The sequence below is a fragment of the Rattus rattus genome, chromosome 7, assembly GCF_011064425.1.
Source record: "Rattus rattus isolate New Zealand chromosome 7, Rrattus_CSIRO_v1, whole genome shotgun sequence".
NCBI classification, from domain to species: domain Eukaryota; kingdom Metazoa; phylum Chordata; class Mammalia; order Rodentia; family Muridae; genus Rattus; species Rattus rattus.
In genome coordinates, this window is record NC_046160.1 from 113596315 (window position 1) to 113739798 (window position 143484).

The 143484-nt window shown below is 48.6% G+C and overlaps 2 protein-coding genes across 4 annotated transcripts; one reads left to right on the forward strand and one right to left on the reverse strand.

Annotated features, from left to right (window-relative positions):
- The first annotated feature begins 6983 nt into the window (after positions 1 to 6983).
- Positions 6984 to 80262, forward strand: Rin3 (Ras and Rab interactor 3). The gene is made up of 9 exons (XM_032908270.1): positions 6984 to 7159; positions 17876 to 17993; positions 41034 to 41106; positions 49555 to 49646; positions 57622 to 59106; positions 62516 to 62824; positions 71623 to 71754; positions 76915 to 77078; positions 79216 to 80262. Exons 1-9 carry the CDS (start codon positions 7007 to 7009, stop codon positions 79534 to 79536), a joined length of 2847 nt encoding a protein of 948 aa, XP_032764161.1. The 5' UTR covers positions 6984 to 7006; the 3' UTR covers positions 79537 to 80262.
- A 2843-nt stretch (positions 80263 to 83105) lies between these two features.
- Positions 83106 to 121266, reverse strand: Lgmn (legumain). Of its 3 annotated transcripts, XM_032908274.1 has the most exons (14): positions 121144 to 121266; positions 109073 to 109245; positions 95877 to 95974; positions 95059 to 95140; positions 93596 to 93681; positions 92744 to 92819; positions 91802 to 91864; positions 91049 to 91115; positions 89587 to 89705; positions 89401 to 89490; positions 87636 to 87836; positions 84703 to 84873; positions 83893 to 83960; positions 83106 to 83627 (listed from the first exon to the last, which is right to left on the reverse strand). In XM_032908274.1, the coding sequence occupies exons 2-14, from the start codon at positions 109214 to 109216 to the stop codon at positions 83585 to 83587; spliced, it is 1308 nt and encodes a 435-aa protein (XP_032764165.1). In that variant the 5' UTR covers positions 109217 to 109245; positions 121144 to 121266; the 3' UTR covers positions 83106 to 83584. The 3 variants fall into 3 exon arrangements, with proteins under 3 accessions (XP_032764165.1, XP_032764162.1, XP_032764163.1); XM_032908271.1 differs by lacking the exons at positions 83106 to 83627; positions 83893 to 83960 and having other exon boundaries at positions 84538 to 84873; XM_032908272.1 differs by lacking the exons at positions 83106 to 83627; positions 83893 to 83960 and having other exon boundaries at positions 84538 to 84873; positions 121105 to 121199.
- Between the last annotated feature and the right edge of the window lie 22218 nt (positions 121267 to 143484).

Consider the following 143484-nt stretch of genomic DNA (forward strand, 5'->3'; position numbering starts at 1 on the left):
CTCTCCCATCAACATGAACACTGTGTCTCCTGTGTCTCCCTCCTCCTCCTTTCTTCTTTCTCCCTGACTCAGTAGAACGGAAAGTTTCAGGCTTCGTGGTTTTTGGTTGGTTGGTTGGTTGGCTGGTTGGGTTTTGTTTCCTTTTTTGTTTGTTTTGTTTTGTTTTATTGTTTTGTTTTGTGTTTTCCTTATGGTTCCTCAGTGACTTATTCTCAGAGCCGAGGACTTATGTCCCTTTCGCCTCTGCCCCTGGGATGAATAAGCAATGAGTACCAATGCTGTCTTTAGGATTTTGAGGTTTTCTGCAATGGCTGATGTCAGTTGCCTGGTAACAGCTGTGAAGCCAAGGGTTGACTGCCCAAAAGCTTATCTGTCCATTTTTTATGAATAGGCACCTGGTAGGGAGAGGGGGATGCATGTGTTCACATGGTACATGTGTATGGACTCTGTGTGTGTCTGTGTGTGTGTGTGTTCGTGTTCATATGTGTGTCCGTGCATGCTCAAGGAGGCCAGGGGTTGATGTTGGGTGTCTTCCTCCAATATTCCTCCCTTTTTGAAATGAGATCTCTTACTGGACCTGGAGCTTGCCCTTTTGGGTAGATGGGCTGGGGTAGACCAGTTGGTTCCAAGAATTGCATCTATTCTCCTCATTCCAACACTAGGTAACAGACACAAGCTCTCACACTTGTCTTCTCTATGTGTGTAGGGGATCTGAACTCAGGTCCTGCTCACACAAAAAGCATGTTATCTGCAGCCAGCATCCTGCCCCGGAAGCTGTTGTGGTGGTTTGCACGTGCTTGGCCCAGGGAGTGGCACTATTAGGATGTGTGGCCTTGGTGGAGGAAATGTGATGTTGTGGGCGTGGGCTTTAAGACTCCTCCTAACTGCCCGGAAGGCAATCTACTCCTAGTGGCCTTCAGATGAAGAACTCTCAGCTCCTCCTGCACCATGCCTGCCTGGATGCTGCCAGGCTTCCCGCATTGATAATAATGGACTGAACCTCTGAACCTGTAAGCCAACCCCAATTAAATGTTGTCTTGTATAAGAGTTGCCTTGGTCGTGGTGTCTACTCACAGCAGTAAAACCCTAACTAACTAAGACAGCTGCTCTCTCCCACCCCACCCCCCACCTCCACGGTACATGCAGCAGCAGCAGTGGCCTTTGTCACCATCTCCAGCTGAGGAGATGCTGGGAAGTAGGAATGACAGCATCTCACCTCTCAGATCTGACAGATTGTCATGTGAGTGGGCACCACCTCTGTTCTCGGGGCACATCCCCCAAGTGCTTGCCTAGCTTTTGGGGCCTGAGAAACAGGCTTAGCTTCTGCCTATTTTCCTGTTTTGCATCACAGTAAGTGAGACACAGTGGCATGAGGAATGAGGTGGATCTGGTGGGATGAACTAGCAAGTCACGGCAAAGTCTAGGTATCCCTGGGAGACACACACATAGACACCAACGTTATTACCTAGTGAGAATTAGCTGAACTGTTTCCATGAGCCAGGATTCACCAGCTCCATGGAACAGACAAGAAAACTGCAGGCTTAAGATAATTTTCATCATAGAAGCGATGTGTAATCACTATAATGAGTTGAGCCACCACCACCTGCATCTCAGAACTGTGTGTAATGATTCCTTGCATGGCCGTCTGGAAATTATTCCTTGTGCATATGTATATGTCTCTGTATCTGTTCCCAAATAAGACTGGGGGAGAAAAGATTATTGAATTTTCTTTGCCAACTATTACAAGGATGCAAATGTGGAACTTTTCAAAAGCACCTCTTTCTAAAGTTAAAGGTTTTAACTTAAAAAAAAAACTTTTTATTGCATTAGTTATTTAATTGTTTATTGTGTGAGGGGGTTTATGTACCAGGAGGTATGTGTGGAAGTCAGAGGAACAAGTCGTAAGAGTCAGTTCTTTCCTTCCATCATGTGGGTCCTGAGGTTCAAACACAGATCTTCAGGCTTAGCAGCAAGCCCTTTGACTCACTGAGCCATTTCATTGGCCCAACTTGGGAAACTTTTGAGTGCAGTAGTTAGAAGTACAGAGCCCGACCCCAGAGTGTCTCATCTTGGAAACCTTAACTTGCAAGGCCTGAAAAGACCATTTCTCCAAGTTTCATCATACATGGCTACTGGGGTTGAGATTTAGACTCTTTGGGGGAACACAGTTCAGCTTGGTGCAGCAGATGAGAGAGTGACGGAGCTCACATTGCCTCTGTGAAGTTCTTCCTGCCTTCTCTGCTCCCTTGGAGCCTTGTGCAGAGGGTCTGGGCCTTGCCAGAATCGTGATGATGGCTTGAGGTGGCATGTCTTTCCCATCTCTCAAACCCTCCAAATTATGTCCAAATCTACAGGAGAGATCTCAGGTCTCCCAGTAAAGCTCCTAGGAGCTCACCAAACAGCCAAAGCCTCTGGCTCTGGGCCAGGAAACATCTCTCCCTGGTGGGTGGCAGCCAGCATTTTTCTCCTCTTTCCACTGAGGTTCATGAGGCCTGTGACAGCTCCCAGACCTTTCTTACTGTCCCTGGAGCCAGCTTGCTCCTTGCAGAGCTGCTCAGAACATCCTTGGGAAGCTGGTGCTAAGGAACACTGTGGACTTCTCGGGCAGCTGACCACAGACACATGGAAGTAGCAGTGTCCCTAAACAGCTTTGTGAGGGGAAGACTGGGGGCCATCACAGCCAATGCTTGTATCACGCGCTGAAGGGTATCTGTCTTGAAGGGGCTTTTGTTTGTGGCAGAGCTCCTCCATAAACCCCTGGCCTAGATCTTTTATGCTGTCAACTCTGTTCCTGATGGCCTGTCTCTGTCACATGTCACGCCTGCTTGCTTCTTTATCTTCAATCAAAGATTTCAGGGTACAGCGGTCTCAGCATCTGCTGTCAGGAGGGAGGGCGTGGGTGTCAGAGTCTCTGCTCTGCCAACAGATGACAGGCACAGAGCCAAGAGGTTCGGCGACCATCACTGACAGCAGGAGTTACAGCCACAGGCAAAGCCCAGAGTGAGCCAGCTCAGCACGGCAGCTCAGAGATCACACCTCCTGTCTGTTTCCTGTGGACTATTGAGAGCTCAGTTTTTGAGTTCCCTGCCCCTCTTTAGCTTGGTCCTGCCAGCCAGACACCAGGAAACTTTGTCCTTCCGTCCGTTTCTGTCACTTTCCTAACATAGCATGAAATCCACATCTCCCCAAGGCCCTGGCCTCTCTGCCTTCTAGATCTTGCCTGGAGACAAGGGCTATGACCTCATACACAGTTCTCTAGGCCAAAAAACGCCCACCACCCTAAGAGCTCAGAGTCAACCCCTGTCATGTTAACTCTCAACGTGGACCTTGAGGGACCACAGGGACCTGACTTCCTGGAAAGCACCTTCAGCCCTTGTTGGGTTGGTCTATGGTGCTTGTCACTGCCAGGTGCATGCACCATGCCGGCCTTGCCTATTCATCTGTGCTTGGGGCATGAAAATCATTCTCCTTGTGGCTTGTTACATGGTCAAGAAAATTGGATTCTCTTGGCAACCAAGTTCATGTGAGGCTCCATGTCTCCTATGCTCTGTATCTCGAAGGTTGACACCCGGACCAGGTGTCTTGGACACAAGATAGAATCACAGATGTGAGCACTATTCATTGCAGTCAGATGTGCTGAGTCCTCATATCAAGTCTACACGGGGGTGGGTGTGGCAGGAAGAGAGCTAAGGGGTAAGCTCTTACACTAGTAGGCAGGGTCGTAAATCCTCAACGGTCACTGCATCAGATTGGCACAGTAATCCGTGAAACCAAGACCTTTTTTTTAACAAAGGTAATTAAACTGAAGCCCAGAGAGGTGAAATAGTAGCCTGAAGTCACACAGCGTGTATTCAGATCTGGGCAAGTAGTCTTTATCTGGACTGGCCACATGGGGTGCGAAGAACTTTGTCTTAGCCGGTTTCCTGAAAAGTGAAATGAAATGTTAAGCACTCAGACAAAGCAGAGAGGACTTTGCAGTGAACGGTCATACCTCCCATTGACCCTTAATATTCTTTGTTTACATTGTTTTTTAAAGATTTATTTGTTTATTATATAGAAATACATTGTAGCTGTCTTCAGGCACACTAGAAAAGGACATCAGACCTCATTACAGATGGTTGTGAGCCACCATGTGGGTGCTGGGATTTGAACTCAGGACCTCTGGAAGAGCAGTCAGTGCTCTTAACCACTGAGCCATCTTTCCTGCCCCTTTGTTTGCATTATTACATGCCTTCATCCCTCGTAAGTTCACTTTATCTCTGTGCGTTGCAGAGAAAATGCAGACCTCCCTGAATATGTTGGCGTGTGGGTTGTTAATTACAGAGCTCGGTATTAGATTACTGTTCATTACTGCCTTAGTGTAAAAATGGATATATAAGCAAAGCAAACAAACACGCATATGTAAACAGACACCATTAGAACTTCCCGTTGGTTCACGGAAACTGTTTTCTTTGCCCCTGGCTTTGATTCACTGTGGGATTTTGTGATTCAACCATGTGGTTAGTCATCAGTAGATATCTTTATGGCTAGATGCTGCCTTGTGTAGGGAGCCCAGCTTCTTCATCCTCCTCCTCCCATCAATGGGTACCTGGACCACTTTTGAGTTATTGTGAGTTAAGCTGCCGTGACCGTCTTCTGGCCTTTTTTTTTTTTTTGACAGATGGGCTTTCGTTCCTTTAGGGAACGTACCAAGAAGCAGGACCTGCCACGGAGCCCGTGTGTTCAGGTTACGACAATCCGCCCTGTCATTTTCCAAAGTGGTTGTACCAGTTTACATTCAGACTAGCAAACCTGAGAGCCCTCTGACACCTGAACTGCCCTCAGCAGAAGTGGCAGGGGCAGTCCTGATTTCAGTCAGTTCTGTGGTGACACCTAGGTAGCACCTTGTGGTTTTAATTTGCATGTCTCTAATGACCAAGGGTTTTCAGAGCCTTTCCCTGCTTATTGGCCCATATGTGTTGCTTTTGGAGACTCTTTTCAAATCTTTTGACTTCCCTTTTTTTAATTGACTCGCGTGTCGCTCATGAAGTATATGTTTTGCAAGTATTTCTCCTCAGATTGGTGGGTAGAGGTATGTGCACGTCTGTATGCACTTGCACAGGTACACATGCGTGGAGGGCAGAAGACGAAGTCCTGTATTGTTCTTCAGACACCTTCCACCTTGTCATTAGGGAGTGGCACCGCTTAAGAATTAGGAAGTATCGCCTTGGTGGAGGAACCGTGTCACTGGGGGTTAGGCTTTGAGGCTTCAAAAGCTAAAGCCAGGCCCAGTGGCTCTTTCTCTGCCTCCAGCCTGTGGGTTCAGATGTAGAGAACTCTTAGCTCCTTCTCCAGCAACCCTGTCTGCCTCCATGCTCCCCACCATGATGACAATGAAGTAAACCTCTGAGACTGTGAGCCGACCCCCGTTAGAGGCTTTCCTTTGTAAGAGTCACCATAGTCATGGGGTCTCTTCACCATGGAGGTTACCTGGACAGCAAGCCTCAGGCATCCCTCTGTCTCTACCTCCTCAGTGCTGGGCCTGCAAGTATGGGCTGCCATGCCGTTTTTGTATGTAAATTCTGGGCATCAAACTCTTACATCCTCACGCTCGTGTGGTGAATGCTATACCTACTGAATTGTCACTCCAGACCTGGGTAGATGTTCCCGCCTCTAACTAAACTATTTTCCTTATACTCTCCCTCACACCTTGGCCTGTCAGCTGGAGTGAGTTTGGGGAGAGAAAGACAAGAACCCCATGGGAACTATAGGCAGACAGGGAACTCAGGCAGGAGCCTGCAGAAAGATATGTGGGGGTGATGGACAGCAGCCTTTGTGGGGTTCTTTCAGGGTGAAAATGCCTTGAATAACAGGGCACTGGCCTGAATTCTTAGGAAGTGGAGTTCTAGAGTAGGGAAGCACAGTGTTAGGGCCCATGACTCAAGCTAGAGCCTGAAAGTTTCCACTTGGTCACCTGAGAGCAGCAACCTGCAGCTCATGATGCAGGGAGGATTGTGAGGGAGAGAGAGAGGCTCTGCCTCTGTGGGCTGGGAAAGATCCCAAAGTCTCCTCCAGGGAACAGGATGTCAGAGGCTCCTTCCCTAGGTGCTGGGCCTCTACAGAAGCTGCTTGAATACTTAGAGCCAATGCCCCCAGTGACTCCCAAGACACTGGGGTCCCCTTCCTGCCTGTAACACCACCTCCTTCTACACTCAACCCTTAAGCCCTGGGTCCTTCTGCTAAACACATATCTCTCCCAGACACCTGCAAGTTTTCAGTCCAAAGTCACTGTCCAGCCCCCCCCCCAGTCTTTCCCCTGCAGTTTCATTGTCTGACCTACTCCACCTACCTGTCTTCTCTCTCTGAGATGCAAATTCCTGGATGGTTTGTGGGGTTCCCTTCTCTTTCTTTCTTGACCATTTTGCACACTGCTGTCACCTGAGCCTAAAATGCTCTCAGCCTATATTTTCAGTGAGACCCAGTTATTCTCATAGCTTTGGTTGCGAGCCTATCCCTTAACGGTTGAGCCATCTCTACAGCCCAGGACTGGTTATTCTTAAGAACCCAGTGATCAACCTGTGGGAAGTCACAGTGGATGGTGGACAGGTAGAAAATGGAGCTAGCTGTGAATCTCATAGCCTGCCAGATGTTCTTCAATTAAAAGGTTTCAAAACCCCTTGTCATGGATCCTCTCAGATGCTGCCATGCTTCCTTCAGTTCACTGGGACTGGAATTTAGCCACTGTGTCCACCCTACTCCTGTGAGATTTAATCCCTTCTTGTACCGTACCTGGCCATTTCTGGGCATGTCTTTCTTGTTATAATGCCTTACATGGAGACTCACCTGTTGATACCATTCCCCAAAAGGGCCCTGGCCACATAGATACTAAATGAGCAAATCGACACTTACTGACTACCCTGCGAGGCCAGCTGCAGCATGGGCTGACCATTTGACTCTGTGTCCTGTTCTCAGTCCTATTCCAGATGCTGGCAAAGGAGAGGGAGAGGAAGATGAGGAGAAAGACGGCATGAGGCCTCGTCTGCCAACCACCCCGAGGAACTGCATCCCACATCGGGGCATCAGTGTTCTAGAGAAGCTGGTGAAGACCTGTCCTGTGTGGCTACAGCTAGGGATAGGCCAGGCAGAGGCTGCCAAGATCCTGCAGCAGGAGATGGCTGGGGTAAGTCAGTTCTTTTTTTTTTTTTTTTTTTTTTGTTTTTTTTTTTGGAGCTGGGGAGCGAACCCAGGGCCTTGCGCTTCCTAGGCAAGCGCTCTACCACTGAGCAAAATCCCCAACCCTGTAAGTCAGTTCTGTGCACAGCAGGTACAGCTGTGAGGGGCACAGGGGAGGTTGTATGCTGGCAGGGTGTCCTGAGGCATTCAGGCATCAGACAGGATTGTGTTAGCTTCCTCTGACTTGGGGGGCTAGGCCACTCATCAAGGACAAGGGTGTCAGGACACATGATCTACCTGCCACTTGTTTATTGACAAAGTAAGAGGCCATGTGGTTCATCAGCAGGTGTTCTGGAAGCTTTGAGGTGGGCAAATGATGTTAAGTTTCTGGGGCTCATGTTTGTCTCTTTGAAATATGAGCTTTAAAATCTCCTCTCCAAGTGCTGGTCCTAGTACATGGGAGGAGAGACTTAGCAGTAGTGGGTGGGTGGGTGGGTGGGTGGGTGGGTGGATGGATGGATGGATGGATGGATAATGGGTGGATGGATGGATAGATGGATAATAGGTGGACGGATGATGGATAGATGGATGATGGATGGATGGATGATGAATGGATGATACATGAATGAATGGATGATTGCTGGATGATGGACAGATGATATAGATGGGTGGACAGACAGATGATAGATGGATAATAACTAGAGGATAGAGGATGGATAGATAGAAGATGGGTGGTTGAATATGAATAGGGTGATGATGGCTGGGTAGACAGACAGAGGTGCCAGGTGACAGTTGATAGAATGAGTCACCGCATCTCCTATGCTCCTGTCACCCCCATACACATTTTCTCAAATGCTACTCCCTTTTGAAAACAGCATGTAATTTGTTTTAATTATAAAAGTGATCCATATATGCCTTCATTATCTTTTAAAAAAACAAACTGGACAGAAATGAACAAAACTGTCAGAAGTAGAATGTCTTATAAAGGTTTTTTCCACCTACTCTAGGCCAACTCACATCCCAGAAGGCTTTTAAAAAAAAAAAAAGTTAAAGCAAAATATGCATCACATCACATAAAAAGAGACATTTAAAGTGTACCAAAGGCATTTAGCGTTCTCTGGGTACTATGCTACTACTGCCTCCATCTGGTTCTAAGGCATTCTCATCACCCCAGAAGACAGCCCTGTCCCCGTTAGCAGCTTCTATCCGTGTCTCCTCCCCACCCCAGCACCCTCTATGCTTCCACAATCATCTTGACAGAAGCCAACATTGTCTCTTTCTCATGTTCACACGGCACCCCACACGCTAGTGGCCATGTCCCCCAAGGGTTCACTGTGTCCGAGGGTCTCTCCCACTGTCTGCTCAGGAACGAGCCATGATCTTCTAAGTACCCACTCCGGCTGTTGCTACTTCCCAGGAGCACATGGCAGAGTGGCAGAGCTGGGATTTGAACCTGAGCTGTCTAAATGCTCCTGGACTCTATCTCTCAGTGTCTGTCTGACACTGGGGTCTCTTGCTTCCTAGCTGTCCTCATCTGGGTTTGGCTTGTGGCACTTGTGTATCTCCTGGGAATTATCCTCAATGTGGGACTTGGGGTACAGACTCTTACCACAAAATAAATAAGATCCTCGGACCTGTCATTTCTGCCTGAGAACTGAGGTGACTAGGAGCCAGGGTGTCAAAGACCCCGCCACTCTGCCGCGGAGCATGCAGGGGCTGGGAAGGTGATAATATCCCTGAGCCCACCCAGCCTATCCCAGTCCATACATAGGTCAGCCTGGGTGTCCATAGAGGCCTCTTTCCCCATAGTAGTGCAAGTAATGCACAGCAAGAAGCAGGGAGACCAAAGATGCTGTGACCCAGATAAAACCTGCTATGTATTCCTTTCACTAAAGGTTTCTAGTCCTTCAGTGACAGTGACCCACACAACACAGTAGGAACCCCTAGCAGCCTGTATCTTCCCCTCCTCCATTCTTAGAGGAAGCAGCTCAAAGCAAATGAAGGAGCAAGCTGGTGGGGGCTGCGTTATTGGTTGCTTTTCTGTTGCTGTGACGAACACTTTTGAGCAAGGCAATTTACAAAAGAAAGAGTTTGCCTGGGCTGATGGTTCCAGAGGAATAAGAGTCTATCAGGGAGAAGTGGCAGGTGTGGCTACTGGAGTAGCAAGCTGAGAGCTAATATCTTCACGCACCAGCACAGGTCAGAAAGAGCAAACTAGAATAGAAGTAGGTAAGACTGTTTACTCTCAGGGCCTGCCCCAGTGACGTACTCCCTCCAGCAAGGCCACACCTTCTAAACCTCCCCAAATAGAGCCACTAACTGAGGACCAAGTATTCAAGTGCCTGACGTGTGTGTGTGTGTGTGTGTGTGTGTGTGTGTGTGTGTGTGTGTGTGTATGAGAGAGAGAAAGAGAGGGGGTAGGGAGAAGGGAGAGAGAGAGAGAGAGAGAGAGAGAGAGAGAGAGAGAGAGAGAAAGAGAGAGAGAGAGAGAGGGAGGTGTGATGTGTGTTGGGGGCGGGAGGGGGGGCATGGCCACTGGGAAGCCTGTGTCCTGGGTATATGAAGATGGGTCTAGACTGAGTTGTGGGGAACAGATCCACCCTTTTCGCCCTTGGTAGAATACTGATGGGGTTCATACCACAAAGTGGGGCAATAGAAGTTGTGGCCTTGACAGAAATATTTCTGTGGCTAGAGCAGGGCTCTCTATGTGCTGTGTTTAGCAAGCACCCCAATCCCTGTACCATCCTTCCTTCAAAAAGCACAAAGCCTTGATCTCCCAGGCCCCCTAGGGTCCTGTTTGTCGTCTGCAAGCACCAACCCTGTGCTGTCCAGATATCCAGGGCTCTGCCTTTGTCCCATTTCACAAGCCATTCTGAGACCTGAGTTCAGATTTTGTCAGCGCCAGCCTTTTAGAGCCTCTGGTGTCCTGAAGACAGCCCTCAGGAAGCAGCAAAAAGAGAGACAGGCAGAGGTCGTGCACACTGACTGAACCCCCTGGAAGGCAGTGTGGAGTGCATCCCTGGGGCTCGGTCATCTGAAGGTCCTCGGACTTTGTGCTGGTCATCAGTCAGTTACTATTATGGAGGTTAGACGGTTCGTTTTACAGCCTTTTCCCTCTGCCTGTCCTGTGAGAACAGTCACCCGTCAGGAACAGCCCTGGGATAAAGAGATACAGAGCTGACTGCAAGAGGCCGGGCTGGAGTCTAGGAGTGTAGGGAAGCCCAGGTGCTAAGCAGAGAGGGGGTTGGGAGGTAGAAGGGATGGAATGGTGATGGCAGTGTCACCTGCCTGGGGTTATGAGGCGAGTGAGTGGCAGACCCACGTCCAGGCTTACCTGTGCAGAATAGAGCCACCAACAAAGGAAGGACAAGAAAGAAACAAATATAGTCACCCTTCTATCCCCATATTGCACCTGCACATTAACCATTGGATGGAAAATATTGGGAGGGGGCAGTTGCACCTGCACCAAAACAGTGCAGACCCTAAATGATGCAGCAGAATCCCCATTTACACAGCACCAGGCTGGCTTAGAACAAATGATCCCAGGGTGGTTTGGTGAAGAGAGGAGGGTGTAAGCAGATTGTGTTGAGATTCCAGTGTCTTAGCTCAGGGCAGGGCTATGTTCTAAGATGTGATCACTAGGCTATTTTATCACTGTTGAGCCAACATCCCGTAATACACTTACACAAGCTAAGGTGGCTACTTGCTGACGTTATCTGAGCCTTGTAGCCGATCCTGACAGCTAGGTGTAAGTAATCAGCTTCCTTTCCAGATGAGGAAGTTAAGGTACAGAGATGTTGCCTCTTTTGCCTAAAATCACACAGCTAGGAAGAGTGGAGCTGGGAATATAGCTCAGTGGATTCAGGCCAGCTTGGAGCACAGTGTGAGACTCCATTCCATAGAAAAAGGAGGAAAAAAAAAATGCCCATTTAGCGATCTTCAAAGATGTTGGGAAAGCCTTTTGCTATACAGTGTGGTTCCCATAGAACCAGTGCAGTGATGTCAGTATTTTGAAAGAGACAAACATCATGGGTGGTCCCTGTGTTGTAAGACACAGCCTAGAGATCCGGATTTACCTCCTGCAGCATTGTGAGAGGCAGCCTTTGTCTTGCCTGGAGCCAGCTCACTTGTCCCCAGTGTCCGTGTGACCTTGGCCACATCCACTTCCTTCCCCAGGACCTGCCTCACTCCTAGCAGCCTCTTCTCTGATAAGGGGTTGGGAACACTGTGGTCCCCCCTTTCTAAAAGGAAAATAAAAGAGCCATGCATTCGGCAGCAGGGCAATCAGAAAGTTGCCTTTATTTCTCCTGCACGCGGGCTGGCTTGTTATTTTAGTTAGAATGGTTTCTAGAAGTATGGAAAAGTTACAAGCACAGAGCAAAGCATTCCCTGTGCCCTGAGAACAGAGCATGCCCTATGTCCACTGCATGCAAGGTCCCCCTAATGGCAGCAGTTAACCAACCATTGCCATAGTTACTGTACCAGTCCTAGTACATGAGCGTCAACTAAAGCCCGGACTTGGTAAGACCCTATGTCCTCTGTCCGCACCAAGACCCTCTCCAGAACAGAGGCAAAGCCAATGACAGCCCATCATTAAAAGGTCCTTTGTTAGTCATCATTTTCGCTCTATGATGAATTCCTGAGAGAAACAGTTTAAAAGATGAAAGATTTATGTGACCTCATAGTTTTGAGAGATCTCGCTTTGTATTTGGTTGACAACATTGCTATGGCCGTGAAGTGGGCTGAACTACAGCAGACAGCCAGTGATAAAGCCCATCGCCTCATGGCAGACAGGAAGCGACAGAGCAAAGCCCATCACTTCATGGTAGAAAGGAAGTGATGGAGCAAAGCCAGACAGGAAGGAGCAAGGGACATATAAGGACCTGCCCCCAACTGATCTACTTCCTTTAGCCAAGCCATATCTCCTAATGTTTCCAGAGCCTCTGAATTAGCCCTAAGTCAGGGACCTTGGCTTCAAGTCTTCAACACACGAAACTGTAGGGGACATTTCCAATCGAAACCACAGAAAGTACCAAATAGCCATGTACCTTGTCCTGGTGGTGGTGGATTTGTTTGCCTGCTGCCAGTTTGTGGCATCTCTCTCCCTCGGCCTCATTCTGCCCCCCTCTTTCCCTACTACTCTTTGGAAGAAAAGTCACTCTGCTGTAAGCAGGGGCATTACCCTGCCTCCTGGATGACAGGACTCCAGATGGCATTGGGATTCTGCCTAAGAGTCATCTCTTTCGCTTTGTCTGTTTACTTAATCGCAACAATGTGTAATCGTGAGACTAGTTTTATACCTTGGGTGCAAACTAACTTGCAACCTTGTGTTTGCACCCCAGCTGTGGAGGCCAAAGGTCAACTTCCTGTGTTGTTTTTTCCGGTTGCTTTCTTTCTTGCTTTCATTCTTTCTTTCTCTTTCCTTCTTCTTTCCTTCTCTTCTTCTTTCTTTCTTCATTCATTACTGAGACAAGGTCTCGTAGAACCTGGGCTTCAATAAGGCGGCTAGGGTAGCTGTGCAGTGAGCCCTCAGGGATCCTCCACCTGTCTTTGCCTCCTCAGTACTGGGATCACAGTATGTGCTACCTTAGCATGGGTTCTGAATAGGACTCAGGTCCTGATGCTTGCAAGGTAAGCACTTTATGCACTAACATATCTCCCTAGCTCCTAATTTGCAACGTTTGTGTAAAGTTGTTCGCAGAAGTCTCTCAAGTGGCTTGTGATGGACAGGTTTTGTCAGTTTGACACAATCTAGGATCACCTGGGAAGAGGGGACCTCAATGGGAAAGACTGGCCTGCAGGCAACTCACCGGTATATTTTCTTAATGATCACTAGGGAAAGGCCTAGCTCAGTGTGGGCGATGCCATCTCTAGGCAGATGATCCAGGCTCAGTCAAGAGAGCAAGCAGAGCAAGTGTGTAGGCAGCGTTACTTCTTGGTCTCTGCTTCAGTTCCTGTGTCCAGGTCCTGCCTCGACTTCCTGCCATGACTTCCTTCAGTAACAGACCGTGAGCAGTAAGATGAAATTAACTCTTTCCTCCCCACACTACTTTTGCTCACGTGTTTGTCACATTAACAGAAAGAAAGCAAGGACATGGCTCTTGTGCCCCTTTGACCCCAGCACCCCACAGCTGTGAGAGCAGGTATCATCGCCGGCTTTCTGTTTGAATCGCTTTGTTTTCTGGCCATAGAAGATGCCCTCATGCACTCTGCCCTCAGCCCAGGACCAGCCACATCCTGTGTCTCCAAAGACTTCTGCTTCCTTTGATTAAGGAATTCTCCTAGAAGCCAAGGTCTGTGTGTGACCTGGATCTGTTGTTATTAAATTGTTATCGCTTCCAGCTTAAAAGACAGGTTTCTAAAAGTTATCTATTAATGGGGGGGGGGGACACCTGCCACGGTGGGAGTTGTTGAGATCAGAGGGCAACTTGTGGGAATTGGTTCTTTCCTCCCACCGTGTGGGTTCAGGAATTCAGGTCATCGGGTTTGGTGGCAAATGCTCTTCCCCGCTAAGCCATCTCACTAGCCCTTAAAAGACAGTCTTCAATGAGAGAAGTCTCTTGTGCATTTATCTTTGTTAGTGAGGACTTAGCTTGAGAGAATGCTATGGGAGTGCATGTTGTCAGACAGACTGGCGAGGGTGCTGATTCTATTCAGACAAGGTTCTTTGGTAACATAGGGGAGCCCTGTGTCCCCTCTCTTATCCTTTTTCAGCCCTGTAGAGCAGGGACACATGCTGCATCCACCCTGAGGAGACAGCCCTGCAAGGGGAACCCTTGGCCTGAGTATAGCTTCCAAGCGTGGCGCCTTGCTCAATTCCATGACCGGCTGCCTTCAAAGGCCTAAAACCTTACTGCATCTCAGCCCCCAGCCCAAACACTTATTCCTTTGGCTTGTCTTAAGACGCTAGGACTCTTCCATCTAACCACATCCCCAGACCTGCTGGGCCATGAGTGGGGACACTCTGTGTGGGACTGGGACATTTGGATCTCTCCCTTCAGTTCTTGAGAGGCTAATCTCTCCATTGGCACCAAGTCGTGTTTCTGCTCTCTGGAAAAGGAGCCAACCGCTGGTGTGCTTCAAAAGCTCCCAAGCTGACAGTGAGCTGTGGCCAGCCTTGAGAAATGCTGCCTGGCCTCACCATGGCCAGGTTGTAAGTCAGAGGAGTGGTGAGTAACAGTTCCCCCCGCAGCTCATAAATGAATCTAGGGCAATAATTCCTTCAGTCTGTTTCCAGGTCTCTGACCTTCTCTGTACACACTCTCAGCTCTGGTGAGGCGGGAGCCCCGTGTGAGAGGATTTTGAGCTACAGGTGAGCTACCACAGCTACATGAACCCAAGATGGCCACTGGGCTGTCTACCTAGACCTGTAGGTCTGGCCTGTGCCAAACTAGATGGATCCCCATAGGCATCATGGGAAATTCCTCCAGCTACAAACAGCTCTAATTATATAGGTCTGAAATGAAGGGGGAAAGCACAGCCATTTAGAGTGTATGTAGATTCTGGGTTTTAGCTGTTAATTTGAGGGGATTGCTGTGGCTGTGTAATTCTTTACCTGAGTCTTTTTTTTTTTCCCCATCCCAGCTATTGTTGAAAACATTGGCCTGTTCAAAACCCATCCTATCTTTTCCCAGCAGATAAGAGATGGGAAGCAGATAGGAGGTGGGTGAATCTCTGTGAGTTCAAGACCCACCGTAGCTACACAGTGACACCCTGCCTCAGACAACCAAAACAAACATCCTGGAAAGGTGACTTGTGGTTGCACATGCCTGCAATCACAATACTCAGGAAGCTGAAACAGGAGAAATCACTACACGTTCATCGTTAGTCTCCATCGTTAGGCTCCATAGCACATTTCAGTCCAGCTTGGACTACCTAGTAAGACACTATGTCAAAACACAAAACAACAAAAATACCCCATACTGGCCAAGGCAGACAGGGGAAGGGTCCTGAGTCATTCGCAGCAGCCTCAGAGGTTGCCTTAATTTATCACAAAATGAACTCTCTTGTAACTGTCTTGGGGTCGGGGAGCTGTGAAGGCCCCCAAGATGCTGGAGGTAGAAGAGAAGTGTTCTAAAGAGAAAGGTTGGGATCCTCCATCTTGTCTCCCTCCCTACAAAGCTGCTCAGAGAGGGCACGTGGCCTCCCTGACAGCCTAAAGCAGCTCTACATTGGAATCTACGTTGGCCCCGGAGGCTGTCACCACTGACTAGTTCAGAGATCAGATGAAGAAACCCTGGCTGTTCACAGAAGTTTGCCCCCAGTGTGGTGCACAGCTCAGTGCCCCACTTGGAAAGGGGGACGGGTTCCTAGTGGATTGTGTTGAGAGAAAGGTGAAAAGAGCCAGAAAAGCCAGACTGCTGACCCGGATGTCTGTCAAGTCCGGTTAGTGAGGACGCAGACCATTGAGGTCTGCTAGTGACCTGTTCAATCAGGGAAACCTCTCAGAAGCAGGCACCTTGGTAGTGTGGCCAGTCAGTCACCCTGCTGAGTATCCAGGAGTGATCAGGCACCTTGGTAGTGTGGCCAGTCAGTCACCCTGCTGAGTATCCAGGAGTGATCAGATGTCCTAGTGCCGGCTTCTGTCATCTGCTTTCCACACAGCTCACCCTGGCCTCTCTCCACTCAGAGCCAAGGCCTGAGGTCTGCAGCTTGTAATTAAGGAAGTCTGGTTTTCCTGCCCGGGAGCCCCCTGCACACCCTGTCACTTTTCTAGTTTACAGAGACTCATAGGAGGACAGAAACCCTAGAATTCCAACATGTGCTCCCAGATCTAGCCAGCTGCATTTTACTGGGGTCTCATTGCATAGGCAGGAATGAAATGGTACCCACCCCAACTCTGCTCATCGCCCCTAGGTCAGGGCAGGGCTGGTCTGAAATCCCTGTTCAGCCCTCCTCTGAAACCAAGGGCTCCTGTTAGCATAACACCATGCCTGGTCTGGAAAAGTTCTTACAAATGACAGATGCCCCTGCCTCAGGAAATTCCCAGGGTTTTGAAGCTCTGAACCAAGAACTGGAAACAAAGACCAGCTGTATTTCATATTATGGCACACCCACTCATACATTCATTGACATGCATTTCCTCCAGCCCCTCCAGTTCCCACAGATCTGTGGGCAAAGAAGCAAGTTGACCTTGAACTTGTGGAGGAAACAAAGTAGCTTCGTATTTGAGAGATATCCTTGCGACAGTTCAAGGTCAGTGTCTCAGCCATTGTCTCTAGGGAGTAAGGTCTAGATGGAAGCATCTAGAAGCAAGGAAACAGACCAGCAACTCCTCTTCTCCCCACTTCTGCTTCTGGTTCTCATATTCTCTCCACCCTGCCCAGAGAAAGAGAGATACTGGTCTCCCATTTCCCACCTCAGCTAACTTCCACATGGGCCATGCATGCTCATAGCAAAGCAACCTTCAAGAGCCTGGCGAGATGGTGGAACATCCTGTTCCATCTTAAGAACAGGATTACCTGACTCTCCTCTGTCTCCTCATTACCACACCCCTCGTAGACTTAGCATGAGAAGTTGCAAGTTCAGGCTTGGGGCCAACTGGGGAGACAGTACATGCCAGCCGCCGAGGACCAGGAGCGGTGAGCCCACTGTGAGTTTTATTGCAACCCTGCATTCATAGCTGCTGTGGACCAGAACAGTGAGCCCACTGTGTGTTTTATTAACGACACTACATTCATGCCTATGATGATCTGGCTATGTCATGGTGGGATTAATAAGCAGTAGTTGTGGCAGCAGAATTGGGGACCTAAGAAGAGGTCTTCTCCAGAACCTCCCACACTCGGGGTCATGTCCTCACACTTGGGGATGTCCTGGGATCCCTGTGCTCCGGCCAACCTCAACAGCTTGGCCACATTCCTAGTCTTGGGATTTCTAGCCGAGCTGTTTGGGACCTGAGCCCAGGAGACAGAGTTCAGGGACAGAGTGAGTATGGAGGGAACGGGGACACTGACCGAGCACTTTCCTTCCCTTGATAGAATGTTCGAGGGAGTCAGAACATTCCAGAAAGTGTCATCTGGGGAGGAAGTGTGGGCCTGGGAGGGACTTTATAAAGCAGCAGTTTGTAACGAAGGAGAGGCTTCTCCCTTCCATTGCACCTGGGAGGCCACGCCCCTGGGGACCACGACGGATAGAGCCACTCCATGATCGAAAGTGGTACAACCTAGGCAACTTAAGGAGACCTTGTCTCAACATAAAGAACGATGAATGGAAGGAGGGCTGGAGCATAGTGGAAGCACCCTGCTTAGCACACACGAGGATGTGCTCAATCGGTACCACGAGGTCCAAACAGAATATTAGCCACTTTCATTTTTACAAAAGGGAAAAAAATGTCTAAATTTCCCGATAACCTATAATTGTTTTCAACATACTTCCCACCCCCTTCTCACCCCCTCCCCCAAAAGAGCTGGGTGCTAGAGAATGAACTGACATCCAACCAACCCCCAACTATGGAGGCTTTTCTGAGCCTGGATCCCAGACCACCCTCATACAGAATCCCACAGCCTCCCCATGCATCCGCCGTGCATGGGCTCAGTGTAAATGGAGACTTGGGGATCTCAAATCTGGATATGGGTCAGGTTCACTTTTCTCAGGGGATGGGTGACCACCTTCCCCAGATGTTTGCTTCAGATTCCCTCTGGATGATTTCCATCCTGCTGCTGCCCACCCCCCTTGCCTCCGCCAAAGCCTCTGATTCACAGAGCCCCTGCTTCTGCCATTTCAGATGTTCCTGGTGTGCCGAGACAGCAGCCTGAAGCGACTGGTGCTATGTGTCCACTTCCCTTCTCTGAAGAACACCTCGACTGAGGTGCTGGAGTACCCCATCAAAGAAGAAAAGTCTAGTAAGTTCTCACTTCACCTTCCCCCCTCCAAGCCACAGCGGCAGAACCTGCGAGCCACAGACCCTACATTCTCTCCCCCATGAATGGGGAAAATCATCCTTAGGGTTGGATCCAAGGTAGCACTTTGGATTAAGTAAGAGTTTAGGAGGATACCCATGTTGGTGTGTCTCCTGTGCCTTGTTTCAAAACACTAAGCAAAGTCACATTTACCATTCACTTTCTCTGTTCACAGCCTATATGTAGGCTCTACTTCCCGGTAGCCATGGTCAAGTTCTCTCTCATTTGCTGAGTACAAAGAACAACAGAGAAAGGGGAGGAAATGAGATGTCTGGTCCTGGGTTCCAGTGACTTATTACTACATTCTCGAGCCACGATTTGCCCTGTGTCATGTAGCCTCTCTGAAATTCATCTTTCTCTTCCATGGAATGAAACCAACAGTCACTATCCTATCTCTATCCCAGAGCCTTCGTTAGGGTCGCATGGGCAAGCACTTCCAAAGGCAAAACTCCCGGGTGTACACAGGGCTACCAGAAGAGATGTGGGTTTGTGGGGAAACTATTTGGAGGGTCTATAATCCAGGCTGGCCTCGAACTCATGCTCCCCCTAGCTCAACCTTTCCGCTGCTACTATGACAGGTGCAAACCACCATACCTGGGTTCCATGGTGGCTTTGTACTATTAAAGACATCTTGGAGTTTGGACCTCTTCTGACCTATGCTCCCTTCTTTTGAACCATCTTCTGCCTCCTTTCAAAGACCATGTGTTCACGTGTTAGGTTTTGAACTAAGAAGCCTGTGACAAGAATTCATAGACTATTCTAAGCACTAGCTGACACCCATAGAAACAATTCCAGGGTGTTCCCTGAAGCTCGTCACCCTAGGTGAACAGTAGAATGACAGTAAGTACAACCTGGGTGCCTGCTTTTCAAAACACTGAGAACCTACATGGATGAAGAATGGCTAAAGAATATCTATTGTGTGAGGGTATCTAAGAGGAGGAAGCCTTAAGGCTGGAATATTGAAGCTGCTTGTGTTCATCCAACAAAGGGCTGGTTTTTCTACAAAAGGAAAGTAGGGTAGGTCCCCATCCTGCTGGGAGAGGGTCTTTCCTGCAACTCAAACCACATGAACAAAACATGTGTGCCTCAAGCCAGGCATGGTGGTATATGCCTTTAATACCAGCACTCAAAGGCAGAGGTAGGCAGATCCGGCTTCAGGGCCAGCCTGGTCTGCAGACTGAGTGCCAGGTCAGTCAGGAATACACAGAGAATGTGTACCCTATGCAGCAGAGGTGCTGCATCCTGTGGAAAGAACACAAGCACCTGCCTCTTAGGGCATCAAGGAAGATAAGGAGACAGAAGTGGAAAGGCTCTTCTCGTCATGGGGGGATGTGCCATGTGGAAATCAGCCAATGGCCACAATACCAAGAAATGACTTAAAGGTGCAGGAAGTTCATTTCCAAGCACAGCAAAATGTGCCTCACTTAGGTCCCCTGCAGGCACCCTGATGCTCTGTTACCTTCAGCACGTAACCCTCCATATTTTAGGGTTGGGTCCAAGGTAACCGTGTGGACTCTGGGAAAAGAGTCTAGGTGTCTCCTATACCCATATTTTGTTAGCTAGAACTCTGTCACATGACCAAACCTAATAGCAGGAGACACCGTGAAACAGTCAACTATGTGTCAAGGAAAGCAGAGCTGCTGGATGGAGGTATATATATATATATATATATATATATATATATATATATATATATATATATATATATTCTGTTTTGTTTTTATGTGCATTGGTGTTTTGCCTTCATGTGTCTGTGTGAGGGCGTCAGAAGCCCTGGAACTGGAGTTACAGACAGTTGTGAGCTGTCCTGTGGGTGCTGGGAATTGAACTCCTGTCCTCTGGAAGAGCAGGCAGTACTTTCTACCACATAGCCATCTCTCCAGCCCCAAGCAGAAGGATTTTAAGGAATTCTGGGAGTTGCTCCCCGAGTATGAGAGTAGAGACATGGAGCTGGGAAAAGGCTGTGGAGTTGGGGTGGGAGTGGGGTTCTCAAAGAGGATGGGGAGTATCGTGGTTTTTCCAAACCACTGAAGTACATTGTGTCCTTGGATGACTCAGAAGGGGTGGGGTTGTTTGGGTTGTCTCCTGTTCCCCCAAGAATCTGGGTCATTTTTCATATGGCCAGGGGAATATGACCTTCACAGTGTCTTTGGAGTCACATGATGCTGGATGTGTTTGTCATCCCAAGAGAAGGTCGACCAGTAGGCCACAAACTGATGGGCTGGGATTTCAAGATCACACTGTCTCTTACAGAGAGTCATGACTTCGGGGCTAGGCTGCCACATGTTAGTTCCCTCTGTACATTTAAGGACCCACGTGCCTTGAGCGTGTGTTAGCTCTAGGATTGGGAAAGTGCTCAGATGGGGCATGCCCAAGGCCTTGGGAGAAAATACTGGTTCAAGGCAGGGTGCCTGAGGGTTTTGGAGAGGAGAGGGGAGACTGGAGGTGACTCAGCAGCTGTCTGCTCTGCTCTTCTGTCCTGTGTGCCTTTTCCACCCACCTGCTGCTGCCTTTAGGGCATCACATCTAGGCCTCTGTACCTTAAGTGCAACCCAGCCCTTGGAAAGCAGGATGGGAAGTTTGATTTCGTGTCCCATTGCCAATCCAGAGCCTTACGAAGGCAAGTGAGAGTAGGGCAATGGTTAGTAGAGTGAAAACAGACTCAGCTCAGAAACACTGCAGCCACTGGGCTCTCAAGTGCAGAATGGCCTGATCCCAATACAGCCTGCACGGGTGGGAATCTACAGCAACGTGGGGGCCAGTGGATGAACGATCTAATGGGCTGCTGGCTGAAGGTGGGCAGATTGGCCCTGCTTTTAGGGGCTGGGAGACAAGAAAAGCCTGATTGGGTCTGAATGATGATCAGACAAGTAGGGTGGAGGCTCCTGCCACACCTAGAGGTGTCATTGCTAAAACAGGCAGTATATGAGGGGCTTCTGCGAAGGTCCAGGAGCCTGTGAAAGTTTAGCTGAGTAAAGTTTGGTTAAGACGGTTGGGTGTTACCAGAACTGTGGGCATCGGAGCCTGGGCCCTGGCAGCCCCCACGAGCTGGGCTTGGCCACTTGTCCTCTACAGGCAAATGAAACAGATAGGTAATGATGAAAGGGTGAGAATGTGGGTCTTCTCAGTGTGGGAAAGCAAACAAAACAAGAGATCCAGTGACTATCCTCCACAAGTCCATCTTCAGGATGCTGACATGAGGTTTAGGTTTAAGTGGAAGGTAAGAGGCATGCATAACCAAGCAGTCCTGGCTGAGGCATGGCCCTGCCCAACACAGCCAGGTCATTGTCTGGATCCCAAGCACATCCTACAAGGTTGTTTGGCAAGTAATCAGAAATCTCTGAAATCTCTTCCTGGGATATAAATCCTCCTCTAGCTGGCCCCAGAGGCCCAGGCTTCCCCTTCTCCTAGCTGACAATTCACGACTTCAATTGGGCGATAGCCCAGAGAAGGGACACGAGTGTCTCCAAAGAAAAATCTTGCATTTCTGCCAAGCTGGTTATACCAGGCTATTCAGAAATGGGAGCACTAACCTCTCAGGTTCTTGATTTTCTCCCAGGGCCACGTGGTAGGATTCCCTGCATCACCAGGGCCACATGGTAGGATTCAGATTCAGCTTTGCCTTGAACATAATCAAAACGCAGACCGAAATCATTTGTGTCATCTGGTTCTTCTTTGATCCTTATTCCTACATGTCTGCCACAAACACGGAGGTGCCCGCCATCTGTGTATCTCATTTTGTTCTCTTTATAGTACTGCTGCTCCCAAACCTCTTTCCTTGAGGTCTGCTGCCAGAGCACGGCCATTGGCTGGGCTGTTTCTTTGCCTCAGCAATTCTAGGTCCCCGGCTCCACCCTCTCTTTTAATGCTGTGCCTTAGTTGTCATAGCTTGGTTTCTCTCACCTCTGCCTCTTGCCACTAGTGTGACTGGGCAAAATGCTCCCTATGTTCTACCCTAGAGAACAGGAGCATCCCCAAATGCTTGAGACCAGGAGTGTTGCAGACTCCCTCTGGATTTTGAATTATTTTGCATATGTGCTGCATTGTCTTGGGGAGGAGACTTAAGTCTAAACAAAGAAACTTGCTTATGTTTTACGCATACTGTATATAACAGATTTATATGTGTGTGTGTATGTGTGTATATATGTGTGTGTATATATATGTGTATGTATATGTGTGTGTATATAGATATGTGTGTGTATATATATGTGTGTATATATGTGTGTGTATATATGTATGTGTGTACATATATGTGTGTATATATGTGTGTGTATGTATGTGTGTGTATATATGTATGTGTGTGTTTATATATAGATGTGTGTATATGTATATGTGTGTGTGTATGTGTGTGTATATGTATTTATATATATAAATAATCTTGTCAAGGCACCAGCCTTTTAATGTGTCAGTTGGCATCAGGTATAGAAGTTTCCACTCGTGGCATAATGTTGGTGGGCCAAAAATGTCTTGGAATTTGGAGCATTTCAGATTTCAAACCTCCAGATAAAGAACATTCAGCTGAGCCTGTTTTCACTAATACGCATAGAGGTGTGACCATGGTAAACATATCCCTGGGATGGCAGTTCCCATGTGGTTGCTGAATAAAGGAAGAGGAAAATCTATTTGGGACTGTCTCTAGCAGAGCAGCCCTGAGGCAGCGGCATGGCCAGGTCCATGCAGGAAGTGTGCTACGCCGTGCTCTGGGCCTAAGCCACAGTCCCACCACTCCCACCCAGTGCCTCTGACCCACTGACCCTGGCTTTAGAAGAGTCTCCACCAATTCTGAGTAAATCTTCACTCCCGGGGGTGTGGGCAGGTTTAGGTCAAGTTGAATGTATCAGTGTCTGGAGAATAATCCTTCTCCTGGACAACTATGGCAAATTCTTTGCTGATGGGTGCGGGGGATCCTCAACTCTACATGCAAAGGAGGGATCTCAGGTCCTCCTGGGCAGTAGAGGAGGCATGGCCTCTGACTTCTCTGCATACTTGAGTGTGACTTCTTTTTTTTTTTTTTAGAATTATTTACTTTATTTATATGAGTACACTGTAGCTGTCTTCAGACACACCAGAAGAGGTCATCAGATCCCATTAAGATGGTTATGAGCCACCATGTGGTTGCTGGGAATTGAACTTGGGACCTCAGGAAAAGCAGTCAGTGCTCCTAACCTCTGAGCTGCCTCTCCAGTCCTTCTCTCCATACTCTTGACACCAACCAAAACCCTAGAATGAAATCTGACCTGTTTTTAAATGGAAATGGCTCAAGTCCACAAACAGGTGTTATTCATAAAGGAGGAATTGGTATAGAAACTCCATGTTTTAGCTGGAAGAGAGGCAGGGCCGATTGCTTTGTGTGCAAGCCTGAAGGCTTGTCAGTGCAAACCCCTTCATTTTATTTTATTTTTTTCTAGAACATGAATTTTGGAAAGAATGACTCTTGTTTCTAGACTTTTTTATTTGTGAGATAAGACGTCTGACATCCTTGTGCTGTGGTTTCCTCGTCTGTGAATAGAGGGTGTCTCTCAGGCACAGCTGGAGCAGATCCATGAAAGAATTTATCAGCAGGGAAGCACTCAGCATCTTTGTATCTAAATGTAGACATTTCTGGGACAAAGTCACCAGTCCCACATGTAGCAAGTACTCAATGCACAGTGGCAGTTATAATTAGCAACATGTAGCTCACACCTCACAACCCCTCATTTCCTGTACTGTCTGTCCTGAGGACTGCTCTAAAACCAGATGTGTCCCAGGCTGCTTAGAGGCCATAGGATCTTGGACTAAAATAGCTACCATTCACTTCTTTCTACCTTCAACATTCCAGCTTTGAGCTTCCAGACCTGAGGTTGGGTCAAGATGAAGCAGGGAAGTCAATTTAGCTCTAAGGACCTTGAGAAACTAACTTAACCATCTCCTCCTCCTCCTCCTCCTCCTCCTCCTCCTCCTCCTCCTCCTCCTCCCCTCCTCTTCCTCCTCCTCCCCCCTCCTCTTCCTCCTCCTCCTCCTCTTCCTCCTCCTCTTCCTCCTTCTCTTCCTCCTCCTCCTTCTCTTCCTCTTCCTCCTCCTCCTTTTCCTCTTCCTCCTCTCTCCTCTTCCTTCTCCTCCACATGTTTTTGAGATCTCATGCCTGCCTCCCAAGTGTTGGGATTACAAACATGAACTACATACCCTCATCTTTCCACCCTTTTATATTCCTGTCTTTGCATTTTTGAAGCCAAGGCTGGCCTCAAATTCTTGATCTTCTATCTCTTGGGTACTGTAATTACATGTCTGGTGTGTGTGTGTGTGTGTGTGTGTGTGTGTGTGTGTGTGTGTGTGTGTGTGTGTGTCTGTCTGTCTGTCTGTCTCTCTCTCTCCCCCCACCCCCACAGTTATGCATGCTACCCTTCCTTTTTCAGCATCTTGTTTTATTATGAGCTTTCGGTTCTGCTGCTAAGCATGTGACAAACTAAGTATCTGCGAAGTGGGTTCTGAGGGAAAACATAAAGGGGCTAAGACAGGACCTCAGTACTGACCAAGGGAAACGAGGCCACTGTCCTGTAATGTAAGCCTGGGACGTTGAGAAACAGTTATGAGGAAGAACATTTGGGGAACAGGCTTGAGAAGCTGAAGCCACAGTCTTCTATGTCAAAGCTCAGAAACAAGGAAGCGAATGGGGCCAAAGCTAAGCCATGCTCAGGCGGTCACTGAAGAGGCGGCAAATCGAGGCTGCAAGGGTGGAATTTGACTGGGTCACCAGCAGCTGTGACGAGCACACTACACTATTAAGGATTTTGTCTGTAGTGTCACAGACAGGTTTTGAGCAGGAAGTAGCCCAGTAAGATGGATGCTTTAGGGCCCCTGGGCTGTGTGGCAGCCAGCAGGGACAGTAACCAGCCACTATAGAAAACCATCAAAAGCAAAAGCTTCGTGACTGCCTCGGAGTTGGAACTGGAAAGATGCAAGGCAAGATGGCCGTGAGAAGGAGAGTTGTCGTGGGAGCACTCTAGAAGGCAGATTCTGACAGGTGAGAAGAGAAGCACTCAGGAGGAGTCAGTGTCTCATGAGATGTCTGGGGCAGCAATGCTTCTCCAGTGAACGTTAGCATGGGAGCTGGAGGAGTTTGTTTGGCTCTGAAAGAACTGGACTTGGGAGGTCTTGAGAGATGACTTAGAAAGATGGAGAGCACAGGATCTTGGTGGTGAGAGGAAACTGATGGTGAAAATGGATTAGTGTCACAGTGGGTCTTCTTGGTCTTCATGTGGGTGCTCCTGGTCTTTGTGTGAGTGCTCCTGGTCTGTGTGTGGGGAGTACTCCTGGTCTTCATGTGGGGGCTCCTGGTCTGACTGTGGGGGGTGCTCCTGGTCTTCCTGTGCCTGAGGGCCTGCCTTTAGGGACTTTGCAGCTTCGGAAAATCCATCTAAGTGACAGCAACTTGACTCAGCTCTTTCTGGATCAGAGGCTTCTACTCACCAACCCTTCTTTTGAGAGCAGCTATAGGGGATGTTGGGGCCAAGCCCTAGGGTCTCTTGGCCTCCCGTCTCAGGCGTGGATGATCTTGGGTCAGCACGTGTCTCAGTCCATCTGTGCTGTCATAAAGCAATTAACTGGAACTGGGCATAGTCTAAAAGAGAGACATTCTGTTCTCACAGTTTGGGGAGCCGGGAAGACCAGTCTTAAGTCATGGGCAGGTTACATGTCTGAGGGCTGCTCCCCGTCCCGTCCTAGGCGGGTGGAGGAACAGAGAGCTGTGCTCTCCATGGCAGGAGGTGGAAGGACCAGTGAGCTGAACACTGCATGAAGCCTTGTAAGTGTAGGGAACCTTGGAGTCAGCTCAGGATACCCCACGTTCTCTCAGCACAAAAGAGATTGATTTGCCCCAGGGGACAAAGGGCTGGGAAATAAGAGACAAAGGCAGGAGACAGAGGATGAGAATGAAGAGGAAGGGAACAAGGGAGCGGGGCAAAGGGGACAAAGGCCTGCCTCTGGGTAGAGAGGAGACAGTTATGGTCCATAGGCAAATGGCAGTTTATAAAGGTAAAAATGGAAAGCCTGTGTTAGCATGAGGTGCTTAATTTTAATTGTGAATGTTAATTAGGGGAGCCAAAGGGGGCTTTTGATGGTTAGACTTTGATGGCTGGACCTTGGTAGCCAGCCTCAGGAGAGGAAGTGGCCAAATAAGGAAATAGACCTTGGGGACTACCTTTAGGAATATAACCTATGTTGGGGTGAGGAGTGGTTGGTTTTTTGTTTGTTTTGTTTTGTTTTAGCAAGGCCAAGGGAATGAGGGGAAGGGGCCAGACCTGCCAGAGTCACATGCTCTGGTGGGTGGATGTCACTTCAGTAAGGACCTAAAGCTTTAGTTTAGTGGTAGAGCACTTACATAGCATATATGAGGCCTGAATTTCATCCCAGCACCACACAACAAATCAAATAATTAAATTAAGGGATAGGAATGTGGTACATGGATAAGTGCTTACCTAGCATACATAAAGCCTTGGGTCCAATGCCCCCAATCCTCAGGCACTTCATGAAACCATGTGGGGACCGTATGCCTGTATATAGGAAGGCAGAGACAGCCCTGTCTCTGGGACTCGGTAGCCAGACAAGATAGCCCAATTAGTGAACCCTAGGCCAACCTCAAAGAGCAAAGTGGATAAACTCCTGAGGAACAACACCCAAAGAACACACACATGTCCAGGCACAATCACATGCATACACATGTGTGTACATGCACACACACTTCAGGGATAGAAACTTCACCCTTTATCAAAGATGGATGAATTTGGCAGGCAGAAAGTCAGTAAGGACACAGTGATGCCTATTAACCGGATGTGTAACAGACCAATTAGATCCATGGACCACTTCATCACAGAAGCAGAATACACACGCCTCTTCCATTCACAGGAAACATTCATCACCCTAGGTCATAAGACGTACACTGACAGATAATGGAAATCAGAAACCAGAGCACATAAAATCAAAACAGAAATCAACAAACAGAAAAAGACAGTGGTGGATTAAACAGTGTATCCCACATAATACCAAGTCAAAGGAAAACATCTCAGGGGAAAAAAATCTAAATACTTTAAATGAAAATCCAAACTTCTCAACATTTGTAGACTACAGCAGGCAGTGCCTAGGAGAAATATATAGTGTTGAATGCATACATTAGAAGAGAATATAAAATCAGATTTCCTATTCAGTGCTCCCCTTAAGTAGCTCTGGGAGACTAAAAAAAAAAAAAAAAAAAAAAAAAAAAAATCATGTGACGTGTGACCCTCATTCCAACCAGGCAGTGGCCTGTTACACCTCCAAGGAACCTATAGGAAGGACAGACAAGAAATGTGTGCGAACATACCTAAGACCCGCAGACCTGTAACAGTGGCCTAAGCACTGCTATGCGTGTTCCCGCAGTATATAAGGCCTTAGCACTTATTGGCTCCTACATGATGATTAGATGGGGTTTCTTATCTTCCACTCTGGCCATAGAAGCAGAGCAGGTAATTACAGAATGGTGTGATTGGTGCTCTTGTGATCTAGTGAGGGTAAGAGAGGGGCTTTGTAGGGATGCTATTTTACTATAAACCAGGGATTCTCAACCTAGGGATCAAGTGACCCTTTCACAGGAGTCATCTGAGACCGTTAGAAAACACAGATATTTGCGTCACAACTCATAATAGTAGCACAACTACAGATATGAAGTAGCAACAAAAATAACTTTATTGGTTGGGGGTCACCACAATATGAGGAACCGTATTAAAGGGTCACAGTATTAGGAAGTCTCAGAACCACTGTTATAGTCAAAGGCCCCAGAGAGGGATGGGTCTAAAGCTAAATCACAGTCCACTTCGAAGAGTCACTAGGGTGCTTGAGTGGATGAGGGCAAGACTAGACAAAAGTAGACAACGTACTTGTGTATTGTATTGTATTGTATTGTATTGTATTGTATTGTATTGTATTGTATTGTATTGTATTGTGTGTATTGTAGTTCTCGGGACAACCCTGTGCGGAGGCTCAGCTCATGCGGAGCGGAACACCTGATACTGAGGTCATCTAAGGAGAGATTCTCAGGAACCTTAGCTCTGGGGAGGTTTGGGGAAGTTGATTGCTATGTCTGCACACCTCTAGCTTACTTCCCCGGGTGTGCTTTTGCCCTGGGAGTTCCCAGAAAGCACCAGCCTAAAGAGAAACAACAGCAGTGGAGCCACTGTGAGCTTGGACAAAGCCCTGAGTGGGTATCCGTGATGTGGGTCCTCATCCGCTTCCTCAGGAACTTGCTGAATATCCTTATGTAAGGAACTCAGTGCCACCAGTAGTGCCTCCTGGGGGAGGGGACTCCTGACTTCCCCTGGCAAGGGATAGTTCAAAGGGCCCTGGAAGAATAAAGCCCCATCCCTTCCCCCAACTGAACACATCCTATAGTCCCAGACCAGAAAGCTTCACCACAACCTAGAAAATAAACGCTGCTGTGTCCACGGAGTGCAGCTGCCTTTGGGGAAGCCATGTTAGCATGCCTGTCTCGCCACCTGCAGAAGCGAGACACTCTAGGAGGTTCCACAAAAAATGGACTTCCGGGCTCCCGTGCCTGTCTCCCCTAGTTTGTCAGCATCGATGAATGGTTTTCCTTGCTCTTTGTGGCCCAGCTGACCCAGCCTTTATTATATTTATTGCTTCTGCCTTGGTTTTCACGTTGTCAGCATTTAGGGGATTTGCCCTAAAGGAATTTCCCCGTCTGGAATGTTCCTTTTAGGTGGTTCCCTGTCTTAGATGACACCAGGTACCTACAAAGGTTGAAGCTCCAGGTGAAATTAGACCTGTCACCAGACCCTGAAGTCTTAAGCCTTTGGCCACAGTTATTGGGGACTTTCTACATGGCTTTTGGACCTCCAGTCTTCTGTCTTTAACACCTCTGAAGTGGTTGTTAGGATCTCTTCTTCGCAGCTGGAGTAATGGTGCCCAAGGATGTTACCTGGGATTCAACCAAGTCGGGGATGCATACCTCCTTCACCTGAACCCAGCTGTTTGCAGTCAGATCTCTGTATCCCTCACTGAACAGACCCACCAGGGGCAGAGGAAGATGGCAGAGAAGGAAACAGAGAAGTCGATAGTCCAGTCATTACTATCTGCACAGTCGGCTCATTGTTTCCCTTTTGTGTTCCAGACACAGAACCAGAGCCAGGCAGAAAGGAAGCAGGTCAGGGCTACGTGGCCTCAGTGAGGAAAGCAATGGAGATGGGAGTTCCAGGCATGCCTCTGCCTCTGAAGGCTGAGCACAGGCAGTTTTGTCTCTGGGCTAAGGCCCTGGTTGGGCTAGAACCAGTCAGAACCAGTGGAGAGAGGCGTGTGTGCCTCTTCCCAGCTAAGGATGAATTATAGCATAAAACCAGAAGATGCTATACCCAGGAAGGTTTTCCCTGGAGAGCTGATTAAGGCCATCCCCCTGCTGCTCTCATTCTCCATCTGAAAATCCAGGATGTGAACAGCCACCCTAGAAAACCCTTGGGGCCTTCATGTATGTGAGATCTTGCAAACTAAAGCACGATGTGTGTGTGTGTGTGTGTGTGTGTGTGTGTGTGTGTGTGTGTGTGAGAGAGAGAGAGAGAGAGAGAGACAGACAGACAGACAGACAGACAGACAGAGACAGACAGAGACAGACAAAGACAGACAGAGACAAAGACAGAGACAGACAGACATGGTGGTTTGAGTTGGAATATGAACACTAACGATAGGATCATAAATTCTTGGAGAAATCAGACAGATGACGTGACTTGGCTATTCATGGCTAGCGTTTGGAGTCTTGAGGAACTTCCCCATAGACATCTGAGGTGTTTCCTCTTGGCTTCAGCGTTCTCAGGACCACAGCCTGCCATCCTCTGGAAGTTTGCCATGGAGATCTCACGTCCTTTTCTTTGAGAAATATTAACGTCAGGGGCCATGAAAGAAAAAGCCAACAGACAGACTTAGCTTTGAAGTTCCGTGGTTGCACAGCACTGAACAAACATGGGCAGAAGTTCATTCTCAGGGCCTGGGACCTATGGGACCTCCCTATAGCAGAATTTTGGGGAGACCCTTAGAGAAGGGTGTGCTAGGTTTGTGTTAGATCTTCTGGGCCTCTGAGGACTTCAGTTTTCTACCAGAGTCTCGGGACTCCAGCAGGATCTCAGGTTTGCAGAATGCGGCTCCTGGATGGCTATAAGAATCTCCTACTTCTAGGCTAGCCTAAAGCATCCATAAGCCTCCTCCCCCACTGAACTATGGCACAAAAAGTACTGAATGAGATGTGGCTGGGTGCTGAGCCTTGGGTAAGTGCAATGGCAGAAATGAGGGAATGTCCTATAATAGTAGTCACTTATTAAGCATTTGGTATGGAATATTTCTTTTCTAGTTTTGATACAGGATCCCTCCACATGCCCAGCCTGACCTCAAACACACCATCCCCCTGCCTCAGCCTCCCAAGCGCTCTGCTAATTTCATCTGCATTATCAGCTTTAGGATATGGCACCGCAGTGTGGCAGATTAAGGTACATTTCTTTGACGCTTCTTCCTTCCTGGGGTGGAGTCTCTCGCCCCTCCCTTGAATCTACTTGAGCCTGTGACTTCTGTGGTCAACAGAATAAGCAGAAACGACTCTAGCCAGTTCCTCCTAGGTTTTCAGAGAACCGGCAGCTTCTTTTTAAACTCTTAAGAGCCGAGTTGCCTCCGTCCTGGAGAGAGAAGCCTGGGGGTGATGGAAGGGAGAGAGGCCTGGGAGGGAGAAGGGCCTGGCTGAATTAACTCTCCCTGATAACGATTTGAGGGAAGACATCCTGGATCCTGCAGACCAGACCAGGGCCCAACTAATACCAGCCAGTAAAAACGCAAAAGAATCACCCAGCTGATCACTACCTGTTTTTGGCCCATAAATCATGAGCTACCATTGTTATTTTCAAGCCACTCAGCTCTGTCTTTTGCTACACAGAAGTAGATAACAAGAATCATAACCCCCGTTTTCTCAGAGACCAAGGCTGGTCAGAATCACACATCAGTGAGAGGCAAAGCCAAGACCTAAACCACAGCAGTCTGGCTCTCAGCACCTGCTCCTACAACTCTATGGGTCTATTCGTGGGCCAGTGAGATGGTTCAGCAGGCAAAGACCCCCACTACCAAATCAGACAACCAAGTTCGTCCCTGGGACCCACTCACACAGTAAAGGAAAAAACCAACTTCCATAAGCTGTCCTCTGACCTCCTAATGGACACTGTTGTCACATGCACTGTCCCTTGCCCCCTCCCCTGCATATAGATAAATAGAATTTTTGAGGGGGAGGGGTTCAAGGAAGGGTTTCACTATGTAGGCCTGACTGTCCTGGAACTCACTCTGTAGACCAGGCTGGTCTAAAACTCACAGAGATCCGCCTGCCGCTGCCTCCCGAGTGCTGGGACTAAAGGTGTGCACCATGACCACCTGGATATAAATAAAAATATAAAGCAAAAGCAAATGCTTCTGAGCTCACATGATGGTGGGTACCCATTATCCCAGCATTTGTGGGGACTGGAGGAGGGATCAAAGACAGGAAGATCATGAGTTTGAGGACAGCCTAGGCTACAAAATGAGACCCTGTCTCAAAGGGAGGAGGAAGAAGAGAAAGGAGGAGGAGGAATAAATGCTTCTGCCCTCATAAAACTTCTACCCAAGAAGAGTCAGTCACTTGCCATGTTTAGAGGTTTACATACCTTGGTTTATTTGTTTATTCAGTTAAGTACACTGGGCTCGCTCAAGGTATGTGTAGATGTCTAAACTAGACAATGTTAGGGTCTTTACTGCCCTCAGAACTGCCACCCCCCTGGTGATGGATGGGTAGGGGTGGACAGAGAGAAACGTCCTGTTTGGATGAGAGAGGAAGTGCGTATGAAGTGGCAGGACAGCTCACGCAGAGTGCCAGGGTACAGAGTGTGTGCAGGGGAAGTTCTGTGCAGGCAAACTGTGGGCGTGTGGAAGGGAGGGGTAAGCCGAGAACCCAGAGCTTGCATACAGGCCTTGAGTGAGACTCAGCCTTTGTCCAAAGGTCTCCAGAGCCCAATGAAGGACATGTGGGCGGGATATCATCCAGTGTGCCTTTTACAGAGACGTTGCATATCTTTAAGAGTGGGGACAAAGGGGTAAGGCTGGCATGCAAGAGAGGCCCTGAGGTTGAAGTCTACTGCAAATGTTGGGGACGGCATGGTGGGCTTAAGGAGAAGGGACACGTCCCAGAGATATTTAAGAGAACTGGCCTGCAGAAAGTAAAAGGAACTGAGGGAAAGAACTGTAAGGTCATGGCTAACCATGCTACCTGGTATGCAGTAGGTGCTTAGCAATGAATAGGGTTGAGTTAGTAGCTCTGGCCCAGGCCTGCAGCATTATGGGAAGGGCAGGGTTCTGCTCTAGCATTGATATCCCTGACTCAAAACCTGTGCCCAAGTAGACATGATAAAAATTGCATGTAAATGGACCCATAATTGGACAAGGGAATATCCCCATCCCCCACACGCATACCCCCAGTAGCATTGTTCTCTAAAAATGCAGACTCCTGACTGAGCCAAGGCTCAGCCTCCCTGGGATGACAAAGAGAGCTAAGATGTTTATGGACCTGGCTCAGTGATCTCACAGAAGGCAAAGTACCAACTTCCTAAGACTGGCCCCTTGTTCTTAATTCATAACTCATGCTGTGACTCTGTTTCCACATTGCTAGTTTAGGATACAGGAATCCACACCCTCTGGGGAGAGCTCAGCTCCAAGCCTTGATATTGGGAGCTCACTACCTGCCACCAGCAGGCTGGGAGCTGCTATGCAAAGCACCCCTAGACTCCTGCCAAGTGCCTCAGGGTGCACACCCCAGGCCCTAGCAAGTCCTCCCTTGCTGTGTGAGACTGCCTAGGCAGGGTATGTTGTCAGCATTCCTGACCTCTGACCCGTAGGTGCTAGTGGCACCGTCTCCCAAGGCGTGACAACCAGAAGTATCGACATACATGGCCAACTCAGGGAGGACCAGTTTGCTCCCAGGTGAGAACCATGGCTCTATCCAGCACGGTGGCTCTCAAACCTTTGAAAGGGGCCCGAGTTGCACTGAGATGATGCACAAGTGCAGAGCGCACCCCAGACCTTTCATACTTAGCATAGGAATGAAAAACAAAATGTCTACTCAGCCATGTCTCCATATGTTAAGATGCAGTTTTCCCATGTACTTGTAATTCCTGAAGTTGAAACAGTGTTCTCTGGCTATCCGTGGTGAGACCTTCATAACAGTCGGAGCTGACCTCCCTATCAGGGTGGTGCCCGGGGCACCTCCCTCCCCACTGTCCCTTCTTTCAGGTTGTGGGCAGTCACAAGCCTCCCTGGGCTGGTTGGTTCAGTGTAGCAGGGAGAGGGATGGTTTCCCCATGTCCACAGCTCCCTCAGCATCCCCACACCCCCACCTGCCTCCTCCCGGAAGACCTTCCACGTCTTTCTCTTTATTTAATCTTCCCTGATACGCGGCAATTCGCAAATCTGTCCAGTGCCCCCTTCTGTTTTGGCATCTGAACCTATAAATAGTTCCCAGATGAAGTCCCGTCTACATCGTGACAGTTTCTCCTGTGTTCCTTTTCAGACTGTTGACGCTTCTTGTTTGCACTTGCTCAATAGGAACAGCTTCCAAAAGCAGAAGCCTTTTATTTAAACAAGAACGGTATGAGATCAGTGCAGTTGCCTCCGTGGGGGTTCAGAGATGGTCTTTCCCAGATAAGAACTCCCAAAGGATCCTACAGCTGGGACCGCGAAAAGAAATGAGGCCCGCACCCATGCTAATGAGTTGGACCTCTGGCAACTGACATCCTGTCCTAGAGAATAAGATGTGAGCAGTGCCTAACCCAGAGAGGGGAGAGCACTCTTCCCAGGAAGGCCTCCCCATAATAAGGGAGGAAACTGGCCTGAAGGAGAGAGCCTCTGTGCTGACAGCAGGCAGGAATCAATGACTGATTTCCAGTGGGAATTCTGGTGTGTCCTCCCTGTGCCCTCCGCTCCTGAGTAAGAGCCTAGTGAGCTTGCTAGTGGCACTGTCATGACCTGACCACACCCCTGGGTCAGCTACTAAGCCTTCCTGGTTTCCCGGCTTTAGCAATGACTGAGGCATTTGGACAGGACCTTGTTTAGAGCTCTGTCTGTCTGGGTCTCCTTGTACCTGTCCCACTAGGTTCCAGCTACGGTGCCCCAGGGCAAGGCTCATTCTGTCCTGCTGGGGTGCTGGTTGGTGGAGAATTTGAGGATAAGGAAGATGCTCTAATACAAACCAAGGAGCTGCAGAGATGGCCTGTGAGATGAGGCTTGAGCGATCAGCAGGAGCACAGTGAAGGGGGCTCCAGGATTGGCCAGGCTCGAGAGGTAGAGGCACCCCCAGTTTATCCTTACCAGCCAGGCAGGAAGGGCAGTCTCTCTGGTACATTTTGAACAGCACCTTTGCCAGCTGCTGGAGCCTCCCTCTGTCAGCCCTCCACACCCAGGTTATCTGGCTGTTCGTTCTGCCTCAGCAGCATGCTACTCTGGCCTTTGCACAGTGACCCACAGGGCCTCCTCGGTCAGGGACTGACTCTCACAATACCTCGCCTGCACTGGAAAGTGAGCCTCAGGAAGGCGCTGCCTTACTCTGTGGCCAGAGGCCCTGACTGGGTCGGTGTTGTACAGCTTTGACCTACAGTGGGAACTACCTTCCGGGCCTAGGTGCAGACCTTCCCCCAGAGGACACAGGAGCTTCTCTGGGTGGAGCTGGGGATGGTTAGTCCCTTCCTTACCCTGCTCTGTGAGGCTGGCAACTGTGGTTAGGAAGCACTCCTTCAGCAGCTCTGGCCTCTTCTCCAGGCTCTCAAGTGAGATAAAACTGCATCACAGCAGTCTCTGTGGCAAGGGAGACCTCATACTGTGGGGCCCCAGGACTCAGAGTTATTATTCTCCTCCCCCAGCCCCCTGCCACACACACACACACACACACAGACAAACACAGACACACAGAGAGACACACACATACACACAGACACACAGGCACACAGACACACAGACACACAGACACACACACAGACACAGACACACACACACCCTCTGCCATCTCTGAGAACAGAGCAGCCTTTCATGGGTTTTACAAATGAGCTTTGACTAGGTCTGCAGAGAGAAACAGGAGTCCTTCCTCTAGGGGCAGACACACTCACACACACACACACACACACACACACACACACACACACTCACACACACACACACACACTCACACACTTCATACATATATACCTCACACACCCACAGGACAACTGTGGTCCTCAAAATGGGGAAGGAGCTTATTCCTTGATGTTCACAAGGGACACTGTGGCTGGGATGGTCCCTGGAAGAAGGGGTGCTTCCCTTCACTGTGGGATCCCTGCAGACCTTACTTTCTCCCTAGTCTCTAGCCTCTTGTCACCTTCACTTTCTGTCCTTGGGGTCTGTCATTTTCTGTGAAGCTCTGAGCCAGTGAATTAGTGCCCTTTTGGGATAGGGGTGTCAAAGTCGAACAGTAGATATTCCAACCCTCCCTGGGTGACAGAGGAATTCAGAGATTGGTGTCACATTAGAACAATTGGTAAGGAGATATTCTGGGTCCACCCAAGTTCTCCCCAGACAGGTGTCATGGGGTCTTTTTCTTCTCCAAGCCAAAGAGGTTGGCTCGTGGTCTCTCCTGGGGGTGTGGCATTCAGATTTCCTGACCTCTTTGCCACCAGTTTCCTCCTGGGTCAGTAAGATCTGACCCATCCATTTTTCACAGTGTGCAGAGAGGTCTGGCTACATCCGAGTTAAGGCAAATTAACGTAGCTCCACTCAGCCCAACTGGTTTCTCAGTCATCCCTAGAGAACAAGCAGACAGCTACGTCAGTGTTTACCCCAGGGAGATCCCCTGGCCATGAAAGGAAAGGTCCCTGTGACCCTTCTGTGAGGTCTCCTGTCAGCTTTCTTAACCCATTCACCCTTTGTTTCTACAAGCCAGGCTGGAGGGTGACTCTGACCAACCCTTTATGTGGGTGTCACAACTAAACGTTTTGGTAAGACCTATTGTTGACATTGGGCGTGAGATCTCCAGCCAGGGTTATACAGAAAAACCCTGTCTTGAAAGCCACCCCCAAACCCCAAAAAAGTGCTATCTCTAAGGTTGGAAGAGCTGTCTAAATGTGGAAGGTTGAGTTTCTGTTTGCTAAGTAAATGTCCACCAGACACAGTGATCCTTGGCAAGGTGTATCCCCATTGTTGTTTTTGTGTAAAGCCACCAAAGCCTGAGCTACTCGCCCTTCAGTTACAACGGAACTCAAATCAGCCCCTTGTTGGTAGCTGCTCTGTTCCTCACAGAGCACAGCATTAAGGACACATTTCCTTCACTTGTACGCAGGGAATTTGTAGTAATTAAGACCAGGCGTGATTGCAGCTAAGTTCCCCGCCATCTACGAAAAAGGATACAGATGGCAGAGAAGACTGGCGTAGGTGAGAACGGGGACACACTCAAGTCCCATGGCCTATTAACTGCCTTGGTTACTTTTCTCATCGCTATGGCAAAGTTCTGGCAAAAGTGACGCTCAGGGAAGGAAGGGTTTATTTAGGCTCACCATGTATGTGTAAACCATGTCCGGAAGGTGCATCAGGAACAGGAGTTGGCTGGTCCCTTTGTGTCTGCACTCGAGAAGCAATGAGAGACCCACACCACAGCCCAGCTCGCCTTTTCCTTTGTGTCCAATTTGGGACCCCAGCCTACGGGATGGTTCTTCTCACAACCGGGGTGGGTCCTCACAGTTCAGATAAACCTGGAAACTCTCCCACAAAAATGCCCAGAGGTGTGTCTCCTAGGTGACTCTGAATCCCATGAGGTTGACAGTGAAGGAGACCTCCACATAAACTGTTTCAGGGGCAGAGACCTGACTGTTAGTGAAATTCCCTTAGACACACTGGACTGGCATATGCTTGGGTGTCTCTAAGCTCATGGACAAACAGCATTCTTTCTCTGTTCTTAAATCTTTGGAAAGGTAAGTTACTTTTGGAGCGCGTGTCTACAAAGTGAATCTGACAAAGACTTTACTTTCAAAACTCAACATCAAAAATGAATAACCCATTGGGGATAGAGAGATGGTTCAGAAGTTAAGATTACTGCCTACTCTTCCAAAGGACCCAAGTTCAAATCCAGCATACTCACAGCAGCTCACAGTCTCTTTAACTACAGCCCTAAGAGGTCTGATGCCCTCGTCTGGCCTCCACAGGTATTACATATCCATGGCACATAGACACACATACATGCAAGGTAAAACACACACACACACACACACACACACACACCATATACGCAAAAATAAAGGGAATTTTTTTTAGATGCAGGGTTTCTCTGCGTGTCTCTGACTGTCTTGGAATTCCCTCTCCAGACTACCCTGGTCTCAGACTCAGATCTCTCTCTGCCTCTGTGCGTCAATAGCTACCAGGTATTTGTTTAAAAAGACAATTCCACTTTGTCACTCTGTAAGCATGTGTCCTGCAAAAGGCAGAGACCATGTATGCCTGTTTCCTTCTCCACACTGTCTCCAGCACCAAGCACGGTGATTGGCATAGTAGTTACCCCCAGCCCCTGGCATAAAGAGTGCCACTGTGAACACCTTTGGGTTCAGACTTGCATGGACACAGTCATGCACTTCTTGGTAATTCTGTAGGTTTAAGAAACTACCAAACTGGGGTTGGGAATTTAGCTCAGTGGTAGAGCGCTTGCCTAGCAAGCGCAAGGCCCTGGGTTCGGGTCCCCAGCTCAAAAAAAAAAAAAAAAAAAAAAAAAAAAAAAAAGAAACTACCAAACTATTTTCCACAATGACATCACTTTGTTCCCCTCAGCCTGTTCCAATTCCTGCCTGTCCTTGTTAACACTTGCTGCCTGACTTTTTGATGACAGCCGTCCCAGAGAGCACAAACTGTATCCTGTAGCTTTGATTTGCATTTCCCTAAAGACCAGTGAGGCCGAGCATTTTCCTATCTGTTTATTGACTGTGTGGGCCTGTATACGTTTTTTGTTTTTTTTTTTTTTTACAAAAAAATGTCTATTCAGAATCTTTGCTTTTTTTTTCATTTTTATTTTTTTAAGACAGAGTGGCAGGCTCTGGCCACAGCCTATTGCCAAGTGCAGAAGTGGGTGCTGGGTGTCCCCAAGGCCATGTAAAGGCAATGTAAGGTTAAAGGTGACATGGCCTCTTGGCAGTGCTGGGGTCTGGGCATTTGTCAGCTTTGGGCAGTCTCTGAGGATAGACCAGATAAACTACTTTAGGAGAAATCTCTGCTTCTGGAAGCCATACTAGAGAAATGGCTCCCTGGTTAAGACTACTAGCTGCCCTTCCAGAGGACCCAGGTTCAATTCCCAGCACCTACACTGCAGCTCACAACTGTCTATTACTCCAGTTTCAGGGAATCTAATGCCCTCTTCTGGCTTCCACGGGCACCAGGCAGGCATGTGGTGCACAGACATACTTGCAGGCAAAGCACTACATACAAAAATAAAATATTTTTAACTAAAATAAAAAAAGTCATTCTTACTCGTTATAAAAATCTCAGCAAAACGCTGCACGAAGTCTGAGTCCACTCTAGTGAACCTTCCCCATCTTTTTAAAGTAACAGCCTTATTTAAAGTTTATTCAGACATGTTAATTCTCTGTGTTTGGGTATCAGATGATTGGCCCATTTAAAGCATATAATTCAGCGGTGTTAGTGTATTCAGAGTTGGGCAACCGTCACCACCATTTAAGAGTGTTTCACCACATCTAGAGGAAACCTCACATTGCCTAACAGTGTAGCCATGCATAGTGCCGCTGAACTCTGCTAAGTAGGCGTTTATGGTTTAGCACAGAACCCCTCATCCCAGTCTCCCCAACTCTGCCACCTCACCCCCATCCCGGCTCACACACCGTCCTAAGCAACTACCCGCCCACTCTCGGACAGAGTATGCTCACCATTACCATAGCAGAAAATCCGTTCTACTCTATTCTTTATGGGCCCTGGCTATGTGCCTGGCCTGGTTGTATGCTGGACACACAGACAGGAAAGCAAGATGCCCCAATCTCTGCTGGTCCCCAGCCTCTGGTACTGGCTGAGCCTCCCATAGCTCTGCCTGTGTATGGCCCTGCAGAGGAAGGGATGGGAATGAGGAAACAGAGCTACAGATAAAGGGTGGAGAGAGGGTAGATTGAGGGCTGAGAGCCCTGCAGGCTCTAAGGGCTGAGACTAGAGGTAGGAATGAAGAATGCATGATAGAGCTGAGGGAGAAGGCTCTCCCCTCACGTATGACTCCCTTGTAGAAGCTGCATGTGCTACCATGTATAGCCATGGAATCTTCCCACTCCTGGTGGCCTCTCTGGTTGTCATATCTGCTAAAACTGTCATTTGGGGCCATTACCATTATTTTGAAGTTCCCTGTGCTATCGGAAGCAGCTCCCAAGAATTGCTTTATTTCAGGCTTAAACGATGATACGTTCTTTCCTGTTGCAACAAAGGATACAAACCAAATGACTTTTGGTAACAGAAACTCTTATGGTTCTGGGGGACAGACACTTTAAACGAAGTTGTGGGTGAGACCTCAGATTCGAGTGTGTTCCTGATCTCCCAGCTCTAGGCTCTGCCTGTCTTCACGCGGTCATTCCTTCTCTGTGCCTTGGTGTTCCGTCTACTCACAAAGCCTTCTTATAAAAAGGACACCAAACATGGCAAAGGTTTCCAAATAAGTTCACACACCACGTTCTAAACACCGAGACTTTAATACATCTCTGTGGGGACCACCATTCAGTCTTGAAAATTGGGTACATTTGTAACCCTGGTTCACAGCTACAGAAACTGAGGGACAGACAGGCTACGTACAACGAGCTCATAGAGACACTCGCGCCACCGTGATTTAATGCCCAGACACACGTACAAGCCCCCAGGCAGGTGCAGTACCAGATACAGGCCCTGGAACAAATGGCTTATCTCGTACTGACCTCCACATCCTACAGCTCCAGCAGACTGTGGTTCAGGGTGCCCCAGACAGGCTCTCTCAGGTTCAGGGTACCCCCTTTGATCTCTAGGGAGAAGGCCTATGAGCATATTTTGGAAATAATAAAACCATAGACATGAGAGCCTCAAGATTACCAGAGGGAACCACAGGGACATTCCCAGAGGGTAGAAAGATCAGGAGCAGGAAAATCTCTATAAATTTTTACATCTAACCAAACAGGAGGCCATGACCTATTTGTCATAGATAGATAAATATTAATTTCTTAAGATGGTCTGAACTGTTGAGAACAGTGCTTAGGTTACAGGGTGAGGGGGAAGCAGGTGAGATATACAAACTGCCTAGGCTTCGCAAACTAGGTAGCTGGCTGGCATCACCTAGAAGACTCTACCTTTAGGTTGAAAGGGCCTTTCCCTTGGAGGGTGGGAGAAACTGAGGCACTGAGAGAGAAAGGGGTGAATATCAGTTCCAGGGTCAAAGCTAGGTTTCGAAGCCCCGTTGGACCATCTCTTGCTCCTGCTTCATATGGAAAAGATACAAGAACAACTCAGTTCACATGTTCTTCAGCTGAGGCCCAGGGAAGCCCAGTGTAGACTCGTGAGTTCGGGGAGCAAAAGATGGTAGGCATGTGGTCATGGGCCTGATTTAGGCATCACAGAAGCCAGTGCCTACCGAGACTGTCATTAGCAACTGTCTATACATCTGTCACTCTCCTTTGAGAATCTTGTTCACCAAGAGTAATGAATGTGCGAATGTGTATCAGTTGATATCAGCCACGGCCAGTGTAAGCCCTCAACTCTCAGCACATCCACACTGTGAGTTCCGTTTCTCACTGTTGTTGGCAGCTGATACATACTGGGCTCCTATGGGAGGTGCCAGGACCCATAGAAAAACATGGCCGGCATGTACCAGCTTCCAGATCTAGGAGAGCAGCCAGCCCTCCCTTTTGTCATTAGAGGATACTTACTAGGGCCTCTCTTGTCTCTCCCCAGTATTGTACCTGGAAGGCTCGGTTCTTGTGTTTGAGGACATCTTCAGACTGATTGCGTTCTACTGTGTCAGTAGGTGAGTAGCCCGGCCCTAGAGGAGGTTGTAGGGGAGGATTCCCTTCTTGTCTTCATAGAAGCCCATTTGTTGCAACATGCCCATCTGGTTGCAACAGACATCTCTGCAACTTTGGGTGCATTTGTGGCATGGGAGAGGACAGAGTAAAGAAACGGGGGATACAACGAGAGGGGACAGTCCCTTGTCTTTGCTCTGGTAACCACAAGAAGAGAAATCAACTCTGACGTTTCCTCTTCTCTTCTGGTAAGGACTTCTCTGCCAGGGATCTGTTCCTCAGGCTCCCTGCCAGTGTTTCCACTTCTAGTGTTACCAGCACCAGGGACAGCTTGGGACCCTGCAGACCAATCTGTAGGGATAGCAAGAAGGCCTGATGCCCCTTGGTGGGTGGCAGCCTGGGAGTCTTCAGATGGGAAGACCACCATAAGTTCTGCTCCATTCACTTGGAACTGGTTTCCGATCAACAAGAATTTAAAAATATATTTGGTGCCATAAACCAACAGCTGAAACTGCAGGGCCTGAACGAGAGCTGATTGGATGTTTGGTAAGATGTGTTGTGGTCCTTGACTCCAGGCTACCTCTGCTGAAACACATGCTCCACTCAGAATAGCCCTCCCTACCCTCCAGACCAGCAAAGCAACACTGACAGTTACAGCTTATACTCAAATCTACCATTGCCTGGAGAAAGCTCTCTCCAGCATTCAGCAAGGCTCCAAGGAGTTTTTATACCCACCTCATTTTTGTTTGTTTGAGACAGGGTTTCTCTGTATAGCCCTGGCCATCATGGAACTTGCTCTGTAAACCAGGCTGACCTCGAACTCACAGAAACCTCTGCATCCTAAGTGCTGGGATTAAAGGCATAAACCACCACTGCCCGGCCCTACCCACTGTGACCTTTTAAAGAATTTTTTTGTATGTGTCTTAATGTTTTGCGTGTGTGTGTGTGTGTGTGTGTGTGTGTGTGTGTGTGTGTGTGTGTGTGTGTGTGTGTGTGAGCACCATGTACATGCAGTGCCCATGAAGAAAACAGCATCAGATCCCCTGCATCTGGAGTCACAGACAGTTGTGAGCCATGATGTAAGTGCTGGGAGCCAGTCCTCTACAAGGGCAGCAAGCACGTGTACCATCGAGCCATCTCTCCTGTTCCCTCCAGATTGTCTTTTAAAACCTTGCCAGCCTCCCCACACAAGGGTTATTCTTGTTACCCCCCATTACACAGATGAGGAAGTGGAGACTGGTAATCGGCAGAGTGAAGTTCAATCTAGAGAAAGCTGCACCACCAGTGCACCCTGCAGTAATCCTGTGCATCGGCTTAGCTGGCCAGATTCATAGGGAAAACATTGCAGAGGCCCCAGAGACCTTTACAATACACCAGGCTGTAGGAAGATGGGCGCCTTCAAGTTTACCTTAGTTGGAGGAGCTCTGTCTGGTATTTGGCAAATGTGGGCTATAATGAATGAATCAAGAGAAGGATGGATGCATATGTGGATAAAAGGATGGGTGGATAGAAAGATAGATGGATAGAAGAATGAATGAATGGATGGATGGATGGATGGATGGATGGATGGATGGATGGATGCATGCATGGAAGCATGATGGATGCGTGGATGGATGAATGCATTATGGATGGAAGCAATGATGGATGGATAGATGCATGACGGATGGATGGATGGATGGATGGATGGATGGATGGATGAACAGTCCAGATATTAAGCTCAATATTTAACACCTCAGAGCCTCAACCTCCTCTTTTATGAAAGGGAGTCCTCATAGCAAATGCTTTGATGCTAGAGGAAGGGTGAGTTAATGCCCACGAAGGAGACAGAGTACACTGCCTGCAACCCCATGGGCTCTCTCATTCTATCTCTGCCACTTGGACTGTAGGAGAGTTTTCTGAGTATCAGCTTGGTGTCCAGAGAGATCAGGAACCACAGTCTCTAAGCTTACCCCTATCACGTCCCAACCTTTCCTCCCCTGGCTGCTATTTCTCCACACCCTAGCAAAGCCAGTACCTGTTCTCCTATCTTCATACTCCAGGACCCTCTGAAGGAGATTATGAGACAGAGACAGGCCTGACCGTGTTCTGGGGAAGGTGTTCCAGGCAACAAGGCTTGAATGCTGAGGAACCAGAGCCCCAGGCCTGAAGTTAGAGGCCTATCGCCTTGCAGCTATGTGACTCCCAGTCAATCACCTGAGCTCTCCTGGCTCCCTTGCGTGCCTGTCAGGGGCATTAACCAAGAACACTTAGATATGAGAGTCTGCAGCTTTTAAATTCTTTTTTTTAACATTGATTTATTTATTTTGAGTACACTGTAGCTGTCTTCAGACACACCAGAAGAGGACGTCAGATCTCTTTGCAGATGGTTGTGAGCCACCACGTGGTTGCTGGGAATTGAACTCAGGACCTCTGGAAGAGCAGTCAGTGCTCTTAACCGCTGAGCCATCTCTCCAGCCCCAGCTTTTAAATTCCAAGACGCTCTCGGGGCTATACTGATGAGTGCTTGTCCATTCTAGACTTTTGTTAGAGCTGTGTGCTCATCACCACGCTAAACCCAAGCCCACTGGTCCTCTCCACCACAAAGAGTGCTTCCCATTGGGCACCGGAGCAGGTCCCTGTGAGCTGATGGCCGCTCACGGAGACATTCTCAGGATTGAGACCTCACCAGAGCAGGATCAGCCTTCTCACCACTAATGCCTGATAAATCAGGAGGTCCCTCTCAGACATTTGTGAGGGTCCAGTATGCCTAGATCACAGGTGCCAGCCTTCAGAAACAACCGCCTCCTTGGAGGCCCCAGTTCTCGTAAAAGCTTTCCAGTTTTGGCAGTGCCCAGAGGCCCAGTCACGACTGTGCGGAGCTGGGACAGTGGCTGCCGCCTGGGTATCTGTATGCTCAGTGCTGCCTCCTCGCTTCTTCCTAACCCCTATCATGGCCACACATCACAAAGCTAGTAGTTCCTGTACCCGAGGCTGTCCTGAAGATTTCTGATTGGTTCTTAGAGGAACCAGTACGGAGTAGTACTCATGAAACCATTGTATGTGTTCTGAGTGATGGTAGCAGTGAGAAAACTGAGGCCGGGGTGTGACTGACCTCAACTGGCATAGCCGAGTTCTGAAGCCATTTGAACGCTGGCATTGCATCAGGCCTGTGGTGGAAATGACCCATCTTTTGCTTCCCTTGGGTCTGGCCCCTCTGTATATGGAGCCTGGAGGCCCTCCTTATGATATGGGAGACTTGTCAAGGAGGGTAGGGAGAAAGTTCTAGGCAGAGGAAGCAGGGTAGGCAAAGGCCCAGCCATTAGAAAGCCATAGGTAGGGGTTGGGGGATTTAGCTCAGTGGTAGAGCGCTTGCCTAGCAAGCGCAAAGGCCCTGGGTTCGGTCCCCAGCTCCAAAAAAAAAGAAAAAAAAAAAAAAAAGAAAGTCATAGGTAGCTTCAGGAGTGGCTGGCTCTGTGAAGAGGACAAGGCAAAGCTATGCCTGGGATACAGGGACTTCCTTTCATAGCTGCTGTGACTCATGCTGTCGCCCATGGTTAGACGGCCCCAGACAGAGTAATATGGCAGCAGCAGGAAGTGGGCTTGAAGGAAGAGAAAAAAGAACAACCAAAGGCTGCTGACATTATTCAAAGTCGTGAAGAGATGTCACCCAAAAGGGAAAGGCAGCCACTGAAGGAAGGAGGTGAGGCTGCAGAGATGGGAGACACTGGGGCTGTCCCCCTGGGTGGAAGGATACTCAGTGCCATTGCTTCTTCAACATATCCATGATGCCAGGCTCCCCTAGGGCCCCTACCAGCATCGTGGGGTCTGATCCTCAGCCCAACCCTGGTATGGAGTCAGTGACCTCAAGTGAATGCTGTTACCCGAATGAGGAAGGAAGGAGCTCTGTGGGCCTGTCCTCCCTCAGATATGCCCCCACACAGTGGCTAAGCTGCCCCCTCTCCTCAGGGAGTGGCTCGCTGGTCACTCCCACCTCTGAAGATAGTTATCACCACAGTGCTTGTGAAGCTGTTCTACACCAGTGGCTCCAAGTGCTGCTGGCCCAGCTCTTGTGACTGGCATTGGAAGTAGGGGATCCCATGGGAGTCACTGAGCCCCGAAGTCTACAGAGTCTGACTTCAGTTCCAGGTAACTAGCATTGCGACTAAACCAAACGATTAAATGCTTGATGTCCAGAGAATTAGAGAACCAGATGGTGGCATTAGAAAACCCCTCCTAGGGGAATAGAAAATCAATTAGTGACTTTGCATGTAAGAAAGTAAGCTGTGCCAGATTCTCCCAGAATGTGTACTATGCAGGTGGAGTAAGTCTTCTGTTGCTGAGTGTGTGTGTGTGTGTGTGTGTGTGTGTGTGTGTGTGTGTGTGTGTGTGTGTGTTTTGCTTTGTGTTTTCTCTGGACAAAAGTAAAAAGCTTTAACTAGAACAGGGGCCTCCAGAGAGCTGTATAGGTGCCCAGAGGTATATAAGGCTGGCCCCTCTGAAGATCCCACCTTCAAAACCTCCATCTGGGATTTACAGTTCATAAGGGAATAGTTATGTGCATATATATAGTGAGAGAATCTGTAGGTTTAATTAATTCACAGATAGCCTTTGTTTTTTTAGGGGGAGCTATAAATCCCATCCACATGATGCCCACCCAAGCCTGTGTTCATTAAGATCTACTTGAGGGCTGTTTAAAATGCATATTCTATAGCTACAGAGGGTGTGGTTCATTAGTAAGGCCCTTGCTTAATACCTTAAGGCCATGAGTCAATTCCTTACACAACACACACACACACACACACACACACACACGCACACACGCACGCACACGCAAACATGCACACAGGCACACACTAATATGGGTTCTCCTAGGCCCAATGCTGTTAACCCTTGGGCTTGGGTCCTGCCTTTTTAGCCTCTTCCCAGAAGTTCTCATCAAGGAAGTCCAGAGTGCAGACAGACACTGAAAACATGGTAGAGTCCCTCAAAAGTGTCCAGTGCCCCTTTGGGTTCTGGTTGTTGGAGGTGCACAGACAGACGCCCACTGCCCTGGCACCCCATCTGAGGGCTTTCCCAGTGTTACCCCTAGGCCTAGGGTCTTCACACTCGGCTGTGACTAAGCCTGCTTTTGACTGCCTGCCTTCCCCACCTTCACAGTGTGCTAAGACTTCTTAAGTTACCAAACCACAGACTGGACAATTTGCATGTCATTGTCACTGACAGAGGCCACCACTAAGTTTGCTAGAGTGGGCTGTTCAGCTGTTGAACTAAGATTGGATGAACAAAAGGTGCCGTAAGCTGGGGCCCATTTATTTATGTTGGTGTGGGTATAAGTAAGCTTGGGGTGAGGGGACAATATAGCAAACACAGTCATATATTGAAGTGTTCAATCCTGTGGCCTGGCATGCTCACTAGGAATCTACCCCACCACCACCACCACCACCACCAAAAAAAAAAACTAGCCAAGGGAAGACGCACCAGGAACTAAAAGTTAAAAGACTCTACAGTGTTGTGGGAGCCAGTAGCAGTATGCAGACAGTTTTTGCTAAAAGAATCTGACCTTAGGCCCGGGTGGCATTTAGGTTTATACACTGGCATCTACAAGTTGGCATCTGAGCCTCAGGTTGCTTATCTCTGAAATGGGTCTAAGGAAAGCACCTACTTCCTTGAGAGCATTCGAGGGAGAGCCTGTGGAAGGGGCTAAGCCAGAACTCAGGGAAGCATACGCTATGTGCTAGAATGAAGGAAAGAAGCAAGCAGGAATGAAGGAAGAAGCAAGCAGGGTAGATGTCCATCCAAAGGCGGGAACACAGGAGTCTTTCCATCCAGTTCTTGGAGGCACAGAAAGAGGAAGAAGTCATTGTCCCTGCAGGGGAAGGACGGGCACATTTTATTTTAACCACTTGGGCAATGTTTAACTCTGTCGCAGCAAATATGTTGTTGTTTCTTTTTTCCACTAATTAACTCATTTATTCACTTTACATCCCTATGCCAGCCGTCTCCCCCAAAACAATGGGAGGAATGTTAGGAACCAAGTGCCCGCCTCCCAGCTCACCCTCATCCACTCAGAACTGGCAGTGTGTCATCGCCAACTGCCAAATATGACACACATACCCCTTAAAGGTTCCCACCATCACGGGTCCTCTCTAGCTCTCTCTCTCGTCCTCGCTCCGAGGCGCCTTTTGCCACCGCCCTACTCCATAAATCTCTTGCATTAAAACAACAACAGAATCTAGGGCTGAAATGTAGCTCAGTGGTAGAACATGTGACTACCACATGGTTCATTCCTACCCTTACCTCAGTCTCCGCCCCTCACCTCAAAGTCTAACATCTTTATTGCATTTATTTGTCTGTCTGTTTATCTGGGTACACACACCATGGTGCAGCTATGAAGGTCAGAGGACAGTTGTGGGATTCAACTCTCTCCTTCCACCCTGTGGGTCCCAGGGATCTAATCCGTCATCCTGGGCTGCAAGCACCTTAGTCTGCTGAGCTGTCTTGCCAGCCAGCCAAAGTCTGACATTTTTTAAAAGGTAAAGACAACAGCTGTGTCCAGTTATGAGGACCGGGTAGGAAACCAGAGGCAAATTAAATAGCAAGTGATGTGTGACCCCGGATAAAGGTTAATTTCTTAGCTGAGTGGTTGCAGGTTGTTCTCCCTATCTCTCTGATCCCCCCCACTGCTACTGGCTGCAGAGCTGGAATGCTTGCCCACCTCTGAGGTCCCTGGGTTATAACAATGTTATATGACATTGCCTCAGCCCAGTCCTGGATGGGAAGAGTGACCACCCCTTCCCCTGGGGAGGGAGGGGGCGGGGAACTGGGTGATGAAACAAATGACAAGTAGGTCTGGAAGGGAAGGGAGGCCAATGGTGTGGCTTTGAAGGGAATGTGTAATCTAAGCAGAGGGGACAGGTATCCAGAGCCAGGGAGCATTCCGTATGGGACCAGTGAGTGTATTGAGGCAGGGTGAAAGGGGGCAAGTGGTGAAAGGCTTTGAAATGCTTGCTAGAGAGGTGGAGCAGGGCCCAGGCTACATCCTGTGTGTCTGGGTTTGGGAGTCAATGAAGTGGCATCATTAGATTAGTGGCAGGGTGAGAGCTGAGCGGCCCCGGCTGGCCACTGTGATGGGCGTTTTTCTGGGAACAGGAGCCATCCCAAGCCACGCCAACAAACTAGAGTCATCCAGGTAAACTGAGGTAATGGGAGAGGAATGTTGCCAACCTTTGAAACTGGAGATTTGAGTAAAGGTAGTGAGGAGATCCCAAGATAGGAGAATGACCCCTAGGGGCTATCCTGAATGGGACAGAGCCAGACTTGTGTAGAGGGATGGGCAGATGACATCAGAAGGCTCTGGGTTCAGAGGAGGGTCACATGATAATGACTGACGATGATGCAGTGCCACCCAGCCTAAGAGAGAAAGCCAAAGGCCACCCCCAGGACCTTACAAAAGACCCCTAGTGTAACACAGATAACCCTCAATAGTGCTTTCTTCCCCCATGAACGATATTCCCTGAAGTGGGCGGTAGCATTAACAGGTCACCATGGGTAGTTATGGCACACCACAGGGTTTCCAAGACTTGAGACATTACTCCTCCTGGGATCTGGCCACTCTTAACTTAGAGTTACAGGGAAAAGAGAGATAGACAGGGAAATAGCTCTCCAGGCCAACAGAGGAGGCTCTTAGTGGATAACAGGTGGGTGGATGAGATGTCTTTGCTCATGATTGGCTTAGGAGGGAAGTGGGCAGGGCATTTGGGGGGCCAGTAGTGGAGCAGGGTGTTAATCTTGGTGACCACCTATTCTTAGGCTCTGTTCTGTGCCCTCTTGGTCCTCTGGTCAATCTCTGCCTTTATGGAGGGGAGAGAGACAAGGAAAGAGGAGAGAGGAATGGCTGGAAGACGGTAGCTAGGCCCCGAATGCCAGGATAAAACATAAAATCAAGACCAACTCTCTTGACTAGAGAGGCGGCCCTTAGGCCGGAGTCTGGGGGACCACCCATAGCCCACCACAGTGCCTGAGAAAAACTGTTGGTCTGTTTCCCTCTGACTGAATGGTTGCTGGAGACCTCTAGAAAGTGCCCTCAACTGTTACCCTGCAGCTAGCAGATGGTGATAGCCAGCTAAATGCTCACTAGGGTACCCTCCATGCTTGCTGCCTACCTCCATGTAGAGGACAAGGGTCAGAGGTCACTAAATATGCTTATAGAAAGTATGGACCTGGGAAGGGAGGAGAAGCAAGGGGGCCTTCTCTGGGCCCAGGGCTCTTCCCATGTCCCTGAAGCTGATATGAGATCTGGAACTGGCTGCTCCCTCAACTGCAACCCTATCCCTTGGCCTCAGGGAAATGTCCAGGTTACATGGAAACCCTAGCAGTCACAGGATGTGAGGAACAGGCCTGGACATCTGGACAGGCTTGGGAAGGGAGACTCAGGCCCCTCTAGTACCTGACCTCTGACCTTCCTGTCTTCACAGAGACTTACTGCCCTTCACTCTGCGGCTGCCCCAAGCCATCCTCGAAGCTAGCAGCTTCCTTGAACTTGAGACCATCTCCAACCTGGGCCTGGGTAAGTCCTCCCTGTAGAACCAGAGAGGAGGTGGGCATCTCTAGAAGAATAGAACCATCTTAGTGTCCTATTGCTGTGAGGAGGCATCATGACAATGGCAACTCTTATAAAGAAGAGCATGTAATATTTAATTGGGCCTAGCTTATAGTTTCAGGGGTTTTTAGTCTATTATCCTCATGGAGGGAAGCATGGCATCATGCAGGCAAGCCATGGTGCTGGAGCGGAGCTGAGAGTTCTACATCCAGATCTACAGGCAGCAGGAAGAGAGAGAGACACTGGGCCTGGCTTGAGCTTCTGAAACCTCAAAGCCCACCCCAGTGACACAATTCTCCTCCAACAAAGCCACGCCTCCTAATCCTTGTCAAGTAGTGCCACTCCCTAATGACCAAGCAATCAAATATAGGAGCAGATGGGGACCATTCCTCTTCAAACCACTACGGGAACCAATAGAATGAATATCCCATCGTTTACACTGAAATAGTAACAACAGTCTCGCACATGAGAGGCTAAGGACCTGAGTGTTCCTTGGTTTTGGAGGCCCAGTACCTCTGCAGTCTATGTGGCCCTACAGTGGCCATCTCACACTGGAGAGGCCGAGAGCCTAATAGTTGCTCAACCTACATGGCTGGCTGCTTCATCAATCCCAGTCTGCAGACCTCCAGGGGTCCTGCAGAGAGTCACCGGTTCTCTCAGCGATGGAATCCTGGAAACCCTGGTTATCATAGGTGCACAAGAATCTGTAACCACAACAGAGCCCAAGGGAAGGCCAGGCAAACAGAAGCTGAGTAACCTTCCTCCCACCATGCCCTGTTTCATCTGGGCTGCTAGCAGAAGGCGCCACCCACATTTGGGGGTGGATCTTTCCACACCAATTAAGACAGTCAGGGCATTCCTTAGGGGAGGCTCCCTACTCACGTGACTCTAACTTGTGGCATGTTGACATTAAAACCAATGATCATACCAATAGTCTTTGCAGAGCTGCCTCTGGGTGACACCAAGCTGGATCCTGAACCTTAGTTTGGGAGCCTACCACCCCCGCCAGCCCAGACATGCTGAGCCACTGAGTAGGAGGATCCTCAGGGTTCTAGACAGAGGGGCCCATGTGTACCCAGAGACCATAACCAGGCTGATCACATTAGAGGCAACCTTGGGAAAAACACCGCCAACACCAAGACAGTTCGGAGGGCTGGCCAACGTCGTCCCTGCTTCTTTTGTCCCAGCCCTGGCCCCGTCACAGCCCTCATCAAAAGGAAAAACATCGTGGATGCTGTCTTAATCTGGGTTACTATATGAAACACCACGACCAAAAGCAACTTGGGAGGAAAGGGTTTATGTAGCTTACCCGTCATCATCACTATATCAAAGGAAGTCAAGCCAGAAACTCAAACAGGACAGGAACCTGGAGACAGGTGTTGTTGCAGAGGCCATGGAGGAGTGCTGCTTAATTGCTTGCTCCACATGGCTTGCTCAGCCTGCTTTCTTATAGAACCCAGGTGGTCAGCCTTTAGGTGGGCTCCACCTACAATGGGATGGACCCTCCCACATGGATCACTAATTAAGAAAATGCCCTACAGGCTTGCCTACAGCCCAATTTTATGGAGGCCTTTTCTCAATTGAGGCTCACTCCTCTCTGATAACTCTGGTTGTTTCATTTTGACATAAAACTATCTAGGACAGACATGATGGGAAACTGGAGTGTGCCGTCATTCCTCGGCTAACCCTGCCCAACCAACCAACTCTAATGCGAGGTTGGGAGCGTCCCCAACTTTCATTGTTTAGCATAACTGTATTAGAAACTCAGATTTCCTGGGCTCTTCCTAGATGTGTAACCACACTGAGGTCTCTGTAGGCATAGGCTTGGCCAATGTTGACTTAGGACTGACCCTCAACAATGCTGGCTCTGGGGAAGGCCAGATCTCAAGGCTGATAGCTGCTGAGACTCTATCATGTGTTGGGGACAGGAATCTTCTACTTCAAGTGTTCCCTTGGTCCAGTCAATGTTTCCAGGAGACCTAAGAGCCTGATAGGACACAAGTTCATTATTCTATTCTTATAATACCAAGAGGAGGAGGAGGAGGGAGAGGAGGAGAAAACCATTTGATAAATAAAATTATAGGTGTCAAGGAACCAAAAGAGCGGTCTCAACTATAAATGGAAATGAAGCAGTGGCTCATGGTACCACACGGATGGAAACATGTTTCATGAAAAAAGCCAGTCTCGCGAAAGCAGATGTGAGACTCCATTGTAGATGCGCTCAGAGGAGACAAATCTATAGACACAGAAAGAACAAAGAGAATGAGGAGGGGGCAAGCTGCCCCTTTTATAGTCAGGCGCAGCTGGCTGTTGCCAGGCAACTGTGGGCGGAGCATACCTGGCTGTTGCCAGGTAGTTGTGGGGGTGGAGCTTAGACAGAATACCAACAGGTACATCAATCACTTTTCTTATGCCTGTGATAAAATACCAAACAGAAGCAACTTAAGGGAAAAGCCTGTTTGAGCTCACGGTTTAAGGGGATACAATCTATCATGGCGAGATAGATTTGTGAAAATGGGAGCGGGTAGCTAGGACAGCTTATACATCTCCACCAGGAAGCAAGAGAGGGCCAGAAACAGGACCAACCGATAAAACTCTAGGCTCACCTGCCACGGCCTACTTCCTCCACCAAAGCTCCAGTTTCTAAAAGCACCCCAGCAGCCAGACCAGGATCGTCAGCAGGGACCAAATGTTCAAACCCATGAGCCTGTAAGGGATATTTCACATTCAAACCATAACCCTGGGGAGGGACTGACTGATAACGGGCACGGACTGCCGTGGGGAGTGGGGAGGTGGCTATAAAATGCCCTAAAATCTATCACAGCGACAGTTGTGCAGCTAAGGATGTATTAAAGCCACCAGGGGATTTTTTTTTAAATGGGTGAATTATGTGAATGATGTTCCAGTTGAGATGGTAGAGGGGAAGTAGGCTATGTTATATGGCGTCCCATAAGTGGGTGTGGTCGGAGCTGGATTCACACTTGGTCCTCTGCGCCCTCTGTCGGTACCCACTGCTGTCTGGTCCTTTCAGTCTTGTTCACTGCCTCCCCGCTCTTCAGCTCCCTCCTCCCCTTGCTCCAGCCCCAGTAGAAAATAACATGGTGCCCTATTACCAAGGGAGTGGGGGCTGGATTTGATGTTGAGAAGGGAAAGCATCAAGCCCTCCCTCTGCATTAGGCCCTCCAAACACTTCTTACAGCATCTTTCTCTTTTTATGAAATCCCAGCATGCTGTGGGTTTCTTTTAACTGACAAAACCAGAAAAAGCCAAGGCTGGAAAATCACGCATAATCCCTTCACGGCTGCAAAAATACACTTCTGCCTTTTGCCTTTCGCTGTTGTTTTGTGTGAACCTATGTGTGACTTTCTGTTGTTTTTCTTATACCCAGCGTCAAGAAGCATCTAATCAATAGTAGATTCACTGGGTTTTCCGTGAGCCCAATAGTCTAATAATTATTCTCAGGGTTTTTTGGTTTTTTTGTTTGTTTGTTTTTTGGTTTTTGGTTTTTTGGTTTTTGGGTTTTTGTTTTTGTTTTTTTGTTTTGTTTTGTTTTGTTTTGTTTTGTTTTGTTTTTTTGAGGCATATTTTCTCCTTCTGTGTCAATGATTGTATTTTGTTGTAGTTGGTTTTGGTTTGGCTTAAATGAGTAGACTAAGCCCTGCTGTTTGGACAGGGATGATGTCATCCAAGCAAAGCTATTCTCTTGCAGGCTAAGCACCGTGGGATGGCTCTTGAGCGTTTGTTGATGAGTCAACACAAAAATAGCCAAGCGTAGACTTAGAAATGCCAACATTCAGCAGTGCAGGGTATAAAAGATGTCATTCTGAGCGCAAGAGCCTTAGGCTAGCAGGGTCCACAAAACTAACTCAGAGTCAGATGGGTACAACTGAGTCTAAGTGCAAAGAAGCATTCTGTGTAGTGCCTTTCAATCATGCCTAAGGCATATAGATACGTAGTGTTTTAAAGACCAGGAAGCCATGCACAGTGTAGCCTCCCAAGTTTGCATGTACCTTTTTTTTCTTTATAACACACAACGAGATTATTTCCTAGTTAGTTAATTCTTGAGATTTATTGCTTCTTGAGATTGGGGGCCTGGGGTGATAGCAAGCATGAGGACCTGATTTGAGCCCTAAAACCCACAATAAAAAGTCAGGTATGGGGCTGGAGAGATGGCTCAGTAGTTAAGACCACTGACTGCTCTTCCAGAGGTCCTGAGTTCAAATCCCAGCAACCACATGGTGGCTCACAATCATCTGTAAGTGAGATCTGATGCTCTCTTCTGGTGTGTCTGAAGACAGATACAGTGTACTTATATAATAAGTAAATCTTAAAAAAAATAATAATAAAGTCAGGCATGGTGGCCTGTGCTTTTAATCCCACCACTGAGGAGATAAAAACAGGTAGGTTCCAGACTAGTGAGGAAACAGTCTCAAGAAGCAAGGTGGATGGTGCCCAGGAAACGACAATCAGGTTGTCCTCCAGATCCACATGCACACACATGTACCTGCGTGTGCCCACATACACACCAAACAAAACGCTTGACTTTGACTGGAAAGTCCAACAACCCACCTTTGAATACGGCAAAACTCTGTATTCCTAGAGTTCCCTGGGTTTCCCAGCCATTTCCACAGCTCATGGATCCTTACTTTGCCCTCAGGCACCACAGTCCAGTGCCTGGCACATTCCAAGTTCTCCAAGCACTGCAGAGATCGAAGCAGGCAGGAGGTACCCGCTGTCCAGGCTCAGAAAGCCTTGGCACCAGCAAAATAGCTCCCTTGGTCATAGGGACAGGTACTTCTTTACTGGAACTTGGGTGGCCGAGCTGAGGTTTGGCAGGGTGCCACCGGGCCGTGGTGCCCACAGCTCTGCGAGCTGCTGGGACTGCATGACGCGGTGTTCTGCTTCTCCAACCTTAGCTCTCTGCAAGCTGCAGAGAAACTTTCCAACTTCCTTATTTTTTGTTTTGTTTTGAGCATAAAGCTCTGAATTGCTTCAGCGCTTCCCTTACACGGCCCCCTGGCCCTGAGATATGGCCTCTCCAGTAACTAGCATCACCTTCCCCTGGAAGTAGCATTGCTGTGGAAACCTGTGCCCTGAGAACCCACCGTTCTTGTCCCGGGGGCAGACAAGCAATATCCCGAGCTTTAGACCTGATCCCTGAGCCCCATTGCCTGTTCTATACTTATGAGATGCTATCAAAATGTGAAGGTGTGTTCTACTCTGTGCCTGCTAGGGACCAGGTCTAGACCTATAATAAGCTGGCTGTCAGTCTTTCCTCCTCTCCTAGAGTGGACCACTCTGCCTAAGCTGGTTCACTCACTAGTGTTGGGTGCTCATGCCTGGCCCCTCTGCTCACTGAAGCATCATCCCTGAGATGCTCATATGGGAGAACCATCACTGCTGCCTTCTGAAGCCCACAGTGTGGTAGAGCACTCAGACCAAAGCGTAGAATGGCAACCCCTGACGGTGGTCCCTGCAGTCGGAATACACAGTAAGATTAAGAAACACAGGCATCCTGCACGCATCAGGAAATTTACTCCAGACATGGACTTCTAGTCTTTGAAAATTAGTAAGACACTAGCAGGTGGGGGAGGAAAAGAATTCTAAGCAGAAAGAACAGCATCAGCCGAGACCCAAGGATAGGGCAGCACATGTCATGTCCCAGGAAGAAGTGAATGGCAGATGGAGGGAAGGCTCAGTAGATAATTCTAGAAAAGGTGTGGGGGAGATCTCATAGGCCTTGTGATCTGGGCAATCAATGATGGGAGATCATGCTCAGGCATTGATGGGAAGTTCTGGACATCTGCTACCCTGTGGCTTTGTCCATCAACCACATGTCTTAAGGGACCATGACGTGAGCACAGAAAGAGCTGAGCTTAGCATACTGGAAATACTGACGGGTTCACCATCGGGACTGTAATCCCAGTTGCCTGATGCTCCTTGCTGGAAAGACTCCAAGGGGACTGGATCGCTGTACTGGGCTTGCATAGACAAGGGTTCCTGATGCTTATTCCACACAGTGAGATCATCTGTGTGTCTGAACTCCAAGAGTTGGTCTCTAAGGGGTCAGATGCTGTCTTAGAGGGCAAACCCACAGCCTGGCCCTCATGAAGAGTGGCCCTCAGGCCATGGGGAAACTTAAGCTGATCGGTCTTACCCTGTGGCTATGATGTTTGTATATTGTAAAAAAGACACATGAAAGGTCACCATCTTGTTATTAAGGTGACAGCTGGGTCTCCCGGACTGGCTGCCCAGTGTGGCAGAGTCTGTTTAGAACAGCGCCCCGCGGTGAGTATCACGCCCCCAGCCGTAAGAGGCACTCACAATTGAATACAGCCAGCTTGCTTTCTAGCCTGAGTTTGTACCCTGCCCACATTGATGGGCATGAAACCTCAGGCCACCAAAGTGGCCAGGGCCCATGTCACTGAGCACGCCATTATTAGAACTGTCTCACACTTGGCTCTGCACATCCCTGCCATCCCATGACAGCTTTCAGTTCACCATCAAGAGCCTGTGGTGGCCATGCCTGATGGTACAGGTCTGTAACCCCAGCAGCTCTGGAAGCTGAGGCAGGAAGATGAAATGTTCAAGGATAGCCTGGGCAACTTAGTGAGACCCTGCCATCTCCATGGTAGAGCATTTGCCTAGCATGCGGGAGGCCCTGGGTTCAATCCCCAATACCACAAAGAAAAAACAAAGGGGCTTGCTGTGTTCTTACTACATGGGGTAATAGCCACAACATGCTGGTAGGCCAAGCAATTGAAGCAGGAAGTGGGGCAAGTTCCTCCAAAAGAGCCTGTGGTGCAGTGAGGGGCTACTCTGACCTGTTCAACCCTCAGCACCCTGTGACCTCGGATGAATACATTTTTCCTGAGTCATTTGCTTTCATCTGTAAAGTGAGGACAAGGCCTATAACCAAAGGTCATCAAGACAGTCCCAGTATAACTACAGCCCATGACTGACTGGTCTACCGCACAAACCCTGACGGTCCATTCCCGGTGTCACAGTTGGCACTCCTTTGCATAGGGGACTTACTGAGGAACCATGGGAGAAAGAGAGTCCACCATTCTCCCAGGAATCTGCCCCAGCCTGACTCATGTCTTTCCTTCCCTTAAAAGGTCACACTGAGCAGGACCTGGGTCCTATGTTTCTTCCCATATGAAGCCACCCTCATGACCTCAGAGTGGCCTTTTCTTCAGAAGTCATATAGCCCTGTATCTTTTAGGAGGCCATGATCAGACCTAAGTTTGCTGGGATACAGTACCCAAAGGCCAAGGTCTCCCTCAAGTCAAACCTTGCCTGATGGCTTCCATCACAGATAGGCTATAAGGACTGGTTGATAGGATCCCAGCAGGGCTGGGCTTGCTCAAAGGTAGGAGCTGTGTCCTCACCTGTCCACTAGCCTAGTTCCTCAGTGTCAAGACCCTCCCGAGTCACAGCAGCTTGCAGCTTGCAGTGTGGGCAGATACAGGTCCAGTTCTACCAATCAGAACGCTCTATTTCCCTTCTGCTGCGTGTGCCAGCTGCAAAGGCTGGTTAAGTTCTAGTCCCTCCCCTTTTGTTGTAGGGTTCCCTCCCAGCAGCCTGTGATGTTACTGTTGAGACACCCGCTGGGGAAACAGCTAAACCAAGACCTAAGATACAGTCTTCCCCGGGTTCCCAGCTGAATAGCTGCAGAACCCCCGACATTGTGCTCTTTGTCACAGGTATTCTCCAAGGCAAGCTCTACATGGGCACAGAACTGAAGCAGAGTCTCTCATGTCCCCTCCCTGCTCTACTCCACCCGCTGCTGGCTGGTGCACAGGGGACTTCCCCTCCAGGCAGGAAGTGGTAGGAGAAGTTTAAGAGTCCAAGAAGGGAAAACAACCTTACGCAAAAGCAAGGACCCTTCCCCCACTGCTAGGAGAAGGAGGGCTAACTGTCTCTGCTCTGTTTTCCTCAGGTTTCTGGGACTCCTCTTTGAACTCTTCAAGAGGCCCTGCAGAGCCACTCAGAAGCTCAGCCCCTGGGACCCCTGCATCCTCCGGCCGGCCTGCAACCCATTTAGCAAATTGTTCCTGTGAAATCGAGCTCTCGGTGGGAAATGACCGTCTGTGGTTTGTGAATCCCATTTTCATAGAGGACTGCACCCTACCGGCTGATCCACCTCCACTGCCCACTGGCAGCTACCCTACACGCCCTGCGCCTGCTGCCCCGGATGCTACCTCACTCACCTCCAAGGGGTCCCCACGTCGTCCCCCACCTCCACCCCCGGTACCCACTGTTCCTCCTACTGGCCCTGCCTGGCCTCCTGCGCCTCCTGTACAGCCTGCTGATCCTTTGCCCAACTCCCCAACACCCACCTCTCACCTTGCACCCCATGCACCGGGCCCCCCTGGTCACTCAAACCAACCACCCATGACTGCCTGCGAGAGTCTCCCACGTCCATCTGTAGGCCTGGGCCCCTTTGGAGAGGAAGAGATGAAGCCTGGGACAACTCCCAGCCCCTTGCACCAGGCCCCTCCCCCTCCGGTACCCTTGAAGAAGACTCTTCCAGCAGCTCCTCCCAGGAGACGCATTTCTGAGAGGGTGTCTCTGGAAAGCCAGAATGTGGGGACTTCGACAGACAGGGACCGCTCAGGCCTTTCTAGGACAGCTTCACTCAACTTTCCTCCCCAGAGCACCGTAAGTAGCCTTGGGGACAGGTCTCCAAGGACCACGGAGCAAGGCCAGGACACAGAGGCCAAAGCCAGCCATGCTGACAGCACACCAGTGCCTCCTGGGAAAGCCAAACAACCCCCAGTCCCACCCCCCAGGAAGAAGCGGGTCTCCCGGCAGCTGGCCTCAACCTTTCCCAGTCCCTTGACGAGCCCCATACCGGAGGTATCCCCTGAGAAACCCGCGGCGCCTGGTGCACCTTGGGAAGGCTTGAGTCCTGCCGGGCAAGCTGGAATGCAGCACCTCCAAGTCCAGACCAGCGCCTGTCCCCAAAGCTCTCCAGAGTTCAAGGGTTCCCTGGCCTCGCTTTCAGACAGCCTGGGGGTGCCTGCCTCAGCCGCTGACCAGGACTCTTACTCAACCAGCAGTGCGGAGGAAGAGCTGGAGTTCAGCAGCCCCAACGTGAAGAAGAAGCCCTCAATGATCCTGGACAAGGCCCGCCACCGCCTCAGCTTTGCCAGTTTCACCAGTGTCTTCCATGCCTTCCTCTCCAGCGACCGCAAGCTGTATAAGAAGGTGGTGGAGCTGGCACAGGACAAGGGCTCCTATTTTGGCAGCCTAGTGCAGGACTACAAGGTGTACAGCCTGGAGATGATGACCCGCCAGACATCCAGCACCGAGATGCTGCAGGAGATCCGCACCATGATGACGCAACTTAAGAGCTACCTGCTACAGAGCACCGAACTCAAAGCCTTGGTGGAACCCACCCTGCACTCGGAGGAGGAACTCGGTCAGTGGCAGCTGGGAGGGCGGGAGGGAGAGCGGTGCATAAATACACTCAGCCGCCCCTCAACACAGAACAGCCTCTGGAGCCCCTTTGCCTCATGTCCTCCTTCTTCTTCCTCCTCAACTGTCCACAGATCTCCTGGGCCCAAACCCTGCTCTCAGGCACCACTTCTAGGGAGCCAACTCAAGGCTGCCAACTTGCCTGACTCCTGGCTAACAGGCCACCAGCCCTCCCCTCCCCCACCTGCCTCAACCCTCCCTGCGATTGAGATCCATGATGACAGGTGTTATTTTTCCCTATAGCCACCTACACATCTGTGTAAACAAGCAAAAGACGCAGGCAGGCCATAGTGCTATATCTGGGTATCATAGCACCTACCTGTAGTCCCAGAGCTTAAAGAGTGGAGGCAGGAGGATCAAGGCCATTCTCAGCTACATAGTGAGTTGGAGGTCAGCCTTGGGCTACCTTGTCTTGAAGAGCAAAACAACAAAACAAAACAAAACAAAAAAACTTATTGGGAGATTTTGAAATTACCTGACAAACTTTTCTGTCCCACTGGGCACTGCTCCTTATGGTCTCAAGCCTCTCCTCCTCCTCCTCTTCCTCTTCTTCCTCTTCCTCCTCCTTCCAGTAATTAAGAGCATCCGTTCTGAACTCAAAAAGAATGCTTTGAAACACTACAAGATGCTGGCTCATAGTGAAAGGTCCTAGAAAAAAAAAAAAGTGTCAAGTATTGCCTTCCCTGGGGAAAACGGAGCTTGGATGGATGGATGGATGGATGGATGGATGGATGGATGGATGGATGGATGGGGTGTTAAGGTTTAAGGCTGGCAGTTGCCTCTTCAGGAAGCTATGTGTATACCCCATCAGGGATGGAGGGCTCACCTGGGCAGAATGCTAAGGGTGGTACATGCAAAGTCCACCCACACAAACCCCAACTTTTTCCACTAGTAGTTACCATGTCCCAGAGACCCAAGCATTGCCCTACAGAGCTTCTCTGGAGAGGAAATGAGTTATATAAATAGTCCATCAGAGCACTATGCCTCCACCTGTTTTGCTGGGGGAAAATAAAATATGCCAACAAGCTAGCTAATCATACGTCCCTCCTGCCCTCGGGAAGCTCTTATTCTGACAAATGACAGGTAATCTGCAAGAAAGCCAGGAAGCCATAAAGGAAGATGACATAAGTGTAAAGTAGGCAGGAAGTAAGGTTAGGAGGGCTGAGGAGAGAGAGGTCACAGCATCACAACCCCAGGAGATTTAGCATTTCTGCAAGGGGTCAGGCTGTGGCAGGTTCAAGGCAGGAGTGCCAAAGCCTCACGCATGCCCAGCATGGCTCTGGTCCTTGAGCTGAGTAGGAGCAGAGAGACTAGAGGCAAGCAGAACTACCGTCATGACAAGGTGCACTGGAGGCAAGTAGGGTGGGCAAGAGGCAGCACAGTGAAACACGGCACAGATCTAGTTCATGGAAGTGGCCAAAGAGGTAGCCAACCTCATATGGCTCTAAACATCTAAGGCATTCCTAGACCATAGCTACAAGCCCAAAGGCCCAAACCAGGAGAAGCCCAGGGTTCTATGTCAGAAAGACAGCTTCCTACCTCATTGGACATCCAGGAGGGGATGGGGCTGAGTCTACAGTCTGGGGAGAACAAGGGGCTGGAGACAGATGTCTGGAACCCAGCCATGCACAAACAGCCATGAGACTGAAGTAGATCTGGCCCAGGGAAGATCTCAGGCAGTATGCAGACCACGAGGCTGTGAGAGGGCATAGAAGAACATGGAAGAACATGGATCTCTCAACGTAGCCCAGAAGCAGCTATGGTCAGCCATGTGTGCCTAGACAGGGAGGAGAAGACCCATAGCCTAATCACAAGTAGGAGGTGGGGGTCTTCTTCCAGGCAGAGGTAACAAGGCAGAGACGGGCAGAGAGGTGGGAGATGACAGACTCTCCACAAAGTTGGGTGAGAGACAGGCTGTGAACCTCAGGCTGAGGATTTGGCCTGGAGGGGATGGATCCCAGAGGTTATGAGGAGAGTTATGAAGAGGGCTGGTGATCCAGAGCTATCAAGTAATGGCTCAGGGCAAAGCCAGTTGAATTAGTTACCAGTCTGCTGCTGTAACAAAATAACCTGACAAAAGTAGCTCCAGGAAAAAAAAAAGGGTTATTTTGTTTCAACTTTGAGGATACAGTCAGCTGTGAGGGGAAGGCACTGCCAGCCCATCACGCTGCATTCACGGTCACCGTCAGGAAGCAGAGATGAATACTGGTGTTCAGCTCCTTTTCTCCTTGTTCATTCTAAGACCCAAGCCTAGAATGGAGTCGTGCTGCCCACATTTAGGGTGGGTCTTCCACCTACATTAACCTAGTCTTGAAAGTCCCTATCAAACACGCCCCCAGATTGTCTCCAAAGGATTTCTAGATCTGATGAGCTTGACACTAGGTAAGAACTGTCACACCAATATAGGTGATCCAGGGCAAAGCAAAGGAAGTCTATACCAGACTCATCAGAAACAGCGGGATGAAAGCTGCCCCTGGGTGGCCAACTGGCAGGACAGACTCTCCACAAAGTTGGGTGAGAGACAGGCAATTAGTGCTCTCCTGGTGAAGGGGCAGAAGAGGCACAAGACTAGCTTCCAGCCAGACCTCTATGAGAGAGAAGAGCTATCCAGCCTCTCTCCTGGAGAGACAGGACTTCAGGCTTCCTCTTGTTAGGTCAGTAGTCAAGGCATGGAGCCATTTCAGAGAATGTTCCCACCTGTCACCCAGAGCAGTGGCCACGAGTCAAAGCTTAGCCTCCACAGGCTCCATCAGAGCCCAACTTGTCCATTGTTAGAGGGGCATCATGGCATCTATGTTACAGAGTTACCATAGTGTCCAAGCTCCTTAACTCCCACCTCACCGTTCGAGCAAGACTGAAGCTTGACTCCGGTAATAGTTGGATAGTGAAGGGCAAGCTATGCAAGTAACTGCAGCAAGGGGAGCATGAGACGCAAAAGTCCAGGGGCAAAGGCAGGCCTGGTGCACTGAAGGGGCAGCGCAGGCAAGGAAAGCATATATCAGTGATGATGCAAGCGAATCGCATGGGTTCCAGAAGTACAACAGGCAGCGAGATTCATTCTACCCTTAGGACACAGCTGCCCAGATTGCACACTGAATAACCGCAGTCTGTCTATTGCCTTCTGAAATGTGTGTTTATAGGCAGGCTCTGTTCCCAGTCCTGGGAAGAACACTGCATTGGAGAGACCAGGATATTAGGTATCAGAAGTTCTGGTGCCGGCACATCTACAGAGTGGCTTGCGTGTCAGGGCTAAGTAGAAACCGGGGATGGAAAGGCTGTGCTGCCAGGAAACAAGGCTGGGTAGGATGGCTCCTATAGCTGTTCCTCTCACGTCTGTGCTCTCACCCCGACAGAGGCCATCGTGGAGTCAGCCTTGTACAAATGCGTCTTAAAGCCCCTGAAGGAGGCCATCAACTCCAGCTTGCTGGAGATCCACAGCCGGGATGGCTCCCTGCAGCAACTCAAGGAGAACCAGTTGGTGATCCTGGCCACCACCACCACCGACCTGGGCGTGACCACCAGTGTGCCTGAGGTGGCCGTCATGGAGAAGATCCTGCAGAAGCTGACCAGCATGCACAAGGCCTACTCACCAGGGAAGAAAATCTCAATCTTGCTGAAGACCTGCAAGCTTATCTATGACTCCATGGCTCTAGGCAACCCAGGTAAGTAGGTTTGCACTCCCCACAGAACTAAGGCAGGATGAGAGAGAGCAGGAGGCATTCCTGGGCATACCACAGCATGACCTGGGCGAGGAAGAAAATGGTGCCTTCCCACTGCCTTCAAGACAGGCAATGAACTAACCATGCGTATGAGGAAAGGGTGCCCTGTGTGTTTGCAGGGAGTGCTGAAACAGCCAGGTGACTCAGACACAGGACCACAGGGCCTCCATGGTGGAGGGTAAGAGTCCATGATCAAAGTGGGGCAGGGCTGTGCTCTTTCCAGGCACCTGGTAGGGTCTGATCCAGCCTCACTCCTAAGTCTGAAAACCCAGCATTCTCCACTCAGCAGTCTCCCATGTGATATTCGTGTCCTCATTTTCCTCTCATGAGGACATAGGCCACAGTGGATCAGTACCGCCCTACTCCGGTGTGATTTCATCTGTCAACCACATCTGCGATGACCCCCCTACTTCCAAAAGAGTCACCTTTTTAGGGAATAATGTTGGCTTTAGCATGTGTGAACTTGGAGGGGACAGGTTCGGCTCCAACAGTGTTGATAGTAGCTCACTGGACCACAGAGAAGATGGTCTGTACGCACTGAAGTCAGCAGCAGTGGCTGACGGAAGATGACCATGCCCATCTGTCAGTGGGTACCTGGATGTAGGCCATCTGGGTGGACCTCGGGCCATAACATCCTCTAATATGTTGGCCCCAGCTTATGTCTGTGACCAGCTGGAGTCCAGGGTAGTAAGCAGAGCCTGTTGAGACCTGGCATCATGACAGACTGCCGCCCTGCATTGACCTGTCTTGTCACAAGATAAAACCAGATTCGAGGGGAGAAGCGCATGTCCCCTTTGGATGGAGAAAGCTCCAAAGTCGTATTGCAAGGGGTACAGGAAGGAAGGAAAGAAGGGAAGCAGTGGAATCACAGGGTCCATTTGTAGCCACTTTACCACAGCACTCCTCTAGGCACACGGGCAGAGGAACCCATGCTCCACAGAGAATAAACGCTAGCTAGAGTTTATCCTGCACCTAGCCCTTCAGCTGGATGCCCCGATGCAGGCGGCCAGCTGTATACTTGTACATGGCAGCCCAGGCACGTGAAAAGGTGTCCCATCGTTGTGACCTTGCAGACGGGGTTCAGATGTCTGGTCTGCCCCGTACCGCTTGTAAGACCTGGAACGAGTACTCATCTCTCTTGGCTTCTTTGTGGGAGAGAAGCCAACATTCTAGTAGGTCAGAGCCACACTTAGGGACTTGCAGTTATTAGGAACAAACTGTGTCATCTGTCCCCAGTCCCCAGCACCAGCAGGTTCAATGATACCTAGGGATGGCTGAGAGGGTCGTCTTCCTCTCCAAGTACCTTAAGGATGAGCAGCCCAGCTGGCCCTCTGACAACAGAAGAGTTGTTTGGCATGGTATTAGGGTGTGGAACATGGTTCCTTCATCCTAGCCGGCTTCCCATGTAGGCTAGGAAAAGGCTGCAGCTCCAGGTTGGAGGCCTTTTTTGTGTGTAAGACCAATATGTATCCTCTAATTGAGAAAACGAATTGAGTTCCCAAAAGGTGGAAGCCACATGGGGATAGAGCTGCGTGGTGGTAATGTTACATGGGGAAGTGCGGTCAGAAGTGCCGTGTCAGGAAGAGCTTGTCTTTTGGAGACCAGAGATCTTGTGTAATCTACAGGCCAGAAGACAAGGCTAGCCGGTGAGTGCAACTGATTCCTGTCTAGGTCTAGGACCAAGGGAGGGCGCCCAGAATGCCTGACAGCCCCAGTGAGACCTTGAAGGTAGAGGCCTCCTCATCGCTGATGGAAACAAGCCAGGAACATGGCATGCTTTCTCTTCTAAAACAGGCGCAAGCGTGACAGGCCTGGGGCACCCTACATGGGTATGTGAGGGAAGCAGTGCATTTCGGTCTAGTCAGAAAGGGGAGGACATGAAAACCTAGACCCAAATGTCTATGTGGGCCCTGATGCATCTAGTGGCCTGACTGTCCAGGTAGTGGAGGCACCGGACTGACTCAGTGTCCTCCTGTGTAAACGGGTGCACTCTCTGGGGCTCGGGTGGACGGTGGTTACTGTGTCACCAGATGCTTACACTTGCTAACTGCATGTCTGGCCCATAGCTGTTTCTAACTGCAAGATCATTTTGCCCTGAAGGACTCAGGGCAAAGTCAGGGCCAAGGACTGAGCTGACTAAGGTTGAAACAGGGTCGTTTCGGTCTCCAAATCCCAGCTTCCTTAAGACCATGAAATACAAGCCAGGCACAGGGAGAGACATTCAAACACTGAGCATTCCTAACCATGAATTCAGCTACTAAAAGCTCACCCAGACAGCAGGGAGTGGGGGAGGCTGGTCATCTTCGAGAAGGTCAGAATGAAGAAGACAGTATTACTGAGGGAAGGAGTCAGCCAGTTCTCCAGTAGGAATAATGGAAGAACAGAGCCAAGGCGATCTGACACATCAGGCAGACCAGACCAGAGTCTCAGGCCGAGAGACCAGGGGGCATCTTATCAAGAAGTAGTGAGTTCTCTTTGACCAAGGCTGAGTCCTGGAGTGCGAGCCCAGTGGCTCTTAACTCCATCTTGGTTTACCCCACCCAGAGCATCTTCATTTGGGAGGAAGCAGATCACCCACACATACCATGCTGTGTTTGAACTCCCACTTACGTGCCCTAATTTTAGATGACAAACCTATGGGGTTTCCATGTGGGCACCAAGTGGGTGCTGTACCTGGGTTAGACGGACCCTTAAAAGCTATGGGGTTAGCCAGGGGCTGTGAGGTTACCTAACCGCCAACCTCAGTTTCCCCATTCTCATGCTTTCTGAGTTCCCAAGTCTGCGTGTTCTCATGGTGGGGTACAGAGGTCACTGTCTATCCACTGTGTTCCTGGGAATGATGAGGTCGTACTATTATGGGCATGCATCGGAGTCCAGAGAACACCCTGGACTTCCAGGTCCTTATGGGCTCCAACAAGGCACTGAACCAGGACCTGTGTGGAGTAATAGAAATAGAGACAGTTTATTAAGAAAAGGGCACAGGCAAGAACCCAAGAATGGCAATAGGTCAGGGAGCTAGGAAAGGTCTGAGGCTGCAGGCCTCGGGCTCCGAGCATCCTAGGTTTTATAGGTCACTTAGATAGCAGCACCTCTCCAGCCCTTCAAGATCACTAGGATTTTCTTCTTTATGACCCCATTTATTACATGCAGCCCAAGTGAGAGGGGTTTCCATCCTTCCTCAGCCATTGGCTTCTTGATATGTCAGTCTTGATGCCTCTGAACCCTCCTTCCCTACTCCATTATCCTATCTCAGAACCACATTGTAGATTCCAAACGGGGTTCTATGAGCCATCTGATGGCTCTGCGGGTGGAACACAGACATCTGCACCTCAGGTGAGCCTCACCTCCACAGTCCCACTGGCCCACCAGCCCAGAAATTTCTGGGTCTCTCTCTCTCTCTCTCTCTCTCTCTCTCTCTCTCTCTCTCTCTCTCTCTCTCTCGTCTCCTTCTCTCTCTCTCTCTCTCTCTCTCTCTCTCCCTCTCTCCCCCCTCTCCCTCCCTCCCTCTCCTCTCTCTCTCTCTCTGTCTCCCTCCCTCCCTCTCTCTCTCTCCCTCTCTCTCTCCCTCTCTCTGTCTCTCTCTCTCCCTCTCTCTCTCTCTCTCTCTCTCTCTCTCTCCCTCTCTCTCTCTCTCTCTCCCTCTCTCTCTCTCTCTCTCTCTCTCTCTCCCTCTCTCTCTCCCCCTCCCTCCCTCTCTCTCTCTCTCCCCCTCCCTCCCTCTCTCTCTCTCTGTCTCTCTCTGTCTCTCCACCCTTCCCTCTCTCTCCCTCCCCTCCCTCTCTCTCTGTCTCTCTCTGTCTCTCTGTCTGTCTCTCTCTCTCCTTTCTCCCTCCCCTCTCTCTCCCTCCCTCCTCTCTCTCTCTCTCCTCCCTCCTCTCTCTCTCTCTCTCTCTCTCTCTCTCTCTCTCTCTCTCACACACACACACACACACACACACCATGCTCAGCTTCTCCCATAGGTTCTGGGGATCAGAACTCAGGTCCTCATATTGTACAGAAGTCACTGCTGATGGAGCCATCTCCCCAGCCCAGCACACTTTTTTTAACCTGTCATTTATTTGAAACTGATTTCAAACTTGAAACCTTTAAGCGTAAACGGTTCACTGAAACAAGGACACCTGGGTACCCTGTGAGTTAATTTATCTCAGCAATTATCCAGTGCCTTCCCCTACCCCCGAACACACACATTTCCCTCCTAAATCACACAAGGTCTGTATCTGGACCTTTCCCCAGTCGGTGCTGTCCTGCGTCCATATTGTAAAGTCTAGGAGTGCCAGGCTGCAGAGTGCTCTCGTGACGGCTGTGGATGTGTCCCTGTGTAAGCTTCTCCAGATCTACCATCTCTGTCTCAATCCCAGGTCATCAGTGATGGCTGAAAGGCTTAGGAATTCCACATCTAACCACCACTACTATGTTTAGCTGCCACTCATGTGTTAGGTTTCAAGGGCCTTTCTTTTCTTTAACTACACTGTTTTTTTTAATATCTACTTTTATTATTTTAATTGTGTGTGTGCCTGTATCTATGTTCTGAGTATGTGCATGTGAGGGCCAGTGCCCTCAGAGGCCAGGGAGATTGGGCCTCCTAGAGCTGGAGTTACAGGCCGTCATGAGCTGCCTGATGTGGGTGCTGAGATAAAACTAGGGTCCCCTGCAAGAAGAGTGTGCACTCTTAACTGCTGAGCCATCTCTCCAGCCCTGGGGCTGACACCTGTGAACATGCACGTTTCCTTCCTACCTCCATCTTTGCTCCTAGGCCACAGGTCTCTCATCTCGCGTCTGTACACGCTTCCCTCATAGTTGCTGACTTGGTTACTTTCTCGTTGCTTTGATCAAATACTCTGACCAAAGTAACATAAGAGAAAATGGGGTCGTTTAGACTTGAGAGTTCAAGGTTCGGCCTATCTCAGCTGGGAAGTCTAGGCGGCAGCAGCTTGAAGCAGCTGGTCACGTTGCATCAAAAAAAAAACAGCAGTAAATGCTATTTAATGCTCACTTTATGCCGTTTTTACAGCCCAGGTCTCACTCAAATTAACAACTATTACAGTTATATGGGAGTGATACATTCTTTTTTATATTTATTTTTATTTTATGTTCATTGGTGTTTTGCTTGCATGTATGTCTGTATGAGGGTGTGGGATCCCAGGTGTGACCCACCATGTGGTTGCTGGGAATCGAACCCTGGTCCTCTGGAAGAGCAGTCAGTGCTCTTAACTACTGAGCATTTCTTTAGCCGCTGGATGACACGTTCTTTTTTTTTTTTTTTTTTTTTTTTTTCAGAGCTGGGGACCGAACCCAGGGCCTTGCGCTAGGCAAGCGCTCTGCCCTGAGCTAAATCCCCAACCCCTGGATGACACATTCTTAGCTGTATCTCAGTTGACTCAAATTTGCTTCAGACTTGACACTAATGTTGTCAAGACTAGGCTTCCCCATTCCCTAACTCACCCCACTCCATTCCACGTTCCTGGCATCTCATGCTATCTGGCTGTGGCCTTGGGACTGAAGCACAGACCACCATCCCTGTGCTGAAGGCCTGGGAGCCATCGGGAACCCTTCAGCAAGGCACAGCTGCAGCCTGTGTTGAGCCAACAACCTTGAGCGAGTTCAGCAGGACCGAGCCACACTTGCCCAACACTGCTCCTAGACCTCAGGCTCCATAGACCTCTGGCTTCCTCGGCTTCAAGAACCCTAGATTTTAGGCAACTTAGACCTCTACCGATCCTAGGCCTCCAGGCCTCCTCTCTGAACAAGACGCCCATCACACTGCCTCTCCTGTCATCACCACACAGGAGAGAGAAGTTCACCCACAGACTATGTGGCCCATTTAAAGGAGACTGTGACAGCCTCGGTCCAGGTGGGACCAGTTGAGACAGCAGGAAAGGGGCTACACTTGAAGTCACACGAGCTAATGTAGCTGGGCACACCGTCCTTTCCTAAGAGGTAAATGCTGTCACACCTCTCTAGACCCAGCCAAAATACAAACCTAAAGCCACATCGTGCCAAACCTATGCCGCACTCACCACACCAGCCTACCATCCAGGCCAAGCACCGGGTTTGGGGAGAGCAGTTGAGCATACATTTGAGGGACCTGAGTCAGGCAGGCTGGGAAGTTAGACAAATGGCTTTGGATAAGCATCTGTCATACCTGGAAGCCATGAGGTCCTTGCAGAGTTTACAGAACCTGGCAAGAGTGGTTAGGCTTTTTGATTCATATTCTGTATATCTCTGACAGAGAAGTCATTTCCACCTCTGGAACACCCAGAGCTAGGCAGGAGAATCCATTCCTGTAGTGGGAAGAATAGATCAAAGCCCCACACCCACCCAGGGAGGACGGAAAGGCGAGAGGGAGCCGAGGTAAAGACCAGTATAATATTATAACAAGCCAATCTAAATGCAGAAGACATGAAAGGGGCTTGGACTGCTGAAGGGCTGCCCTCCATGCCTTTAGCTGTGCCTGAACTTGCAGCTCACTTTGACCAAGGGCTGGATTCATAGACCTAGAAGGTTGGATGTAAAGCCAACAGCTTGGTAAGAAATATCAACTTCCCTCATTCTCTACTTCCTCACAGAGGCCATAGGACCCAAGAATCCACTGGTGGTTCCGTCAGGGACAGTGGCTGGAAAATTGGGTGGGAGGAGGGCTCTTGATGGTGACCAGGAGCCTTTGACATTGCCTGCATACAGAAGAGACAGAAAGTTTTTTTTTTGTTTTTTTTTTTTTAAGATCTATGCTAAACTGAATTCTAATGACTAAAGTCACCCGTGTTTACTATTGAGAATTTTCATGCTTATGCAGCTTTCAAATGTCCTGGGCACTGACATGTAGAGAAGAAACACAAAGCTACCATCTGATGCCCCCATAGGCTAGGAAGGCATTTAGATTGGGGTGAGCCCCTTGGTGTCAGGTGTTTGCTAATCTAGACCAGGAGAGGGAAGGAAGGTTTATTTCAGCTCACAACTCCCGGTTACCCTCCACTGTCACAGGGCAATAACATCAAGGCAGACAGCAGCCTGAGGCCTCACACCCAGGGTCAAGAGCAGAGTGGGGACAGAACATGGGGATCCTATACTCAGTTAGCTTTCTGTGCCGTAGACAGTACAGGACCCAGCCGATGAAACGGTGCTGTCTGCCTCCAAGGTGTGTTTCCCTGCATTGAGCAGCATTTCCTACCTTTATGCTCACCTTTGAGATGATGCCTCCCGAATGACTATACTTTATGTCAGCCACACATTTGACACACATCAGTCCTGTGTAACAGAATGAGTTGGTTATTCATTCCCAGTGTTCAGATGAGGAAACTGAGGCTTGCCATGCCCTGAGGAGAGGCCTGATCATGCAGAACTACAATGACCTAGCTGGGGTCTTCCTAATTTCCTATTCTAGTGTTCAGGGCCCCAGATGAGTACTCTGGCTTATTTCTCTCTGAATAAGAATTCCCTCTTGGCTGGGCAATGGTGGCGTGTGTCTTTAATCCCAGAACTCATGAAGCAGAGACAGGCAGAGCTCTCTAAATTTGAGGCCAGCCTGGTCTACACATGGGTTCCAGGACAGCCAGGGCTACACAGAGAAACCCTGACTCCAGTTGGGGGGCGGGGGGATCTCCAAAGTTCCCAAGCCCGTAAAATGCATAGAAGGTCTCTGCCAGCTCTTGGCATTATGTGCCTGCAGGTGGTGAACAGATGGAACTGGAAGAAACAAGCTAAAACCAGCTAAACACAGGCTGACCCTGACTGGGCATGAGCTCTGGTCCATGCAAGCCAGGTGTTCAGATCACAGGAGAAGCATTTCAAAGCTGTACACATCTCCCCAGGGAGTGCTGCCTGTTGTACAGAGCTGGAAGAGTCAGCTAGGAGCTGATGTGTTCCAACTGTGCTCAAAGCTGGTATTGGTCCGTCAGCCAACATCAGGGGCAAAGACATGGATCTGGTCTCACCAGTGATCAGCACAGAACTCTGAGCACAGGCCTCCCAGCTCTGAGCCTCGTCCTGCCCATGGTGAGGTTGAACCTGTGGTGTGTAAGGCTGTTGGGATGCCCATACCAACTCAGGGGAGCTCATACCATGTTCAGGTCTGCAGTTTGGACTTGGTCACTGTGGAAATGGTTATATCATGGAAATTGGCCAGCACCGCGGGACAGTTTCTGTTCCTGCCTTTCGCTTGGAAATTCTGTTGTGAAGCATCTCTCCTCCCAGTCAACTAAGCATACGCTTTGGGGCTCAGGTTGGATTGGCAGTGGTGGATCTCAAGCACAATGGTAGTCTCTGGGGTAGTGATTGATCTTGGGCAGTGATAGATCAAGGTCAGTGATATTCTCGAGCAGTGGTTGATCTCAGACACAGTAGTTGGTTTTGGGCAGGAATGGATCTCAGCAGTGGATGTCAGGGGCTATGATGGATCTCAAGCAGAGGTGGATCTCAGGGCAGAGGTGGATCTCAGTTTTCCCCACACATGCCCATGAACTAGGTCAGCCTGTGCACTATGTGTCTTGAGAACCAGATAACCCAGCCAGCAGCCCGGGGTAGCTTCAGGGGAAGAACCAGGAAAGGGCAAGGAACCATAAGTTTGTCACCCCAGCCCAGAGCTCTTTCTCAGTTCCTTCTTGTCTCCCCACACTGAGCCACCCTAGGAGTTGTTAGGGTCCTCACTGTGGAACCCTGCAGAACCTTGCTCTTCCAGGGTAAGCTCAGGTCCCTGAGGGGCTCACAGCCTGGCCCTCACAGCCTTCATCCTCTTCTCCTTGCAGGGAAGCCCTACGGGGCCGACGACTTCCTGCCTGTGCTCATGTACGTACTGGCCCGCAGCAACCTCACTGAGATGCTCCTCAATGTGGAATACATGATGGAGCTCATGGACCCTGCCCTGCAGTTAGGAGAGGGTGAGTTTCCCACTACCCCTACACCCACCACATCTCCCAGCAACCCAGGCCCACGCACTCCCAAGCCAGGTGGCCTTGCAAGGACTTCTTAGGTAGGGCCGGACTAAGGTTAAGCCCTAGGGACATCACACAGGCTCTGCCCAAATAGCTCATTGACCAGGAAGACGGTCAGGTTGCAAAGAAAAGTGAGAAAACTGGGATGGTAGGAAATTCAAAGAATTCTGGGAGCATGCTACCCTGACAGTGCAGTCAGGGAGGGCTTCTGGAAGGAGGTGATACCTCGGGCTGGGCATTGAAGGGTGAGCAGGAGCCTTAAAAAACAGATAAAGAAGAGGAAGGAGCCGGTCATGGTGGCACACGCCTTTAATTCTAGCACTCAGACAACAGAGGTGGATCTCTGTGAGTCGATGGCCAATATGTTCCATATAGGTTCTAGGCCAGCCAGGGCTGAACAGTGAGACCATGATTCAAAAGTAAACCAGTAAAACCAAATTAATTAATTAAATTTAAAAACAAAGACGTTAGCAGCTTAACAAGTGATGCTAAAATGGCAGACGGTGTCTTCATGGAGTGTAGCAAGTACGGAGCTGTTCTTAGATGGGGTGGCCCCTGGGCTCAGCCCTGGCCAGGTCTTCTGTCCATAGGAAGAAGTCACTGAGGCGTTGCGGGCTCTGTGCTCCCTGGTCGAATGAAGGAAGGGTGTGATTTGCCACAGCCTATCTCAGTTTCCCTTCCCCTGTCCATCCACCCACCACTTCCTCCGGCTAGGGCCTCAGCCATCCCCCACTAAGAATCACTTGAGATACAGAAGCCCCAGTATGGGCTCTGAGGGACCACGACACGTCCTGGGGCTTCTACCGTCGAAGAACGGACCCAGCCTCCCAGGCACAGGCACCCCCTTTGGGCTTTGTGGTTCCCACGAGTGGCTGTTCCCCTTTGCATGAGTTTGCATCTGCACCCCCAGAGCTTGAAAGGCTGACGTAAGTGCTTCGCTGAGGTCTTCTCAGCTCAGGGGAACAGGGAAAGCTGAGAACCTCGCTGTCACCGGTAGCTCTGAGCTGTCGCTGGGGCACCTGGAACCACCTCCTTTTCCTCTTTAGTTAAATGTTACCTGCAATTGGAACAACTTGTTTTCCTGAGCCGTCCGGGGAATCAGAGGAAGCAAGATTTTTTTTTCAGTCCATCAACACATCCATCCACCCTTCCACCCACCATCCATCTACTTGTAAATCCATCTGTCCATCCACCTATATCATTCACCCACCTACCTACTCATCCACCCATCCATACCTACATCCGTCCATCTATCTACCTACCTGTCCACCAATTCATTTACCTATCTATCCATCTCTCCATCAACCCTCCATTCACCAGCCCATCCATCTGTTCACCCATACATCTCCTCACTGGTCCATCCATCCATAAACTTACCTGCCCACTCATCGACTCATCCATACACTCTCTGTCATCTATCTACCCATCCTCCATATCTCCATCCACCAACCTGTGTACTCATTGAACCACCCGTGCCAGACACTGGGCTGCAGTGCAGAGCAAGACAGGGAAGTCTGGGAGTCTCATGAGAATCGACGAACACCCCCTTCACTCTCACATTTAGGACCTCATCGCCTCAAGACTGCCTCCTGGGTTTCACCATGCCCCTGGAAGCACCCAGAGACTGAAGAAGTGGACAGGGATCTCTAGCCAGCACTGCTGAAAGGGTGGCACTCACCCTGACGCAGTGTCCACGCAAGCCCTGGGAAACAAGGCACTGTGCCATGTCTGCCCTGGATCACTCTCCGCCTGTAGAAACACTGTCTCCTATGTGTTCTCATGACCCCCTCCGGCCTGTGGTGTGGTGTGATTTATCTCAGACTGATAGCTGGTTCCCATAGTCTTCCCAGCAGTCATTTGTGGCAGCAGAGATCAGGGCCTTCCTGTGAGCAGCTTGGAGGGCTGGTAGGGCCCCCTTCTTATACCCACCCCATCTCAGGGAAGTCGCCTGGCTGGAGCCAACCAAGAATCCAAACATCTCCCACAGGCGTCTCCCTAGGCCTGTACCCAGCTAATCGCACCAATGGATTTGCCAATCAACCCACTACATAATGACTGGGAAGTGTCTGCAAAACTCATAGTGGTGTGGCCCGCCACCTAGTGCTCATAGTGGGTACTACATGGTTTCCAATGATGGCTAGAAGGACCATATGAGATGTACAGGACTTGAAGGGTTAGGAGAGCCCCAGTAGAGCTTGGAGTTCCTCCCAACTGCCCCTGCGAGGACCAGAAGCCTCCAGAACTACTGTCTGAGCCCATATAGTTGGATGACCCAAGCTTGACTAAGGCCTGCCCCTTACATGTCTAAGCCCATATAGTTGGATGACCCAAGCTTGACTAAGCCTCGCCCCTTGCACATGACATAGACAAGCAAGTGACTTTTCACCAGGTTCATTCATCTCCAGGACTCAGAATCAGAGCATCCCTAACCTTGCTCTGCTCTCCCTGCCACAGGGGCAGGACTCGGGGCTGTGACTGCTCAGCCAAGCTAAGGAATCTGGAAGTGAGCGTTTTCATCCAGGGCCACTTCTGATACCAATAGAGCTCTGATAGTCGAGGCAGGAAGATGGATTGAGTTGGGTCCCAGGCAGAATCAGCCTCGTGTCCAAAACCATTGGCCTGGTCTTCATAGCCAGGAAAAGCAGTCTAGAGAGTGTCAGGAAAGCTAGGGCCTGAGGAAAGCAGGATGCTAAGGGCAGGGGGGCAGCGCTGTGTGATCTTGGCCATGTCACCTTCTGGGATTCAACAGTTACCAACCTGTGTGTTGTGATCCCTTTGGGGGTTGCATATCAGATATCCTGCATACGCAGTAGCAAAATTACAATGATGAAGAAGTGAGGAAAATAATTCCACGATTGGGGATCAGCATGACATGAGGAACTGTATTAAAGAGTCACAGCATTGGGAAGGTTGAGAACCACTGCTTTAAAGTGAAGGGTCTCGGGCTGGAGAGATGGCTCAGAGGTTAAGAGCACCAGCTGCTCTTCCAGAGGTCCTGAGTTCAAATCCCAGCAACCACATGGTGGCTCACAACCATCTGTAATGGGGATCCGACGCCCTCTTCTGGCGTGTCATCGACAGCATACTCATATACATAAAATAAATAAATTTAAAAATAAAAGCTTCCAAAAAAATTTAAGTGAAAGATCTCAGCAAGGTTCTAAACTCCTAACAAGTTGACAGTCAGATAAACATTCCCACAAAGTATTATCTTTGAGCTTAAAATTCCATGATTCGTCAAGCTTAAAGTACCTTAAAGCCTCAATTACGTTACAGATTAAGATTTTTTTTTCTTATCTTTCTTATTGGATATTTTTTTATTTACATTTCAAATGTTATTCCCTTTCCTGGTTTTCCAGACATAAGCCCCTATGCCATCCCCTTCCCCTTCTTCTATAAGGGTGTTCCCCTCCCCATCCACCCTCCTTCCTGCCTACCCAACATTCCCCTACACTGGGGGTCCAGCCTTGGCAGGACCAAGGGCTTCTCAAGGCCATCCTGTGCTACCTATGCAGTTGGAGCATGGGTCAGTCCATGTATAGTCTTTGGGTAGTGGCTTAGTCCCTGGGAGCTCTGGTTGGTTGGCATTGTTGTTCTTATGGGGTTGCAAGTGCCTTCAGCTCTTTCAATCCTTTCTCTCATTCCTCCAACGGGGATCCCGTTCTCAATTCAGTGGTCTGCTGCTAGCATTGCCTCTGTATTTGACATGCTTAAGATTATTTTTAAGGGGCTGGAGAGATGGCTCAGAGGTTAAGAGCACTGACTGCTCTTCCAGAGGTCCTGAGTTCAATTCCCAGCAACCACATGGTGGCTCACAACCATCTGTAATGGGATCTAATACCCTCTTCTGATGTGTCTGAAGACTCATACACATAAAATAAATAAATAAGTTTAAAAAAGATTATTTTTAAAGAATTTTAAGTGGGCTAATATTTTGGTTGGTTAAAGGCAGACAGTTCCACCCAGTCCGGGGACCTCGGTTCAATTCCTGGGACTCTTGTGGTGGAAGGGGGAAACTGACTTCTGCAGGTAGAGTGTGCCCACAATTACATGTGCACACGTGCACACAAAGTGAATTTAAAATGTAATACATCTTTTAAATGGACAGGACCTCGCTTTGTAGCTCTGCCTGGCTGGAGTTTGCCACGTAGACCAAGTTGGCATCCCAACTCACGGACATCCACCTGCCTCTGCCTCCTGAGTGCCGCTATTATCGCTGTGTAGCATCAGATATTTTTACTGTTTTAAATCCTTAAAAATGTCATGCAATAACTAAAATTTCCTGTGTATCTTCGAAGTCTGTTTTTATAATAGGCAATGCATTCATGGCGCTCTACATGTTAAAGCATGTGTATGCTACAGTGAGGGGGGCTCCGAGTGCCTTCTCCACACTCCCCCAGGCATCCATGTCTCTCAGCTCCTTACACATCCTCTATATTTTAAAACACTTGAAAATGGCAGTTTAAATCTTAAACTTAGTTTCAAACATCATTTTAAGAGTACCGAGTTTGGCTGACAGACTTGTAGGAATTGCTGGGTTTCTCTGTCCTCTTCCCAATTCGACCACATTGAATTAAGTATCCTTAGCCAGCTGTGGTAAACCAATCATATTAATCCCAGCACTCGGAAGGCAGAGGCTGGTGGATCTCTATGAGTTCAAGGCTAGCCTAGACTTTACTATGAATTTCAGGCCAAAACTAAGTAGTGGGACCCTGTTTGGAAAGTGTGTGTGTGTGTGTGTGTGTGTGTGTGTGTGTGTGTGTGTGTTTTATATGTAATTATAAGTGACATTTCTAATGTGTAAAATAGTCATATGCATAACTTCATATATATTATATATGGGCTATTCCACATGATTCCTTCTTGAAGGAGGCTGAGATGTGAGCTAGGCTGTTCTATAAAGTGCCAACTGCTGAAGCCCCAGTGCAATGGTATTGAGAGACGCCTTTGAAGCAGGTTGTAGAGCGTGGATGCCCCCTGGTGGCTATGGAGGGAGTGGCATGTCGGAAGCAATGGGTGGAGCCACACACATTGGGACCAGCTCCCTCCCAATGTGGTGGATCCAGACCTTCCTAGTTCAACCTGTGTCCTTGACCCACCCCATAGGTTCCTACTATCTGACCACCACCTATGGAGCCCTGGAGCACATTAAGAACTATGACAAGATCACAGTGACCAGACAGCTGAGCGTGGAGGTGCAGGACTCCATCCATCGCTGGGAACGCAGGCGCACGCTCAACAAGGCCCGGGCCTCCCGCTCCTCTGTGCAGGTGATGCTGGGGACTATAGTGACTGGGGCTACTGTACAGCTACCACCAGTGCTCGATGCTTGGCTTGGCCTGCCAGCTCTACTATCCCTAGGGTGAGCAGTGAGTCTCCCACAGAGGAATCCAAAGCTCTACTTAGCAATCTGCCTAGCTCTGCAGTTCCTGAGTAGGCATAGAAGTACCACCAGGCAGGTGTTATAACCCAATGGACGAAGTGGTATGGGAGGAACAAGACATTCTACATACCCCAGGCTGCATCAAATCGAGTCACCCACATGTTCCCAAACAGCCCAGATCAGCTCCCTGCTACAAGCACGCACACATGTATGCACGCCCATGTACACTCCATTCTTCTCAGTGCTGCTGGCCACGGCTTCCCCATTACAACAACCATCATGCCATGTTGTAAATCCTCTGTGTAGAAAGCTCTCATACGGGGAGGACAATTTCCGCGGTTCATGTGTCTCAGAGGCCTGAAACCCAGGGTCTGGGACAGAACAGGACGGCAATGTGTAGAAAATGTGTAGAGTTGGACCAGGAGGCCAGACAACCCTCCAGAGCTATTCATAGTTATATGGACTCTGTGTAGAAAATGGAGTCTGGGCCTCTGGGAGACAAGAGGCCTGAATTCTGCACCCAGCTTTGAACTAAGAGTTGATTCTAGCCATCCTCTTCAGTTTAGCAAAACGGTACATAAATAAGCCTCCATCCTCTAGCCTAAAAAGTCCTAGGTTAATCATTTGGAAGTGGTAGTTACCGATGGCGTGCCCCCTCAGAAACTCCACTTCCCATCCTTATCAGCCAACTGAAGCAAATGAGTCCTGCGTCCCTGCCCCTGCTCCAGACTGCCAACCTAGCATCTCTACTCCTTTCTGGAGTATGGCTTCAGCTTCTGCCGCTCTCCATGGTGTAAATACTCCCTCCCAGCAAGGTCAGTCTCAGCTCGCATTGCTGAGCTGGGAATTAGAAGGAGATGCATACCATAGACTGGCTCAAGCTAGTAGGCATTGGCGTGAGCCAGTGCCAACCCCACACACACACATACCCAACAGCACCTCTGTCCCACCTTCCCCTTCTGGAAAGAAACAGAAGCCTACAGTGAGGCCCAGACCCTGGCACTCTGTAAGTGAACACCACCCCGTAACATGGTCATTAGCGCCTTCATGGTTGTGGCTGTGAGCCATCCACTGGTGTTGCCACTCCGTCCATGGTAAGGCAGCCCCACACACATTATTTCACGCTGGCTTGGTGGCAGTGTGCGGCTCTTGTCCTCGGTCTATAGCTGGAGCAGCAGTGGTCAGGGTCACACAACAAATGGAACCATATTCGAAGCCTGGGAGGGCAGAGAGCCCATGGACCCGTACTGCATCGCCCTTCCCCAGCCCTACAGGCACCACCTCACATGCCCACCTCCACTTATCCTAAACTCACCCCTTTCCTCAGCTCCTCACCCCCCAGCTTCCCTCAAGCCTCTTCATGCCCTGCCTCTAAACCACAGAGACAGCTCCTGCTCTAAGAGGCCAAACAACTCCACTTGCCTGGACTGTGAGGTGCTAGGACTATAATCTACACCTGCAACTCTATACTGCCTTCCAGCACTGCACCTGAAGTGCAGGACAGACTCAGCAGGGATGAATGAATGATTGGACCATGCCGACAGGAGCCTGCAGACTGGCTAAGGGCAGGGGACGGGGCCCTGCAATTGTCACGACTCAAAAATGATTGAATCAGCCAGGAATTGATGGCTTAGCTGGTACAGGTGCTTGACAGGCAAATTTAACAATGTGAGTTTAATCCCTGGAGGAAGGAACCAACTCCAGAGTTGTCCCGGGACCCCCACATGGGCATTTGGGGCACACACAGTGCATCATGCATACACACAAGAATTAAATCCGTATTTGAAACCTGACTGAATCACCCTGAGTAAGTCCAGTGGGGAGGTGAGATCCAGAGAAGGAAGAGTTGCCCTCTTCAGCTTCACAACTGCTTGAGGCCCCCCTCTGTCCAGAGAAGGCAAAGACAGGTCCAATGCCACCATGCTCCTGTCTGCTGGCCCTAGCTCCCAATGTTGGGATAAGTGTGACCCAGAATGCTATCGATCAAACCTGGTAACCTCAAACCTCCTCCATCTTGCCTGCAGGACTTCATCTGCGTGTCCTACCTTCAGCCCGAGCAGCAGTCACGGACACTGGCGTCACGGGCAGACACAGTAGCCCAGGCACTGTGCGCACAGTGCGCTGAGAAGTTTGAGGTGGCCCAGCCCCAGGACTATCGGCTCTTCGTGCTGGTGGATGGGCGCTGCTTCCAGCTGGCCGACGAGGCTCTGCCGCACCGCATCAAGGGCTATCTGCTCCGGAGCGAGCCCAAGCGAGACTTCCACTTCGTGTACCGGCCCCAGGACAGCGGCAGGGATGCGTCAAACCAGCCCTATCTAGTGGTGCGGGAGCCCAACTTCCTATGAGATGACCCCCCGCTGAGCTGTCGTGGCCAGAGTGTAGGAGGATAGAGGGACTGAGACTGGGCTCTCATTGGCTGCTCCGCTTGACCACATATTCACCCCAACAAGGTGCCTGTGTCAATCACACTGGTGTAAGGCCCACTGAGCATGCCTAAGCCAATCAGGCAGAGGCATAGCCTGAGGTTTCATGTTCTTCATTGGACAGTAAGGGAAACCAGGCTCAGGTGGAAGAGGCTCTCTAGCCAGCAGCATCAAGCAAGCCCATTCCTGCCCATACCCTGTTCTTCAGGCAACTCCTTCTGCCTTCCCTTGGTCACGTCCCACCTCCTACCCCTTTCCTGGGAAGAGCTCGCTTTCCCCAGGACTGGCTAATGAAGGGGTTCCTGGCTCCAGCTGCTCCCTGAGCCTCAGGATGGAGCCGAGATGTTGGTCCACAACAACCCAAGATCTAAGAGTATTGTATTGAAGAGACAGCTCTGCACCGCACCCCTGCCTCAGAACTTGCCTTCAGCTACCAGAGTGCCTAGTCTGCCAGGGCACTGGCACCCGAAGCAGCCAAGCCAGCTCCAGGGAAACGTGAACAAGTTCAATGCCATGAGACTGGGGGAGTTGGGAGGGTCATTGAAAGACCTGTTCTGTGATGGAAACATCACAGGTCATCGGTGTTGCCAAGACGCACTATGGGGGACGGGAGTGGGGTGGTAATAAAAGCCCTTTTGCAAATGCTAACTCCTGTGAAGTGGCCAGAGTTCTGCTCACTGGTCTGGGACTTGTTGCATCTCCACCATCCTTGGTTCCCAGCACCCCAGGCTCTAGACGATTTCTAGAACCATCCCTCCTACCCTTTGCTATTACTCTTGGGAATTCCAGTCCTCTTGACCTTCACCAGGTTAGCTCTTATATTGCATCCTTAAAGTCCACCTCCAGGAAGTCTTCCTTGACTCCCAGTGTTAGTCATATGCAAGATAGCTGGTCAGACCTATCAGGTTTTAATTAATGTCTTTTTTTTTTTTTTTTTGAGACAGGTTCCCATGAGTAAGCCCTCGAGCTCATCAGTAGCCGAGGATAGCCTTGAGCATATAGAACAGTGGCTCTCAACCTTCCTAATGCCACGACCCTTTAATTCATGGTGACCCCCAACCATAAAATTATTTTCATTGCTACCTCGTAACACTAATTTTGCTACACTTGTGAATCAGAATGTCCATAAGCTGTTTTGCCATGGTCCTAGGCAAGCCCTGGAAAAGGGTCATTCACCACCTCATTGAAAACCGCTGATCTAGAACCTTCTAGGGCTGCTGGAATTACAGGCGCGCACCATCACAGGCGTTTATATGGTGATGGAGCTGGAACTGTGTAACGAAGCAGGCAGCGTCATCAGCCTTAATGCTGCCTTACGCCTTTGCTTTCTCCCTGCCCCTCTCCATACCCATACTCTCTTTTTTCACAGCTCTAAGACATGGCCCCAGCTACCACAGAACTCCCAGATTCAGCAATCCTCCTTCCTGCCTCAGCTTCATCAGATGCATACCATCCACGCCTGGCTTTTACAACATGAGTGAGACTTAACTCACATGCCACTTAATTCTGGCTAAAACATAAATATCATCTAACCTCCTGGGCAGTTGAAAATCTGCATGGAATTCCAGGACTTACTTTTAATCATGTTCACGTGGGTCACGGGTATGCACAGGTGCATGCAGTGCCTATGGAGACCAGCAGGGGGCCTCAGAGGCATCAAGCTGAAGCTACAGGGTTGTGAGCCATCATCATAGGTGTGAGGAACCCAACTTAGGTTCTCTGCAAGCGCCCTTTGAGCTCTGACCCCTGAGCCATCGCCCCACAGCATGTAACACTTGACATCCTCGAAATATAAGTTGGCCTCATCACTAGCAGTCTATAACATACACTGGGGTTTGTTTGGTTTAACGTTCTTATGTGTATGACTGTTTTGCCTGGATGTCGTAACTATCCACCACATGTGTGCCTGGTGCCTTTGGAGGCCAGTCAAGAGCTCTGGTCTGCCCAGGAGGTTAGATCTTTATGTTTTAACTAGAATTAAGTGGTATATGAGTTAAGTCTCAGTCATGTTGTAAAAGCCAGGCGTGGATGCTATTAAACACAGTTGTGAAGCACCATGTGGGTGCTGGGAAATTGACCTGGTCCTCTAGAACACCCACTCAGTCTTAACCACTGAGCCATCTCTCCAGCCCCTCAGCCTAGGTTCTATGTGTCATATTTGGTCAAAGGGGTGAGACGTGTAAGAAACCACCCCTCCCCAGGACATGAAATCAACTGGAGACTGACAGACAGCAAGAGGCGACTGGTTTTGCAAGCAGGTTTCTGTGGCTAAGATGCCACATTCTCACTTTGTTTACATGTCTCTTTATTATTGACGTTTCCAGGTGTGTGTGTGTGTGTGTGTGTGTGTGTGTGTGTGTGTGTGTGTGTGTGTGTGTGTGTGTGTGTGTGTGTGTGTCATGTGGTATGTGTGTGTGTGTGTGTGTGTGTGTGTGTGTGTGTGTGTGTGTGTCTATGTGGTGTGTGTGTGTGTGTGTGTGTGGTGTGTGTGTGTGTGTGTAGTGTGGTGTATGTGTGTGTGTTGTGTGTATGGTGTATGTGTGTGTGTGGTATGGTACGTGTGTGTATGATGTGGTGTGTGTATAGTATGGTGTATGTGTGCGTATGGTGTGGTATGAGTGTGTAATGTAGTATGTGTGTGTGTGTGTGGTGTATGTGTGTTGTGTGTGTGTGTGTACATCTTACCTTTTCATTATAGGTCTCTATATAACTTATAGTCATGGTAAAATAGACTTATCTCCATATTTTATACATCTAGGGCTTACCTCTAATTTTTTAAAATATTTCTAGGTTATATTATTGGTCATCTGTGTTTTTTCAAACAAATCTCCAAGAGCAAACTTGCTCCTGACTAGACTCACGCAACTCAGACCCATCGGTCTGGAGGCTCCCTGTGCCTGAAATGCTGACCAGTCACAGTCCTCAGCCTCCTAACCCTCCAGCATCCCCTGGAAGTAAACTGAACCAGGCATGAAGGGGCACACCCGTGTCCTGGCTATCTGAGGAGCTGAGACAGGAGGATTCCTGAGGCCTGCTTTGCAACATAGTGAGAACCTGTAAATGAGGAAACGGGCTGACACCCAGCAGCTCTCACTCCCAGTTTTCTCCTTAGTCACTAGCACCATTAAGTGTCTCTCTGTGTAGATTTGCCTGTTCAGCACATATCACATAAAGCTATGTAAACCATGGTTTTAGCACTTGGCTTCAATTGGCTTAATAACGCTGTACCCTATATAGATACTCCATTCCTTTTTACTGCTGTTTACAGTATTCCCCTGCATGGATACAGAGCACGGATTTCACGTCCCCAACAACCCCATCTTTGAGTGTACTGTGCCAGAGAAATGGGGCCATGTCCCCTCCCTGCCTTGCTCACAGAGGGTTGTGGGGAGCTGCAAGGTCACACAGCATAGAACAGTGGAGAATGGGGAGGTGGAAGGAGACAGCCCACCACGAGCAAACGTAAAACACAGACTACGACAAAGCCAGAGTCCAGGAACAAATGTCTCACTTCACTTATTTGTTTTAGGACATCCATTATTACAGAATAAAATATAAAAGCAATCAAAAATTATATATTCTAAAAATAATTCTCCAGTAGGGACTTGCTTTTGCCCTCTTCGGTAAAATCACTGTGAAGGCGGCAAGAGGTTTCAGCTTCGAGAATTTCTCCGGTTCCTTCACTGGCTACAGAATCCGCAGTGAATCTGCTCTTGAAAGCTAATGGACAACAAAACAAACACAAAAATTCCTAAGAAGCAAAAGTTCCTTCCTCCAGACCCAAACTGGCTTCTTAGTAAGCAGGTATCCTCAGAAAGCAAGCCCTGGGGTGGGCGGGTGGTATCCCTGGGGGCGGGGCTTAGGTGCTGCCTCTGACTCCGCCCTTCCGGTCTCCGCTTGGTTCACTCCGGTTGGTTCACATTCCAGTGTACTGTGCTCACTCTTCTAGAAGCACCGGGAAGAGAGCTGTTCAGTAGTGACTAAGGCACACTTTGTCCATGGCCATCTTTATCCTGCAAGAAACAGGAAGATGAATCAGATGAGCTAGGCCAACCCTGAAGAAAGCAAGACATTATCTAATTCTGGGCAGGAGTCATGCAGGGCAAAGTTCCTAGCCATCACCACTGGGAACCCAGGCCCTCCGATTCCACTGATGAGTGGCCCCAGAAAAAAAACTGGGTCGTGGAGCTACAGTCTACTCGGGCCAGTGTATACCCCCCACCCCCACCCCGTGCTTTCAGAATGACGCCCGTCTTCCAAGTGCCAAGCATGCTTTACCTGTCAATCGGATATGGCTTCTCACAGAGGTTGGCCAGCACATACAAATACCTCAAGGCATGCTCGTACTGCAAGAAAACAAAGAACCGCAGGTGAGCACCTCACCACGCAGTCAGCTTGCCTCGCTTCTTCAGTCACAGAGACAAAACCATTTCAGCCAGGACTTCTAGGTCTGTTTAGGTCACGGATCTGCCACCTTCCTTCAGCAATCTGTAGGTATTCGCATGCTCTCCCCAGGAGAGACGAACATTCGCACACACCCTCAGAGCTGGTGAGGCTGATAAAGCACTGCCCAGCTTCAGCTGAGGAGGGAAGAATGACCTACAAACGCCAAGCTGGACCACAAAGGTGTAAAGCCAGGCTCTGCCGGGGTTTGGTCTGCAGGACGCAGTCTGCCCACCTTCCTCCAGCAGGATTCAAGCATCCCACGGTAAGCACGGGACTTTTTAGGGACCAACTAACTGACTGACTCTACAATTGGCCGAAACATCGTTCTTCACTCTCTAGGCTGTGCTCTAACAATAAATCTTAGGGGATGGACAGAAGATACATCAGGAGGAAGAAAGAAGACATCGTCTGGAGACGTGAGGATCGGCGAGGGGTGTGGGGCCACTTCATCAAGAGGAGCAAGCACCCTTCAACAGTAGTGGGGGCTGTCACCTACGACTGTGGTAGACAGGACACATGACCATGAATTAGACATCCAACTTCCCAAGGCCCAGATAGAATCTTTCGGTCCAAGCCGGTGCACCTAGTCAAGCACCACAATCCCAGAGGCAGGAGACCTGAGGACCCTGGCCGGGGACTCACCGTGACCGAGTGCCAGTTAAAGCAGTGTGTGCGGAAGTGGGTCACCGCCTCCTGGTGGCAGTCATGTGCTGTGAGCATGGCTCTCTCTGACAGATGTTTCTGAGCAGTTTCCCCAAATCCCGCCAGCAGGGAAACGATCTTTTGCACAGACTTCTCAATGATGTGCCTGGCCTAGGAAAAGAAGAGACAGCATTTCAAAACGATTCTGGTTTAACGTGCTCCCTCCCGGCTCTACGGCGAGAAGCATATTCAGAGGACTATCCTGACATAGACTTCAGCCCACAGTGAATTCAAACAGTTTAATACATGCACTCGACAGAAATGGAAAGTGTGTCTGGTTTCTAGACACTGGAAAGGCCAGACCTTCTAGATCTCCTATCACCACAGAAGAACTGGTATCTGACACCAGCCTGTGCCTGACGGAAACCTGCCTCTGAGGAACACCGCTATCATCATCCGACCCTGTGTGCTCCCTGGCCCCTCTGCCTGCTCAGGAAACCAGGGCTGGTTGCACAGAGAGTACAGGGGCTCCATGTTTGTCCCAGATGGTAGAAGAGCAATATAAAGACACTGCTGAAGCCAGACCTCGCTTCTCCACAAGTCTCTGACCCGCCCAGTGTTCATCTCCTGCATAGCTGAATTGTTCACACCACCCACAGTGACAGACCCAAGTGTGGTCCCAAGCACAGGGTCCCTAGAGCCCTGCGGGCCCCACAATGGCTTCCCTATGTTTCAGTGAAAAGCCCAGAGCCACAGAGTACACAACGGCGCAGTGTGAGGCTGTCCCCTTTCACACTGGGCACAGAACTCTGTGAATGTGAAGTGATGCTACTCTGTACTAAACCACTCCTGTTTTTTGAAAATGGCTATTTTTTTTTCCAGAAAATATACAGGGGCACAAATGAGTTTCTTATGGTTATTTCTGAATGAGTTCAATTTTTTTTAAAATCTCGATCCGTTTTTTTTAGTAATTATTTTACATAAAAATATAACGATACAATAGTTACAGGAAATTGTTGAATCTAGTAAATGTGTAGGATTCGAGACAGTTTTCAGATTTACAGCAGAAACCAGAGAAATTCTACAATATACACAATGACTCAGAGGCCAACACAAGGGTTTAGTTTCTGTGACTACCCAGGGGATAAAGACAAAACGCCCTTTCATGGCACTGTTACTTGTTCCGAGACAAGGTCTCATGTAACCCAGGTTGACCTCTAATGCAATATTTTAGCTAAGGAACTCCTGATCTCCCTGCCCCCACCTCCCAAGTGCAGGGACTGAAGGCATCTAACACAATGCCCGGTTCATTTTAACTCTTAAGACACTGTCAACAGACACAATAACTCATCACAGACAATAAATAAAGGGACTCAGGAGGTCAAAGATTAGAAAGAAAAAGGACAGTTATTTCCACTGTTTGACATCAATTAAAAACATCCTGGCTACATTCTGGGGTAACAAGTTTCAAATATATATATATACATACATACACACACATACATACATACATACATCATAGAAAGACATTCATGGGGACTGGGGATGCGGCACGGTTTATAGAGTGCTTCCCCAGCATGCATGAAACCCTGGTTCAATTCCTTTTTTTTTTTTTTTTAAGATCTATTTATTTTATGTGAGTACACTGTAGCTGTCTTCAGACACACCAGAAGTGGGCATCAGATCCCATTAGAGATGGTGCTGAGTCACCATGTGTTGCTGGGAATTGAAATCAAGACCTCAGGAAGAGCAGTCAGTGCTCTTAACCACTGAGCCATCTCTCCAACTCCTAATCCTAAGAACCATAAACTCGGGACCATGGAACACCAGCACTAGAAAGGAGGATCAGAAGTTGTTCAAGGCCATCCTCAGCTAAGTGGCAAGCTGGGGATGGCCAGTCTGAGATCTATGAGATTCTACTTGGAAAAGTAAAATAAATCAAACAGGGTTTTGTTTTTGTTTTTGTTTTGTTTTTTTTCTTTTAATCTCCATGTATCCTTCAGCATCTGGTATTGACTGAGGACAAGCATTACCACAGGCTGGCTTTGTTGGAACAGAAAGGCACAGATGAGAGAGTATACAACTATGACTAGGAGGGTCCTCCTGCCAAGTCCACTAACTACAGAACACAGGGACAGCTGTGAGGCACAGGGACAGCTGTGGGGCACAGGGACAGCTGTGGGGCAAAGAGACAGCTGTGGAGCACAGGGACAGCTGTGGGGCACAGGGACAGCTGTGGAGCACAGGGACAGCTGTGGGGCACAGGGACAGCTGTGGGGCACAGGGAGAGACATCAGCTGCAGGAAGAGCTTCCGGCTGGGACCACTGAGACAACAGAATTGTTTTTGTTGTTTTTGCTTTGCAAGTTTTTTTGAGACTAGGGGTGAGGGGGCGGTCCATCTTTCTGTATAGCCCTGGCTGTCGTGGAACTCACTCTGTAGACCACACTGGCCTCAAACTCAGAGATCCACCTGCCTGTGCCTTTGCCTCCCAGTTGCTGGGATGAAAGGCATGCGCCATCACAACCTGGCTGAGACAAGGGAATGATTTTGTACATTGAAGAAAAGAAAGAAGAAAAAAAAAAGATTGACTAGTGACTAGTAAATCGAGATGCTGTAAGACAGGATGCCTCGAAGGGACCACCCACAGGCCAGAGCTTCTCAGCAGATTCCAGGAAGCCAGGCCTCTAAGCCTTCCTGCTTGCTGCTAAAGAGGTCAAAGTTAAAGAGGTCAAAGTTAGGATGACGAATGCTCTGCTTTCCAAGAGCACAGAGGCCATACTTCTCTGTATCTGGGGAGGGAGCACCACCACACACACACACACACACACACACACACACACACACACACACACACTCTCACACACACACACTCACACCTTTAATCTAGACTTGGCCTGGCCTCTGTCAGGAGTCCCTCTGGCCGCTACTTACATCCAGAAGGTGCTGGATCTGCCCGATGAGAACTTGGGATTCCTTCATGTTGTTGGTTCTCAGCAGCTTCCTTTTCAGGATGGTCAGGGGCACGTCAGGGCTGGGGGTGAGGTCAAGGTGTGTGACTGGAGGCAGCGAGATGGGTGAACTGGCTCTGTGCTTCATTCCTTGAAACTGCATCACTTTCATGGTAGAGATAGACTGAAGGGGAAGAGAGAGGATACAAATTCAACGTTTGCTGAGAAAAGCCAAGTGTGTCAAGTGCGCCCTGGCTCTCCACGGAGAATCATGGTTCCCTGCGCTTTAAACATTCTAAAGGGCCCCAGTCCCCTGAAAGCATGTGGTCAACTCAGGCAGTAGGGCGAGATGACACACGTGTGTGTGGCTGAGATCCACCACTGAAGAGCTTCAAAAATACCCAGTGTGCTTTGCGGTGAAGAGCTCCTTCGCAAGTAAAGCCCACTGAAGATCCACAGTTATGTAACTATTTTAACTTTGACAACCCTAGATGTGCCCGTAGCCCCTGCTCCCGTCTGTCCCCAAGGACCAGAAGCAAGGAGGTTTCAAGCATCTGTCTAGGCTGCTACTGAAATCTGGGTCCCATGAGATTGGCAGAGCTAGGGCCACAGGCCAGGCTGATACTGGGCCTCAGGCTCTAAGGAAATGCACAGGTCAAGACAGACCCAACCACAGGAAAAGATTCAAGTCAAGCATTCTTGTTCTCAAAGCAAACAACATCAGTGCAAAACTCTGAAATTAAAATTAAAAAACGGCAAAGTTCCAAAAGAACCATCAGGCACACACACAAAGAGAGACAGACAGAAAGACAGAGGCAAGCAGACAGACTATAAATGGACCAGCACCTGCACTAAGAATAGGAAGCCAAAGATAGGGCCACACACACACATCAGAGCAGGGCATTCCCTAAGTCACCTGTCTGGCTTTCACCATGCCCTGTTCTCTTCTGTACCCATTCAAGTGCCCAGCCAGGGCAAAACAACCTATGTACACTTCTTGTGCACTGTGGCTATCACACTGCTGATGGGCTTGGAGCCACGCAGGCCACGACATGCAGGGTGTGTTAAAGAGATCAGGCTTGCTTATCTGATTTTTCTCCTAGAATGCCTGAGCTTGCACCCAAGATCGGATCTCAGCTGGCGAGCTCTTAGGCCTGGGAAATGGCAGACTGGGAGTGTTCCCTGTCAAGTTTTTTCAGCTGAGCTGCATATCCCAGAGCCTTCCCACCAAAAGCTCAAGCTTACAAAGCCAGAGAGGGCAAGCCCCTCAGAACTACTATTGGACCACGTTGGTACAGCTTCTATCTAGCCTGTGAGGAAAACTGACAACTTGCAGTTTGGCACGAGACAGATCCTGGGTGCAGGGTTCGGTGGACGGTCTTTAAAACAGAACATAGGCTTTTGGTCTCCATAGCCTCTTGCCCCATGACCAGCCCCTGCTCAGTGCTTCCCACACACAACCTCGGCTGGCGTACCTGGCTACCCTCCATGTGTGGATTCTGACAAATGAGGGAAGACACAGGTTCAGGGAGCTCGCTCTAATATCCAGGTCTGTAAATGCAAACCTAGTAGGTCTGGTCCCTAAGCCTGGGGCCCTTGGACAGAGTGGCTATCTATATGAGGCAGAGCCAGTCAGTCTGAGACCATTCCCCACTGGGATCCCATTTCTCTTTATCAAGAGACAACGTCTGGAATGAGTCTGCCTGGGGCTCCAGGACTAGGGAGCAAGGGAGTGAGGCTCCACTCACTTTGTTCCCATACTGCATGACGTGGCTGGTGTTGGTGTGGGACTTGACCAGGTGGTACTGCTTGTGAAGCGTCTCTTTGGTCAGATCCTCCTGCAAGAAAAAAAAAAAACACGCAAGTCCTTAGAGGACCAGAGTCTGAGAGCTATACCGTACCAGGCTGGCTGGCCTGACAAGGGCCTTACTTACCACATCGGAGTCTTCCATCCAGTTGACGCTGTACCAGTCACCCAGGTAAGTGCTCCTCTCCTCATCATAGTAGCAGGCGTAAGATGACTCGTTGGGGTTGGCGGCAGTGGTTGCATAAACTGTAGTGGATTAAAGGCAGCTTTGAGTCATGTTTTGCTCCTGGCCTTGGACTACTGTTGAAACTGCGGTCTCTCCTTTTCCCCTGGTGACATCAAAGAGGCTACTGTGCTCCGTACAGGGAGAGTATGGCCCTGTCCCTTAAGAACAATAACTCTGGGGGCTGGAGAGATGGCTCAGCGGTTAAGAGCACTGACTGCTCTTCCAGAGGTCCTGAGTTCAATTCCCAGCAACCACATGGTGGCTCCCAACCATCTGTAATGAGATCCGATGCCCTCTTCTGGTGTGTCTGAAGACAGCTAGAGTGTACTCATATAATAAAATAAATAATTAAAAAAAAAAGATAAGAACAGTAACTCCTCTCAAAGGGGGAAGGAAAGGGACATGTAAGGGGCGGGGCTCTTGTTGCAGCTATGGGCAAACACTCGTGTGCTTGAGTGCTTAGAACATGGACGGTCGCTGGCAAATTGAGAAATGTGAAGAATGGGCCCAGTTTGGTTTCGGGGGAGGCATGACACTTAATTACAAAACACTTGAGACTGGGGTCAGGGGTGCAGCAGACTGACGGACAAGAAGCTCTGAGGCCCTGCAAAAACGGTTAAAGTCAGGCGTGGCAGTGCACGTCTGTAATCCGTGCACGTGGGCGGTGGAGGGGAAATCAGAGTTCAGACTCATCCTCAGTTATATAGCAAGTTTGAGATCAGCCTGGACCGCGTGAGATTCTGTCTCACGAAAACCACTCGGCAGGGCAGGCAGGACCTTTACGGTATCTGCATTTAAGATGGGACTCTTGCTGCAGGCCCTGTCATTATCCCCAGGTTCAAGAACCAGGCCACCTACCTGCCTGAGATAGAGAGAACGGGTACCAATACATAACAAAGGAACAGAGCTGGTCCAGTTTGGGCAGCCGTTGGATTGCTTGTATATAGACTCTCCTTGATATTGTTGGGTTGTTTATTTGTTTGAGGGGGTTATCGCTGCTGTTTTTTAAATTTTATTTTTATTTTGTGTGTTTGCCTGTTTGTGTGCCTTGAACCCCCGGAGGCCAGAAGAGGACATCGGTTGCCCTGAAACTGGAGTTACAGATGATTGTGTGCGTCCATGTAGCAGATGGGAACCAAACTCAGGTCTCCTACAAGAGCATCTTGGCCCCACTTAAGACAGGTCTCTCGGCCCCCGCAGGGTCTTTATTCCTTATGAATATTTACGGGGTAGAAGCCAGACCTGGCCACCGGCATGTCCTCCGCCTGCAAATCAAGCAGCCCCCAGTGGCCCTGTGCAGGTGGAAGGCTTGGTCTCGAATGGGCGGTATCCAGTGACCAGTCGCAGCCTGTTCAAGACCTACCATCGATGTCATCGGGCAGGTGGTTCATCATGGAGCCGGATTCACATGCTTCAATGTAGAACACCATCTGCAAGGACCCAGGACAGGTGAGCTCCGAGCCCTCGGCGCCTGTCAGCCACTGGGCTGTCATTCTTCCCACCCCTGTCCACTATCCTGCATCTTGGATTTGGGGAGTCACTGCTGCTGTACAGAGGCTATGGCCAAAGGCCGTGAGAGCCTGTTTCTTCACTCATGTTTCTTCACTCATGGAATGAAATGATCTGAGTTAGCACAACGCTCAAAAGACTGGAGCTGGTTCTGGGGTCCCATAGTGAGCAGTTCCAGAGACACGCCACGAGGAAGCCATCTCTCTGCACCAACATCACACATACCCTGCCTGTCCTACTCAGTTGCTTCTGAGGGTTCAGAGAGGAGAGTGTCAAAGCAAACAGAATAAGGAAGTGGATGTTCTTCCCCGACCATCCCAAACTCGGACTGTGTGGGACAGCGGTCCTCACACGTGCTCCCTGTACCCACAGCAGCCAATTCACAGTCCCTCGACATCTGCTGGGTCCAAGCTGGGGGTGAGGCCCGCACTATGTTGTGACATGCTCGCTAAGAGGTACAGTGAATCCTGGGACACCACTGTGCTGATCAGGGGGAACCCTATCCAGAAAGCCCAGCCACCTGTCCAAAGGCCAGCTATACAGGTGTGGTCTTTGCTCCTACAACCCAGGCTCCTCTATCCCCCAGGAGCTCAGAAACTGATGTTACCTTCTGGTACATTTTGTGCTCATACATGTAGCAAATAGTCTTATTCAGGTCCTTGACATGAAGCTGAAAGGTAAGAATGTAGACATTCAGACCAGCATCCAAGAGAAACCACTAACACCTTACAAAGTCCTTTTCCCAGTCAGTGAAAGTAACCACGGTGAGCGGTACAATCTACACGTCATCTTGGCCACTCCATCCACACACTGAAAAAGACATTAGAAGACGCTTTCTCGGGTTGGGGATTTAGCTCAGTGGTAGAGCGCTATTTGCCTAGGAAGCAAGGCCCTGGGTTCGGGTCCCCAGCTCCGAAAAAAAAGAATCAAAAAAAAAAAGAAGACGCCTCCACGTACAGCTTTGTCCTGGGCATCCAGAGACCCTGGTATACTGTCTGTGATGTGCAGCCCTGACTGACCATGGCACGGAGAGAAACAGCTGCAACCCTGTCCCCCGCTCTACCACAGCACTGATACCTAGAGAAGCGTCAGAAAACACATAGGTTTAATCTCAACACACAGGCCTTGTTTTCTACTTTCCTTTAAATTCTAAAGACTAATCCTTTTTGCTTATCTTCAAAAGTTTAAGAAGTGGGCAAAGAGATGGCTCAGCAGGTAAAAGTGCTTGCTGCCAAAGCCCAATGTCCTAAGTTCAATCCCTGGGACCTGCAGGATAGAAGAGGAAAACCAACTCCCGAAAATTATCCTCAGACCTCCACGTGTGTGATGTAGCACGTATGAATGTACACATATGTACAAAAAAATAAATAAATGTAAAAGTCAATGTCTAATGTTAGGAAAAACCACTGGGGGCATAGCTCAGTGGTACAGCACTTGGCTAACAGACACAGGGCCCTGCTGCACTCAACCTCCAGTATCGAACGACAATAATGACCAGGACGGTGATGACAACACAAACCTACGATCAAAACGGTAAAGCAGAACTCACATCTTCGTTAGGAAACACCAGGATTCCAGTGGCTCCGTGGTCGGTGAAGTAAACAAATACATGATCCCGGGGCCCACTGTCAAGAGAGGACAGAACGGTGAGCCTGAGAAGCCCTCGCTTCCCACCCGCAGTTTCCCTGTCCACGTCTCTGAAGAAATGCCTTCATCAAAAAGTTAAGCTATTTGAGCAGGGCGTGGTAGCTCATGCCTTTAAGCCCCTTTGGGAGACAGAGGCAGGTGGAGTCTGAGGCCAGCCTGATCTATATAGGAAGTACCAAGCCAACCAGGACTATAGCGAGACCCTGTCTCAAAAACACAGGAACGGGAACACATGCACACGCACATACACACACACATGCACGCACGCACGCACACACTTGGGGCTCTAACACTCATAAAGGTGTTACATAAGGAAACCCTGAGCTCGGTGAGGAGCTCAGGTGTGGGAACATGATTATAATTCCAGCTAACTCCAGAGGCCGAGTCAGACTACAAGTTCAAGAGCAGCCTGGGCAATGTCGTGACACCCCGTATGAAGATAAATATTGGGGGTTGTACTCGGGAAAGGCAGGCGGACAGTGGGGAAGGGGTCAGACTGGCCAGGGTTGGAGCTTAGTGGGCCATCCAGGAAGTCATGAGGGGGAACATAACTCATGAGGGACCCTGGATCACAGGCGTATGTGGCACAGAAACAGACGAGCCTTGGCACCAGCCCTGGTGAGACCTGTCCTGGGTCAGGACGAAGCTGCCCACTCTAATGTCTTGAAAAAGACAGGAGCAAATGGCAATGCCTGTCTAGATTCTGTTTGAGGCTTCAGATCCGTGAGAGATAGATCCGTGAAACAGAGCGTACCTCTTCAAGACTTTTCCGGACCCTTTGCCCTTCACAGCTTCTTCGTCACCTCTCAGCACGGCGAGGAAATTCTCTGGAGTCACATCCTATGAGAGATTGGGAGTGAACGCCAGACGCAGCTGTTACCTCCAAGCACATTTTACAGGGAAGGTGACAGACAGGCCCAGGGCACCCAGCTTGGAGCTCAAGAGCAAGCCTAAGGCTGAGGCAACATTCCTTGGGAGCCCAGAGCCTGGGAACTGGAAGTCCCCTCTTGTTTGGGGTGGGTGGCAACTCGGCAAGCCTTCTTCCTTCTCCACCACTTATGAAATGGGGGACCCTCCCACAAAGATTGTACCTGCACAGGAAGAGAACACCCCCTCAGAGAGTAAAGGGTTAGGGCCTCAGTTTGCCTCCAGCCTGCTACCTCAGCGCCTGAGTTCCAAGGATACTCAGTCATCAAAAGCAATGCAAAAAAAACAGGAAGGAAAAAAAAATCACCAATTCTACCACCTAGGTTTTTAACATGTCCCCACGGATCTGTGGTCCTCAACCTTCCTAACGCTGCAACAGTTTAATAAAGTTCCTCGTGTTGTGATGAGCCCCAACCATAAAATTACTTCACAGCTGTAATTTTGCTACTGTTATGAATCGTAACAGAAGTATCTGATATGCAGGATATCTGATATGAGACTACTGTGGGGTTAGAGATCCACAGGCTGACAACGCCTGCTATAACCCTACACAGAAAGAAATTACATTTTATTGCATATATATTAAATTCCCATTCGAATCTAAGAGGCATCAAGTGAAACGCAGAGCTTTGGGTCAATGTTTCTTTGCCTCCTGAGACACCCTCAGGAAGTTAAGAAAAAGAAGTTATAAAACCATAAATGCCCATTTGCACAGTATCAATAAACTGGGAGGACGTTAGCCGTTTGGGGAGGAATATATTAGAATATTAATTAATTTTTCAACACTTATCTTCAGGAAAATCCAGATAAACTTTGTGCTAGGTATGGGCTGAGGAAACTGATTTTTATGGGAAAGCTCAGGCTGCCCTGAAGGCTATCATCACACTCTAGACATAGAAGACTACAGTAGACTGTAACCCTTTTTAAACACTTTCCCTGTTTCTTCCTTTCTCTGTTGGCTTCCCAAGCTCAAATGGAACTAGAAACAGCAGCACATGCCTATGGTCCCCTTGCTGGGGAACAGGCAGGATTGCTTGAGTCCAGGAGTTCAAGGCTAGTTTGTACCATTTAAAAAAAAAAAAAAGATTCATTCTATTCATTCTATACCTCAAAAATCAAAACTAAAACGTAAAGCTGAGGCTATGGCTCTCGGGTAGAACACTTGACTGGATTCCCTGGTTCAGGCCCCAGCACCACGAGAAAATCTCTCCCCATTCATTTCTCAAGCATAATTAAGGAGGTGGGGATAGATTGACAAAAGTTGCTGGCTTCGGGTGAGAACGCCTTCACCTCTCCAGTGTAGTCCTTCGGGACTCCCTTGTACACGTCTGTGCCATTAGGTCGGTTGATCACAACACCTGGAGTCGGGTTTCTGAAAATTGAAGGACAAAGTTGCAACACAACATGTGCCTCTCTTCCATGATGTACACAAATAGCAACTTGAAGTGGTTCTTGAAGCCACTTCCTGTCGCTTAGACAGGCACCGAGGGGAGTGGTCTGGGCAGCTGGGGGGATCTTAGGAACCCAACCCAAGTGTTCCTGGTGGGAACTGAGAGAAACCGAAATGCAGGTGTCCTGCCACCTCCTACGGAACCAGAGAATCTTGAGGCAAGACCAGGCATGTAAACACTGCTCGCAACAAACAGCCCACACGAAGCAAAACTGAACCCCAGGATCAGGCACCAGGCTCTGCTAGAGCCCAGGTGCGATTTCACTACAGGGCAGGGTTCCTCAGAAGAGCTAAGGAGACGGGAATTTCTTAGCTTAGAGCCACACTTGTCACTCTCGGTTCCAAAGAACTTGGGAAAGCATGCCAGAGAATCTACGTAACATTAAACACAAGCCAAAAAAGGGACATGGTAGGAAGCCCTGCCGACTAGAACATTCTACAGGCAGGCGCCTCAGCTCCCAACTCCAGGGTGCAGCACTCCACACCGGTAAGGTCCTGCTTTAATCCCCCTCCTGCCCATCTCCTCTCCTGCTGTACCCAGGCACCCTAAGACATGCTCGACACATGACAGCCCTGTCGCTTTTCACCAGGGGTCACTCAGTGTGGCGGTGTTTCTAAGTTCGGATTCACAGCCGAGTCCAAAGCGCTCCGCACTCACTCTTCATTGTTGGCGATGTCGTCATACATCATCACTATGATCTGCTCGTCAGGAATCCCGTTCCGGTGGATGATCTGGTAGGCGTGGCATGCGTCCGCCTAGAAGTAACGATTTGATCAGCTTTTAGATATCACTGGGGATGAGGCCCATTTGGGGGTACGTTCTATCTTACAGAAGACGCGCTGTGATTCATTCCCCTTTTAAAACATTAGTTTTTGTTTTTTAACTTCAGTTTTTAAACATTCCCCACTCTTACTATCCATATACTTACCTGATAATGAGGCACGTGCATGTAAACACACAGGCACAGGTGTGCATACACACAGGCACACACACATACACATACACACACATGCACATGCACACGCACACATACACACACGTATAGGTTAGCAAGAGCCCTTAAAAGTCCTAAGCAATTTGTTTTCCTATTTCAGAGCGCACAAAACTATGAATTCAAGCAAAAGCACGAATTCCGGTCTCAAACAGAATGCTCCAGAAGGATGAAGCAGTGGGTTCACAGCTTCTAACTCTCTAAGAGTCACTGTTCGCACATGTGAGTGAAGTCCAGCCCAGGAGCCAGGCTTCTGATGCACTCCTGTGACCCCCAACTTTCTGGATGTATAAGCAGGAGGAACGGGCGTTCAAGACCAGGCTGCACTATACGGCAAGTTTAAGGCCCGCTTGGGTTCCTGAAACTACCTAAGAAAATTAAAATGAAGCACAGTTCAGGAATCAGAATGAGACAATGTGCTGTTTAGATGATAGTTAGAAATAATAATAGTACTTATTTCATTATTATACTTTATATTATGATTTTATTTTTTATTAATAATACTAAAGTTATTGCTCTTATTAGAAATGTAGCTCAGTGGGTACAGTCCTTGTCTAGCATGCTAAAAGTGGAGTTCAAGTACAGTGTACCACTACACAACCGGTGTGGTGGGGCATACTTGCATTTGTAACCAGATTTGGTGTGGTGGGGCATACTTGTATTTGTAACCAGATTTGGGGAGGTCCTGTCTCTGAAAGAAGTCAAAATCTAAAACAAAGGCTGGAATTCTTGGACCACACAGAAGTACGCCCTCTGAGGAGCATCAGTTTAGGGTCAGAGGGGCCTAACTCTCTATTAAGTCATTCCTGTTAACGGTGTCATTAGCTGCATACTGAGTTTTCAGAAACCAGTCTAAAAGGCGAAACCGGGGTGGAATGATCCTGTGTTTTTCTGAAAAAGATATCTTCTGGATATCTTAAAAAAATCTAAAACAAAAAGAAGTTTTTACCCTGCTAGGGTTTCCACACCTCAAGGGAACTTAAATTGAAGGTCATTTGCTTCCCCCGTCTGATTTGGAACTGTCCCAATCCCAGTTCCCTTGGACCAACATTCTTCTTGTTTCAGATTCCCCATCGTCTCCAACTCCCTCTCTTCTTCCTCCTGGCTTCCTTCTCTCACCCTCCTCCCTCAACTGTCATCACCCCCCCTCCTCAGGTTCCAGAGGGGGAACACATTGCCTAACCTCTGTTAATCCCCCTCTCACTCCCAACTCCTACCCAGGAACACTCTTGCCTTTATTTAACAAATTCAGGAAAACCCCAAGCTCTGACAACATTTCCCCCCCTTTTTGTCCAGTTAAAAAACTTTTTCCTATACATAGGTGAACTAAGCATCATTATTACCATTCTGCAATTTATAAAACCAACAATATGCTGATCACCCAGTCCACCAACTCTGTTCACCAACCATGTTATCCACACCACATCTTGGCAAGGCAAACCACAACATACAGCCACTGCACAGAGCACCCCAAGGCAGAACGTGAGGTGACTAAGAAAATAAAGAATTTAGCACACCAAACTTTTGGCTGCAGATGCCCATGCAGATGTTCAGATGGACCTGTGTGACTGTCAAATACTTGTGTTTAGCATCCACCTGCTGCGAGTGGGAGCTGCCGACAAAAGGACGGCGAAGTGTGAAACCAAGTTCATCCACCTTCATTCAATCTGCTGTGCTCTGCTGCTGGGCACCTTATCCCATAAGTCTCCAGTCCTCAGGTGTCAAAGGTCATGACCCTCACCTTACAATTGGGGAGAGAACAGCTCAGGGACAGAAAGCCAGGCATTCTGACTACAGATCTTGATGGCCCTCACGGAAGGGCAGAGAGAGATCACCAAGTTTACCGAGGCCTAAAGAGACTGCGAAGGGCTAAAAACCTAGACAGAAACTACACAAAACTGTCCTCAGCGGGCACCTATACAGTCATGTAGGATCTGAGGATCACATTGCTAGAAATTCTGTCCAGTACGTACATAAACCAAGGCAGCTATCGTGCCTGAGCAATCAATCTTAAGGAACCAGAGTCACATTACGGAAGTCTGTCCTTCACCAACTCATCCTGGGGTGGAACCCAGCCATACGTGTGTGAACTGTGACAATGCTCAAATCCTCATTTCTATAAAATAAGGAGAACCATCCAACACCAACTGTACGTGAATAACACCTCCCCACGTTCCTAATGCCTGGACCCTGTGAGAACACCACTCCAGACACCAAAGCAGCAGCCCCATCCCAACGTAGCATGTGGTATCTGATACCCAGCATTAAGGACTCCCAACTGTCCCTGGAGCCTCTCCCTAGGCCTCAGCAGCTGCTTCTTCCTTTCAGCTGGCTTTGGGTTCATTATCTCTTACCAACAAACTGTATTCACATTTCCCTCTGCCCACTTTCAGGAGATCTCCTCGAACTTGCATTCATTCCCTAAACAACATAAACACAGACACACAGAGGCTCACTGTGTGCAGTGTAATCTGCAAAACAAGAGTTAAAATCAAGCCGGGAGGTGGTGGCAGGTGGTAGTGGGGAACCTTTAATCCCAGCACTTGGGAGGCAGAGGCAAGTGGATCTCTAAACTCAAGGCCAGCCTACAGAGTTCCAAGACAGACAGGCAGAAAAACAGTGTCAAAAAGAAAAAAAAAGTTAAAATCAGTAATCAAGATGGGAATAAATGGGGGGCTGGAGAGATGGCTCAGTGGTTAAGAGCACTGACTGCTCTTCCAGAGGTCCTGAGTTCAATTCCCAGCGACCACATGGTGGCTCACAACCATCTGTAATGGGATCTGATGCCCTCTTCTGGTGTGCGTGAAGACAGCTACAGTGTACTCATATACATAAAATAAATAATTCTTTAAAAAAAAAAAAAAGATGGAGATAAATGAACCCAAATTCACTCAGCCAGATCACTAAACTGGATGGGATTAAACCTGCTGCTTTAGCACCTTTTAAATGTATTGCTATTCAAAAACTTACGACACTGTGGAAAGACACAGACATGTTCATCTGTGACATAACAAGACAGACTCATGTTCATGCATCAGATTTAAAACTGTAAAAATCCACAAAAAATGGTTCACAGAGCTGGACAGTAGTGGCACATGCCTTTAGTCCCAGCATTCAGGAGGCACGGGCAGGCAGATCTCTGAGTCAGAGGACAGCCTGGTTGACAGAGCGAGTTCCAGGATAGCCTACACAGTGAAACCCTGTCTCATAACGAAACCCCAAAGGTGAGCAGAAATGGATACGGTGATCCTAAAATTCACAAGGAATACAAATGACCTAAAAATAGCCGAATAATTAGGAAACCAGAGCAAATGTGGTGACCTTTCACATCCTGGTTTCCAAGCCACACTGTGGAAGGAAGAATCCTCACCACCCGTGCCGGGTCAGACAAGAGGAACTGTGCCTCACTGCCGCAAAGGGAGCTCAGAATGGATCGCAGCTAAAAGACCTGGACCAAGTTACACGAGAGGGGATCTTCAGGACCTTGAGGGATGATGTCACAGATGGGACACCAAAAGAAGAATAAATTAGAGCTCCCAAAACTTAAAACTCAGTGCTTCAAAACACCACTGAAAGGAGGGCTGGAAAGGTAGCTAAGGAGTTAAGAGCAGGCACTGCTCTTGCAGAGGACCCGAGTTCACTGAGTTCAGTTCCCAGCGTCTATGCTGGGTGACTTACAACTTTCTGGAGCCTCTGGCTTCTGTGGAAACCTGTACTCACATGCTTGTGCGCTCTCTCTCTCTCTCTCTCTCTCTCTCTCTCTCTCTCTCTCACACACACACACACACACACACACACACACACACACACACACACTATTTAAAAATATAAATAAACCTTTTAAAGAAATGCTATTGAAGGCGTAGAGTGTAGATTAGTGGTAGAGCACACACGTGTCTAGCACTCAGGCAACCCTGGGTACCAAGCCCGGGACTGAAAAAATTAAAAAAAAAAAAATATCATAAAGAAAACAAAAGATCATGGAGCTCAGGTGGGAGAGAACCTCCATGTCATCAACGAGGACCTGAGAGCAGAAAAAGATTTGCAAAGCCCATGTTGAATAAGGTTTACATCCAAACATAAAAGAATGGTTGGCCCTCTAGAGTTTGTAAAAGCTAGAAAAGGCACCTTACCATAGTAGTTTGAATATGTTTGGCCCAGGGAGTAGCACTATTTGGAGGTGTGGCCTTGGGATGGGTGTGTCACTGTGGGTGTGGGCTTTAAGACCCTTATCCTAGCTGCCTGGAAGCTAGCCTTCTGTCTGACTTCAGAATAAGAGGTGAAATTCTCAGCTCCTCCTGCACCATGCCTGCCTGGATGCTGCCATGCTCCCACCTTGATGACAATGGACTGAACCTCTGAACCTGCAAGCCAGCCCCAATTAAATGTTGGCTTATGAGAGTTACCTTGGTCATGGTGTCTTTTCACAGCACTAAAACGTTTACCTACGAATACAATGGCTTTAAGTCCGCGAGAAAGATGTGCAATGTCCTTAGTCACTAGAGAAAGGCAAGATACCATACCCCAGATTGACAGACAATAACAAGTACCAGGTGAAGCCTTCACACACCACTCAGGGGAATGTAAAATGCCAGTCCCTGTTGAAAATGGCTCCACAGATACTTACCAAAGTTCCCTTAGGTGTCTACCCAGGAGAATCAAAATTTCATCCACACAAAAACCAGCACATATACACATGAGCTCAGCAAAACGGCTCATGGGAATGAAAGTGGTCAACAAGCCCATCGTCTGACACGGACAAGCAAACTGTCACCACAGCGGAACGCTATGTGGCAACCAAGAGGGATGGCAGTACCAACACCTGCTGCAGTGTGGACTGGGCTCTATGACGTCACCTAAGGAAAGACGGAAGCCAAAGAGAATACTGCAGACTTCTGAAGAGATATGAGGTTCCGGTTGAGGACTAGGGGTGTGGCTCAGCTGGTACAGTGCTTGCCCAGCGTGCACAAGCCCCAGGTTCAATCCCAAGCACTGCAGAAAACTGACTGTGGCAGTGCACACCTGTAACCCGAGCATTAGGGAGGTAGGGGCAAGAAGATCAGAAGTTGAAGGTTATCTTCAGCTGGTGAGTTCGGGCTAGCCTGGGCTACGCAAGACTGTCTTTTATGAAGGGGCAGAAAGGGCAATTTATGCATGAGACGGGATGTAGACTAGTGTTTGCTTAGAGCTACTCTAGGGGACCACATGGGGTACACAGGGCAATGGTGTTACTCTGGTGCTGGTTTAGGGGAAGGTTTAAGACTAGTGGTTGCTTAGAGCTACTCTGGGGGACCACACAGGGTACACAGGGGGAATGGTGTTGTTCTGGGGCTAGTTTGTGGGAAGGTTTGCACAACTTCGTAAATTACTAAAATAACCCAGAGTTGTGAGCCTGAAATGGGGTGGAATGGCACAGAAAGAATGCCTTGGCTTTAAGAGGCACAGAGATGATATGTTCTGTGTGGGTGAGCGGCAGAAGGGTCCTCCGGACCACCCTGCCAAGTAGAGGTGCTCATTCCAGCAGAGTTTAAACCCAGGCCTCCTGCCCCGTGCCTCTACATTCAGTTGTTTCCTAGTGAAACCGGGGGGCTATGTGCAGGCTCCTCAGAAGCACTCAGATGCCCCCACGTACACTAGTGACTTCTGCACTGAGTTAACTCGAAATACGGTGGAGTTCGATGAACTCAGAAAAGGCAGAAGCAGCACAACCAATGTTTTCCCCTAAGGGGCCACAGGAGGTGATGCTGGGTTGAGCATGACCCCATGCAGGGCACAGCCTCTGCAGAGAGCAGGAATTGCTGTGACTCAGCTGATCTCAAAGCTGGCACTGGGAGTTGGCCAGGCTCACTGAGGAGTCCTATGACCTGATACTGGCACCCTGCCCCCACATGTCCCATGTACAGTAGCCATCACCCATCACCACCGGCTGTCAGCATAACGGGACAGGGGGCTGCTGAGAAGGCTAAACACAGCTGGTGTGCCGTATTTAGTGACAGGGAAGGGCTTTCCATCAGGGGATGCTTCCCTCACAGACCCATGAGCTCCTCCTGTCCCAGCCTGCATCCTCCATCCCCAACATCCTGCTTTCCACCCAAGTGCAGTGGTGGAGAGGAGCGGAGCTGGGATTCTGCAGTGCCTGGCCCAAGCCCAAAGGAAGAGGCTGAGGTTAAAAGGGAGCTGATGTCATTTGTTCCCCCTACACGGCAGGTTACGGCAGGTTATGTAGGGGAACTGCAATCACACCAGAGGGTCTGAGCAAGACCTAGGACCCTACAGACAGTCCAGCTACCCCAAACATGCCCATCTTCATCACTGCTGGGCCCAGCATCCCCTCCCAGTCCCATCCAGCACGCCCCAGCCCTCTCTGGCATTGCCCTCTTCAAAGGACGTTTTGCTTCAAGCCCACGCATCCGACATTTCCATCTTTGAAACTGACTGACTTCAAAGACACTAGCCTAAATGAAGACTTTGTCTGAAGGACAGACTGTCCGGCCTGCACTGTCTGCTGCTTCTGCACCCTGCTGTTCCGCCTCCCCAACTCCCTGCAGCCAGGCTCCTGTCCCCACCAGCTACCATTTTTGCCTTCCTGGACTGTAAATGTGCAAATATTTACTACCTAGCCCTTCCTGGAAAAGTTTGCTTCAGGCAGACAGCAATGGTGCCCTGAGTGTGAGAATGAGGAGGGGCCAAGCAGATGTTCCAAGGGTTGGGGTGCCCCACCCCTGTTAGCATATAGGAGCCAACTGAATTTTTCTATCAGAAAATTCTTATTAGTCTGGCGTGGTGGCACACACCTTTAATCCCAGCACCAGGAAGCAGAGGCAAACGGATCTCTAAGAGTTTGAGACCAGACTGGTCTACAGTGAGTTCCAGGACAGCCAGGGCTAAGGAGAGAGACCCTGTTTCCAACCACCCCTACACACGCATGCACACGCACGCGCACACACACACACACACACACACACCAAAAATATCTGTTTATTACAGTCTCACTCTGTAGCCCCAGCTAGCCTGGAAATAACTACGTAGACTAGGCTAGCCTCAAACTCATAGCGATCCACCTGCCTCTGCCTCTCGAGCACTGGGATTAAAGGTGTGCACTACCACAACAGCCTCCATCAACTCTCGGTTGCCTGGTTCAGTCAAAAGGAAGAAAACGAGGCTTTGTAAGCTTGCCCTATCACAGCTCGCTCACTCTCGCTCTCCCCACCTTCCCGGTCCCAACCTCTCTGAACCATGTGACACTCTTGTGTAATCTGCTGGGAGCTTCTCTGAGTCAGACCTAGAAATTCCCTTTCCTTCTCCAGGAACTGAGGCTCACCTAAGCATGTGATGCAAAGGCCTGCACTGACTCCCAGGGAAAGGCTTACCCTTGAGAGACAGGCAAAGGGCTAGCACAGATGGCCTCTCTTTCCTCCACAGAACTTTTGCCTGGATGTGACACCTGTGAAGAGCCCAGAGTAACTCCAGGCATCCGTCTGCTGCCCCCATCTAACTGCAGGTCCCCAAGCCTTACATTCTTTTCAGTGCCGGTGGCCTGTGGAAGCCCCATAAAGGTTGAGATAGGATGCATCCAGTATGGCCTTGGTAGGGACAGAATGACATGGTTCCCACCCTTGGGACAGCTTATGCCTCCATGAGAGATGGCTTGTTTGTATAATTATGCACATATTTTCCAGGTCCTCCGAGGAATGTCCTCCCATTAATGACTCCAAGATAATCAGAGACAGCATGAGTCCCGGAGGCAAAGGTGTGGCTAATGTCTCAGCAAAACAGTAAACACTGGGACCTTCAGGACAGCCCTTAAAGCTGTGGAAAAAGGACTCTAAAACCATGAATGCCAAAATATAACTTCTCAACTATGCAAACATATAAGGATGCAATATGAACTGTATAAGGGGCTTCAAAGATCTAAAGGAACGAGGCAGCTGCACTGTGAGCCAGCCAGTCAGAAAGACAGACAGATACAAGTGCAGACAGATTCATGAGTGCAAGGTTAGCTGGGACGGAGCAAATTCAGGTCCAAGCACTGTTAAAATGGTGATTCCAGGGCAGGGTCCCACCCAGCTATCTTATTGTCTGTGCTTGTTGGCTGTCTCTTCCTAAGACTCAAGGGGCGTGGAGTCATAGAATTCTCCCGATGGTGCAGAGGGAACCTGGAATAACTGAATTGATATGTAAATAACATGTGGACTTTGGTCTGCATGCAATGAGCCAGCAAAAGCAGTGTTTGTTTGTTTGTCTTTTGTTTTTGTTTTTTCTTTTCTTTCCCTAACAAAAGCTCAGAGCTGTCTGGAGATCTCTGGAGAGCAAACTCAGCTCTTTTTATTTTCTAGAATTTTTTTTTCTAACAGGATCTCTGTTTAGTCAGATTTTTAGTCAGAAAAATCCATGAAGAGCAAACTCAGCTCTTTTAGAATTTTTTTTCTGACAGGATTTCTGAAATCCCAAGAATTATTAGAGAGTTGACACAGCTCTTTTAGAATGTTGTCTAGCTCCTTTCCAAAGAAGGCTTTCCGAAGAGCAACCATAGCTCTTTGTGATTTTTTTTTTTTCCTGGCTTCCTGATTTTGATTGGAAAACCCAAGAATTACTTTTACAATGTTTTTCTAATAGGATTTTTGACTTGGTCAGAAAACTCATCCAGAGAGCTTTTGGAATTTGTATTAGCAGAAAGATGTCTCAAGCTAGCTGTTTCAACCAGAGTTTTTTAGAATAGAAGAAAAAGCTGTCTAGAGCAGAGCAGAACATACACACACACACACACACACACACACACACACACACACACACACACAAATACATGAGGGAGGGGAGAAGAGGGAGGGAGAGGGAGAGGATGCAGTCTGAAAAGCTGTCTCAAGCAGACTACAGAGCCAATAGCTATCTATAGAGAGCTGTCTAGGGAGCCATCTTGAGCAGAACATAGGCCGCCATCTTGAACCCACAATTTGACTTGAGTAATTTGTTGTTGCCCCCCACCGCCGCCGCCGCCGCCCAAGACACCCAGACCAAACGGAGGCTGGTCCCTGGCATTAAGCCTGTACCACCATCCTGCTAATCACCACATCCTGGGCTGTGGAACTAACTAACCGTCAATTTATTAATTCCTTCTTTATTATCCCCTGCTCCTGGATTTATGCTTCAAAAATAGACTGCTCAAACCCTTTCAAGGCCGTTGTGTCAGCTCCCAAGACTGACCCAGACCCTAACCAGTTAGAAGCAGCAGCAGCAGCACCCCTCCCCACTCCCCCCTCTCCCCGCAGTGAATACAGTTAGTTTTAGTTTATTTCTGACTTTGGTGGTCCGCTCCTCACTATGTGCATGCCCCGTGATCCTAAAACCCTGGAGCTGGGGTAACCATTTTGTGACAACCAGTACTTTTCTGAACACAGGGCCTCAAAACGGAAAACATGGGTTTGAGTCAAACGGCCTGAGTTTAACTGGCCAGCCTAGGACCTCTCCACACTGGCTGTCTGAAACACTGAGGAGATGCCAGGCATGGTGGCTCGTGCATGCACACCTTTGGTCTCAGGACAGGGAGAAGGCTCTCTGTTGAGTTTGAGGCTAACCTGCTCTTTCAATCCTGAGGAACCACAGGCCTCTGTGAATACATCCAGTTAAAACCTGCAGAGCATCAAGGGAGAGCTCTTGAATGACTTAACCTCCAGGTAATATTTAGCCAGTGTATTCTCCTGAGCTGGTTGTATAAAGACCGAGCAGCTGATGAGCCAGCATACTTGCTGCCTGCGTGATCTGTGCTTAGCTAATCTTTTCACTCAAAGGAGAAGCAATCGGTCATGATACAGCTCTTAATCAGGCCAAATTTCCTTCCTGGCCAGCACACAGAGGCCATTCAAGATGAGTCAGAACTTCACCGAAACCAACCCTGACGGCACACGGAAGCCAAGCACCCTGACACTCACAGGGACACAGCTGGCCACTGGCTGTCCAGCAGCCAAACACCTGTACCGTGGATAATCTAACCTGACACTCCCTGGGACTCATGTACCCACTGGATTTCAATGATTCATCATGAGAAAGGGACAGAGGGGACAGCAGGATGGCTCTACTGATATAAAGATTTGCTGCCAAGTCTGACAACCTGTCTGATTCCTGGGACCTACACAGTAGATTGGGAAAATCAACACCTGCAAGATTATCCTCTGACTTCCACACATGTGCCATAATAGACTTGTGCCCACACATACACACACATCCGTGCAGACATAGAGAAACATAATAAAACTTTCTATTAAAGGATACACATTATCTTGATAGTAACTTTAATAGTAATTACATGGTGAACTGATATTCATTTGGACATCTGGCTTACATAAGATGTCAAAATTAACTTCCTAGATATTTTTCTGTGTTTATACATCTGTGAATAGGTGTGTGTTTGTATTGTGGATAGGTGTGTATGTGTGTTTACATTGTGTATAGGCGTGTGTGTGTTTATAGTGTATAACTGTGTGTTTAAGTATGTTTATATTGTTTATAAGTGTGTGTGTTTATATTGTGTATGGGAGAGTGTGTGTGTGTGTGTGTGTGTGTGTGTGTGTGTGTGTGAGAGAGAGAGAGAGAGAGAGAGAGAGAGAGAGAGAGAGAGAGAGAGAGAGAATGTGAATGTGGAGGCAAAAGAACAATCTGGTGTGTTGCTCCTTGGGTGCTGTGGTGGTTTGAATAAGAATGGCCCCCATTAGTCTCATATATTTGCAAGCCTGGTGCCCACTTGGTGACCTACTTGGATAGATTAGGAGGTATGGCCTTCTTGGAGGACGTAGTTGAGTCACTAGGGGTGGGCTTTCAGGTTTCAAAAACCTGAAACCACACCAGGCCCAGCTTACACCAGGCCCAGCATCTCTCCACCTGCTGCACCCAGACCACCCTGCCTGACACGATAATCGACTGACCCTCTAAAATTATACACAAACATTATATATAAGTCCCCAATTAAATGCTTTCTTTTCTAAGAGCCTCTTTGATCGTGTCTCTCCACAGCAAGGGAACTGAGACTAAGACAGGTGCTATTCACTTTATTTATTTTATGTGTGTATATATGTATGTCTCCATGCATATATGCACTTGTATGTGCAGTTTGCCAAGTCCAGAGCAGGCATCAGATCCCCTGGAACTAGAGTTACAGGAGGCTATGAGCTCCCTGATATGGCAGCTGAGACCCAAACCCAGAACCTCCAGAAGAACAGCAAATGCTATTAACCACTGACCTACCTCCCCGGCCTGGCCCCCAGTACTCCATTTTTGGCCTGGAGTTTATCAGGCAGACTAGGCTGGCTGGCCAGTGAGTCGAGGGACGCAGCTGTTTCTACCTCCTTATACAGAACTGGGATTACAACACGCAACAGTCCTCCTTGCTGTTTTTCTAGGAGCTGAACTCAGATCCGCGTGCACAGCAGGCATTTAACTGAATAGCCTATCCCCGAAGTCCCTCCTACCCATTCTAAGCTTTTTCAAATGTGGCTGCTAGAAATTTTTCCATGACTCATGCAGCTCTTACTGGACTGGGTGGCTCTCAAGCCAGCTGGCTGGGTCTGGATCCCACCCCACCCCCTCCTTGTGCCGCTTACAACTCCACTGCCCCGGGTGGACTACTGGCCTCCCCAGATCTCCATCCAAGTGCTGGTGGTTAAAGAAGGATTAGGAACAGGTCCAGTGCCACAGTGGTGAGGATTAAAGGATCTAAATGCCTTGGGGAGAGCCTGTAACATGATCCTGTGATAATCTAGGTACCTGGCATGAAAAAAAAATCAACCTTTTAACTAGCTCTGTCCCGTAGACCAGACTGGCTTCAAACTCAGAGACCTGCCTGCCTCTGCCTCCAAGTGATAGGACTGAAAGAGTGTGCCGCCACGCCTGGCTAACTCTACTTTTTAAATGACTGTGTTACCGTTCACATGTAAGTCAGCCTTTTAGATACAGCGCGCCACACGACCACGGCCACTTTCTAATTCTAGAACATTCTCGCTCCCTGCAACAGGATCTAATCCTGTGAGCAGTCAACTCCTCAGACTCTCCTCTGCTCAGGCCCCCACTTCCCTGTAGATTTTCCTAGTCTGAAGTGCCATTTAGCGGATTGATTAAATGTTTGGTCTTTGTTGAGTGGCTTCTTTTACTTAGCATGTGTTTACGGTTTGACCACATTGAAACACACGTAACTACTCCTTCCTTTCCGTGGCCAAATCTCGTGCCCATCTACATACTGGACAATGTGAGTAAGGCTGATACCGGTGCGAGATTTTACACACCACACCTTGGGGTGGGGCTCTTTGGATTGCAGGGTTTGCTGTTTCACCAACCCCATCCCCACCCACCACTGCCAGCTTCCCCAAGGCCACCCTTTCCTCCTAGCAGGAAGCCTTTCTGTTACCTGTGCCTTTCTCTCTCACTTCCACAAGCTGATTTGCAGGATACAGGAGGGATGAGGTGGTGTAAAGGGACCAAGGTGTGGAGGGCAGAGGGGCCAGAAGTGCATTCCCCAGAGCTTCAGCCCTGCTTGCCTCTCACCAAACGGCCTCAGTCCAATCACCCCCTCTCTCTAGCCCTTGGTGCCTTTTCTATAACATGAAGGTGTTAGCCCAAGGGCTCTCACCTGGTAATCTTGCGCCTGAGATATGCGGTGATGTCTAAATGCATTTTGAGTTTTGAGTTGTGACAGGCAGGCAAGTGATGCACGACCACTTCAGATCCAGTGCAGACCCAAAAGGGGAATAAGTCCTGGTTCTAAAGGCCACCATTGTAGGAAGGTGAGGAAATCCCACTGAAGCAAAACCATCTTCCAAAATGGCCACGCCATTTTCGTAGACACAAAGCCAGTGACAAGAGCGCTTAGGTTTCTTACCTGGTGTCGGTAATTATACCAGCCATTGGAGCCCGCCACAATCACCACCCAGTGCTTGCCGCCGTCCTCAGGGTCATCCACACCGATGTGAGCGGCACCAGCACCCAGCACTAGGCTGAGAAGCACAGCCACTTTCCAGGCCATTCTGCACCCACAGTGTCCGCTTCAGAAGACTGAAAAGGAAAACACAGCCAATTTAAAAGGGTCAGGAACTTCCGGAGATAACATCACGTCGTCACCTGGAGTCAGGAGGACTGGCTGCTCGGCCCAGAGGAATGTGCTGAGGGTAACAGCTAAGATAAAAAGTAAAAAAAAAAAAAAAAACTAGGACCTTTGGTCACTGTGGGGGAGGACAGCCCTGTCCTTACCTCGTAAACCTTCAGGAGCCAGCAGCGCCCACTACCAACCAATACCCAGAAGGCACTTAGACCAGCTTTTCAAGTTCCTACCACAACTCAAAATGCAGACGACACCCACCAGTCCCTGAACTGTTTGCCCAAGAACGCACATGGAAAAATGCACAAAGCAGACGTATAAATTTAACAGGAGTATTTTTGTTGGGTAGTGGGCAGAACAGGGGACTCTCCTAAACTACCCCCTTTTCGTTATAATAAATACCTATTACTGTAAAATGTATTTACAGTTATTTATTTATGTATGAGTGCTCTGTCTATATATATATATTCCTACATGCAAAAGAGGGCATCTGATACTGTTTCAGATGGTGGTGAGCCGCCATGTGGGTTGCTGGGAATTGAACATCAGAACCTCTGGAAGAGCAGACAGTACTCTTATCCACAGAGCCATCTATCTCTCCAGCCCGTAATTACACTTTTTAAAGTTATTCATGGCAGGTGGGGGTAATTACTGCCATGCAGAGGGCAATTTTAGGGAGTTGGTTCTCTCCTTCCACTCTGTGGACCCCAGGGGTTAAACTCTGGTTGACTGGCTTGGCGGCAGGCATCTCTGCCCATTGAGCTATCTCACCAGCTTCAATGTTACTTTTTTTTTTTTCCGGAGCTGAGGACTGAACCCAGGGCCTTGCACTTGCTAGGCAAGCACTCTACCACTGAGCTAAATCCCCAACCCCTTCAATGTTACTTTTAAAGTATATTCAGTACATGAGCAAGAGTGTGAACTCAAGTTTCCAAGAAGGGGCACAGGGAGAGGAGGAGGGAAGGAGATCGGGAAAGGGGCAATGGAGAGAGAGAGAGAGAGAAAAGGGGGAAGGAGGGGGAAGGGGCATGAGTTAAAGATTCTACAAAGCCGGAAGATTGGGCTTCAAGATTATGGAGTTAAAATGTTGCAGACTAGAGCCAAAGACCTTGAGATATTTTTACCCCCCTGAAAGCCATTCATTGTTCTTCCCTGTGTCTAATCTAACATCCTTGTGACTATTCAACCCTTACAATGCAGCCCTTAGCAGACTACTAAAGTCGACCAATCCAAAAGCCAAGAATGTCATCAGTTAGCATCTGAACCCTATAACAGCCATGCCTTCTTTGCCGTCTATGGTCCCCACTACCACTACAAAGGCAAATCCTTTGATTTATGACGTTTTTTGTTTTTGTCCCGAGTGAAAACGACATCGACCACTTCAGCATGGTATCTGTTCTCCCTGGGCACAGTCATTCATATTTGGGTCCCCATGAAGTGAGAGCTGTGTTTCTGTGTCACCAACAGCGATGACAATTTAAGCCTTAGTGTGAGCCACCTGGATAAGCTATAATCAAACTCTCAACTCCTGTCTTTGTCACTTAACAAGTGCATGTGTCTGGGTTCCCGGTGGAGCAAACACTTTCATGTGCTTTACAAAGGGGGGAGGTTAAGAGGAGGCACTGCTCTTGGAGAGGACCTGAGCCCAGTTCCCAGCATCCACATTGGGTGGCTCACAATTGCCCTTAACTCCATCCAGGTGGAATCGAGGGGGTGGGGGAGACCTGTCTCCAAGCTCCACAGGCACCTACACTCGCGTGCACATTACATACACACATACATACCTAAAAATAAAAATAAGTATTTCAATGAGCGGTGGTGGTGCACACCCTTAATCCCAGCCCCTGGGAAGCAGAGGCAAGCCAGGTCTACAGAGCGAGTTCCAGGACAGCCAGGGACACAGAGAAACCCTGTCTCAAAAACCCAAAATAAATAAATGATACTTTGTCTTAAAAAAAGAAAAAAAGGGAGGAAGGAAGTGATAGGTCCATTGTTTCTGGAGACTTATCCTTGACCAAAGACCAGCTCTGTGTTTTCTGGATTCTTGGGCTGTTAGTTTCTGCCCCATAGTTCCACATCTTAAGACTTTATGCTTAAGGAAGTACCCAGCCTATACTCTACTTTAATGTCAAAACTTGTTTCATACTGTTTTGAGACAAATGTCTTGATGTGTTTCCCAGGCTTATCTCCAACAACAGGCAAACAATCTTCCTGCCTCAGCTTCCAGAGTACCTGGGACTGCAAGCATGTGCCAGCAAACGTACTAATGCCAAACCTTGAACACCCTTCTTACCACACGAGGTAGTAATAAGGCCATATGCTGGCCACCATACACTGTGACGTGAGCTCTCCCTGGGTCCTGACTCTGGTGTTCTGAAATGACTCACCCAGGTCTGTGACCCTGTGATAAGAGGTGCAGAGGACTCAGCAGCAAGGAGGAGCCGGCATGGCTGGCTCTGCCTAGCTTCTGCCCTCAAGAAAACACACAGCAGCTGTCTCTAAGATGGTCGTCTCTAAGAGGAAGAACTCCATCCTCTGGCCTAACCCTTCAGTGAGGGAGAAGGGGAAGAAGCCAGCGCACCCAAACTGGTGTCTCCAGTGAGGATGCTACATCATGCATCCGTTCACACGAGGATCTCCCTGGGTACAGACTGCATCTCCAAAGCACTCCTGGGTACTCAGGTGCCGCCAGTCTCAGACTACAGTTGGATGCAGAGATGCTGGCCTAAGACCCATGGCTCCAGTACTTGGCCCTAAACCCAGCATCTTTGGGACTGTGATGCTTGGCCACTGCAAATGTCTCAAGCTCAAGAACCAAATCCTCAGTCAGTGCAAATTAAGATTTCTTCCTCCTCTTCCTCTTCCTCTTCCTCTTCTTCCTCTTCTTCCTCCTCCTCCTTCCTCCTCATTTTCTACTCCTTCCTCCGTATCCTCTTCCTCTTCCTCCTCATCCTCTTCCTCCTCATCCTCTTCCTCATCTTCTTCCTCTTCCTCATCCTCTTCCTCTTCCTCCTCATCCTCTTCCTCTTCCTCATCTTCTTCCTCTTCCTCCTCATCTTCTTCCTCTTCCTCCTCATCCTCTTCTCCTTCCTCCTCATCCTCTTGCTCTTCCTCCTCATCCTCTTCCTCTTCCTCATCTCCCCCTTCCCCTCCCCACCTCATACCTTAGTATACCACGTGCCGAGATTACAGCACTTACCACCACACCAGCTTGAATTCCCATTTCTTTTGTTCAAGGTCCAAGGTTCATGCAGGAGTTAACTACAGTAAATGCTTCCAGATCAGCTGTCGGTCCCCAGAGTATGGGGGAGTATGAGATATAACAGATGAGTTTAGTGAGCTGCTGAGGTGGTTTCAATGCCAGGACCTGCTGGTTTGTCGTCCCCCGAGCTGGGGAACCCAGGGCCTTGAGCTTGCTAGGCAAGCGCTCTACCACTGAGCTAAATCCCCAATCCCTGCTGGTTTGTTTTTTTTTTTTTTTTTTTTTTTGGTTCTTTTTTTTCGGAGCTGGGGATCGAACCCAGGGCCTTGCGCTTCCTAGGTAAGCGCTCTACCACTGAGCTAAATCCCCAGCCCCCCTGCTGGTTTGTTAATAGGCACCCAAGAAGCTCCTCATAGTCCTGAAGTCCTAATTAGGGTCCCCATGAGGCATATTCAGACAAAGGGCAAGCAAAGAGGACACTAAAGAACAGAAGCACGTGTCCCCAGAGCTCTCCAAGGGCCCTACCAGGAGGTAGTAAGCATGACCACCAGCAGGCTTCTCCACCCTGCACTCCTTCAGCTGCCTGAAAGCTTTCCTCAGGATCCAGTCAGCCATGTTTTCCTATAAAGGCCAAACAGTAAATACTTTTGACTTTGCAGGCCAGGCCATCTCCAACACAGCCATTCGACCCTGCCAATGTATCATGAAAGCAACCACAGACAACACGGAAATGAATGACTATAGCTACTTGAATAAAACGTTATTAAAAACGAACAAACAGCAACAGGTAGCAAGTTTGGCCTGTGGGTCAGATTACTGACTTTGCCCTTAGGAAACAGAATGAGCTCCTGGTCCCAAGGGCAGCCCAGATAGCTGAAATAATCTCCCATTAAAAGCAACAAACTGGTTCCTGGTTTACACATCAGTCTCTGCTGAGTTTGGTTCGAGTGACATCCGAGTGATGCATCCCGTAGGTGGCAGTGACACGTGATCTTCCTCCTCATATTTAGGGGGAAATAAATAAATAAACGGCACAGCTTTCGATGTCCAAAGTTTCCAGATCCAGAGATTTTTTTTTTTTTTTTTTTTTAACCAAGCTTGGATCAAAAACACTTTGAGGGGTTGGGGAGGAAGCTCAGAGTCAGTCTCTTGCCACAAATACATGGGGACCTGAGTTTGAATCAAGGGAACCCATGTCAAAGCTGGGTGTGGTAGCGGTCATCTGTAATCCCTCCACCCCCTCCTCCAGTGAGATGGAAGAAATAGGCAACTCTGTAGACGCTCACGAGTAGACAGCCTGGCCTATTAAGCAGTAAACCACAGAGACTCTGTCTTAATCAAGTTGGAAAGATAAACACCAGAAGTTGCCTCATGACCTCCATAGCCACCTGAAGCACTCACACGCCTACATTCAAACAGGTATGTGTACGCACATGCATGCACACGTGGGTTGCACCTAAGCTATATTTGTAAGTCTTTTTTTTTCCTCTTGGCACCACCTCCAGGGCACAACAGGCTGACAACTAACTTTGTACCTGTAAAAGTCCTAGGTACTCCAGTCATACAACGAGGAGTTAAAAGTTACGGGGGAGCAAGCCTGGGCTCTATGCAAACGATGCCATTTCCCTTAATGGACTCGAGCATCCTATTTGGTATCCAAGGGAACCTTGGCAGCGGTCCACGGGATACCCAGATGACTGTTCTGGAAATAGTGTACAACCTGACTATGAGCAGCAAAACAGACACAGCCTGTCTAGCCGCCTCGATTAGCCAGCACTGTGGCAGCCATACAAGCCCAGCCCTTGGCTGCGCTCACAGTATCTGGTTTATCTTCCGTTCCTCTCATACACGTGCCACAGAACTGCTAGGCACGGATAGCAGACAGGCCAAGGTCTGCCATGATCCATTTACTCATTCATCCTCACAGCTGATGAGCTCACAGACGACCCCTGTGAACACACATCGCTCCTTTCAGACTGGGAGGAAACCAAGACTGGGAGAAGGGGTGAAACTTGCAGATCAGTGACAGGATGCGAATCTGGCTGAGTGGGTTATTCGTGTCACATGCACCACCACCTTCACTGCTCCTGGAAAATCCTGGTGGGTTCCATGACCACAGACACCAACGGTTCCAGCTTGGGGCCCAAACACAGAGTAGATCTTCAGCCTTTCCCCAAGCACACCCATGACCTCTCGCATGCTATTTTAAAGCATTAGCGGGAGCTCTTCTGCGCCCCCATCATGTAGACCTTTAACCACACTAAAGTCACATGACAAACCTCATGAACTTTCCCCATGGCCAAAAGTTTGTCCTAACCTTTGCCATTGCCCCCTTGTCACTGTTCAGCTACAGGCTGGGCCAGAAGGTCAAAGTAAGGACTTTCACTCGACATCAAAAAAAAAAAAATGGTCATCAAATGGACTTAATTCAACCAGGGACACTGGGACAAAGGGAGCATTCCAAACTGTCACAAGCATATAAGTAACAGAGGCAAGATCATGGGGCCACTTACGTGGCTCGGTCAAGATCAAAGCCAGGTATGACAACTCCATCACCACAGGTGTGACCTCTCACCGCCAGCTACCACTGGGTCAGGTGCAGCAAGCCGCACCAAGAAGCTAGCTGGTTAAATGACAACATCGTTGAAGAACTTTCCAAATGGGCACGTCTTCATCATGCTCTGTTCTCTGGAGGTTAAAGTAAAGGCATCCTGTAAACAGCTGACAGTGTGTGAGGAACAAAAAGGTGGTCTGGACTGTCCCCTCGTCTTGTAGCTTTGTTGACACAGGGTCTCGTTATAGAGCAAAGACCAGCCCGAAACTCACAATCCACCTGTTCCAACTCCAAAACCACGAGGATTCTAGGGGCTGGCCTGCTAGAGCTGTTTCCTTAACCGAACTTTCTTTTGCTGTGTTGGCTTTCTGTTTTGTTTCACTGTATTGTACTCTGTTGTATTTTGAGACAGTCTCAGGTAGCCCAGGCTGGCCTCAAACTGACTATGTAAGCTAAGAACGATTTAGCATTCCAGATCCTTAGCCAGCACTCCAGAGGCAGAGGCCGATGGGCTTCTGAGTTCAAGCCATCCTGGTCTACAGAGTGAGTTCCAGGACAGTCAGGGTTACACAGAGAAGCCCTATCTTGAATCCCCCTCCCCACTACTCCCCTCCTCGAGAAGAAATTCCAGAACCTCCTGCCTCCACCTCCCAAGTCCTGGAGTTACAGTGTTCCACATGGTTTGAGGTGCTAGGGGTCGAGCCCAGGGTCTCACAAGTGCTAGGCAATGCTCTATGTCTAAGCTGTATCCTCAGCCTTAATCTCGATCTAAAACAGGTCCCCCTGCGACAGTGACCACCGCTCCCTTTCTAATAGGACCTCAGAATGAAGGCCTCGGTCTCGTGTCTTTTGGCTTTACTGCTGACTAAAGTAAGTAGATCCTATCTCGAATGAAAATGTCTTACCAGATGAGTTTATTATTCCTCTCAACCAGGAGACTACAAGGTCGGCCGAGAGCCAGATCTAGACTACAGACTAGGAAACCTTTCTGGGCCCATCTAATTATGGCTCCATCAAAATTACTGTCTACCTATTTCCTGTGGATAAGGAAGGGGTTATGCAAATAATGAATGTAGACATGCAAATGAATTCTAACAAAGGGTGGTGTCTTAGTTATGGTTTTACTGCTGTGAACGGACACCTGGACCAACCCAACGCAGGGTTTATCAGGGCAGCATTTACTTGAGGCTGGCTCACAGGGTCAGTCCATTATCATCAGGGTGGGAGCATGGCACCGTCCAGGCAGGCATGGTGCAGGAGGAGCTGAGAGTTCTACATCTTCATCTGAAGGCTTCTAGGAAACTGGCTTCCAGGCAGCTAGTCCAAGCCCACACCCACAGTGACACAACTACTCCAAGAAGGCCACTCCCTAGTCCGAGCATATACAAACCATCACAGGTGGCTACACAGATTTTCCTTTGCCCCCAATCCACCCCCACCCACATTTCACACTCTAAATTTCCAGTCTACAGGCAAGGCTGCACTCTGGGTCACTCTTTGAACTAGCTGCAATACCAATAAGTTTAATAAGTTAAGCAAAACTCTTAACACATGTTCTTTCTTAAGATGTATATGGTGATAACGTCACCTTTTTTTAAAAAAAGAAAAAAAAAGTATCTTTTACCATCACAGAAACTGCAAGCAGAATCGAAGCTGTCAGGGAGGCCTCAGGCGTCATCAGACATGACGTCTAGTGGGAGGTTGACCGGGCATCTCAATACTCGTATTTTTGATGCCCATTTCAAATTTGAATCCTTGTAAACCAAGGTTATTAGTTTTGAGAGTTGGTTCCATTACAGTCTGTGGTCTTTTTCCAAAAATGACTACAAGAGGCCTTACTACCTATAGGTTGATTCTGAAGTTAGACTTAAGAAAACCCTGGCTGGCCAGAACTCAAAAATATCCCCCCCCCCAAAAAAATATTCCCCAGCCTCGTTCTGAGCACTGGAACTGAAGGTGAGTGCTATCACACCCGGCTTGAAGTTAGGCTCTTGTCGGATTTTGATTTTGTTTGATTTTAGGCCTGCCAACGTAGCCACAGCTATAACTGACCTGGAACTCACAATGTAAACCAGGTGGCCTCCAAATCAGAGATTGGCCTGCTTGCCTCCAGAGTGCTGGATTAAAGGCCAGTGTCACCAGGCTGGAAGTGGAGTTACCGTATCTTTTTTTTTTTTTTTTTAACTTCAAGAAATTGAAGTCCTGTGTAGTGGTGGACAGAGTCCTAGCACTCTGGAGGAGGCAGGCAGGCTGAGCTCTGAGAGTTCAAAACCAGCCAGGACTACATAGTGAGTTCCAGGACTGCCAGAGCAAAAGGGTGAGACTCTGTCTTGAAAAAAAAAAAAAAAACTAAAAAAATAAAAAAATAAAGAAGAGCCAAGTGGTGGGGGCTCACACCTTTGGAAGGCAAAGGCAGGGGCATCTCTATGAGTTGCCTAATCTACAGAATAAGTTCCAGGACAGGCAAGGTTACATAGGGAAACCCTGTCTTAAAAAAACAAAAAGATGTAAACAAAACCACTCTGTCCCATTCACCTTCACGATTACCTAAACTACCAGCTGTTAATACCTTGTAACAATATTAGATCTTCATCCTCCATAACACCCACAAAACATTACAGATGGAATGTGGGCCTGGCGGTCCCATCCTTAGACACCCATGACACATTATTCTAAGTTAGCGTGTCTTCCCAATTAATGATACTCTTAAAGAGATCTGCCAACATCCAATAGACACTCTCTTCCTCTCAGAGTGGTAGGCTGTTTCTGGTTCTTTTAACCACTATAATAAGCAAGGCCACAAACACTGCAACAATACACAAATATCTATGGTGTTTCCAAGAATTGCATGGTGGTGGGAGACGGTCTTCGGTTTTTTGAGACAGGGTCTCTCTATCTAGCCCCGACTGTCCTGCAAATCTATGTAGACCAGGCTGGCCTTGAACTCATAGACTCTCTGCTCTCTGGTGCTAGAACGCTGGGTTTTTTAAACTCACCCTTTGGCAAGTGGCTACTTTGTTCTAAGGCGTGGCTCTCGGCCTTCCTAATGCATTGATACAGTCCCTCATGTTGTGATGATCCCGGACCATCAAATTATTTTCTTACTACTTCATAACAGTAATCTTGCTATCGTTATGAATTGTAATGTAAGTATCTGATAGGCAGGATATCTGATAGGCGACCCCCAAAGGGATTGAGACCCACGGGTTGAGAACCACTGTTCTAAGGCAAGTAGTCATGCCATTCTCTTCTACCTTTTCATCTGCGAGCATCAAACTTTACACTCCTCAAATCTGAAGGGTACATAAGAATCCGACTATGGATTTGGGGGTGAGAGGGGATCAATGATCCTTATCACATGCTTATTTAATCATTCAGATTTCGACATCCTCAATGCTCGTGACAATTTCATCACAAACTGAGATTTGAACTTGGTCTACTAAGCAACTTTCTGCCATTTAAAAAAAAATAATACTGGAGGGCCAAGGAGATGATCCAGTGGTTAAAGGAACTAGCCTAGAAAGTCTGATGCGCTGATTCCCAGAAGCCAAGAGATTTCACCTGAATCAGCGTCTGCCATCTCAGCACATCCACCCACGGGCAGAAGGAAATGGGTGAATCGCTGAGCTACTGAGATCCGGATAGCCTAGAGCTAGCTGTCCTCATCTCCACACATGGGCCACGGAGCTCTCACAACTAGGTGTGTACACACACATACACACTCACACACGTACACACGTGCTCATGCACACACAAATGGTAAAACAATTCAGAAAAAACAAAGTCCTAATGTTGGAGCCAAGAGTTTTGGGCACAATCTAAACTCCCGGCACTCTGGAGGCTGAGGAGGGAGAGTCACTGCAAATCCAAGGTCAGTCTGGGCTACAGAGTAAAAGCCTGTCTCACAAAAACAACAGTGGGGACTGGAGAGATGGCTCAGTGGTTAGGAGCACTGACTGCTCTTCCAGAGGTCCTGAGTTCAATTCCCAGCAACCACATGGTGGCTCACAACCATCTGTAACAGGATCCGATGCTCCTTTCTGGTGTGTCTGAAGACAGCATATGGTAAACTCACATACATAAAATAAATAAATCTTTGAAAAATAAATAATAACGGGACCTGATGTGGTGCACATCTTTAATCCCAGCACTCAGGAGGCAGAGGCAAGCCTATCTCTGTGAGTTGAGTCGAGCCTGGTCTCCATAGTTACAGGACAGCCAGGACTATGTAGAGACCCTGCCTCAAAAAAATAAGTATAGTAATAATAACAACGATAGCAAGAATAACAAGAACAACAATGAGCCTTTCCCCAAAAGAGTCGCAGGAAAGTTCCAGAAGCAGTGTTTTCACTTAAACGCAGTGAAACGTAACATGTGTTTTGTTTGGTTTTTTTTTTGGTTTGTTCGGGTTTTCTTGGTCAACACATCTATGTCACGCACACACAATGGTGGACCTAGAAAAGCAGAGCCAGAATGTCCCATGGCTTACTATCACTGGAGCTGTCACAATGCAGTCACCCAATGCTTTCCTCATATGCTCCTGCCAGTGCTGATGACGACAAGCCACTGTGCTGCCAACCTCATAATTATGTGCAGGACATGACCCTTCACTGGTTTGCTAGTGGCTCCAGAGAGTCCTCCCAGTTACTATAAATAGAGAACGCTCAGCCTCGCTCTTCTCATGCACACCGTACCATCTCCGATCTCACCTTTGAGCTCCACAGAGAGTGCCCTACACCACCCAGGCCCCTGTGAAAGCCCCACACACACACACAGTGTGCACACAGCAACATCGCCTTCTGACACGCATGTCTAAGGATGCATCCCCATCAATAAGCATCATCCCGGGCATGGTGTAGTCTACTTCCTTAACTGGTCCAGAATCTTCTACCACAGCTGTAATTCCCCTGGGGGTTACTGTGGTGCCCTTCTGGTCTTTAGTGTGACCTCCTCTAACACTTTTTACCCTACAAAACCTGTAAGGTAAAGAGAATTCTACACGAAAGGCAGCTCACTGGGTATTCAGGACAACATCTAAATTCCCCACTCCACTAAAGGGCATTTGAGATACATGTGACTATCGTCCTGGATCATTTCACTCCACACCTGTAATCCCTTACAGATTCCAGATCCAAAGCACTGTCCACAACTCTGCCTTGCTGTTCTCCAGGTAATACACCCTCCTCCACCACCACCACCACCTCCTCCTCCTCCTCCTCCTCCTCCTCCTCCATCACCACCACCATTCGGCTAGCCACCGCCCCATCTCTGTCCCTCCAACTTCACCCCACACCCCTCCACACCAAGTCCTAGTTCCTCCCAAATGAGGATTGGGTGTTGTCTCAGTACACAAAAGACTATCTCTACCCTCAACAAAGTAAATTCGTCTCAAAAATCTTAGCAAAGAACAAGGCATGGTGGCCCAGTCCTGTAATTCCAGCCCTCAGAAAACTGAGGCAGGAGGGTCATGAATTCAAAACCAACCTGGGCTACATGGTGAAGTTACTACAGCCCAACAAATATTTGGCTTACAGACCCAGAGTAAAGAATATTCCAGTAGCTACAGACTCAAATCCTGACCACTCATTTTTCATCTGTAAAACGGAGCATGTGACATCCATTCCATCCTCCAGTCCTTAGTGTTCACAGTTCTTACACAAAATAATCCTAACCCTAGAGGGCCAGGGACCACACAGGCTAGCTTTCGCTTTCAAGGTGGATTTGAGCCTCCCTGAAACCCACTAACTCTTCTCAGGAATATTCGGGGTATTCCTGTCGGGGTATTTTTGTTCAGATCGGGAATCGCCCCTCCCCGTGGGTGCAATACTCCAAGTTAAAAACATCAACAACCAAGCCCGGGGCTGCCAGGAACTGCTTGGCTGTGAAACCTCAGTAAATCGACTCCTCCTGCTGCCTCAGTTTCGCCCTCCAGGGCAACCCGCCGTTCCAGCAAAGCACACTCGCGACACAAACAAGTCTCCGGCTGGGAGCGTTCAGAAGGGAAATATTGCTCAGAAAGGGTCGAGGGATGGCAAGCCTAGCCAAAAAACGGTAAGTCACCTCTCGTGGGGCGCGGTCCTCCCGGGGGTCCCCGATTACCTGGGTGGGTGATCGCCGCGGTGACTGCAGAACCGTGGGAATTCCGTGCGTCGCGCAGACTCAGAGCAGCCACCTCTAGAGTCCGCCCCCGCTGTGATTGATCTGCAGCAACACGGATCCCTGAGCCCGGGATACCTGCGCATCTTGATTGGTGCGGCCTCGGAGTGTGGCGTATTAGGAAACCAATAGAAGCCGAGAGTGAGGCGGGCGAGCCAGAAAGACTACGAATCCCAGCGTGAATAGGCGGGGCTTCAGGGCCTGTGGGCGGAGCTTCAGGGTCCTGCTCTCAGAGGCTGGGGCTGTGCCTGTTCAATGAGCTAAGCTTGAGGACCTAGGTTTCTGGAGACTCTAGGGACAGTGAGTGAGAAGTCGCGCAAACTAACTGGTCTCTAGACTTGTCCACGCACTGGACCTATTGATGCTCCCCGATACTCCACCCACAAAGACTGTCGTATTATGTTGGTCTGCCTTGACCTATGATCACAACACCCACCCCACCCCAACCTCCAGAGATTACAGACCCCTAGCTTTACAGACAGGACATCTGACAAAATCAAGGAACTTTAAAATTTTTTTCAAGCTCCCAAAACACTTTCAGTGGAGGAAGCAAATCTTAGCAGTAGGGTTCCTGAATCCTAAAATCCTAATCCCTTCTCATGTCCCAAGTGTTAGATGTCACAGTGAGCTGGAGAGGAAATAAGATACTGTATATGCAAGTGCCATAAAAAGCTGGTATTCAGTGAACCGCGAATTGGATGGAGTTGTGTCAGAGTTCATGTAGTCTTGCCTGAGCATACCAGGGTTTTATTTTGGTATTTCTCTGTGTGTGTGTGTGTGTGTGTGTGTGTGTGTGTGTGTGTGTGTGTGTATACACTACTCTGTGTGTGTGTGTGTACACTACTCTGTGTGTATGTGTGTATACTACTCTGTGTATATGTGTGTACACTACTCTGTGTGTGTATGTGTGTACACTACTCTATGTGTGTGTACACTACTCTGTGTGTATATGTGTACACTACTCTGTGTGTGTACACTACTTTGTGTATATATGTGTACACTACTCTGTGTGTGTATGTGTGTACATTACTCTGTGTATGTGTGTACACTACTCTGTGTGTATGTGTGTACACTACTCTGTGTGTGTATGTGTGTACACTACTCAGTGTGTGTGTACACTACTCTGTGTGTATGTGTGTACACTACTCTGTGTGTGTACACTACTCCGAGTGTATATGTACACTACTCTGTGTGTGTATGTGCGTGCATGCGTGTGCATGTGTGTGCATGTGTGTGTATGTGTGTGTACATTCACGTACTTGCAAATGCATGTACATATGTATGCATATAAATGTAGAGGCTAGAGGTCAACCTTAGGAGCTGTCCTCCTTGTTTTTGTCTCTGTGCTTTGGTTTGATTTTTTGAGACGGGGTCTCTCATGCAGCCCTGGCTGTCCTGAAGCACAGTGTATAGACCAGGCCTTGAGCTCAGAGAGATCTAAATGCCTCTCCCTCTGAAGTCTTGGGATTAAAGACAAGCTTCACTATGCCCAGATCCACCATGTTTTGTAAAAACAGCATTTCTCATTTGGCCTGGAGCTTATGATCAAGCTAGCCTGCTGGGCAGTGAGTCCAGGAGATCAGTGCGTCTTTCTCCCTAGTGGTCACACTAGTTTGTCACACTTTGAGCTATTTCCCCATCCCCGAGTCTTTTTTTCCCCAAGTCTTAGGCCTGGTAACTCACAGCAGACCTGATACCTATCTTGGTTATTAAGATCACAGCCACATCTACCAGCTTGGTGTTATCTCTGTCCATTTTTGCAAACGAGGAGAGTTGAATAGTTGTGAGAGACTGCAAGGGGAGCTAAGTGAAGATAACGACGGACACTTGGAAGGAAACGTCTGGCAGATGTTGACCTTAGCATACGGCCACAGGGCCTAGGCGCACAGCTAGGTGACCTTGGGCTTCATTCAACCTATGACGAAACACACCTTGGGGCTTCCACCAAGAGTATTCGAAGCTCACTGAACATATTTACCAGGCCCTTTAAGTGCCACATGTAGTCAAGGATTGAGATAAATACGATTTTCTTTCTCCCCCTTGGGCATTCACTGTCCAGTAGAAGATAAAGTGTATCCTTAACCACTCCCTATTTCACACAGAATAAATGGTGAACTTTGACTGTTAGGCCTTAATAATAAAAGGGAAATCGTGATCTGTAGCCTGATATGTTTACACAAAAGGCCCGGGACAGCCCCTTTGCCCTCCCTCAGTGATAGTTGAGTTGAGTGGACCAGAAGAAAAGGCACTGTAAGTGGATACCCAATGGGAGAAGCTGCTGGGGGTTGCCAGGGTGATGGCCGGGGAGCCCAGGAGATCTGCAAGGTGATGTTCCTTAGGCCTGGGAGCACAGGAGAGCTCTGCTTTCAAGTTATCTGGATTCAGATTTCAACCCCACACCCTCTACAAGCTTTGAACTAGTTCATCTACTCAGGTTTCCTCATACCTAACAGTAGCTATGTGTCCCGTAATTACAAGGTTCAGTGATCCCTTGGGCGGTGGGTATCACTTGAGAATTCTTTTATTTTATCTTATTATTTCCTGGGACAGGGTTTCTCGGCATAGGCCTGGATGTTCTAGAACTTTCTTTGTAGACTAGGCTGGCCTTGAACTCGGAGATCCGACTGCCTCTACCTCCAGAGTGCTGGGTGAGATTAAAAGCATGTAGTGCCTCTGCCCGCCCACCACGGCATAACTTGAGAGTTCTAATGAGAAAAACAAAGTAGCTTGGTAAGGTTAAACACACCTGTGGATCCCAATAATCCCATTGCCTGGGAGACTGAGGCAGGGGGATTGCCTTTAGTTCAAGGCCAGCCTAGGCTACATAATGAAATTCTGACTCAAAAAAGCAGAGAAGGGCGGGGGAAGGGGAAAAAAAAGGAGGTAGGAAAAGAAGAAGGGAAGGAAGGAGAGAGGAAGAGAGGGAGGGAGAGAGGGAGGAAAGGAGATAGAGAGGGAGGGAGAGAGGGAGGGAAAGAGAGAGAGGATGGGAGAGAGGGAGGGAAAAGGAATCTATGACCTCGGCAACTGTCTTCACTCTAGGGCCTGCTCATGGCATGGCGGCCACCATAGGTGTTGAGCCAATGGAAAACACCACTGGCTCAGGCAAGTACCAACACAGTCCCCAGAAGCAGGCTGGCACCAGGCTGCCTGCAGACACATAGGGACTGTCCCAGCAGAATTCCCTGCCATAAAAGTCCTGGTTATGGCTCCAGCTACCATCTCGGGGTTAGAGGTTAGTGAGGTCGAATGTGAAAAGGTGATGTAAGAGGGTGGCAGCCTTCCGGCTCACCAGAAGAACCAGCACGGAGGTCCATTTCAGAATAAGGTTTTTGAAAGACAATCAAGCAGTAGGCGACTGGGTGAGAGATTGAGATTATACAGAGCCAGAAGCAACTGGATCTCTGAAAGTTCAAGGCCAGCCTAATACATAGCAAATTCGGAACAGACATAAAAGACCCTGTCTCAAAAAAAAAAAAAAAAAAAAAACCAGCAAAAGGATACAGCAGCAGGAGGTGGGCAAAGTATGAAAGCATGGGTTAGGCTGTGATCCATTTCTACCTCAGCATCATAGACTTTTGGGGTATGTGATTCTCTGCTTTAGAGAAAGTGGGTCCTAGGCTCTAGAGTTTGCTTTGCCTGGCCTCTAGCCACCTGGGGAGCAACCCTTCTGCAAGTTTGTGACAAACAAAAAAATGTCCGCAGATGCTACCGAAAACTGTCTAGGAGAGGAACACACACACACACACACACACACACACACACACACACACACACACACAGTACACCACAGCACCCGGTATGGACCCACCAGTTCAGAGAGAAGACTGATTACACCCATTCACCCACACATTTAGTCATTCATTCTGTGTGACCTGGCGCTGTGTTCTCAGGGCCCAGACTGCACGGGTCTCGATTCCAGCTTTAGTACTTCCTGCTGTGCAACCTCAGACAATCACTGAACTCCAGGTTCTGCATTTGTGGCCTAGCAATGTCAGCCACAGTACTGTGCTTTAACCTCCCGGGGACAGTGTTGTGATCTGGGGGTCTTTAAAGGTTCAGAACTCTTGTCAGTTCAGCAGTGGGTTGGTTAGGAGGGGAGTAGGCTCCTGAAGAAAGTACGAGTCTATACTCAGCCTCTCACGCTGACTTCCTCCCCCCCCCTGCCCTGTGGCATTTTTGATCCAATAAGATGGCTCGGCTGTAAAAATACTTGCCGCCAAGAGTGACCATCCGAGTTAAAACCCAGGACCCACAAGGCAAAAAAGAGAATACAAACTCCCACAAGTTGTCCCCCGACCTTCACTGTGACAGCTGTGCTGTAGCGCACACAGGTATACACTAAATAAATAGAATTTTGACTTTTTTCGAAACAATTTCTGTAGTTTATAAAGAACTGCGGCTTTCTGCTTTAGAAGCACAGAGAAGACAATATGTAATGGAGAAGCCTTAGGGCAGATTCTAGTGCTGTGTGAACTAATTACCAAGCCCATGATAGGGCCAAGCGCTAGTCCAAGCCCTGGAGACCCCAGGAGTCAATTCTCCCCAATACACATAAAGAGACTGCTGTAGTTGGAATATGTCCCTGAAAGGGCCTCCTGTGCTGAACCATAATTCCCAGTGCAATAATGTGAAAGCTGTGGGGCCTTTGAGAGATGTGTGGGCTCCAGGACCTGCAACACAGGAATGTATGTTCTTCCTGAAGGAATGAGTTGGTTCTTGTGGGAGGAGGTTAGTAATCCTGAGAGAAGCAGATCCATCACAAGAATTTGACTTCCTCTTCATCTCTACCACATGAGCCCTGCTTCCCTTCCACTGTGCCTCAATATAACGCAAGGCTTTCGACAGAAGCCAAACCACAGGCCAAGATAAACCTGTTTTCTTTACTAGTCTGCTAGTTTCTAAGTCAGTTTCCCTCAGGGTTAGAGCCCTGATAGGTTGCCCAGGCAACCCTATACCCATGTACATACAGGCACTAACTGGACTCAGCCGGCATCTTCTCTCTCTCTCTCTCTCTCTCTCTCTCTCTCTCTCTCTCTCTCTCTCTCTCTCTCTCTCTCTCTCTCTCTCTCTCTCTCTCTCTCTCTCTCTCTCTCTCTCTCTCTCTCTCTCTCTCTCTCTCTCTCTCTCTCTCTCTCTCTCACACACACACACACACACACTTTTTTTTTTTTTGGTTCTTTTTTTCGGAGCTGGGGACCGAACCCAGGGCCTTGCGCTTCCTAGGCAAGCGCTCTACCACTGAGCTAAATCCCCAACACCCCCCCCCCACACACACACACTTTTAATCAAGGAAGAAAGCATGCTGGACGTGGCACCTTTAATTCCATCACTTGGGAGGCAGAGGCAGATAGATCTCAGAGTTCAAAGCCAGCCTGATTTACAGAGTGAGTTCCAGGACAGCCAGGGCTACACAGAGAAGCCCTGAACTATCGAGAGAACCATCTCTCAGATATGAAACTAGTCCTGACCAACACCCAAGGGGACGCTGGAAACTTAGTAGTGTTTTCTCCTATTTTTACTTACTTTTATTTTTGAGACAGGGTCTCGCCATGCAGCTCTGGCTGTCCTAGGAGCTCACTATGTAGATCACCAGGCCGGTTTTGAACTCACAGAGATAGCCTAACTCTAATTTTATTTATTTTTGTTTTATGTGCACTGCTGTTTTGTCTGCATGTAGGTAGGTAAAAGGATGTCAGATCCCCTGGAACTGGAGTTAGAGACAGTTGTGAGCTGTCACGTGGGTCCTGGAAGTTGAACCTGGGTCCTTTGCAAGAGAAGCCGGTGCTCCTAACCACTAGCCTATCTCTCCAGCCTCTTTGTTTTCTCCTCTTGCTCTCAATTCCGTTATTCCTATTCTAGTCGCGCACTATTTACCTTTCCTTTTCCTTTTTTTTAAAATTGTGGTGGTTTTATATATAACATAAAAATTTTCATTTAACCCTCCCCCTTTTTTTCCATTTAGATTTTAAAAATCTGTGTACACAGGTGTGCGATGGTGTCCAAGGAAGCCAGAGGAGGGTGTTGAACCTCATAGAAAGGGAGTTGTGAGCTGCCCTATGTGGGCGCTGGGAACTGAACTCAGGTCCTCTTGGGAGAGCAGCAACCTCCCTTAACTGCTGTGCTGTCTCCCCAGGCTCCCTCCCCCATTACATCAATTTGTGTGCTACTGGCATCGGTGACACCACAGGTTTCTGCTACCATCACCACTATTTTCCAAAACCTCATGTCATAATCCCCAACACAAAACCGTTCACATCCCTCCCAAAAAAAAACACCCTACTATCCTCTAACCCCAGGCTCTCCCTGTGACCTCGTTTCCTGCATTTCACAACCCGGCCCAGCTCCAGCTTTTGTGTGTGCAGCAGTAAGTTCCCAAAATGTCCTTCCCCTTCCAGTCATGAAGCTGGTTTCTATGGTCTTGAGGGTAACCCCTCCTCAGAGCATCTGTTTTGAGCCAGTTGACTTAGAACAACCTACACGCCTTTCCTCTCGCCATCTGAGCGTCTAAATTAGTGGCAAATATCTGTAATGCCAGCTCTAACAATGAGGCGAATTACCACGTGTCTGAGGAACAGCCAGGGTCAAGTTCCAAAACAGCCTAGAACAAGATCCTGTCTTTAAAAAAAAATTTTTTTTAACAAAGAAATGTGAAAAGAAGGGAGGTAGGGAGGGGCTGGAGACATAGAAAGCTGGAAAGTGCTTCCCTTGAATTGCCCTGAGTTTGATCCCTAGCACAGAAAGGAAGGACAGAAGGAAGGAGGGACAGAAGGAAGGAGGGAGGGGAGAATAAATTTGTTGGTTTTCTGGTTGATAACAAACGTTACATTACTTGGTAGCTAGGGCCTATTTATTTCCTAAACCCTCAGACCTGAAATGGTAACCATTATTACCACATAGTAGGTGCTTAGTAAAAAAATATAGTAATTGTGGACAGGCATAACTTCCTATGCCCATCCTCCAGGTACTTAGGGGGTGGAGACAGAAGGATCGGTAATAAAGGCCAGCCTGGCCTATATGAGACTTTGTCTCAAGAGAATCTAAGTGAAAAACGGGTGTCATGAGGCTGGGGATTCGGCTCAGCGGTGACAGCAACAAAAGGCAGGCTGTTTGCTGAGCTTTCCGTCAGTGATCTCCTTAACTCGGTGGTAGGCTGTATTCTGGGGGCCCTCCAATGAGCCAGGCTGCTGCAACTGTGCTCAGTGGCCAAAGGGGATCAGCAAGACAGTGAACACCCAGAAGGTGGGGGGAGAGATTTTAGTGGCTGGTGACAGCAGGAAGGTTTGACGGTGAAGGGACGGCCAAGCTTCTGCAGACAGGAGCTGGGGAATCCCCTGACACCACTAGCATAGAAATAGGGACACCAGCCCTACAACCCATTCAGTCAACAACCCGAAGGGAACTTAGAGGTGGCTTTTTCCCTAAGCTCCCCAAACTGCGACCAAAGAGAAACAACAGCTATTTGTGGATTCTAACTCCATTTTGCGGGTAAGTGAAATGACTTGCTTTAAATGATAAAGTCAAAGCCAGATGTAGTAGGGCACACCTTTATCCCCAGCACTCAGGAGGCAGAGGCAGGCAGATCTCTCTCAGGCTAGCCTGGTCTACATTCAACAGCAACAACAGCAACAACAACAACAACAACAACAACAACAACAAAAAACCCGAAATCAATGAGAGAGAGAATGAGTGACTCTTGTCAGTTTAGCAAGCAAATGTGGGTCCCCATCTTAGACTCATCTGTGTTTGAATCCTGGTCCCAGAGTTTGCCTATTTGACAGGCCTGTCCACCAGCTGCAAACAGAAATTAACGTTTTAACATTAGTGGGAGACAGAGACTCATCTGAGCTGCTCAGCAATTGTCCTGTGTTTTCTTCATTCATCCCTGATAGCCCTTCATAAGCAAACCTCACGGCCGTCTTCAAATTCAACGCAGCGGTCAGAGTGTTTGTTAGTGTTTGTGTCACTAAGGTCTTGTGCGAGCTAGGCAGACATTCCACCTCAGAGGCACACTTTGAAAGTCCTACATTTGCTTGATTTCTGTGTGTATAGGTGCTACGCCAGGTGTGTGACTATCAGGGGACAACTCGAGGGAGTTGGTCCTCTCCTTCCACCCTGTGGGTCCTTGGGATCTCAGTCAGGTCACCAGCTTTGACTGCAGGCGTCTTTATCCGAGGAACCATCTCTGCAGCCCTAGAATCACATTTTTCAATATCCAAATTTTACAGATCGCTAATCTGCCCAGGCCATAGCTTCCCGTGGCTTCTGTGACCTACTTTCCTGGCTTCCTCTCACCACCCCCTGACCTCTGGCTTCCACCTATCCCAGCCTCATTGGCTTCTTAACTGAAATTCAAATGAACCAAGTCCATCCTGCCTGGGGCCCATCCTTGAACACTTTCCTCTTCTTGAGAGGCTCCTGACACCAAATTCCAGAGGTCTGTTTGTGTGTTAGTATGTGTTGTAGAATATAAAAAGAACACAGAAGACAGTACAAAGTATAATTGTTATGAGAATGAAAATTCCCGAAAAGAAGCCATGTCTGGCTGTGAACAAAAGTCCTGGGAGGGCTTGTGTCTGTGGAGACTGGTGGACCAACTGGAATTGTGGGAAGGAGACTGCCTGTGTCTGCAGAGATTGGTGGACGGACTGGAATTAATTCAGCCCAGCACTGTAGAGGGATTGGGATTCTGTAGGTTCAGAGGCTAATAATTACTTTATCTTGGGTTAGTTTTATCTTCTGGAACAGCCATGCCTTACTCCACTCGATATCTGAATTAACACTTTGTAATCATCATCATCATCATCATCATCATCATCATCATCATCATCATCATCATCATCATCATCATCTCTTAGAAGCTATTAACAGCAGAACACCAGCTTCTGCTGATCCAAGAGCTAAGCCTGACATCAGATAGCGTCTTAGGCCTATTGAATGTCTCTCTCCATTTCATCCTACCTCTCTCTCTAGTATATACACCAATGCATTTAAACTTGCCTTGATTTATGACTTTCTTTTTCTGTAAAGCCGCAAACACCCTGTGAAACTGCTTCTACATTGGAAGGTAGAATTTAGGGTAACCTAAACCTATGTCCCCAGACCACGGTCCTTCAAAGTGACTCTAGAATGAGCTACCTCTTATGCCCTTTAAGGTGAGAGCTGTGGTTTAAACATCGACAAGTGGCGAGCGCATGGTGATGTGTGCCTCTGTTGTCAGCTGAGGATGAAGGGTTCTGAGTTCAAGTTCACCCGGTTCTATTTAGGGAGGTCCTCTTTCAAAACCCATGTAAGCAACACACATGGCCATCCCATCTACTCACTCCCTGCCTCAAAAGTAAAATGGTGTCAGCTCCTCAGGAGCCTCTGTGCGTTCAAACTCACAGTTCCTGCCCCACGCCACGGAGGCAGGTGACTTCTTTGCCTTTCTTCTTTTATGTGCACATGAATCTGTCTATAGGCATGTTCGTGTATATGTGTCATGTGTTCTAGTATGTATGCACAAGTATGTTCTTGCATATGAAGACCAGAGGCTGGCAATGGGTGTCTTCCTCAATTGTTTTTATCTTATTTATTGCTTTGTTTTGTTTTGTTTTTCCAAGACAGGGTTTCTCGGTGCTGCCCTGGCTGGCCTGGAACTCGCTCTGTTGACCAAACTGGCCTCTAACTCACAGAGCTCTGCCTGTCTCTGCCTCCCGAGTGCTGGGATCAAAGGCATGAGCAACCACTGTCAGGCTTCGCCGTCTTACTTCTTTAGGACGGCGTCTTTCGCTGGATCTGGGGCTTTATTGTCTGGCCAACAGATAGCCATCTCTTTCCACCTCTGAAAGCTGGGGCTCGGAGCACACCGCATTATTCCTTACGTGGGTGCTGGAGATTGAACTCAGGGCTTCTTGCTTGCATCTTTTTATGCGTTTGGCGCCCAAATCCACATCCCAACAGCCACAGAAAACCATCACACTGGATCTTCACTTTATAGACCCACATAGGGAGGTTAGTTAGACCCACCTTAATCCTCCAGGAATAGGAAATTAAGTTCAGGTCTACTGCTCATTGTTGGCATTCATAAAAGTGTTAATTATCTTCCTGTGCCTCAGCTTCCCCAGCTGAGAAATGGGGCTAACGATAATACCTACCTCCCTCTCCCTCTGTTGCGAGGATTAAATGTTTTCATGCCGGTCGAATGAAGCCTAGAACGGTGTGGGACATGGGGACATTCCAGCATTTGCTCTAGTCCTACCCCCCTGGTCCGGTCCACTTCAGCTTTTACAAGTCACCTCCCTTCCATCAGCATATTCAAATGGGCAGGTTCCTACACCAGGCAGGTGTCCTCTGGAGCTAGAGCTGAAAGGTTTGAAGAAGGTATCCTCCCTAGGGGTCATCTTTGAGAGCACTTTCTCCCGGCTCTGGATGAGGAAGGCAGGACTGCTCTGCTGTGTTCCTGAAGAGATCTCTCAGCTTCCTGAAACCACGTCTGGCTCAGAATCACTGCTTAGTCCCCGGTGAGGTTCTTTTATTCCACTCTGCAAAACACCATGAGCGCTTAGCAAATGGCTTAGCAAATGCTGGCTGAATGTCAAATGAGGAGCTGGCTTAAAGAGCCCTCTCGATTCAAAGGCTGGTGACTTTTCTAGAATAACTAACCCCCTGGCCCTGGACTGTTCTGATGTGGCCTAAACTGGCCTCATATTCACTGTGTAGCCCAAAAGAAATAACCTTGAGCTTCTGATCCTCTTGCCTCTGCCTCCCAGGTCCCGGGATGGGGATGACAGGCATCCGGGGCACTTAGTTAAGTGTGCAAGCACTGTGTATACAAGTGGTGCAGCGTGAAAAGCTCTACCACAGAGCCATGTTCCCAGTCCCAACTCCCTGTCTGCCTTTCGGTTGTATAATTTTACAGCTGGAATACGTTTGTCCATGAATAGCCCAGGACCTTGATTTTTTTTTTTTTTTTTCCTAACGAATGAATTGAGTGAGGCCTTGAAGGCTACCTGGGCTGAAGCAGCAAAGGCCCAGTGAGCAGCTGGTTCACAGCGTAGGAGAAAGAGATGCTGAGAGGCCGGGCTGAGTCTGAGCTGACACACCCTGACTTGTTGAAAGAGTTCCTGTTATCAGTAGCCCCCCCCCTTTTCTTTCACCTCCTTCTCCAAAACCGAACTTCTTTTTCAAATTTAGATTTTTAGTAAACCAAAGAACTACAGCCAATATGATCTCTTACTGTACATCCGTTTGCAACCCCTTAACGAGCTGGAAGAGGGCTGGTAAAATCCCCTATTGCTTTCCATTGGTATACTGGAACCCCAACTTCCCCAGACATCTCTGCAGTGCACAAGCCGTAGACCGGCTTGTGGTGGGCAGTCAAACACACACATGATAGCGTTAGCTCGAAAACAAAAATAGTTAACGGGAGTGGGGAGTTCCTCTTTCTTCTTCTTTCTCTAAAGCAAGCATTTGTTTAAAAGGCAGATCACTCCTGGGGAAATAAAAACTCAAAACAGGAAGCAGAAACTGTCTGGCCAAGCACTGCGCTCAGCAAAAGACTCAGAAGCAGACCTGGGTTTGTGTGAGTGAGACCTGAATCGACAAGAAAATTAAACAGTCTGGTAGGCAGAATCAATGTGCCCTGTAAGAATGCTTTATGGTAACAAAGATCCGTGGAGTTCCCCTCCTGCCCTTCTGTCCTTCAAACCCGGAGCCCCTACATCTTTATTGTAATTCTGCTTCAGATCAACTGCTCCTGTTGCAAAACCAAAACAAAACAAAACAAAACAAAAAAACAAAAAACAAAAAACAAAAACAAAACCCTTACTTAAATTCTCTGAAAGATCTTCTTTCAGTTAATATGACAATACCAGGAATTGTTTGCTTCTTTTGTTTCGTGCCTGAGGTACAAGAGTGTAAGTAGGGCTTGGGTTTTCGCTTTTATTTTTTCTAAGAAATTATTTGTTATTGTGAAATGTTTCAAAATAAGACCACAGGATCTCTCTTCTCTCGTCCCTATACCTCTCCTCTATTCTTTTCTCTACCCTCCGCTTCTTGGCGGCCATGAGTGGTCTTCTACCCTAAAAGCACAGAACCAAGCGATTGTAGTCAAAAACCCTCTGAAATCACGAACCAAAGTAAGTATTTCTTTCTCCATTTCTGGCCTCCGTCCACACGTGAACGCACGTAGACTTTGCTAGCATGAAGTATGAAATTCGATATCTAGACCCCTCATAAAAACTCTGGGTATGTCTGGGACAGACATGGCCAGCAGCTCTGAGGAGGGACTGGTGGAATCCTGGGGCCCACTGACCAGACTATCTACCTGTATTGGTGAACTCCAGACAAATGAGAGGCCTTATCTCAGAGGAAGAGGATGGCAGTGGCATTCCTGAAGTTGACAATGAGACTGTCTTCCAGTTGGGAAGATAGGGTTTCTTTGGCTTACACTTTTATATCACTGTTCACCACTGTAGGAAGTCAGGACAGGAACTCACACAGGGCAAGAACCTGGAGACAGGAGCTGATGCAGAGGACATGGAGGGGTGCTGCTTACTGGCTTGCTCATCATGGCTTGCTTAGCCTTCTTTCTTATAGAGCCCAGGACTCCCAGCCTAGGGATGACACCACCCATAGTGGACCGGGTTCTCCTGTATCAATTACTAATCAAGAAAACACCTTACATGCTTACCTACAGCCTGGTCTTATAGAGGCCTTTTTTTAATTGAGGTTCTCTCCTCTCAGATGACTTTAGATTGTATCAAGTTAAGATAAAACTATTCAGTGCACATGCATGCAAGTGCATATACACGACAGAGAGAGAGAGAGAGAGAGAGAGAGAGAGAGAGAGAGAGAGAAATAATAAAAAGGTATATAGTAACAAACAACCATATATCCACCATCAGTTTTGCTGAGTCATAAGACTGTATCCTAGTCCTTTCTGACCCTTAAAAATCAATCAGTCTGACAGTTTGCCCCTATTTTGCAATGGTCCTACAAGTCAGTCTAATTCACTGCTCTGTCTGCTACTCACCCGCCTCTTTACGACTTCCCACACACAAGTTAATCACAAGGTTACAGCTGCTGTTTCCGGGTTTCCCGTTACCTCCTGACACACATGCTCTGTTGGAACAAATACAGAACAAAGTACAGGGCCCCAAGAGGAGTTTGTTGTGACTCATTGAACTCATGTGACCAAATTTATGTGAGACAACTTAGAAATAATGCTTTCAATTCCTTTTTCAATGCAAATATTAAAGAAATCCCTAACAGTTCGCAGCTGCCATTGTGATTTTTAAAAAGTATTTATTTGTTTGTTTTATGTAAGTACCCTGTACAGTCACTGTCTTCAGACACACCAGAAGAGGACGTTGGATTTCCTTACAGATGGTTGTGAGCCATCATGTGGTTGCTGGGAATTGAACTCAGGACCTCTGGAAGAGTAGTCAGTGCTCTTAGCCACTGAGTCATCTCTCCAGCCGCAGTGTGATATTTTGACCTTTGTTTTTCACTCCACTTTAATGGGAATAGCACAAGACAAAGTCAGTTGAACATATCAGAGGGGAAAGTTGTTGTACAGTTGTCTGGCTATGGTGGCACATACCTTTGATACCTGCACTCTGTGAGCTCAAGGATAGCCTGGGTCTACAGGCCTACTTAGTGAGTTCCGGACCAGCCAGAGCTACATAATGAGACCCTGTCTCAAGAAAAAGGAAAAAGAGAGAGAGGATATACTTATCATATCTACAACCCTTTATCCCTGCTTTCTCCACCTGAAAATAACTATTATCATGACTTACTATTTATTTTTCTATACATTTTATATTCCTAATATGCATTTGTATAACTATACAATTTACACGCTACGTATTAATTCTTTTAATATATGTTTTGTTGTTTCAAGGCAGGGTTTCTCTGGGTAGCCCCAGCTGTCCTGGAACTCACTCCGTAGACCAGGCTGCCCTCAGTGTAGATCTGCCTGCCTCTGCCTTCCAAGTGCTGAGGTTAAAGGTGTGGCCCATCACTGCCTGGTTTATATGTATATAGGTCATGCGTAGCCTTCCGCAGCTTTTTGTCTGCTAAATTATTGGGCACATGCACATTTGGGTTATGTGTGGGCGGAGGCCAGAGGTTTGTGAATGAAAATTCCTGAAAAGAAGCCCTGTCTGGCTGTGAACAAAAACTCCTGGAAAGAGTTTTTATGTCTGTGAATTGGGATTTCAGCACTGTGGAGAGATTGGAACTTTCTCAGTTCAGAGGCTAATTCCTTTATCTGGAAATAATTTTAGCTTCTGGAAGAGCCAGGCCAATCTTTGTCCCACTCTGTATCTGAACGAGTACCTTGTGGTGGTGATGATTAATGACTATGACGGCGATGATGAGGACAATACTAGGAAGCTATTAATTTAGCAGAACACCAGTTTCCGCTGACCCAAGAGCTAAGAATGTCATTAGATAGCATCTTAGGCTTATAGAACGGCTACCGTCTTGTTGTACCTGCCAAATAGATAAAGCAGGCAGTGTGGAGTAATGGGACTGACGCTGTGACCCTTTAACACAGTTCCTCATGCTGTGGTGACCCCCAACCATGAAGTTATTTCGTGGCTACTTCATAACTGTAAGTTTGCTACCGTTATGAATTGCAATGTGAACATCTGATAGGCAGGATATCTGATATGTGACCCTCCCCAGGGGGTCACGATCCACAGGTTGAGAACCACTGGTCCCTTTCCTGGTTTACCGGATTCCACTTTGCCTTTCTTTGGCTCCTCTGACTCCTTAAGCCCTTCCTGCTGAGTCACTGTCTCCTCCAGTTACCCTGGAGTGAGGACTGAGTGAAAATACACTGCATCTGCAAGCCTAACAGAGAAGGAACAATTATCTATGCTGGTGAGGATGCTGCCCCCAAACCCACCCTCCCCAGCCTCCCCAACACCCCCTGTGGTGGGTACGGGAAGAGTAGCCACATTGTAGGAACTGGATTACTCCCTTCAAGTAATGACAGCACAAACTTCTCCAGAACTGAGATAAGGGCTAACCCTTCACCAAGAATGCTTAATTATACAAATCCCATCTCAGGCACCAATTTCCCCTCTAAACTTAAAGTATCTATCGGTACCTCAAAAATGGATGTGGAAGTGGGTGGTCACGGGGGACCTCTTTTCCTCTCCCAAAATAACTGTGCAGATTAAATCTCCATTCTCTGACTTTTCCACTACTTTTCCGTCTGTCACATTGGTGTGTGTGTGTGGCAGAGCCCCAGTAGCCTTTGCCTAACCCTGGTAACACAGAACTGTTTTATCCACCAAATCCCCACCCCATCCCCGAACAGGATGTTCTAGCAAGTGACTAACATTATTTTCTCTTTACGTGTGGTACTTTGCCCTCACTGATGATGGTCCCTGGTGATCGTCACCTCCTGATGCCCGTGCTCTGGAGTGTCCTCCTGCCTCACAGAGTGAAAGGCAGTCTATGAAATCAGCAGAAGACAGTAGTGTTGTTTTCTGACTACCGCAGTGGCTGTAAGAGACAGTGTGGGTTTCTTGTCGGTCACAGGCAAGGTTGGCTTGCGTGGGACAATAGTCCAAGTGCAGCTCCTAGAAGACCAGTTTTAGGGACATGTTTGTTCTCAAGGGATGACCCTTGACTTGGCACCCTCGTTGGCAAAGTGTCCTGGCTCTGGCTGAAGAAGCCAGCTGACTGAAACAGCTGTAATCGGGGACAGGGACGTAGCTCAGCGATACCTGTAGGAGCCCAAGGAATTCTCACCTCACAATGGTCATGTAAAGCAGGATCCTTAACTAAGGTCACAGGAAAGAACTTTAGGGACTAGAACTTAGTTGAGCATTCTCTTGGTATGCATGAGACCCAGGATCCAATCCTCTGCAGCGCATAGAACCAGGAGTGGTAAGGTAGACCAGTTATCTCAGCTTAGGAGGTGGAGAAGGAAGAACCAGAAGTTCAAGGTCATCTTTGGTTACAGACTCAATTGGAGACTAACCTGGGACCTATGCCTGAAGTCAGGCCTCAGTAGAAAAAGAGAATTTCAATATAAATCAGAGCAAAAGAGTACAGAGTTAGCTGGGTGGTGGTGGCACACACCTTTTATCCCAGCACCCAGGAGGCAGGCAGAGGCAGGTGGATCTCTGAGTTTGAGGCCAGCCTGGTCTACCGATCAAGTTCCAGGACAGTATGGGTTACACAGAGAAACCCCGTCTTGCAAAAACAAAACAAAACAACAACACAAAAAAAGAGAACAGAGTTGATTAAGTAGAGATAAGAGTGCATATACTTCTGCTCTGGCAGGAGAGAGAGCAACTTTGGGTGTTTTCACAGTCTGCGCACACACACACACACACACACACACACACACACACACACACACACACACACACACCCCGACAGACACTTCTGTGTTTTTGAAAGTCACATTGCCCCTAAAGTAATTTGCAACAAGGTTCAAGGATTAATCAAAGTTTAGAAATTAGGTACAAAAGTACAAGCTAGCTTCTCTTATCTTAACAGATTTCCTTTGTAAATCCTTTGTCAGCATCGTAGGATGGGCTGCTGAGTGCTGAAAAGCTGAATTCTAAGCTCACACATACCCACTTCACACTAGGTCCTGCACAAACACAGCTGGATGTTTTCAACATCCGTGCCTGAGACTTCTGCAGGGAAGTCAAACACTGTCTCTGTAGGCCTCTTTGATTTTATCAGTCCCGCTGAACTTGCTCTCTGCTAGATTCTTGAGTGAGGGATGTTGTCCCCTGGTCACCGCTTCTTCTTAATTTTTCCTGTCTGTCTTCATACCTCAGAAGGAGTAGGATGCCCATGAAATGAAATCTTTGGGGAAGGCGGGGGTTGGAGAGATGGCCAGCGGTTAAAATTGTGTGCTGCTCTCTCAGAGGACCAGAGTTCAATACCTAGCACCCACATCAGGTGGCTCACAACTGACTTTGACTCCAGTTTCAAGGAGATTGAATACGGCAAGGCCTCTGTGGGCATCCCCCACAAGCAGACTTTCACGTGCATACACGATTTAAAAAAAAAAAAAAGCAAAACTTTTTTTGACCTTTAAAAGCAAAATAACTCTGAATTTCCATAGTTCCCCGAACAACAACAAAAATTTAAGAAAACCTTTCAGCAGTAAATCCAGGGTGTTTCTGACAGAGTAATAACTCAGAGAAAGGGTGTGCACTCTTGAGAGAGGAGAGGAGAAGGAGAGAGAGGGAGACCAAAATGTCTAGATTATATAGGGAGGAACCTCTGGGGAAAGGTCTGGAAAGTTCAGGATTAGAGGCAGGGTTTGCCAGGTAGGGACTGAGGGATGCTGGGAGAACCTGGAGGACAAGCCTGCTCTCATATGTAAAATATCCTCCTCAGACCCTTGTCCCAGAGCAGAAACAAACACCAACATTATGTGTCTTGCTGGACTCAGAACTCACACACAGCTTTGGAGCAGAACTTCCCTGTGGTACTAGAGAAATATAGACCGAAGAGCAGGTGCTTACTCTGCCACTGTGTGTAGGGGCAGGAAAGACAGCTCACTTTTTTCTTAAGTGAGTGTGTGTGTGTGTGTGTGTGTGTGTGTGTGTGTGTGTGTGTGTGTGTTGGGTATGCATAAAGGTGTGCATACAAGTGTGTACATGCATGTGTGGAGGCCAGAGCAGACTTCGTCTTCCTCGATTACTCTATCCACCTTATTTTGTTTCGAGGTATGGTCTCTCCCCGAGTCTGGAACTTGCTGATTTGTCTAGACTGGTGGCCATTGAGCTCTAGGGCTCCTCCTGTCTCTGTCTCCCCACTCTGAGTATAGGAGTGTATCACCACACACAGCTTTTCATGTGGCCTCTGAGGTATTGAGTTTTGAGCCTCCTGTTTGTACATCAGACACTTTACCCACCAAGCCACCGATCCAACCCACATAACTTGTCTTTTCGGTTCTCGGGTTTTCATACTAAGAAACTTCTTTCTCTCTTTCTTTCTTTCTTTCTTTCTTTCTTTCTTTCTTTCTTTCTTTCTTTCTTGTTAAGATTTACGTATTTATTTTATGTATATGAGCACACTGTAGCTGTCTTCAGACATAGCAGGAGTGAACAGCAGATGGTGGTGAGCCACCATGTGGCTGCTGGGATTTGAACTCAGGACCTGTGGAAGAGCAGCCTGTGCTCTTAACCACTGAGCCATCCCTCCAGCCCAGGACCTGCTCTCAATATGATTTGTATTGTGAGCTTCTGCCCTTGGAATGCTGTTAGCGTTACGGGGCCCACCAGAAATGACCTGCCAGATACAATCTATAGCCAACTGAAAGTCTTTTTTTTCCAGCCAGCTAGGACGGCACTCAGGCATTCCAGACGTTAGTGTAACCCTAAGTGTCAGAATCTGTGGTTTTGAAGGCAACACCTCGTCCTGGAGTCTCTGTTGGCAGCTGCGGGGGGCTTCTCAGTGGAAGCGGTTTCATGGAAGCTAAGTTAGAGGGGCTTCTGCATGAGCAGGCAGCTTGATGGAAGCTAAGGTAAGTTTGTTGAGACATGTTGATCTTGGTTTCCTAGAACAGACTTTGGTAATTTTCCATGGGATTCTCCATTAAGGAGATCAAATTCTACCTACACCTGAAATAGCCTCCACACGAGGACAAGACGGGGGCTGGAGAGTTGGCTCAGCGGTTAAGACTACTGACTGCTCTTCCAGAGGTCCTGAGTTCAATTCCCATCAACCACATGGCAGCTCACAATCCTCTCTAATGGAATTCAGTGCCCTCTTCTGGTGTGTCTGAAGACAGCTACAGTGTACTCATATAAATAAAATTTAAAAAAGAGTACAAGATGGAGGACTCTGCCCTGCCTTGCCCTGTCACATTGGGATGAGACAGGGCATCCAAGTCTGATCCTGGGAGGTGATAAATGGTCTCCTGACCATGAAAACTGTGGGCACTGACAGTATTCAGTGTTGTGGTAAGACAGTGTTGCGTTTGCTTGTTTCAGACGGGATTTCTCTGTATAAACCCGCTGTCCTGGAACTCACTCTGTAGACCAGGCTGGCTTGAACTCACAGAAGATCTGCCTGCTTTGCCTCCCTAATGCTGAGATCAAAGGCAGCGTACCATTACTGTCCGCAAGACATTACGTTTTTGATAGCCGATTATGGATGAATAGAAAACTAATACATCAAACATAAATATTTCAATAGATTAATATCACAATATGTATCTCCAAAAGATAAGGATATTTCTATAGCTAGACTTTAATTATTGCCAAAGGCCCACGTGTTAAAGCTTGGTCCCCCATATGGTGTCACTGACAGACTGTGGGACGTTACAGAAGCAGGGATCTGTGAGTCCTTGAGGGCATGGATTAAGGCGTGCTGGCCTCTTCCTTTTGCTTTCTGCTCCTCCTGTGGTTTAAGTGGATTTGCTCCATTACCATGCCTCCATGGCTGCCTCCATACAGGCCAAAGGTAACAGAACCAGTAGTCAAGATCAGAACCTCCAAACCATGAGCTAAATGAAGCTTTTACCTTTACAAGCAGATAATCTTAGATATGTATTAAAGAATTGGGGAACTGACTAATATAGGGAGTTTAATTTTCTTTCTTTCTTTCTTTCTTTCTTTCTTTCTTCTTTCTTTTTTCTTTCTCTCTTTTTTTCTTCTGGCTGTCTGTAGACCCCTGCCAGTCTCTGTCCTCCAAGTGCTGGGATTGAAGGCATTGCTCCCTGGCTACCAGAGTTCAAAGTCTAAGTAAGTGGTTGGGAAAAAAAACAAGCAAAGCGACAAATGTTCATGTCACAAAAGAGGCTTGAAGAATGTGAATGAGGAAATCAGGCAAAAGTCTAAAAGTTTGTTCAAGAGGAGAGAACTATATTAGTCAGGTTCTCTAGAGTCACAGAATTTATGGAACGAATAAAGTGAGCTTATGGAATCCCTTACAGTCTGAGGTCCAACTACCCCAACAAGGGGCAGCTGCGCAGGGAAAGTCTAAGGATCTAGAAGTGCTCAGTCCCAGGAGGCCGGGTGTCTCAGCTGGTCTTCTGTATAAGCTGGAATCCTGAAGAAGTAGATTCGACAGATGCGCTGGCAAAGTGTATGCAAGCAGGCGAAGAGCAATCGAACCCTTCCTCCTTCCGGCGTCCTTATGTGGGTCTCTAGCAGGAGGTAAGGACCAGATTAAAAGTGCGCCTCAAGATCTGGATTAAAGGTCCGCATTGATCCGGATGAAGAGCCTAGGTCATCCCACCTTAACACCTGGATCAAAAGCTTGTGTCTTCTTGCCCCAAGGTCCAGGTCACAGGTGTGCTGTCCCTTTCTGGATTGTAGTTCATTCTAGTTACATATTTTTCTAAGAAATCGACTCCAGCAAGAGCTAGCCCAGTCCTACCGTAAAAAACATGAACCCATTAGTTCTGCCCTAATGACCTAATTACTTATTTTTGTTTTGAGGTACGGTCTCTCCTGGCCTGTTCTTGAACTCCTGATCCTCCTGCTTCAGCTTTCAAGCACTATGGTTCCAGATGTATATACCTAATGATTTCTTAGAGGTCCCACCCCACTCTCAACATTGTTGCACTGGGGATTAAATTTCTGGCACATAAACTGGTACAAACCAACGGCACCAGAGCAGGTCTAAGAGTTTTTCTCAGGAGCTCAGCGGTGGAAGCACTCTCGTCTCTCAGGGAAGTTTAGCTTCCAGGGAAACAGCAGAATGACCTGACACATCTGGAGGAATGTCCGTATCAGCCAGGAAGCATAAAACGTCATCTGTGGACTGTGAACAAGACTCGGTGGTCTGTGAACAAGAGACTAAAATACGTCTTTTACCTGGCAATTCAGATGGAGGGCACAGATGTATTTTTAAGTATCCAGCGCCCTCTGCTGTTGGCAGATAGAAATGCACAAAGAGATCAATTTCATTAAAAAAATTATTTGTGTGTGTATGAATGTGCGTGTGCATGTGCGTGTGTGTGCGTGCGTGCGTGTGTGTGTGTGTGTGTATGTGTGTGTGTGTGTTTCCACAGAGGCTATAAGAAGGTATCAGATCCCCTGGAGCTAGAATTGTAGATACTTGTGCCCAAGGGGTGGGGGGGGGGTTTGCTGGAAACTGAACTCAGGAAGAGCAGAAAGTGTTTGTTTGTTTTTTCTTTCTTTCTTTTTTTTTTTTTTTTCCGGAGCTGGGGACCGAACTCAGGGCCTTGCGCATGCTAGGCAATCGCTCTACCACTGAGCTAAATCCCCAACCCCGAAAGTGTTTATCAGGAAGAAAGATTAAAGAAAGTTTATCAGGAAGAGCAGAAAGTGCTCTTAACTGCTGATTCAGCTCCCTAGTTCCCTCAATTTTAATTTTTTGACATCAGGTGAAAGGAAGTGGAATTACAAAACCAAACTGTAAACACACAGGACTCTCATAATGAGAATAATAGAGTAGTAACCCGAGAGCCTCCAGGGGCCGAGTGGGGGAGGATGAGGTAATACGGGCTCTGGAGATCCGGAGAGATGGGGCCTCGGTGGAGTCACAGAGCAGGCCTGTGACAGTTCCACTTCCACAGGATTTGATATTCCTGCTTTTTGGTGTTACTCTGGTGACCCTGGGATTCTTAATTTTCACATCTCTGATGACTAATTTCACGCACTTTCTCATGCGCTCTTGGCCAATTGGATGTTTTCTCTTTTAAGTGCCTATTCATTTAAGACATTAGTCAATTCTTGTTGGGAGGACTTGATACACTCTAGACACCAAGAGGTCTGTTTCATTTTCCCTGCCAGTTAAAGATTTAAAAAGCAGGGAACGGGCTGGAGAGACGGCTCAGCTGCAAAGAGCACTGACTGCTCTTCCAGAGGTCCTGAGTTCAATTCCCAGCACCCACATGGTGGCTCACCACCATCTGTAATGGGATGTAACTCCCTCCTGAAGACAGGGCGTTTATACTGTTAGGAGGGAGTTTCCTGAGTTCAGCCATCTTAGAAACAGGTTCCGCCGAGCTCACAGAATCCAAGCTGAGTTCACGTTCTCAGGCCCCACAACTGGACTCCTGCCCTGCTCCCTGCTTCGTCAGATGTTTCAGGTTTGTCTTTTAACCAGTAACGGATGTCAAGAGGGAAGACACTGCTATCTTATTATCTAAACCAAGACTCGCAAGTCCTAATTGACTAGGTGCAGTTTGCCCATTTCTTTCTTCCCTTATCCTTCTGAATTCCGGGTCTCCTAGGTCAGCTGACTGCACGGTGTTTGGTCATTCCTGCTTTGTCCCTTTATCGATCTAGATTCCGGTCAGAGTCCCAGAGAGCACATGACTCCAAAAGCTGACTCAAG

Excerpts from the sequence above, each read along its gene's own strand:
- Rin3 (XM_032908270.1), top strand. The coding sequence starts at position 7,007 with ATGAGGCCTCGTCTGCCAACCACCCCGAGGAACTGCATCCCACATCGG. Across the intron at positions 62,825-71,622 it reads CATGGCTCTAGGCAACCCAG|GGAAGCCCTACGGGGCCGAC; the intron begins GTAAGTAGGTTT and ends TTCTCCTTGCAG. Across the intron at positions 71,755-76,914 it reads TGCCCTGCAGTTAGGAGAGG|GTTCCTACTATCTGACCACC; the intron begins GTGAGTTTCCCA and ends CCCACCCCATAG.
- Lgmn (XM_032908271.1), bottom strand. The coding sequence starts at position 109,216 with ATGGCCTGGAAAGTGGCTGTGCTTCTCAGCCTAGTGCTGGGTGCTGGT. Across the intron at positions 89,491-89,586 it reads GGATGGAAGACTCCGATGTG|GAGGATCTGACCAAAGAGAC; the intron begins GTAAGTAAGGCC and ends TTTTTCTTGCAG. Across the intron at positions 84,874-87,635 it reads AGATCCAGCACCTTCTGGAT|GCCAGGCACATCATTGAGAA; the intron begins GTAAGTAGCGGC and ends TTCTTTTCCTAG.